At 42.3% G+C, this 144,179-nt stretch overlaps 4 protein-coding genes across 4 annotated transcripts; 1 reads left to right on the top strand and 3 right to left on the bottom strand.

Moving 5' to 3' along the window:
- Positions 1-25,124: 25,124 nt before the first annotated feature.
- Positions 25,125-47,642, bottom strand: SEC23IP (SEC23 interacting protein). The gene is made up of 19 exons (XM_058029613.1): positions 47,445-47,642; positions 44,357-44,880; positions 42,760-42,955; positions 41,158-41,351; positions 40,771-40,860; positions 39,495-39,615; positions 39,073-39,162; positions 38,321-38,462; positions 36,912-37,120; positions 36,185-36,303; positions 35,442-35,612; positions 34,997-35,092; positions 34,622-34,822; positions 34,299-34,454; positions 33,626-33,728; positions 32,343-32,528; positions 31,736-31,898; positions 29,675-29,775; positions 25,125-26,297 (listed from the first exon to the last, which is right to left on the bottom strand). Exons 1-18 carry the CDS (start codon positions 47,614-47,616, stop codon positions 29,694-29,696), a joined length of 3,015 nt encoding a protein of 1,004 aa, XP_057885596.1. The 5' UTR covers positions 47,617-47,642; the 3' UTR covers positions 25,125-26,297; positions 29,675-29,693.
- A 134-nt stretch (positions 47,643-47,776) lies between these two features.
- MCMBP (minichromosome maintenance complex binding protein) lies at positions 47,777-63,605 on the top strand. The gene is made up of 16 exons (XM_058029615.1): positions 47,777-47,914; positions 48,515-48,600; positions 50,151-50,291; positions 50,587-50,628; positions 51,083-51,184; positions 51,648-51,777; positions 52,393-52,544; positions 53,277-53,377; positions 55,135-55,304; positions 56,128-56,251; positions 57,305-57,422; positions 58,961-59,126; positions 60,904-61,037; positions 61,508-61,672; positions 62,044-62,132; positions 62,494-63,605. The coding sequence occupies exons 1-16, from the start codon at positions 47,857-47,859 to the stop codon at positions 62,618-62,620; spliced, it is 1,905 nt and encodes a 634-aa protein (XP_057885598.1). The 5' UTR covers positions 47,777-47,856; the 3' UTR covers positions 62,621-63,605.
- Positions 63,606-64,009: 404 nt separating this feature from the next.
- On the bottom strand, positions 64,010-102,381 carry INPP5F (inositol polyphosphate-5-phosphatase F). The gene is made up of 20 exons (XM_058029612.1): positions 102,192-102,381; positions 89,771-89,851; positions 83,230-83,366; positions 82,418-82,546; positions 81,666-81,833; positions 81,234-81,290; positions 79,788-79,986; positions 79,035-79,214; positions 78,597-78,664; positions 78,029-78,153; positions 76,642-76,719; positions 75,782-75,902; positions 73,361-73,489; positions 71,036-71,153; positions 70,344-70,542; positions 69,414-69,485; positions 69,247-69,320; positions 67,903-68,031; positions 67,083-67,170; positions 64,010-66,628 (listed from the first exon to the last, which is right to left on the bottom strand). The coding sequence occupies exons 1-20, from the start codon at positions 102,286-102,288 to the stop codon at positions 65,521-65,523; spliced, it is 3,357 nt and encodes a 1,118-aa protein (XP_057885595.1). The 5' UTR covers positions 102,289-102,381; the 3' UTR covers positions 64,010-65,520.
- Positions 102,382-122,195: 19,814 nt separating this feature from the next.
- Positions 122,196-138,492, bottom strand: BAG3 (BAG cochaperone 3). Its single transcript, XM_058029114.1, has 4 exons — positions 138,322-138,492; positions 127,129-127,446; positions 125,077-125,457; positions 122,196-123,505 (listed from the first exon to the last, which is right to left on the bottom strand). The coding sequence occupies exons 1-4, from the start codon at positions 138,490-138,492 to the stop codon at positions 122,732-122,734; spliced, it is 1,644 nt and encodes a 547-aa protein (XP_057885097.1). The 3' UTR covers positions 122,196-122,731.
- Between the last annotated feature and the right edge of the window lie 5,687 nt (positions 138,493-144,179).

The following is a 144,179-nucleotide window of genomic DNA, read 5'->3' as shown; positions in this document are numbered from 1 at the left end:
AGGAAATAAACCAAGACTAAACACTAGTAATGCTAGTTTTATTTCAAATTAACACTATGAAATATGCCTAAACACACACAGGTGATTGGAAAAGAAAATAAATACATGGGTCACTACTCAGATTCTTGTACAAAACCAGAACAGCCTAAAGAACATCCCTGAAAGCCACAATCCTGTGGCAGACTGGATCAGAGGCAGTATTACCCAGAACTCCAGAAGAACAGGATTAAACCTGTGGCAATTCTGAAAAATTAGTTTTATTTTTCACTTCCTACAGATATAATCACACAACATTATAGTCACAGACACTTAAACACAGCAATTACAGAGCAATCATCTTCTCCACCTATTTTTAAGTAGTTTAGGTTTCAGAAATCACAACTATAGTTTTGTTTGGGGTAATTTTCAGGCAAAACTAAAGAAAGGTAAGCAGAATGGAAGCAATCCTTCAGAAATAGAAGAAATATCAGTTCAGAAGTGCCATAAGTGCTGTTCCAGATGTCCCAGACCAGGCAGATCTGTGTTGCAGTGCTCCATGGTGCAGAGCAGCTGCCAGTTTGTGTTAAAGCCACCACTGCAGAGAACAGAACCCTTCCCTGTTCCCTCAGAACCACCCCATCTCCACCACAAACATGAGATAAAATATTGAGCCACAGCCAAAGCACATCCCAACAACACACTTTGCATTCTATTAGACTGATTCACCAGCAATCCTTTTCCTCTTCAATCATTTTTGTTTTATCCTCAATCATATTTACTCATTGTGGTAAATGCCAGACCTCGTTCACTCATTGCCAGGCTTGTCTCAGCCACCCTCTGCAACATCCCAGGAGCTCCAGCAGCTCTGAGCTTCCTTGGAAAAAAAACACCAAAAAATCACAGCAAAAAACACCAAACAGCTTCCCAAAAGCTCAAAGAAAAGGGTAATCCAGGTGTGTTAGGGTCCTCTTTTTACCCACTTCCATGAGGTGTTGTGCAATTATCTGGTTTCTGTGCCCAATGGAAAAATAACATCTGAATTTTCTCTTGGTTTGTGGAAAGCTGCACTGGCATGAGCAACGTGCTTCAGACCATGAGCGCACCAAATTAAAAAGTGCAGTCTGTGGATCAACAGCTCATTAAAATACCAGTTTTTGCTACACCCAAAAAAGGGTCCAGAATGAGATTTTTGTTATCAACCACTGGCACTGAGCCAGAACTATGGGATCTTTAAGGTCCCTTCCAACACAAACCATTCTGTGACTCTGCAAGAAGGGAGGAATGGGCAGAGGGAAGGAGTTGTTTCTAAGCTGGTTAGGTGACAGCAGTGGCTGCACAGCCCCAGCACCACCTTGCCTTTACGCACCTGTGCCTTATTTTCATTTGCACAAGTTATAGCCAGGTAAGACACAATCATTGTGTTCTTTTTAGCATTAAAACACATAAAGGACATTTGAAAAACACAAGCAAAGCTTCAGATGAGAAGTTTCACTGCCAGGAAAAGTGCTGGTGATAGAACACTGGGGATGGTCTGCTCAAACTCAGCCCTGGTGCGTGGGACAGCCCCTCAGGGAAGCTAATACAGAGCCCAACAATTAAAGAAATGCATCACCCTCCCATCCCACGCCAGCTTTTTCCCCTTAACACAATGCATAAGGAAGACCAAGGAAAATGGAGAAACCAAGGAATTGCTTTGACAAATGTTCCCCTCCAAGCCCTGTCAGCCTGGGGAAGCAGGTAACATTTCTCACAGACTCTGCAGCTTGCCAAACACCCAACATTTAACTGCCAGGCTGTAATCGAGGGGCACAGGCTCAGCAGCTGCAGGCTGGGACATACCTGAGCTGGGAACAGAAGCTGGAGCAGTTGAACCCATCCAGGAGCCCGCCCTGAATCCATCAGCCCATCAGGAGCTCACCCTGTGCCCTGCTACACCAACACCTTCCACTGTGGGAGCCAGGTACCCATGGAGGACAGTAAAGTGCACAGAACAGAGCAAAGGGCACAGAAAGAGGGGCTCAGAGGTGATTTCAGGCTCCATCAGGCAGAGCAGGTCCCTCCCTCCCTGTCCCTGCCCTGTGACAAAAGGCAGCTGAGGCACACAGGGCATCCCAGTCCTGGGAACTGGTCACTCCACCTGGTTTATTGCCCTGGCCATAAACAGAGAACGAGCTTTTACTTCAGTTTTTAATTTGCTTATTGCTTCTCAGAGCCTTCACAGAGACAAGCAAGCCATAAGCCCATGTTTTCTAAAGCAGCTCAGTCCACAGGGCAAGAGAAAAGCAGAGAAACAGTGGAAAAAATGGCACAGCAAAATCCATGGAGATCCAAACTACACCTGAACTTAAGCTCCAGACCCATCCCTGCCTGGCCTTGCCATTGAGAAAGAGCCCAGGGTTTGTAACTACAGAGTTATCCCCACTTTCCAAAGACAACAGAAAATTTAAGTGTGAAGTATTTATATACAATTTCTTGTTCAAAGTCACAAGCCCAAGTGCAGGAACCCAGCCTGTCCCAGGGGCTGGCCAGCAGCAGCCCAACAAATGCTCTGACAACAGAAACAAGGCAGAAACACCCCACCAACTTCCCCAAAGCACTTTAAAAAAACTTTTGTTTCATAAAATTGAGAAAATGAACAGATAAGATAAATACTGACCTCTCCTGAGCTAAGCCATTCCTCATTCCTGCTCCTTCCGTGCACACAGCCACCCTCTGCCTGTCTACAAGACCTTTATAGCAGCTGTGGTGGATCAGGGATAATTACTGATTAATAAATTTCACCTGGCCAGCAGAGCAGGCACACCAGATAAGCACCAGCTGGGATGGGAACTGTGTTCTGTTTCAGAGTTTGATTGTTTTTTTTATATTCCTGTGATTTGGCTTTTGTTTTGGGGGCTGGAAAGTCCTCTTATGTCAGATACCTCATCCCTTATAATTACAGGTTCTGAATGTTTGAATCAAATTTATTATATTTACCATTCCATTTCCTCTCAGAAATACTGGCCCTTACAGTGGAAATGAAACTCTGATGCCACAAACTGAAGGGTGACAGCACTGAGGCAGCAGCACCACTTTTTCACTTCATGAAATTCTAATGTTTTTCTCTATTATGACCAATAAATAGGAGTTATTATTATTATTATATTGCTCAAAATAATAACTATTCACAGAGTTGTTGCTAGCACACATCATTGCCTTCTAAAACAGCCATTTCCTGAAAAAAAAAAAAAAAAAGAAGAAGAGAAAGAATGGCATCATTGCTGGAAAAGCAAGTTTTGAAAGAGTGACTGTGTTTGGCATGGCAGACACACTGCGCCTTTACTTTGGTTTTGACAACCCCACAAACAAGTCTGTTCAAAAACGGAGCAGGCATGAAATGGATGGTGCTCTCTGGAATCAGAACTTGTAACAAAAGTGGCATTTAGGTTTCAATTTCTTCTGTCACACTGTGAGCCTTTCCAAGGGTCAATCAGTGAGAACTGGAATCACTGGGAACAATTTCAGTGCAAGCCCAGGGCACACTCACCAAGGTGCAAGAGAGGGCAGAGTCTGTCCTGGAGCAAACAGCACTGGGGGGGAAATTATTCCCAGTTAAAAGGTTCATTATGGCTTTTGAAGCACTTCTGCAGTAATAGAAAAAACAATAAAAAAAGCTGAAGGCTTCCAGTGGGCTCTGCCTTTTTATTCAGTGAATCAAAATGGATCCCATTTCCTGCTTCTTGGAACAGAAAATTGGTTTTTTATATTTACTTTTTGGCACTAAACAGCTTTATAATTTTTGTCTTGTTTGGAAATAACTTTTTAGCAATTTTGTTGAACAGCAGAAGAAAAATAATTAAAATTATTTAATTATTAATTCCGTACAAAATTCATTAGAATTACACATTAAAAAAATTTAAACTACAAAACCATCAGCCTTGATATCCAGAAAGTTTGTATAATTTCATTTTTTTTTACTTATTTGGGTTTGAAATCCAAGATCATCACTGTAACCCCGTAACACTGTGACCCTATTCACATAATTTGAGGAAGGGACCCGAGGGCTTTTTCTATTAACAATTACTTAATTTCTTGTCATTATTGAAAAGAAACTTCTGGCAGTTTTGTGTTTGAATTATTTGGTGATACATTTGGCACACAGACATTTCCCTGTGTAAAATTATGACACTTTCAGACAGGGATATATTGAGTGTTTTCTTGGCTGGGCACAGTGCCTGGCAAAATCCAATTAAGTATTAAAGACAAGTTTCCCAACTCATTTTGAATGCTTGTATTTGTCATTCACATCCCTTTGCCTCCAGATATTGGAATAAAATATCAAAGAATGCAAGGTGCAAAGGTGTCCAAGAGTCTCCAACAACAATTGTATCCTCTGCTGTCATAAATAAATAAAAGAAAACCAAATAAACATTGTGGGGAAAACATTGCTAAAAGTGTTTCATATCTCATATTGCATTTGAGCAAATGGACGATGATGGAAAGCACAGCTTGCTTTGCACTTGAATACTGATGGTTATATCTGAAGAAGTTATTTTTCTGAATAAGATATTTTTGTCTATTTCAAGCAAGCAGTTCCATTTATGTTAGATATTTTTACATGATTACCTTAAAAGACCACGTAGCTTATTCCAACTTTTGCCTTGATTGCATAAACCAGCAGTTATTTTCATTTAAGTGGAAAATACTCCGACTTGAGACACAAACAGGGCAAAACTTCTGTCTGCCGAGCCATCTATGTGACTTTAAAGGCTTTATGTGTTATTGAGGCTGTCATTCCTGTTTCCCTCAGTGGGGAGAGCTGGCTTTAATCCCATTAGCCCTGCTGAAGGAGCAGCCTGGAACCAGCCAGGGCCAAGGCAGCAGCTCCAGTGTCCGGGGATTTCTGCTGGTCACAGTGACCCCAAGATAAGTACGAGTCTCTTTTCCCAGCCCAGCAGCCAAAGAAGGAGTCAGAATTCTTCTGTTCTCATTCTCAAGGTTATTTATTTTCTCTTATCTATTACATTCTTTCTCTGACCTGCTGAGATCTGTCTGGCAGGTTGGTTTGAGGCACACTGACCGCCCTCAGGGCAGTGGTATCTTTTTATACTAAAAATTACCTGTACTTTATTTACAATAATTTTCCAATACCTATCACCTATGTTAGACAGTCTGTCTCTAAACCAATCCAAAAGTGCCACCATCACAGCAGAAGATGGAGAACAAGAAGAAAAAAGAAGGACAAGGCATGCCCAAATTCCTCCATCTTGGCTTCTGAAGCCCCATTCTAAAAACTCAAAATTCTACTTTTCTATCTTGTAACTTTTGTCTATTATCTTAACTTTTTGGCTATTATCTTGTAATTTAATGTTAGACAGTCTGTCTCTACTCTAAACCAATCCAAAAGTGCCACCATCACCCAGAAGATGGAGGACAAGAAGAAGAAGGAAGAAGGACGAGGCACACCCAGATTCCTCAATCTTGGCTTCTGAACACCCATTCTAAAAACTCCTCTGCCCAGTGCTTGAGGAACCTTCCAGAGCTGTGATGTGGATATTCACACATTAAATTCAATGCCATGACCCAACACCCTCCAGTTTTTCCATTTCAATGCAGCTGGCTCATCCCATCAGGGTGATTTAGGCTTCAGTTGCTTCACTTTTTTTCCCCAACCAGCTGGAATTGGCCACTTAGCCACCAAAGCTGGTATGGTACCTAGTAATATTAATTACTCTGCCTAGTGAGCCTAATAAAGAGCAAAGCTTTGTATTTCTCTGTTCTATTTCCTAATTAATTCACTGTATGCTCTTCACAAAGTGTTTTATAAGGAAACAGATACGGGCTGCCAAGTCTTCTTCCCCTGTAAATTCCAGGCTCTGCTGCTCGTATTGGAAATAATTTTAGCACACTGAAAAAACCAGAGTAAGGCATTGGACAGAAATAAGCATTCATATTGAGAGATTAAATATATTCCAATTCAGCCACAGGATTTTGAACATTTCATTTCCACCAGGGTCTCATTTTATGAGCATATAGGTAATTTTGCCATGGCATGTGACTGAAGTGATTTCATTGCTGCATTGTCTCAGAACTATCTTAATTCCAAGTAAGGGACAAGTAAATTCCCAAGTTATGGACACGGGAATTTCCTTTTTCTTGTCCCATCCGCAATCCCTGGTGAGTCCCTGCTTTGCTATCAGCCACCATCCTAAGCTGGAACAAGATTTAAAAGTGAGGAAAAATATTGAAGTTGTTTGGTTTTGACACCCCTCAGGGAATGGGTGACACTCCACTGACACTCCTTTGGGCATGGCTGGAAGGATTTATTTCAGCTTTCCACCATTTCATTTCAATTCCCTGAAGTTATATATAAGAAAAGGTAAATGTAAATGTGATCTAGTTTTGGGAATTTATCCCTTTTGGGGTGAGGGATTAAACATTTCAGGGTGTGTTTTAGTGGTTTTGGGGGTTTTTTTAAAGCTTTTATTTCAAGTAAGACTTTGATGTGAAGAGCAAAACAAAGGCAAGGGAATTCTCCCTTTGCAAGCAAATGTCATGGAGGAAGGCAGTTTTTATTTGGTACAAATAGGTTTTAAAATATATATATATTTATTGTTTGACTCCACAGCTCCTGTCCAGACTCCAAGTTTTGTCCCATAACTTCAGTCAGTCTGCCTTAATTAAGCTTTCACAGAATGAGGAAAGAGTTGGGCAAAAAGTGAATTTGAAGCAATTTTGATGTGATTACACATTGCTGACAGGAAATACAATGGCTCAGAACTAATAAAAGGGGAGGGGGGAAAAGCTGGAAAATGGGAGAGGAAACAAAGGTAAAAATGGGTTTAATGCACAAAGATCTACCATGCAGAGTTGAAAAGCCAGACTGTGAAGAGCCAATTAGTGCACCAAATATGAAAAGCAGCTGAATTAAACAGAGAGAACATCATCAAAGAGAGTTCAGATAGGGATGTTCCCAGCATGCAGACATAAAGACATTTCAGATGAGTATATAAGCAAATGTTTTTAAAAAGAAATGAAATGCAGTGGGAATTCAGTAAAAAAAAGCCCGTAATGGGCAAATGATAGGCTGTGAAATAAAGTAGAAAAGCCAAATCTTTATAGTGTCTAACACTGACAAAACACTTTAAGGCTGAGTTTATGAGGTTCTGTGCCATAAACATCAAAACTTAGAGAGCACTTTTGTTTCTTGATGTCTGTTTTTATTTACTCTCTTGGAGTGTTAATGAGCAGAAAGATGGATTCTAGTATAATACCCATGTTACCAGAAGAAAAAATAAAAGGACCAACATTAGCATTGATGTTTTAAATGATTAAAAAAATGTCTTGAAAATGGTATCTCCTGTTAAGCAACTTGGATGCTCCTTGTGGTCTGAACATGCTGAGAACTGCTTTGATATAAAATTCAAATTTGTAAGTAATTTTTCTGCATTTGGAGTGGTCACCTGCTGGCTTTTATTCAAAGGAGATCAAACAGAAATATTTTTAATGGTCCTCTTCCATTTGGATAAAGAAAAGTGTTTAGGCAGTACAATAACAAATAAAAAGTTGCTTGAGTTTCTAACAATTACTGACAAAAATGAGTTTAAAACACCAAATACAATGACAAAATATTTTGGCAAAGTATTTACACTGAGATATGAGGACCCTGAATTAAGGAATGTGGGTGCTTCCTGCAGGATAAATGAATCCTGTCATCTCTGTATCCTTGACTATTTCATATTTCTGGAGGCAGTCAGTACCTCCAGCTAATGCCAAGTCAACACCCAGGATTCTCAGTGAGCTCAAGTTAATATTTTAGTTCAGTCACCATGCCAAGATGATTTGCAGTGCATGTGGAAATTTTGCTGCCTGCTCTTCAAATGAGCATTTTTTTCTTTCAAACAATAAATTCCCTACAGTCAGAGGTTAGCTTTGCAATCGGGACAGTCAATACTGAATTGCTATGAAACCTCAGCACTACCTTAATGTTTGGGATGGGTGGGGTGTTGGTTTTTTTTGTTTGTTTTTTGGGGGGTTTTTTGGGGTTTTTTAATGTTTCACCTTTGAAGATGTGACTGCCACCAGAGGTTTTGCTCAAGCTTTGAAGATAATTCTGGAGATTCCCCTTCCCAGTGAGAGCAGCTCCATGAGGATTCCCTGAAGAAGTTAATTCTACTTTGAGCTGTGAGGACACAGCTGCAGGATGGTGGAGACCTCAACAAATAAATGTTGGTGAAGGAATGAACCTCCTGCAGCTCAGCCTCCAAGAAAACACATCCAAAGCTGCAGATGAACCAACCTGGACTGTGTTAGAAATGCCAATTTTGTTTCTTCATCATCTCTGAAACTTTAAATGTTTGATTTCACAGCTCTTCAAGTGTTATTCTAAAGCTGTTGACTGAATGCTGTGTGTAAGCTCCTGCCGATGTCTTTCAATTTATTCAGCGTGTAAAATTCAAACTTTTCCTACTTTTCTGTGACTAGTTCTTTAACCCACTAGAGCCCAACATACTCTAGAGGTCTCTGATAATTTTCTGAAGAACCTACATAGATATCTCTGTGTGCCCATGTAAAAATTCTATATATACATATATGGATGTATTTACAGAACCTCCACACCAACAAGTGTTTTTGGCATGAGAGAAATTCTCTCTCCTCCTGTTTTGCTGACTGAATTTTCAGGCAGCACCGGTTTTTTTCCTAAACTGAGTATTAAATTCACTCCATTTTACTGAAGAAATAAAGCTCCTAGCAGATGGCCAGCCAAGGCCATTACAGGCTGTCATTACTTCCCACACCCACTTGTCCCTCCAGATTAGGAAATGCAACTGAAGAGTTGCTTTTCCTCCTGCACTTTTCCTATTTCCATTGCCAGTGAACAGATGATGCCTCACAGATATCTCCAGCTCTTCCCCAAGCACTCTGCTGCCCTTCCAAGGGGTTGCTTTGCTTTCCTATATAAGAGAAGGAAAATGGAAGATTTGAAGATGCACACCTGCTCCCTGCAAAAGGGAGTGCAGCATTTCACTGCACAAATAAAATCCAGTAAAGCTCCTGGTCATGCTCTGTGACCTTTTTGTCAGATTCTAACAGAATCTCTGAGGCTGGAGCTCAGACAGTTCATGAGGGTGCTTGTGCACATAGCAGCTTCAGGACCTGTGCCTGAGACACAGAAAATGTCCGAATAAAAAGAATTATTTTTTAATTTTGAAAATTTTTTATTTTATTTTTTATGTTTATTTTTAATTTTTTTAAATTTTATTTTATTATTATCTTATTTTTTATTTTTATTTTATTTTATTTTTCTTATTTTATTTTTTCTTATTTTTTAATTTTATTTTTAATTTTTTATTTGTTTCATTTTAATTTTTATTTTTATTGTATTTTTATTTTATTTTTCTTATTTACTTTAATTTTTTATTTTATTTTTCCTATATTATATTATATTATATTATATTATATTATATTATATTATATTATATTATATTATATTATATTATATTATATTTTTTCTTTTTAATTTTACTTTCTTTTTTCTTTTTTTAGCTTCTCTTCTCTTCTCTTCTCTTCTCTTCTCTTCTCTTCTCTTCTCTTCTCTTCTCTTCTCTTCTCTTCTCTTCTCTTCTCTTCTCTTTCCCCCACAGCATCAGTTCTACAGCTAAAGTTTACAGCCAGTGGAAAATGAAAAATTTTCATTTTCCAGACTAGATGGGGCTTCCACTTGCTGACAATGATTTTTTTTTCAGCATCAGGATTAAGTAGATGTATAAACACTTTCAGAATTAGCTTCCAAACACCAGATGGAAAAGTAATTGGAGTCAATGTAGGAATCTGTTCCAAATCACTGATATGTCTTTAATTCAGGGTTACGACAGGTATCTTTCACTTGCATTTTTTATCTCAGCTCTGATCTCTCTGGGCTTTATCATGCTCAGTGATGATGAATCATAAGCAGTGAAGGACATGGCTGAAATTCCCTTTCAAAATGTCATTTACAAAAGGCAGAAGAAATGCCTTTTTTTGGTTATGAACTGAGCAAGCTCACCTGGGGAGACTAAAGTGACAAATGTGCCATTTCCCCCTGCCACCCTCAGAGTGACTTTCCAGAACAGAACCAGATTTTAACTTGAAAGCAAAAATTACCTCTGCCAAGTAATCCATAGTAAACAATGTGATTTTAATTACAGCTCATTAGTTTTTGTTTACTGTGTCAGAAAGTGCCTGGGGGGCAGCAGCCTGTCCTGATGTTCACCAAACCCTGTGGGAGGATTGCCATTCACTTTAATGGGCCAAAAATGATCCCTAGAAATCCTGCGTTTTAAAAATTTTGACTTTTAACTCCTTTAATATCAAAAAGATGTCTTACCTGCATGTTTTTGCAGACCTAAAAGCCTTGAGAACAATCCTAATGGGACACTGCTTGCTGAGTTTAGTGACAGAAGCAATTAAAACCTTGAAGTCTTGAGTGGCTGAACGAAAATTCTGGTTTTCTTCAGTGTGCAGAAGGTCACTAAAGTGAATTTGAAGCTGGTGTGATAGCACTGGATGGCTTCTAAAAACCTGACTCAGAGTTAGCAGGGTTTGACAGGGTGTGTCAAATGGTTTCTGTGGAGCTTGAAATACTCATTTCTGATTATTTTGGAAGAGAAGTGACACAAGAATATGGAAGTGCTTTTTCAGAGTTAGATAGTGAAATAAGCTTTAATAATTTAAGCTCATCCATGCCATAAATACCAAGCAGCTTCCACTCTGGAATTTCCAGCCCAGAAGAGGAGGCCAACACCAGCTCAGCAGAAGATGAAACGAGTTGAAGAAAATGTTTTTGATCATTTTAGTGGCCTCTAAAGCTCTGAGGATGCTCAAAAAGATAACATCAGCTTTTAGGAACTGTTTGACTTCAAAGAAATTGCTGTCACAGAAAACTGAAAATTGATCATCCCATTTCTCTATCTTACCCAAGCAGGTATTTCAGAGCTGCTGTTGCTGTGAAGGGACCATCACTCCTCAAAATCCTAAAGTAATATTCACAGCCTCCCAGTAAGGGTGGAAAAAGTGAAATATTGCCATGGCAACAGAAAAAGCTGGAATCCAGAATACAAACCACTTTTACACAGGCTGCCCCTAATTCTGGGTCATCCTCAACCATGAAAAAGTTGAGGTTTCCTCTTTAAAAAGTTTTTCTTCTTTCCTGCTCCAGCTGACCATTCCTGGGCTCTGCCTCAGTGAGCTGATGCTTCAGGACTTCTCAGAAGTGTTTTTCTTTTACCAGTATTTTTCTTTTACCAGTCTTTCTTGTTCCTCTCAGTCCATTCGCAGGCAAAAGTTGGAAGGTAGTGATATAACCCATGATAGAAAAATGCAATAAACCAGTTACATGCAAATTAAAAGAGTTGTTTCCATTCCAGGAAGAATTGTTGGAATTTTACTCTTTGTTATTTATTTATGGCTGCACTGTTTCTATGATTAGTGCTGCATTTGGTATAAATTAGTTCTAACTTTTGGCCAGCTAGTGCACTAAAAAGCATTTGTATTGCAAGCTGCCAATGCAAAGAGGTACAACATAAATCAGTCAGTGTGCAGATTGGAAGGAACTTGATTCTTTTCTTCTCCCTCATTTAGTTAGCAGTGCTAACTTTTCTCCACTCAGAAGTATGAAAGATTATCTTACAGTTTTCAAAACAACTCCCAGGCCACTTTAATCAGTGTCTTAAAGGATGTAAGCAAACAAGAAGGGTTCAAAAAAACAGGAATTACAAAAGCCCAGGCTATGAAAAGGCTTTTCCAAAGGAAACAAAGCCTCTGTGAGCATCAATCTCTTTCAGAACTTTAATTAGGCCTCTTTATAAAGTATATCAAAGAACAGATGGTTTTCACAGCTTGAAAACATCCAATATCAGTCATCCAACTCTAAGCAGGAGCCCCAAGAGGACACAGTTTAGGGCCAGACCACCTTTCCCACAGGGACAAGTCTGAAAGTCTGAATGCTTCTTTCTAACCTGGGCAAAGGCAAGCATCAAGACAAGAGCTAAAACAGTGTTTTTCTGTGATTGAAACTTTCAGCTTTTTCCATACAGAGGTCATACATGTCCTCCCATCCCTGTGGTCAGATATTTATAGAGGCCAGTATCCATCAGGACAGAATTCACTCTTGTTTTGAAAGTCAGTGCCAGATGTAGGAATTTGAAGCAAACTCTACCTAAAGTACAAATCCTTAATTCCACGATCTTTTATTGGGCTCTGAATCTCATCCTTGTGATGCAGGAAATCCCAGAAGAAACAGAAAAAGGAGTTTCAGTTTGATTCTTCTTTTCCTTAATAAGTACAAGTTACATTGCTGAGCTCTAGTAATGATCCTCTGGGTTTAATTCCTGTATTATAAATTAACTTAGCAGCAAAGTTCTTCTTAAGTTTAATCACTGTGCTCCCTCAGGTGAACTTTTTTACTCCTGAATTCTTTATTGGGCTGTGAATTAAGTGCTACATCATAACAACTTCTCTCTTCCCTTCAAATCCTGCAAACCTTAATGAAGTACTCAACACCAAACAACTTCTCAGTTTCTGGATGTGTTGTCAGGAAAAGTTCAAATCAAAGAACCAAAAAGAAGGAACCCTAAATCCCATCCATTGCCATGGCAGGGACACTTTCCACTGTCCCAGGCTGCTCCAAGCCCTGTCCAACCTGGCCTTGGACATTTCCAGGGATTCAGGGACACACAGCTGCTCTGGGCACCCTCCCAGGTAGGACTTCCTTCCCAATATCCTATCTAAACCTGCTCTAAAAGCAGATTATTTGTTCATTTTGGTTCATTGTCTTGATAGAGAAATGGGAGAAATAGAGAAATAGAGAAATTCATCCATTGTCTGGATGAAGACACTGACTTACAAAAAGATGATTGCACTGTGATCAGATCCAGACACTCACCATGATGTGGAGCCTCCCAGTGCCCACAGTGACTCCCAGATTCCAAAATGTTCATATTCTGGCTTTAAAAGAGTCTCAAATCACAGCAGTGACAGGCAGCAGTAATAAAGCTGCAGTTCTTCACGTGCAATTTGAAAATAACAAAAGAAATTGGATTTTTGACTGATTTCCCTAAAAGAAAAAATCTTGATTGCTTGGAAGCATAATAGTATACAGCTTTGGAACTATGCATTTATATAACTGTACAACATAAGGCTTTTTATCCTTTAGAGGGAAAAAGAAAATACTGTATTTTTCAAGGAGAATTCATTAAAGGCAGTATTTAGGACTTGAACATTTAACCTTTCTTGCTATAGTGATGCCACAGTGATGTATATCAATGCTTCAGTTTGTTCCACTTACTTTTATCTCTTTTTTCCATAAGCTCCATATACTGTACCATCTTAGAGACTGAGTTTTTAATATAGGGATATAGGAAAATGACCTTATACATATTTATATTTTTTTGGCCCTTCATCATCTGTTCTAGAAAAGCAATGACCAGGAATTCCTGTGAATGAAATGTACCCTCCATTTAAAAATAAACCAAATTGTAGCAGCTGGCTTCAGGTAATAACAATTCCTCCTTTGAACAGCTAAATACTGCAGATGGGCATTTTCCACTCTGAGAACAGAAATCATTTTTCCTGGGTAACATGTGAAGCCAGCTCCAGTAGGCTGGTGATCACTGATGCTTTGGTGTGGTGGATTCTCTGCTTTCCTGCAGGGAAATGCTGATGTTTGGAATGAGAAGCTGTCACCAAACAGCTGAGTGCTGCCCCATGTACCTGCCCTGCTGGGCAATGTTCACCTAAGCTGCATTTCAGGGTCATTTCTTGCCTGAATGTCTGGGCTCTGTGGTTAGATGAGGTGCAGAGCTTCTCTGGTTTCACAGAATCCTTGCTTCCCTTTCCTCCTGCCCTCTGGAGCTGCGGGCATCTGTTGGTGGGAGGGTTTGAGAAATGAAACTCAACAGGTGGTGGGATTGCCACTGGCAGCTCGTTTGTTATCATTAGCTGGTACAAGGAAAACAATGTTCAAGAAAAACATTAGAAATAAATAAATAAAGTGAGCGACAGGACTCTAATAACCCCTGTATTTGGCGTTATTTTTAATTTCAACAAAGCCTCACAGGAACTGTTCATCAAGTTCTTTTCCTGGAGGAATTTTTTCTCTGCGTACATTCAGAAGACAGAATTTGCAAAAATTATATTGATATGGTATCTATTTAGAGCAAAAACAGGGAAAGTGATCCCTTTGCTTCATTCCAGAGTACATCAAGAGGAAAGCAATCATTCCCACTGAGCTACATCAGACTGAGACCAAAGACACACAGCAAACACATCAGTATTTAGCACAGTGGAGTTCCACTGATGTTAACAAAAGACACTGAACCTGGGAAATATTACACAACAGGCTGAGCCTAGATAAGAAAAAAAAACATACTAAACCAATCTTCTAGAACATATTTTTATCTCAATCATGCTAAGACTAATTAGATGGATATTTGAGTTAATAATTCTTCTTTTAAGAAAGAGGAGCTGGTGTGTGGTCACTTTTTCTAAACAGGTTAAGGATTTTATTCTAATTATTTTATTCTAATTATTTTGTTATATTTTAAGGAAGCATTTTGAATTAAATTCAATTTTAATTGAATGCATGTTGACTTTGCTCTGTTAATTAGATCACTTCCATCTATTTTATATAAATGTTTTGGTTGTAGTTTTCTATTTTCTGCAAGAACACATTGTAACCATTACTTCTTATGAGATAATAGAAATGTCATAATTCCATGTTCTGTATTAGATATAAATGGAGCTGCCATGCAATATTCCATTTCTGACAAGAAACCAATAAACCAAGAGAAAAAAGAATGTAAAAAAACACTAAAAAAATCCAAATGAAGCTGTGATTGATGGACATACAACTGAGCTAGGATCCCCATGAATAATGTTAGTTACACAACATGCCAAAAGACAGGGCTTCCAAAGGGAGTGATTTTGTGATTAGTTGTAAATTGTAATCAGGACCAGACTAGTTCCAGGAATTAAATGCTGCTAAGCACAGAAATGAAGAAAATGGAAACCCATTCTCATGTTAAACAGGGCTTTGTTTTTCTTGGCATCATATTTTGTGGCAGCTGTCCTGCCTATAAAGTATTGATTTGGGGGATTTTTTAAATTGACAGCTGAAAAATCTTATTAAAACCAAGCCCAACCTGTGCTGCTGATATTATTCCATATTATTAAAGCTGAAAGAACTTTTGAAATCTGATTTTTCTCTTCTGTAATTTACCACTCATACATAAGATGTCTTGGGCAATAAAAACATCTGTCACTATTTTGCCTTCTGGATTGTCACATTTTAACAGGGGTTTGTAACATGTAAAATGCTCAGAGAGGTTTGTAGGTAAAACCATTCCTTTCATTTCAACAAAATGAAAATACAAGAAAACAATTTAATCAATATTTGATCCTACAGAATGAATTTTGCCTTCTCACAAAACATGAGCTATCTGACAACAATAATAGACACAACTGAAGTGCCTGAGAGAGAAAACTTCTGAATTTCATGAAGAATAATTAACACAGGCCATCCAGGTTGGTAGAATTTCAGCCTGTAATTCTTTCCTTAGTGCTTAGAGTTAAAACTAAAGGGAGAAAAAAATCATCAGTGTTTGGTTTCATGTCCTGCACACAAATTCTCTTACACAAGGTCAACATTGCATGTATTGTTCTCCCATGGATTGTCTGCACTTGCTGATAATTCATTCATTTTCTGGCTCATCAACCCTTCCTTGCAAGAGATTAAATGGCCCTTGAGTCTCCTCAAGAAATATGAGAGAGCTTGATTGCCCAGGGATGACAAGAAGGATGGATGGATTGAATTTCCACATATCCTGCCTTTTCTTCTCTTATTTCTCTGCTTTTTGGAAAAAACAATCTGCTGCCAGAGCAGGGAAAGCAGGATAGATCCATTGGGAGGTTTTGCTTCCCAAACCAGCTTGGGCCAGGTGAAATTGCCCTGTGAAGGAATCTTCCTGGACAGGAGGGTGCTGCCTGCTCTGGGGGAGTGCCACAAACAGGAGTGTCTCACACCTATTCACTTTTCTCTGGAAAAATTCTTGCTACTGGTCTTTCCTTCCCATATCAAAGAAGAAATTTTAATTCATTTCCATGGTTTTTTTTTCCCTATTCCTGAATAAAAATATGAATGAAGACCCCCTCTGAAACATGCACAGGAAAAATCTGCAAGAGCATAATTTATGCTGCAAGACAAATTATTGTCTCAGAGCAAGATAAAGGTATTAACATTTTATTTGACCTCCTTTACCCTGACTATTAGTATCTGACTATCTGACTAATATCTGACTAATAGTATCTGACTATTTAATGCAAATAAACACTTATATTCCCATTCACATCTTGGATCTTAAAAGGAAGGACCCATCGTGGGTATTTTCACATTCAAATAGGATTTTTGGTTTTGCTGCACATTTTTGTGAACTGCCTTTGCAGAGGTGTGGAATGAACTGGCCACAGGAGGTTCTCAGCGGGGCTTGCCCTCCAAAAACATCCAAGGCAGATCCAAATCCCACTGAAGCACTAACAACTCCCATTCTCTTTCCACTGGCTTTCCATTTCTGACATGATTAATCCTCATTTTATACGGTACTTCCCACATTTCATACTGGGCATGGAAATACCTAGTTGGGTTCTGCTCAAGCACCCTCAAAAAATAAAATTTAAACAAGTTCTGCAGTGTATATATGTATGTATATATATAATGGTCAATACTAACAGAGCTCCCAAAAGCCACAATTCCCCTGCAGAGGGAAATATCAGGGCCTCTCTGCCACAGTGCAGGGCAGAACCTGGTCTGGCTTTGAGCAGAATACACATTTAAAGCAGCTGCTATTTTTGCAGGACATGAGCACACCATGGACACACATTCTCAAGGTCTCTGGTTTGCAGTACATGAACACCATCCCTGCCTGAGTAAAGGCATTGTCATTATCTCTGAGAAAGGTACTTAGAGTCATTCTCTGGTGTATATTCACAGTGATACACTGATTGAATCCTGAAGCTCGTTGCTCAGAAGCAATGGATTCAGGGCTGATAGTAGTATTTTATAGTTTTGGACAGAATGCAAGTGAGAGTGTTGCCAAGATAAACTCAAGGTTTGCTTTTATTGCTGGCAGGCATTGCAGGAGCTGCTTTGTTAGAGCTGGAGTTCTGCAAAATACATCAGCACAAAGCTCAGCCCTAAGACCTTAACTCACTGTGCTGAAGGTGAAACCCTTAACAATCTGCGCTGAAATTCCCTTACTAAAGAGAATTTGAGAAATTCCTTTCCCTCCTGAAGGAATTCTTTCTTGAAACTCAGCAGGGAAAGGTAAAGATTGTGGAGTTCATGGTCATTTTAAAGTGCCCTCAAGAGAGCAAGAAATGAGACATTTATTACCTTTGCATTGCAGGTTGCCACTGGCACATGAAGTTCACCACTGGAAAATGGGCAAGGTTGGACAGGAACACTTTTTATCCACAGCAAGCCCTTGTTAAAATACTGGCAGCATATTTTGGAGCCAGACATGGTCAGACCCACCACCAAAAAACTGCAGGGGACACAAAAGGAATTGCACTACTCTTGTTTGTCCTCAGACATGCTGTGCATGACTCCTGTGGTTTGTCAGGCATCTAGAACAGACTCCTTTCCCTCTATATTCCAGTGGGATTTTCTGATCACTCTCTGGGGTACCTAAAAAGACAATTCATCCAGGGAGCTGTGCTCTTCACACAGACCTTTTCTGTGCAGCCCTGGGGTCAAGGGATTGTGGAGCTCTGTAGCAAACCTTGGCAAGTGGCACATACTCTCTGTGTTTGAAAGTTGGTTCATTCCTAAGGGAGCTGCTTACAAAGATGACAAGCCATCTGTCCCTACTTCTGGTGTTTTCTCTGCTTCCACATCCATAAGTTAAGCCAGAAATAATGTTTTCAACTCAAAAGCCTAATTTGGGCTGTAAATTGTAGGTTTGGAATGATCAAATCTAGTTTAAGCCAGGCAGTGAATATTTTTTGCATTGCCCTTTGCTGGTAGGAATTTCTTCTTCTAGCACTGACGTCTTGCAGATCACTGCTCTGTTATTTGCATTTAATATGGTGTATTATCATATCACCACATTGTGGATTCTTGCTTGTTTCACCCAGAGCCAGGATTATTTACAGGTACCATCCTGCTGCACTGGCTGCTCTGTCCCAGTGGATATTCTATTATAATAAATGTGGGCAGTGTAAGAAAACCATGTTGCACAATATTGCTTTGATTAGCAAGGGTGCATTGGAGAGTTCCATACACAGACACCTGGAATGAAGAGCAATAAAAGGAAAATATTAATTCATTTCTCTGCAGATACATTGTGTGGGCAGAGCTGGGCCCTCCTGCAGGCTCTGAGCCCTCAGAGCTGACTCTGTGACCAGAAGAAATGAGCTTGGATACACCAGGCATGGAAGGGGTTTTGGAATGAGGCATTTTCCTTGGGCAGGATAAGGGGATAAGAAGCCCAGAAGAAGCCCAATCTTCCTTCCATCAGTGGCATCCCAGGTACTGTGCCAGGAGCTGCTCAGCCACAGGAGGGTCCAGCTGCCAGCACAGACAAGTCCTCTGCAAAAAGTTTTTCTACTTTGCTCCCAAATCCATCCTTCACTCTATTCATCTTAACAATTTCCAGCAATTAAGGTTGTACAAGCTCTCCCTTTCCTTCCTCTTCCTACCATCAGCTTCAATTTTAAATAAATTTGGTGAACTTCAAAATCCTGACCCCTGCTAGAGAAAGCACAGGATGCCTCAAGCTTTCCTTAGGGCTGTGGCTGATAAAGGACCAGTGGTAAGCTCAGTGAATTTATTCCTGTTTTGAAAGAGTTTGTTCTTCCTACACACTTCCAAAGTTTTGCTGCTGGCCAAGCCCAAACCCACAATGTTTTTAGCCTACAGATTATATTAACTTCTACTGAACTAATCCCTAATTGCTTTACCCTCAGTGCTTCCAGTACAACATCTGATATGATTAGCCAGGCCATTAATTATCTTGTACTTTAACTATGAACCTCCTGCTGAAACCCAAGGAAAGGTCAGTGCATATCTGGAGAAAATCATACCTAACAAGGTACATTTATCAGCAAATTAGGCACACAGTGAGTTCAGCACGCACAGACTGTCCAAAGGGTTTTTACTCCTGTACTAATGGTACATTAGATTTTTTTGCTAAGGATATTTGCTTGTAGTCAACAGGAGACTGCCTGGCTAAAAATCTCCCATGGATATTAGTGAGCAAAAATCCTTTATATATTAAAAAAATCACTCAGATTAAAGAATGCAGAAGATATTTGTTAAGTAGTCCAGTCTGCACAGATACCAATGTTTTCACCTCAAATAATTTCTAAAAAAATAATTGTTGCCACATAAACCTCCCAAGGAACAGCTTGACAAGCATTTGCTTCCAGCAGTGTTGCTCCACAGCCCCAAGCTGTCACCTCTGCTGTGGCTGAGAGGTTCTTTGAGCTGAACCAGGAGCTGATCCAGAGGAAAAAGCTTTTTTTTTCCCCTTCTGAACTACTTTTAACCTGAGTCCAGGTCCCCAGGCAGCCTCACAGCTGCACAGACACATCCAAGCAGGCAGCTGAGTGATCAAAATAGGGAAAGAGCCTTGTAGGGTGATGTTACTACTCCAAATATGTCAAAACACCACCTGAGTGATTGCAGAATTAATTACTGAGTTCACATTAGAGTAAAAGGAGCCTGACATGAGCCCTTTGAACACAGAACATATGTATTTCTATCCCTGCCTTGAATTTGCTGCGTCAGTGGTCTGCTGCAGCTGGCATTTTGAACTTAATGCCATTTAAAAGAAAGGCACCAATGTCAAGGTCATATTAAAAATAAATTGGGGGCATGATAAAATCACTCAAGTGTATTTCAGTTCAATACATCTTTGAGGGCTTATAACTTGTATAATTCCTCCTGGAGGAAGGGTTAAGCTTGGGCTCTATTATCAAAATAAAGGACACAAGGCTGAAGAAGCTGCCCATATTCTGCACATGTATTTGGCACTTCTTTATTTCCTCTTCCATTTTATGAGTAATAAAACATCTGGGTGCACAGAGCAGTTTTGCACAGATGGCTGAGCTCAGGAGGACTTGGGAGCCAAACCCAGTTTATTGCAGCTCCTGCTCAGGCCGTTCTCTGTGCCCAGGCTGCAGTGAGCTCCTGCTTCACAGGGTACAGGGCACAGCTTCTCAGCCCCTTTGCAAATCAAGCCCTGATGATACAGGAGAAATCCCTCTGCTGTCCTCAGGACTTTTCAAACCGGCGCCTCACTACATAAACACATAATATGTGTGTCGCCATGCTATTTTCTGAAAAATCCCTTTGCCAGGATTTTTCTCCTGAGAAGCTGAGAAGCCTCAGAGGAAAAGGAAAACAATGATTATCTGCTGCTGTGGAATGCAACAGGTGCATCTGGGATTGGTCTCATGTGGTTGTTTTTAATTAATGGCCAATCACAGTCCAGCTTCCTTGGACTCTGGTCAGTCACAAGATTTTGTTATCATTCCTTTCTATTCCTTTCAAGCCTTCTGATGAAATCCTTTCTTCTGTTCTTTTACTATAGTTTTAATATATCATTTTCTTTTAATATAATATATATCTTAAAATAATAAATCAGCCTTCTGATACATGGAGTCAAGATTCTCCTCTCTTCCCTGGTCCTGGGACCCCTGTGAACACACCATAATATGTACATATGCATTTATACCTAATTGCTAATTCCATCTCAGTTTGTAGTTTCTGGTAATGGCTCTTTTGATGCTGCTGTCAGGCACCACTGTGTTGCAAGTGTTATCTCCTGAGAGGATTTCACAAATCACTCAATACGAGATGTCACCACATCTCAATCAATAAACTTGTATCATGACCCTATTAACAAAGAGGCTTCCAGTGGCTGAAACCACATATATTTGTACAAAGGATGGCCTGAAAAGCAAAACTAATCTTGTTTATTGACAGAGCTCAGCTCTGAGAAAGGACAGTCCCTTAACAAATCATTTAGCCAAGATATTTTGCAGAAATGCTGCCACATTCATGAAGGACTTTCAGAGGTGATTTATTTCTGCTCTCCTGCTACAACTCCTGGTTTTCACTGTCAGTATTTTCTCCACATGGAGCTTCCACTGAGAAGTCAAGGGGGAAAACCAGGGGAAGTATTTGCCATGACAAAGCTGAGCTCCCTTTTTCCTGGCTACTTTATATGGGCAGAAATCTGGGACCTGATTCTCCCCCAGATCCCTTCCACAATCACTTTAGACCCTCCCTGGTGGCTGCTAGAGCTGATTATTTAAATATTCAGAGCTGTATTTTTTTATTATTATTTTGTGCAGACAGAAAAGTGGGGACAGAACAATCCTGCAATGCAGAGAACACCATGAATCCCCTGAGCTACCAACAGATGAATAACCAAATATTCCACAGCACCCATAAGAAACCCCAGCTTAGGGAAAACCTGACTTCTCACTGCACTCAAGTGAGCTCCTGGTTTCTGAATAAACCTCGTCGTTGTCATGCACTCAGCAGTCTCAAGCATAAACATTGCTTTGGTTGCATTCATGAAGCCATTTTAACAAGGTTACATTAAAGTTATTTGAACTGGTTTTTGGCAGAAAGGGAGCTACAAGGTCAACTGCTTCATTTGTTCTCCTCTCAGGCCTTTGCTCTCTATAACCATCTCTTACACAGACACACTTCACTTTTGATTGTCTGCATTTATATGTATCTGAAGCTGGTTTATAGACATACAAAAGATGTTTCTTTCACAGCCTCCATATGTAAAGGAAGCCTGAGAGCTCTGTATTTAAGAGCCATCAATCTGAGAGCAGCACTCCTCCTGCACTTTGGGGAACTGAATTTTACCTTCAAGGGGGTGCATTAGGTGGGGTTCTGTGCTCTCCAAACAGCTCAGCTGAGTGCCAGGAGCAAACCCTGTATTCATGGACACCTCTGCTCAGGTCACTGAAAATTTCCACTGCGGAAAAATGATAAATACTTTGGTCTTTGGGATTTGCAACAGAGGGCAGAGCAGTTTCTGGTTTTCTGTCCATAGGTGGCTTTGCAGTTAGGAATAAACCCCACAAGGACGTGCTGGATGATGGTTGTGCTGTCACACAGGTCAGGGGGACCTCAGCTTGTGGTGGTGTTCACAGGGGTCCCAGGAGCAGGGAAGAGACAAGAATCCTGACTCCAGGTTTCAGAAGGCTGATTTATTGTTTTATGATATATATTATATTAAAACTATAGTAAAAGAATAGAAGAAATTATTTCGTCAGAAGGCTTGAAAGGAATAGAAAGGAATAGAATGATAATAAAATCTTGAGTGACCAGGTGGTCCGACCCAGCAGACTGTGATTGGCCATTAATTACAAACAACCACACGAGCCCAATCCCAGATGCACCTGTTGCATTCCACAGCAGCAGATAACCATTGTTTACCTTTGCTCCTGAGGCCTCACAGCTTCTCAGGAGGAAAAATCCTAAGGAAAGGATTTTTCATAACATATGTCTGTGCCACTCAGCAGGCTGGGGAAATGGGGGCTGTCCAGCAGGAAAGCAGCTCTGCAGGGACAGCCCTGGCTCACATCACATTCCTGCTTTTCCTCCCCCTGTTTATATGGGAACACAGGGTTCCCAAATTCCCAAGTTTTCTGGTGACACCCCAGGGATGCCCCCAGGACCCCGTGTGGATGCAGCAGTCCCAGCTCACTGCTGCCATGGCCATTTTTCCTCAGCCTCCCTCCTGGCAGAGCCCCAGGAGCTGTGGGGTACCCAGAGCCCATCTCCTGCTCCCCCCACCCCATTCCTGCCCCTGAAATGGGAAAATGGGAACTCTTAGAGGACACCCCTGCTAAATCTGCACCTGGAGCAAATAAACTCCCCTCAGTGGCCCTGTGCAGATGCCCTGCAGGCTGCCTGTAATCATATTTACACTGGAGTGCTTCCATCAGCCTTTGGGAAGTTAATTCTGATTTACAGTTTTGAAAATTGAGTCTAGAGCCAAGCTCAGAGTTCAAGAGTTGCTGTTAGAAGAGTGTGAAAAAAACCCCAGACTACTCCCATTAAATCCAAGTAGTTGCCAGTGACTCCACCATTTGGATCAAGTTCAGGTTTGCCAAGAGCACTGAAATGGGAGCAGGCATGTGAAGCAATATTTCCCATATTAAACAGAAATTAATGGGACTTTTTATTTCAGCTCTGGGGAACACACCCTAATTCAAAGGGATGATTAAAAGTAATAGTTCATTAATGCAGCTCTGCCCCAGTCCCTGCTCCTATTTGGACATCCAGTCTCCAGCAGCAGCACCCTGGCACTGATCATTTTGTAGGAAATATGAAATGCTAGATTTTATTATTCATCATATGTTTCAAAAAAACAAAGAATCACATGCAAGGAGGAATCAGGGAGAATATTATAATGGAAACAGCATTTTAGACAGAGTTTGTAAAACACTTGTCATATTGCAGACACAAAGTTAAATTAATATTTATAACATTCCTTGGGAAAGGAGCAGGACAACTCCAGCACAGATACTGGAAATGTTCTGTGCCATGCAAGGCATCTCCCAGCACAAGCAGAATTGTTTGACTGTGCTGCTTTATGAACAGCTGTGACAGGAGGTGTTCCCAAGGGACAGGGACATTCCTACTGGCACAAGCAGGGAGTCCTGGAACACAGGGAGACAAGCAGCGGATAAGTTTTCCAAAACAAAAAGTTTTCAATAAAAAATTCACTTCTGTCCAAATGAGAATTTTTGGGGAAGGTACTGGATTTCTTACAGAGGTTCTGATTTTTTTTCTTGGAATTAATTCATAAAGATTTCCACCTCCTTTCTCTGCCTTGTTCCATAGATATTTTGATGGTTTAAAAAAAATCTTTTAGACAATCTTGTTTTTTTTTAATGCTTACAACCACTTCAGCACAGATGAAAATATAGCAGGGAAAACTTTAAATTTTTGTATGTGGATTGACTAATTAAAGTGTAATTAGCCTTACCTGTTTAATTATGCATTATAATACATACAAAAATAAATCAAAATTTACTGGACATACTGGAAGATTTCTGCTGAGGAAGCAAAGTATTCATTTGTAAGATTTTAAATCACTATAAACTCAATTTATTTTATTTTTCTTTTATATAACCATAGGTTACACTCATTTTTCCATCCTTTATGTCCAAACTTCCATTTGCTTTTAGGATGTAAGAATGGCTCATTACTGAAGTTGCAGCCCATTTTTTATTTCTTTACCTAGAGCTAATTTTTATGCCATATTCCCCAACCAATTTCTGCACTCCAGATGCTCCTGATTCCTGCAGCATCCTCCTGTTCCCCTTCCATGGCAAGGCAGCTCCTTGCAGGTCCCCCTGCAGCAATTCCTCTCACACAAACCCATAAAATCTGACTGTTCCTTGGTACTGCTGCCCCCTCCCAAGGGAATGTGGCACAGCCCAGCACCTGCTTAAAAATGCTATTTAAGCAAACTCAGATTGCTCACGTGGCACAGAGTTGATAAATATAAATGTGTATAACCCTCCACCCTGATATTTAACATGGAAATGAGGGCAGTGGTTATGGTGTTTGTGTTGTATGTATAGATATTAAACAAAGGACATTGTAAAGCTTAAAAAAAATCTGACAGGGTAATTTATAAAGATGCAAAGACATTTGTTTGTTTTGGATACAGAGTTTCCTTTGGCAAACTTTCTCCCCAGAGCAAGAAGGATTTTGGAAAGCCCAACACTCACTAGAGGGCCACAGCCCAAGGCAGGCAAGGAGATGCCAAGGGAAGTGTTGGGTCTTGAGAAGCCAAACAGGAAAATCTCCTTGTTGTCCTCAGCTGTCAATGTCAGAATACAAGAGAAGACAGAGATGTTATTCTTGAAGATGCAGAGAAAGGACAAAAGGCCACAGATATGAGCCCCACCCAGAAAATTTCAACTGTGTATCAGAAAAAAATCCTGCAATCCCAGCAGTCAAACATTACACCAGGGCCACAGAGGCAAAGCATCTCCAGCCTTCAACAAGGCCCTAAGCAGGGAAGTTGGACTAAGCAACCTCCCAAACTATTTTTTGTGATTAAATACAAAACCTTGTTGAAAAGACCCACTGGAAGTAAGGTAATTTTAATTACAGCCATCAATTTGTATACACAATAATGTGTATTTTACATATATCAAGGAAAAAAAACCATACTGCATTTCAAAATTTGTTTACTGCAATAACAGAGGCAAATAGTCAGGAATAAGGTTAAGCCACTAATATTTAGGAAAGCCACAATGTGTGTGTAAATTGAAGCTACAGAAGCTCAGTAGTCAGAGACATCAATTCCAAGGGTTTCACAACACCTAACTCACCTCAACCTCATTACATGAAAATGGAGTCTGGATTGCAGGGCTGGATCTAGATTATTATCTAGCACCCATAAGCTTCAGGTTCCTATTTACAGTAACAGTTCTGAGATGTTAAACTGCAAGGTCAAGGTAAGTGTTTTAGCTCTCATAACTGCAGCCTAGTTTCACTAAAATTGCCTTAATTAACTTAGAATAGTCTGTGATTCTATAATTACCAGATCAAAATGTCATTTTAAATTGTTCCTCATTTCAGGATATGTGAACACTGAACTAGCTGTAACAAACTTCTAATATTTTCAAAGTCAAAAGTTCATTTTTACTTAAAAAAAAGCCACAATAAAACTCTTAACAGAGGCTTAAAAAGGTCTTTATAAAATAATCTCCATCACACTTACAATAGTAAGAAAATTATTCTGGTTGCTAGATTTTAGTAAATATGAACTGGTTTGTGTAATTTGTATTAAAGATGGTTATAACTTCAGTTCACATTTCATTTCTTAAAGGGGCATGAACAAATGTGTCAAGACCAGTAGATTATTGCTGTTTCTCATCAAGTCCTTTTCACTGAGGACATGCTGCCTTGGGAGGCAAAGCATGTCTGGCAGCCAGCTGGGACAGGAGAGCTGAAGGACAGAAGTTATGATTTGCATGCCAAAAAAGCCTTCTTCAATCACCTCATACTTGGCAATGGCACAACTGAGCTGATTTAAGATCAAAACTGTGTCATTCCATCCATCTCCTGAATGACAGTCCTGATCATCTCATAACTCAAGTTTGCTTGAAGTGACACAAGAAGGTAGAATCCAAGTAAGTTCTGGAATGGCAGGGAAAAAACCTCTGATGTTTATCCTCTCATATGCAACTCTGAAAATACCAGATGTTCTTCAGAGGGGTTTTCACCAGGTCTGCAGGAGGAATGGGTATGGCTGTGCAGAGAGAACAGAACATATTGGAAATAGGAAATCCATCAGGTTTTCTATTCCTGCAGTAGTACTGATCAAATTGAATATGCTCCCATTCAATTTCAAGAGGGCTCAAAAAGATCTAAAAATCCATACATGTTTTTAATCAAACTTTTCATACAGTAAGCCTCTGAAATGTACTTTCTGTGGACATAAATTGGCAATTACAACTGCAAACAGAAATAGCTCACAACAACTGCTAATAGGGTGTCATTAATTATGCATTTTAACCAGCTGTTAGATTCTTTAGCTTTTGGTAATAAATTATCCTAGTGAGGATGGTGACAGTTTATATGTCCAAGGTTTAATCTGCTGGTGCACTTCTTTCCTTTGTTTTTATGAAACCTTGCACTACTGTTTCACAAAGAGCAGCTTCTAGAAGAGCTAAATCAAGCCACTCACACAAAATAAAATGGATGTTGCTGTCAGAGGCACCACTGGTAATAATTACCTTCACACTGCCACCTTTCACATTTGAAGGTCTTAAAAGAAGAGAAAAAAAGAGAAAAACCCACATGACTGCTAACACTGAGGGAGAATTTTCCACTTCAGTAATTCCTTGTGATGTGATAATATCTAACTCAGCACATGTGAAGACATTTCTTGTCATGTGGAAAAGATTCCTGGTCTTGTGGTGTGCAGCCTTCCCAAGACACCACTTCAGTGCCATCTGCCCTCCCATTGAAGCCTCTGGAATCTGAATCCCAGTCTCAAACACTGTCCAGTCAAACCAGTGCTGGGGAACATTCTGAGCAATTCCTGATGGAATTACAGACTTCCCTGAGTGTGCTTTGCTGTGTGACACCCTGCTAAACTGTCTCCCAGCAGTGGAGTTCCCAATAAAACACCCAGAGTTATGCAGTGTCTGCTGCAGCTGAGCTGCAAACTCCTCTGAGCTCTGCACTGATAAATCCTCACACCCCATCCCCCTGCAAGGCATTCCCTCTGCAATCAGATGCCCATGATTTCAACCAGAGCCATCATAAAGAAATAGCAGAGAAAAAATTCTGCAGCTGTGAGTGGAGCCTGTGCATAAGCCATTGTGATGGCTGATCCAGCACTGTCAGAGCTGTGCAGCCAGCTGCTGCCTTTTTCCTTTTACCTCTCCATGCTTTAAAGAAATGTATTTGATCAGCCTTGACATTTTATTTAAAAAAAAAGCTGCTATCAACTGACCATCAGAAGCATTCTGTTACAAAAGAGTACTAAAACTGTATGATAGCAATGAAAGATACCTAAAATATTCCTCTGAAATGTCAAGCATTTCTCTTCATGCTGGGTATTTATGTACCTTGACATTATCAGCTCCTCTGAAAATGGAGAAATACATCAGAAACTATCTTGTATGATTGCAAAAAGGCAAGGTGCACATTATTTCTCCTCTGCCTCTCAAAAGAAAGTATTTTCTTTTCTGTAACAACCAGTGATGCAAACTGGTACAATACAGATCCTTAGTCTGGAAACCTACATCTTGAAATAAAAACACCTGCTACAATATTTCAGATCTAAGATGCTCAACTGTAACATGTATTTAATTTCTTTTCAAAGTAAATTTCCATGCTGTGTCATTTCACTTGTTCTACTGTGGTGGTTTGACCAGGAAGAAGTGGGAATTCTGGGATGCTGTGGTCAAACCAATGGGTGCTTGGATTTTGATATTGGCACCTGGTGTAGCCAGTGGGGTTTTGGACACACCTCTGAGAACACACAGGGGTTAAAAGCAGAGCTTCAGCCCTGGGAGGGTCTCTTGGGACTTCGAGGGACGGAGGTCGGATCTCCCTTCCCCCGTGCAGCCGCTGCTGCTGCCATGTGGTAGGCCTGGGCCTGGACAGAGATGGGAGTGAGGAGGCCTTGGAGGATGGAAGGGTGGAGGAGCCCCAAGAGACATCTGGCAGCCATCCCCCCACCTTGGAGACAGACAGAGAGAGAGAGAGAGTGCAGCCTGTGTCGTTATCTTGAAACTCAGTAAACATGTGCTGGCAGCAGGCAGCCCGGCTGAGGAGATGGGGGGGGTGCAGCCAGGAGTCCAGCTGCTTGGAGGAGTTTTTAACCCTTTTTTGGACAATGAAAACCTTACAGAACATTAACCCTTCCTAGATGAGTGATGAAGGTCTGGACCAGAGAGAGAGAGAGTGAGAGATGTTGGAAAGATGGAGAAGATGGAGTGGCATTTTATGCTGGACTGTTTTGTGTAGCCATGGACAGAGCCATGTTTCCGTGTGATACAGAGACTGAGTCCAGGGGGAGAAATGTCCCAGAGCCAAAGAAGATTCAGTGTGGGTACCCCTCGGCCCCAGGGGGTATATAAAATATGGGGGGGACAGATGTCCCAAAGGTGAGATACTGTGCTTTTCTGGAACTGGACAAAGCATCCTTAAAAAGACAACCCTGGAAGCAGCCCTGATTCTTGTTCAGTGGTGAGAGCACCGAAACAAGGACTGAAAAGGCCACCATGACACATGGAAGGACTCCCTCTCCTCTTGAGGAGCTGAAAGTTTGAGCAATCTAAAGGGTGGTGCTGGACCCAGAACTGGTGATTTTGGAAGATGTATTGTATTGGGAATTTAGGGGGGAGGAGGAGGAGAGTGTTTTTTGTGAGGTTTTCATTTTCCTCGTGTTTTCTTTTTTCTTTTGTGTGTAGTTTAGTAATTGTTTGTGTAGTTTAGTTAATAAACTTTTCTTTATGTTTAAGCTGGAGCCTGCTTTGCTTATTCCTGGTCACATCTCACAGCAGACACCAGGGAAAGTGTATTTTCATGGGGGCTCTGGCTTTGCCAGGCCTAAACCATGACATCTACTGAAATTCTTAATCTATACAAAGATAATAAAATACTGACATATAAGGGTCTCATTCATTTATCAATAGGAATGTTTAACACCTTCTTAGGACACAAACAGCTTTTTGCTGACAAATGTGCACCACTGGTGAAACAATTCAGTGTTTACATTGACCAGTGAAACACTTTGGGGATTCTTTAATCTACTGCACTGTAAATAAAGTTTCATCATATCCAATTTCACCAAATTTTCCTATTCTTGAACATTCACTGAACAAAAAACTGAGAGAGAAGCAGAAGAAAGAGATCATACTTTGGTTGCATTTGTAGTAGCAATTATTATCCAGTACCAAAAGCACTAACATCAAATATCTTCTGGAAATGAAAGGAAGAAGAAAAAGACTTCCTCTGCATTCAAGTTTAGAAATTGTTTTTGCAATCAAAATGACGTTTAATGGCTGTCTGCTTCATAATTTCAACTTCAGAGGAGAAAGGGAAAGTAAAGACATCTAAGCTGTAGCTGAATTTGATACGAGCACAGAAGTTACATTAGAGCAAACTTACAAATTCATGTTTTTATACATCAATGCTGTGGCTGCTCAGGATTGATATTCATGGTCCTGTATATCTCTTTGAGAAACAGCAAGGCAGTGTCTTCAGATCCCCTTTGAGGAAAGAAATAAATAAAACAAAAGGGAAAAAGGGAAGGGAAAAAAAGAGGAAAAGGTAAGTTCAGTATGGTCCATCTTCTAATTCTCCTAAGTCACATTCCAGCCTAATTCAGCTCTCCAAAGAGTGTTCACAACCTCTTGGCCCAGTATTTATTTTTCATGAACATGGCCTTACCCCTACCAGTTTCCTTCAAGCTGTAATTCTACACAAGTTTTGAACAAGTTTTAGTTCTGCTGTCAACCCTAGCCTATACATTTACCTTTTTCCTAGTGCATTTCCTCCTCCTGTCCTCCCTAGCTTCCTATGCTGCAAACTCCAAATCCCCTCCTCTATCCTCCTCTTTGGTGTTACTACCTCATCTTAATCTCCTCAAATAATGTTTCACTTTTTGTCCTGAATATATTCCACACTTCATTCTACTCACTTTGTCCCAGTCCAATAATTAGCCCAGTTCTAGCAGCAATATTCTAATTTCTTCTCTAACTGGCAGGCCCTTAATTGTAAACAGAGTATGTTAAATACCCATAGTCGTCCTCTCTTGCTTACCACTAAAATGTTAGATACATCTCCAATAATTTTAAGATTAATATCATTCAAGTGCCATATTTCCAAGTGGCTGTTTTCCCTCATCTTTTCAAAAAGCAAAGCTTCAGGCTGTCTGAATCTAAAGTTAACATGAATAGACTTAATCTTCTTCTTCATCTATAAAATGCTATTTAGACATTACATATATAATGCAAACATTTACAATAAAAACTATGTTAAACAGGTAATTTTTAACAAAGTTCCAGAGCTGCAGGAGTTGTTAGATGAGGGCAGCTCTCTGTGCTTTTTAAAATAAATCATATAGGGAGCCAGTGAAGGAGATTTAGATGGTCAGAACTGTGATCCTCCAAATGTGAGGAACAATCTGCAGAACACCAGAACAGAATTAAACACACAAGCTAAGGGAATGCATGTATATTCCACAATTCAACACAGACATTCCTTGATGGTCTCTGCATTAAATGAGCAGCAAACAAGCAAGCAGAAGGTCAGAAGGTTCAACACAGAAGCTCCAATCTCTCCAACACTCAGAGCATTTCATTTAAAGCTCTTGCCACCATTCCTCAGGAAGAAATGCTCTCCTATTCGGGTCATTAATCACTGTGCTTATCTTCCTTACTCGAATGACAAAAACAGGCACAGGTACCAAGCTTTTAAAATGCTGGCAGTGATCGGCTGCCACCCTGTGGAAGGAATTCCGGTCCCTTCAGCCCTGCCTGTGGAACGGCACTGCCACCACCGGGTCACCCAGACAGCAGCCCGGGAACCCCTCCTCTGGCAGGGGCTGAGCTTCAGCATCCAAGAGATGATGGCTCCAATGAGACCCTTCAGGTAATGCCTTCAGAGCTGTGTTTTAACCTCTGGAAAAAATGCCTGCTGCTAAAATGACCTACTGAAAATCAAAACCTTCAGAAAGAATGTAGAGCACTCTTTGTCCAGCACCTGCTGAACTCAGAATGAGAGACAGTCACTCCTCCTCACCAACATCACTTTGCACAGCTCACAGCTGACACTCAAGGTTGGCTATTATATACCAAGGTGTGCTGTTAAATATAGTTCCCACATCCTTTGCTCTGCCAGAAGAAGCAATAAAGTTTTACCACTTATTGTAGTCTAATAAAAATCCTTCATGAACAGTTTTGTTTGAAAAGCTGCAGTTGTGAAAATGCTTCCAGAGTTCTCCTTGTTTTGAAAATGACAGTAGCTAAAAATGTGTGTTTGGAGTGTCAAAGGTCAAGAGAAAAGGGTGCAATGTCTTCATTGCAAACAGATTTCTAACACAGAATTTTACTTTGAAATAGGATTATCAAACGGTGACATCCAAGCACTGACCCTGACACTCCTGGACAATCACACACACTGTGTCCCTTCAGCAGGATTTCTGCAATCACAGATATCTCCCCTTACCAGTAGCACAGGTGGCTCTGCAAAGCAAACAGGTACTCATTGAAGCTCTCTATTGGCTTCTCCTGTAGAACATAATCGATGCGACGCCCTCCGTTCAGCATCCCAACCTTCACTGAAACATCTTCATCTTTTGGAGGCTCTGCACTTTCAGTGATCTTCTCAGCTAAAATCAAAGAGTTTCACATTTCAACTATTTTCAAGCACAGCCTGCTTGACTATAATTAAGAAATATTACCCATTTTTTCTGCTGTAATTTCCAAGTGTTTGTGATAAGACAATAACAACCTGAACTGCCCAGCATGGTTTAGAAAGTTGCTGAACTATAGGCTTATTTATTTCCTAACAGTTTAAACAGTTTTCTAAAGAAGTAACTGCTGAGTGATCTCTCCCTGAACTCACTCCAACCCACAAAGCTTTCATTGTAATTTCTCTCCCACACCCAGCTGAGGAGGACAGTGACAGAGCAGCTTTGGTGGGAACCTGGCATTTAGCAGAGATCTCCTTAACAGGGTCAGGAAAATCAATAGCAAACAGTCTCTGGGATACTCAAGTGTCAACTGATTTGAGACAAGGAAGTTACAGAAAAACCAATAATGTGTCCATGTACCTTCCACCACTTGCTTTTCTTCCTCCTCTTTAATTTGGTCAGCTACTTTCTCCAGCTCTGCTTGCAGCTGGGTTGAAGATGTATGAGCACGTGCAAACTCATTTAGGGTCTGCCATGCACTCTTCAGAGAGCTGATAAAGCCCTGCTTCAGGTCAGATCCCATACGAGACAGAGAGTCTTTCAGCTCTGAGAAAGAAAAAAAACACCAAAAATTTCACTCAGAAGGATTTAAAATTACTAACTAAAATTACTAACTAAAATTTAATTCAGGAGGATTTGAAATTACTAACTCAAAGCAGAACGATAAAGTTCTGTTCAATAAACATCCCAATTATCAGCAGAAACAGGCCTGCTATGTCATAAAAGCCTGTTTCTTGCTTCTCCATTCCATTTTAAAAGATTAGGTGAAATGCAATTAATACACATAAAAATTAATCCATGTTTCTTGCTTCTCCAGTCCATTTTAAAAGATTAGGTGAAATTCAATTAATACACATAAAATTAATGCACGTTTCTTGCTTCTCCGGTCCATTTTAAAAGATCAGGTGAAATGCAATTAATACACAATTGACTTCTTACTGAATGGGTCAATGAATCAACCTAGATCAAAGTCAAAACAATAAGGAGCAAGAGACCATATTTTGCTCCTTTATTATACACACTTTGGGAGAGTTGTAACCTGAAACAAGTATCTTGTGCAGTCCAGCAAAGCAGACTCACTCTGATGGACAATTCCAAAGGACACAATCTCTCCAAGTGCCTGAAGAGAGGCTTTCAGGAGGGCTCTGTGAACTTGCACAACAGCAAAACTGACTTTCCTCATTAGATGTGCAAAATTTAACTGGAGCACCTTGGTCTGATGTGCAGCCAGGAGCAACAAAGTGTGTCCCTGCCCTCCAAAGGCCACAGAACCTCCTTTTCCCTCAGGGTTGCCAACACTGAACAGATTCTGGTTAAACACATCATGGTGGTCATTAAGGACACCAAGAAATTTTGTTTCTGTTTCACAGCCTCTTAGAAATGAAGGTGATCAAGCAATGTACAGCAATGTTTTAATGGAACTTTGGTAAGGCAAGGTTAAATCTGGAGGAAATGTGATTATTACTTTTGAATAGAATTGTAATGCCCAGCTTATGGGGCTGGGTAGAATCACCTCTGATGTTTGGAAAATAAGGAGTCAGATATCCAGGGATATTCATTAGTCTCTTAAAATCTTACAATATTCTGATGCATCAAATGAGAAATAATGAATAGGATCCATATGAAGTAAGTTTTCTTTTTACCCAGATGAAGTCTTTTTCTGCCTTTATGATGTGGAATGAGAACTGGTTTTAAATCCAGGTCTTCAATGATCATTGGCTCTAACCTGTAAGCTACTGGATCAAGCTGTTAAGAGACAACACATTGACATTTAGTTATCTTTAAAATTATTCTAATTATCACATGTCAGTGAAAAAAAAGTCCTTATTTATGGATTATAGACAACCATTTTTCATTTCTTCACTATTTGAATTTACAGAAATTCAGTTCATGACATTAAGCAGGTTCATGAACTACTTTGGTCTTGTTCTCCCTACAGAAGGAGATTCTAATGAGGAAACAACAGCAAGATTTCTTTGCACTCAATATCTATCAACGTTAAAGTGTTAAACAAAATGAGACAGAGAAGAACAAACAATGCATGTAAAAATACAAACATTCTATAAAAATCTACAAGAGTGGCCTCAAATTAATGAAAAAACCTAAACAACGCCCCCCCACCTCCCAAAATTCCTTAATTCTGAAAAGAAAAAAGAAACAAGGCAAATATTATGAAAACAACTCATGCCTGGAAGTGTTTTAGGAAATGTGCACAGGGGAACAAGAGGTGTAATGCTCAGAAGGTAGAACTTAGTATTCTGCCTTTTTTGTCATCTACATCAACTGAAATCAAATGTCAAAAGCACTGCTACTCACTGGGTGATAGATATTGAAGAATCCTTTGCAGGTGGGGAGTCTGTAGTTTTCATCAATCTTCTCCACACCCCTCACAGTAAGGAACACACCAATAGGGGAACCAAGAGCAAAGAAAATATCTGGTTCAAAGTCCAGTGCACTGTAAACCACAGAAACCTACCAGGCAGAAATCAGACACATCATCTCTCAGAACTGTCAGCTTCAAAGGAACTAGCTAAAGGTCATCAACATTAAAAAAAAATACAGTGAAAAGAGAGGATTGATCAAATCCTTTACCAGTAATCCTTTTACTGTTCTAATCATTTAGATCCACACAGTCTCACCTGGCCAGTTCCAATTTCGAAGTACTCATAGTCAATGTTCACAGAAGACACAGATGCACCAACTGGGAGCTTCCTCTTTGAGTGCCCAGACTCTGAAGATGAGACAGGAGAAATTGCCTCTTTTGATTTCTGGGTGTCTTCTTGAGTCTGGAGTGTGGCAGCCAGCACTGCTTTCTTTTCTGCTACTGCTTTCTTCTGTTCCTTTCGAGAAAAGTTTTAAAGTTAGGGAGAAAAAAGGTTAATTTCACACTGTCAAAATTCCTTTAATATATTCAGGATGTCAACAAGAGTGTTCAAGAATAGAAGGTTGTCCACAGCAAGAAAGTCAGTTACAACTTACCAACTTTTAATTTCCATCCTGAAATATGTATTTACCTGCTTGGCTGCTCTGTCTTTTACAAAATTAGCTATTTTCTTTCTTGGTCCAAGAGGTATCCCCATCTCCTTCAGGTCATCAACTGTACACATGAGCTAAAGAAACAAACACCAAACACATACATAAAAATTTATTTTTCTAGTAGAAAAAGTACTTAAAACTTTTCTAGTAAAATGAATAATTATGAATTTGTTAAGTCAATTTATAAAGCTACAGAAAATACAAAATATTAAAAAGACACAGAGTGCCCTAACAACTGGGTAGATGCATCACATCAAGAAAAAACAAGAGCTGCAGAACACTGAGTCTTCAAGTCATGCATTGATTATCTCATCTTTGCAACTGCTCTCATGGGCACTGAGAGGAAAAGCAAAACAAGAAGAAATCCCAAACATGAACCTCCCTTCCCTGGGCAGCCCCAGGAGCCCAGTGAGGATTTCATACCAGGGACTCCATGTCGATGCGCTCCTTCTCGAAGGTGCTCACGTACTCTGACAGACTGAGCATCTCCAGGGTCTTCTGCAGAGTGGGAACATCTTCCTCTGCTTCAGCCTCACAAAGGTCATCAGCAGAAGTAGCAATGGAGGAGCCCAAGGAACTGGTATCTTCAGTCATCTCAATAAAACAGCACACAAACAGAATCACACCCTCTAATAGTGGAAAAACCAGTAAGCAGCAAGCAAAACCAAGTTTAACTATTTTCTCTTAAAATATCATTAAGCAAGCTCTGTAAATATATATCCATTTTTAGTGAAGCAGGACACAGATTTTCCACTAAAACAGAACTGCAAAATAAATATTTTAAAATTACTGTGAGAGACAAAACACTCAAAAATGCTTCCTTTTATTCCTCAAACAACTGGTCACCATTTCTAGTCTAAACACAAATTCTCTCTCTTTTATACATCTGCCCCATCATTTACTGTTAGACCAAGTTACATGTTCACAAGGGTCAAAGCTGATGCTCACCACCAAATCTCATTACTGGCCTACTTGAAACTTAAGAGAGAGATAATTAATTTGTCCTGAGAAATTACAATATTTACAAAACAGCATCTTTCCATTAACATGTTTAAACGTACTATCAAAACCCACAGACTTGTTCAGCTAATAAATTCTGAAAAGTTAAGAAAAAAATGATTGAAAATATCAATTTATAGGCCTGGAAAGACCAGCATGCAAATTACCTGTTTATCATGAACAGCCACGTCCTTCACACTCCCATTAACACCAGAGAATGGTCCAGAATTTGCTGATGAAGCCAAGTCCTTCTGGTTAGACAATATGTCAAATAGAATTAAGGAACCTGCAAACAGGAATTAGAGCTGATTTGGGGGAAATATCAGGTTTTCCTGTCCCTAAATCTTGAGCAAGATTTATATGCAACAGTAATGTCACAGTACAGTTTGATCAAGAGATGGCTGAAGGAAAATACTCATATGTTACCTTGAACTTAAAAAGCTAAAAGCAGCCTCTTTTCTTTCCTGCTCACGTTTATGTAGTTGCCATGACTAAACTATTTTTCCTTAAACATCTGAGACTGCTTGGTGAACTGGAGGAAAAGTTCCAGTCCAAACCAGTATGTCCATATTCTGCTCTAACACTTATTCTATATTCCAAAAAATGATTGTACTATTACTAAGTGGGGGTTCTGAGACACAGACATCACACATCTAACAAGTCACCAGATAATCTTTTGAACACAGATGAGACACTAAGTTTTCATGAAGGGAAGTACTGACTTTCTCTCAAAGCCTGATAAACTCAGCTGTTGAGAGGAGCTTGTTGGCTGTTTTCTGAAAGACAGCCATGCCCTAACCGCTAATTTGACATTTATGCATAACAAAGGGGCCGTTTTCCTTTTAAGAGGAACTGATTTGTGACAAAAGCAGCATTCCCCAGACAATCAATCACCTAAGCTGTGCCCAGCCACCGAGACTCCCCCTTTGAAGTCGGGGTTGCGGCTCATGAAGAGCGCATACAGGCGGTTCATTTCCATGCCCACTTTATCCACGATGGTCTGGCAGTAGGTGGGGCTGTTGTAGAACAGGATGTCGAGCAGCGTTTCGTTGGTGAAGTGCCTCAGGCGACCAATGCTCGGCAAAGTGATTTTCTTTATGTTCCTGGTTAACACAGAATCGTTAAAAGCATGAAAGGCTTTTAAGAAACGCTCGTGAGAAATTTGTTAGCTTTTGAAATTAATGCAATGTAAATGCTACAGAAAGAGTCTCTAAAGAGAATTTAAAAACCCATACAGCCTTCTGGCCTTGTTGCATATTCACACATTAATGCTACCTGCTGATTGTAATATTTCAGAAAGATACAGCTCTTTTTTTTTCTCTCCAGCCTGAAATAACCTCTTCTCTCTATTCCAACTCTACTCTCATAAAGTACCAGGGAAGTTTGGTGAGCAGATTGAAGTGGAAGAGAAAAAGGAACTTGCATATAAAATTAGACTCAGAGAATGGTAATAGTCTCTTTTTGAAGAAGAAGCTTGGCATCACCATCTGCCTGCCTGGAGTCAAAACAGCTGCACTGGAATTGCTCTAGACTTGAGACTGCCTGGTTTGATTAACAGAATAAGGATTCCTCCTCATGCAGTGCTCAAATGCAAATAAAACAGCAAGGCTGGAGGAAAGCAGTGTGATTTCACTGAGCTACAACAGTCTGGAGAACATCAGCATCACTTTAAGTGCCACAGGTTGCCATCCTCACAATTTTTACTTCCCCAGATTTGAGCAAGGGAAACAGCTTGAAATGTGAAGTCATAGCAAAAGGGTAGGCACAGAGAAGGGATTTTAAAACAGATTTTTAAATGCTGTAACATTCTTACCCAAATATAGATACTTTGCTTCAAAAAAGAACCCCTTAGCTCAAATGCCTAATCATAATTCAGGCACTTCTCTGGGATTGCTCAGAGGGCTCAATGCCTTCCTCAGAAAGGGTGAAACTCAATCAGACTGCAGGAAAATAAAGAATAGAAAACTCTCTACTCTAAATTGTGCACACCTCATGGACAAAACATCTCCAGGCTCACCACCTCATCCTTGTGATCACAACTCTGCACACTCACTCATCAAGTATCATGCATTGGCCACTCTCATGTAAATCCTGTACTGAAAAGTCGTGTGCATGAAAATAAACAAGAGATATTCCTCAAGCCCTTCCAGCTTTCCAAATGCACCTCATCAAAATGTTAATTTTTAAAAATCTGCAATTCTCTAATTCAGTCATCTGCATATGAACTGCTCTTTTTCCCCACTTTCCATAACCCATTAAACAGCAGCTTTTAAGATGTTTTCAACATTAAACAGCATCCTCACCTGTCTACACCTGTTGCATCCCCATGCAGAGAACTGTGCCAGTGAACTGGAAGGAATTCCACCCTGCTCACTTGGCCTTCCTCCAAATACTTCTTAAAGTGAGTCTGCAACAGCTTCAGAGAAACATTCCTAAAATCATCAACTGTGAAGAAAAAGAATAATGAAAATCTGATAGCTGCATACTCAAGTAACACACAAATAGTCCCTCCTTCCCCTTAATTTTACAGATAGTCAGAATACAAATGATGGAAATTGAAAGCTGAAAAAATCTTTTCAAGTATTACCATTCTAACAATAAGAAAGTACTCATTTTTGTTGGAGTGGATTTTTAGCAAGCTTCTATTTATCTCACAATGATTGCCTCCATAACCAGAGAGGGCTTTGTTAATTTACTCAGTTGTACCAGAGTGTATTTAAAAAAAAAGTCAAAAAAACCAAGCCACACAAAGAAAAGACATCCACTCACACCACAAAAAGAAAAAAACAATCAACCAAAAAACCCCCCTCACCACACATCCCAAAACCCCAAACCACCCTGCAAGTGTGGTATTGAGAACTACTAATATCAGCTAAAGCTTCAATTTGACAGAACACAGATTCTGCCTTTGGAAAGTAATCATGAAAAAATTGAATTTCTTAACATTTGAGACTTTTCTTTAAAAATACCTTATAAAGATGTGCTTATATGAGCTATAGACAGCCACATTTAAACAGCAAGAATACAACTGCTCATTATACAAGCCCAAACTTACCACACTCAGCAATGCTTCTAAACCTCAAGTCACATACAGGACCTATGCCATGAACCATAAATACCAGATGGTCAATTTGGGACATTTCTCCTGCAGAAAAGAATTAAAAAAAAAAAAGGAAAACATTCAGAGTACCAATATGTACAGCAGGAGTGAAGCTCAGAGTCTATATAAAGTATAATACACACTTGTTTCATAAAGCCTATTGCATATCATGGTTCAGGACATAACAGAGCCCACAGGATTAAAACACCCCAAAGCCAGATAACCTCAGCAAACAGCTCAGATGAAGGAATAACTTTAATCTTTAGACTCCAGGCACAAACAGCACACAGCCACTCCACCCACCATTGTCCAGCTTCTGCACAGATCCAAAGTGCTCCCAGTGCAGACCCAAGTGCACCAGGAGTCTCATCACCTACCATCAGGAATCTCATCATGGTCATCATCAATTCCACGTTTCACCACCCTTGGCCTCGCCTGCCCATCTTGAGAGGTGCCCCATTCATCTGATGAGGTAGAAGGCTGGAACTGAACTATGACCTGTAACAAAGACAGTGTCCAATTCCAACCACAGAAAAGCCTCATGACTCATACTGGTAGTGTGAAAGCACTGCATAGTTCAACATACTCTTTGATTGCTTATCCTTTCATCTGAAAATCAAATGTTTTCTTTCACAAAATTCCCATTAGTGTGAAAAGCAAACTGATGACTTAAAGTAACCACTAGGTGAAGAAGCTGGGCCTGCTCATGGTTCAGAATCACCATTTTAACTCCTCAGCCAAGCATTATTCAAGCTCCTCCTTCCTAGTATCCAGTATCCACTCTTCCTTAGCAGATTACTTGTAATGTGAGGAAATGGAATGCTACCTGATTTACAATAACTATCACAAGGAGAAGATGGAAAAAAAATAAGTACAATGCTTTTCAGGGAAGGACAACAGCATCTGAAGTAGTCCAGAACCCCTAAAAAGTGAGTAATTCAATAGTACAGCTGTTTATAGGACTTACAGTGTGAACTTGTATTTATGACACCAAGTGATTTAAATGTTCCTTCTCTAGATTTTTACTGGACAGAATTCTAAAACCAGGATTATTAAACACTTTAAGTAGGAGCAACCATGATTCTGTCCCTTGGATAGTTCTGTGTATTAATTACTGCATTTGTGATAAGTGAACAGTTAAGAGTATTGATCAATATGGCTGAAGTCCATGTTTTAATCACATGAGACTGTTCGCAGAGTATTTAGAATAACTTTTAAAACTTGTCTTGCTATACTTTCTCATGGCCTGAAAATAAGAAAAAACCTTCTCAGGCCTTAAAGAAACTATTTACCTTATAGCTAGATTAATGCTCTTCTCCACATGAAAGCTCTTTGTTTCAATTTCATTGGGTACAGACCGAGGTTAAACTAATTCAAATTGCTAACCATTTGCTGCCAGTTGTGCTTAGCCAAAACATTTACTATGCAAATCCTTATTCTCTTCAAGTTTCAGAAAGCACTGTCTTTTAACAACATGACAGAACACTGAAGCAAGCAAAAGTTCAGTGTTCTGTAAACTTGATCATCTTTAATGCACACACACCTAGAACAACCAACTGGTATGTTTCATGCAAGATTAAGAGAACATTCAATTTATGCTTCCATCCATTTTGCTCACTCCCCCTGCAAGACTCAATTGCCAAAATCTATTACCTTGGGATTATGCATAACAATTGTCTCCCCATTTGGAAATTCAAGTCGCCGATGCCATTGATTTGTAGTTACAGCTCTTTTATATTCTGCCTGAAACAGAAAACAAGTTACACAAAGTCAGCATGGCAACCTTCTCAGTATTTTGTGGCCTTAGGTAATGCTACAGTTAAAATTTACAAAACTTTCTTTATATAAGTGTCACATGTAGAACTACACAAGCAGTGCAGGACTGATGCAGAAGCAATGTGGCCTTTTAGACATTCCTCAGGATTTACTTATGTTCCAGAAAGTGCACTCTGAAAATCATCTTCATGAAACAGAAAGAACTTTTTCTAAGGTGATTAACACAATGAACTCATTCAAACAAGGTCTCTGTGACTTACTCACCTCCAGCTTGTCACTGAAGTCCTCAGTGTACGGGATGAAGCGGCTGTCCTTGTCCCCCTTGTAGAACCACAGGCAGCGCCGCACCTCCGAGGGCTCCTCGTCCCAGTACACGGCTCTCCTCAGCCGCTCGTACAGGAACACGTCGTAGCGCCCGCCGTCCGTGCTCAGCACCACGCTCTCGGGGTCGGGCTGGACTGGACAGACAGACACACGGGGTTAACACGCTGACACTGCTGGGCTGGACAGACAGACACGTGGGGTTAACACACTGACACTGCTGCACTGGACAGACAGACACGTGGGGTTAACACACTGACACTGCTGGACTGGACAGACAGACACATGTGGTTAACACACTGACACTGCTCTGTCCGTGCTCAGCACCACGCTCTCGGGGTCGGGCTGGACTGGACAGACAGACACGGGGGGTTAACACACTGACACTGCTGGACTGGACAGACAGACACGCGGGGTTAACACACTGACACTGCTGGGCTGGACAGACAGACAGACCTGCTCACCACACTGACACTGCTGCACTGGGACAGACAGACACCTGCTCACCACACTGACACTGCTGCACTGGGACAGACAGACCTGCTCACCACACTGACACTGCTGCACTGGACAGACAGACAGACAGACCTGCTCACCACACTGACACTGCTGCACTGCGACAGACAGACAGACACACCTGCTCACCACACTTACACTGCTCTGCTCTGTCTGTGCTCAGCACCACGCTCTCGGGGTCGGACTGGACTGGACAGACAGACACATGTGGTTAACACACTGACACTGCTGCACTGGGACAGACAGACACGCGTGGTTAACACGCTGACACTGCTGGACTGGACAGACAGACACACGTGGTTAACACGCTGACACTGCTGCACTGGGACAGACAGATACATGTGGTTAACACACTGACACTGCTGGACTGGACAGACAGACACATGTGGTTAACACACTGACACTGCTGGACTGGACAGACAGACAGACCTGCTCACCACACTGACACTGCTGCACTGGGACAGACAGACACACCTGCTCACCACACTGACACATCTCTGCTCTCTCAGCCCAGCCCCAGCCACTCCTGTGATCAATAGCAGGCCATCAGCACTGACAGTCACAGCATGGCAGAGAAGCTTTGTAACACTGAGATGCTTCTAGAATGTGTCTGTGTGCTCTGTACACAACAAAACGCTTGGAAAAACTTCCAAATACCAACACTTATTCCAGAACTCACAGTTTAACAAAAAGGCAACCCAAGACACAAGTAATGAGGAGTTCTATATGAAAATCTGAGATCTATTTGGGTATATTACATATATATATTTTATATGTACATATAAAATACATATATATACATGTATGTATTTTATATATATATTTATATATATATATAACGAAATCATCTCAACACTGACAGCATCAAGCAGTGATGATGTCAGTGAAATAAATTAAGTGGCCAAAAAAAAATCTTCAAAACATTACTTATTACTGCCACATACTGAGTGTGTGGCACATTACTGAGTAGCATTGCCCCAGTATTTTCCTTTAGTCCTTCTGCTCACCTCTGGATAAGACAGGACTTACCAGAATTATAGACCTCCTCCAGTTTTGCAGAATCCAGAATGCTGAATGGCATCCATATTTGCTTGTCCTCCACCTCCTTACAGTAGAACCAGTGGGGCTGAACTGGCTCATACTGGTTCTGCAGCAGCACAGGAGGGGCTGCCACCATGGGCCCTGCAGGCCTGGCAGGCTGGAGCTGGGACTGGGATGGTGGGAACTGAAAAGAGATGGGCTCAGCACCTCAGTCTCACAGGGTTTTTACAGAACTCTTCTATATTTTGCTATAGGGAGTACTCTGAACCTTTATTTCTAAGATGCTTTCCTCCCCAAGAATATAACCTTCCATTCTAAAAAATATTGTCCACTTCATCGTGTGTTTGAGAACTTACACCTTCTCAAACTGAGAAAGAATGTGAATTTCATTACCACAAACACTGTTGAAAACTGCCATGGTTTAGCATCATGATTATCTAAAATCAGTGAGATTTCAAATATTCTCTGAAATTTTCAAAACTTGAGCTGAACTTGTTTCTTACAACCACAACATTTGACATGAAAATAAAAACATATTTTTCTCATTGTTCATTTACATATAATTATGCTTTCACATAAAGACTCCCCATTTTAAGAAGTGGCCATTTCAGCTACAGCTCTCTTCCTGCAAAGTGACCAGAACAGGCACATTCCAAACTCAAATGTAGCATCAGTGGCACAAGAAAAGGAACTGATTTTGAAAGGGACTACAGCCTATATAAAGATGATTTCATACAAATTTTACAAAAATCCCAGTCAGTACAACTAAAAGCAGCTCATGTCAGCAGTAGCAACAGCCTTGGTTGATGATACATTTAAAGGGAAAAAAAAGGGGGCACCAAAATATTATACAAAATCCAATAAACAGAAGTTGTGAAATTATTTAGTCTAAAACTCCAGACTGTCTAGGCTCTACTGCCTTTGTTATGTTTTGTCATTATATAACCTTCACTTTCTTTATTCCTGATAACAGAAATATAACAATAGCTCAGGCAAAAATAAAAAGTTTTTGCTATTTTCAAGGCAAACATGACAGGTTTTATTAACCCATTGGCATTACTTTAACAGTGCTTTTTTGCAGGTAGAAAATAATGAAGATTATTGCTTTATATCACACAAAATCCTCAACCAATTTGTTTCAAAGAATCTGCTGACAATTTTATGTGACTTAGTTTAAAAAAAATTCTGGCTTCACCAACAAAACCAGCTTAAAAAGAGATTTTAGCCAATACCTTTGAAGCGGCTGAGTGACCTGATTTAAAGCTGAGGCACAAAAAATGCAGCAGCATAGCTGAAACTCAGAAACCCACAGAAAAGAGCAACAGAACTTCACAACCTGATCTTGTTTCTGATGCCCAGAGCTCACAGAGCTACAGCCTCAGGGTACACTCACTTCAAAGATCAGGAAGACTTCCTGGAACATGAGTTCCAAACTACTTCTAGCGAAAAGCTTTTGCTGTTATAAACAGTTCAAGACTACTTCTGGGTTTTTTTTTTTTGCAGAAAAGAAAAAGCTCCAAAAGATAAAGCCCAGAGCTGAAAGAGGAAAGTGATTTAGCTGTGGCAGGCAGGAGGTGTCACATACCTGTGTCAGCGGCCCCGGGGGTGCCTGGTACATCTGCACGGGTGGCACAGGGGACGCTGTGGCAGGGGGGTGGCTCTGCTGCAGCTGGGGAGGGGTGAGGTAGGGGTTGGCCCTGCTGCTCAGGGTGGTGTGCCTGTAGGGGTTGTAGCCCTGCTGCTGGGGGGTCCCCACGGGCAGGGCAGTGCTGGCAGGAGGGGGACAGCTCTGCTGAGGGGGCTGGTACGGGGACATGCCCACCTGGGAAGTGGGTGGGGCACTGTAAGCCTGGGATTTGGGGATATGTGGTGAAAAGGCATTTTGGCCATCCTGGGAGCCAGACACGAGTGGAAGTGAAGGGGGAGGTCTGGAGAAGGCTGGTGCTCCCACAGAGGTTGAAACAGTTGTCAAGGGTGGCTGCCCAATGCTCCCAAAGGGGTCACAGCTGCTGGGAACTTGAGAGAAGTAGCTGAAGGTCTGTGGTGGGTTGGGGCTGGCTGATGTCTGACCCAAGAAGCTGTCCTCCTCCCCAACGTCTCCAGAATCTTCTGCAAAAACAAAAGGATCACCAGAGATCTTGTGAGAGCTTCAAATCACTGCATGGGGTCACAATGTTCTGTAACACCATCAGCTATGGCCAAAACTGTCAGCCCCCATAAAGCTTACACATCCTCGATTCAGCACACCATAAAATGAAACAAAAGATACCAAGTCTTCAAGAACATTTAAAATGGACCATGAAAGTCACTCAGTGTACACAGAAAATGCAACAAATATTAAATAAGAAACCAAAACATAATTGGAGTCAGGACCTTCCCAGGGTAATGTGGCAGGCACTAAAATCCCTGCCAACTTCACTTATCCCACAAAAGCAAGAACTACCTTGGTTCATATCCTTTCACCATGAAAACAGCCAGGACTATAAGCATAGGACTTTATGCTCCTATTTTTAGGATAGAGTTTAAAAACATTCCTAAATAGGCCAAACTTACAGGTTAAACCATCCATTCTTGCCTGCTCCTTCAGCAGAGCCCTCTGAAGGTTTCCCATCTAACTTGCAAGGTGGCCATAAATCATGATCCCAAGCCACTTAATGAGCAGGACTTACTCCAGTTCTCTGTAGAAATCCTACTCCAGACTTGCATAAAAGCCACATCCCTGATGCAGAAAAATCATTCTGCATAATTGAAGGATAGGATTTAAAAAGTTGCAAGGCCATAACGCCCCTTTCACATGGAGAAAATAAATAAAAGAAGTCCTGATCAACCACAGTTTTCTACTTTGCAGTGACCTAGGAACAAGTGGAAAAAAGGAGGTTTGTCATGATTTGGGGTCTCACAGCAAGCTCACCTCAGGCTGTGATGGCCTGAGCAGCTCCTGAGGGAGCAGGAGCCAGTCCCATCTGCAGAAACCAGCAGATGTTTCAGTGTTTCACCTGCCTGGCAATGAAATGAGCCCAGGCTGTGGGGCAGACACCACAGAGCATCTCTGCTGCTCAGTGCCCAGGCAGAGAGACCAAGAGTCTGCAGTGTGAGCAGCCAACAACAAATGCCTTCATCCACAGCCAACACAACTGTAATAGGGAGTACAGGGGAATCCACTGAGAAATGAATGACTGCACACAGCTCCCTAATGGTGGCTGTCAGGTGTCAAACAAATCCCTGGACTGATTCTTATTACATTTCACACAATTTAAAATTATGATTCAAAATGCAAAATATTCCACTCAGCAAGAAGATCCCAACAACACCTGGCTGGAGAGATGGTGAGTTCACTTGATTGTGAAAACAGAACATTTAACAGGACCTGGGCCTTACTTGGACTGACACAGAATGGGGCACAACCTCTGACACTGAAATTCTCTCCATGTACAAGACCATGAATCCTCACCTCCTCTCCATGATCAAATTTTAAGCCACATGGAGAAAATAAGATTCACCACGTTAATCAAATCCCATCAAATTTTATATCCAGCTTCAAAATGTTCAGGCAATTGCCAGGACAGCCATTTGTATAAAGCTACTAGCCAGATCAGCACTTAAAAATGGTTTTATTTTCTTAATGAAAAAATAATGTATATTTGCATGAAAGAAAAACTATGAGGATTGCACAAAGGAATTAGTGAATGTATCAACTAGATAGATACCTAAAGTAAGAAGAAATAATACTTTAATGCTTTTATCCCTCCTATCCAAAAAATGTAGTTGATCTAAAAAACTATTCCAAAGCCTTACTTGGCAAATATTTTATTAAATCTACATAGAAGTACGGCACTGATTTCCAGCTATATTAATACTTATTTTAGCTAAGATACAGCAGAGCTGAAATGAAGTCTTGAAGACTCAGCATAAAACAGTTTGGGTTAAAAGAGACCTTCAAAGGTCATTAGTCCAATCTCAACATGCACAACACAGTAAAATTTGAAATATCTGGTTTCTAGATGCATTTCTAATGCTTCGAGCTTTAATCTCTGACTGAACACATTCCCAAAAAAATCCATTCCTTTATCTGAAAGTGCCTGAACACCAGATTTTAAGTTACACATGCATGTGTTGGGAACACCATTAAAGCTTTAGGAGAGAAGGATTTTAGAAGCAGGATTAAATTAGCAAGGATATTTAAGGCGGCTGCTTAACGTGCTATTTTCAAACGGAAAAAACAGAAGAGAGAGGTTTAAAAACCATGAGAGAGAGGTTTAAAAACCACGAAAACATTCAGTACGCACTGAATGGAAGCACTGAATGGAAGCACTGACGCGTCGGTGAGCTGCAAGCGGATGATCAGTGCCCGTGCTTAGACACAGCGCTAAAACCCTCACACACGCACACAGGCATTAAACAGAGGGAAACAGAAGAAATTAAGTGCCAGAAAGCGGAAAATGAAATCCCGAGCAGTGTCTCTGCCGAGGAACCGCCAGGGACGCCCGGCTCGGGGAGCCCCAGCGCCGGCTCCAGCCCACACGGACCGGGCCCTCTGAACCCGCAGCCCCCCTTAGAGCCCCGGTTCGGCTCTGGGGACTCCCCCGGCCCCACTGCCCCTTCCCGGCGGTGGCGGGACCCGGCGGGACCCCGCACATCCCCAGCGCTCCCGGCTGCCCTCCCTCTCTCCGTACCGGCGGGCAGCAGCGCGGGGCCGGGCGGCGCGGCCGGCGCTTGGCTGACGGGGATGAAGGGCACGTTGAAATTGAACTCGGTGGCGGAGGAGGAGAAGAGCAGGTTGGTGGTGCTGCTGCTGCCGCTGCCGGTGCCGCTCCCGGTGCCTCCCCCGGGCTTCGCCGCCGCCATAGCCGCGCCCCGGCCACGTCCCTGCCCCGGCCCCTTCCGCCCTCACCCAAGATGGCGGCGGCGGCGGCCGCGCGCAGCCGTGAGGGGCGGGAGGCGGGCCCGGCCGCCATTCCCGCAGGAAGAGGAGGAGGAGGGCAAAGAGGAGGAGGAGGAAGCGGCGGTGATCCCCGCGCTGGGCTGGCGAGCGGGACTCGGCGGCCGCAGGGTGCCGGCAGCCCCGCGGCGAGGCGCGACCCCGCCATGCCGTGCGTGGGCGACTGGCTGAACAGCCCCCTGAGCATCGTGCAGGGCATCTTCGGTGAGGCGGGGCCCGCGTCCCCGGGCGGCGGCGGGAGCGCCCCACGGGCGCCCGGAACTGGACGGCGCTTTCCCTCGTGGGGTGGTGGCGGGGCCGCCTCTGTGTCTTATGTATCTCTTGTGTCTTATGTATCTGTTTTATGTCTTATATATCTCGAATACAGCGTGTGTTTTGTGTATCTCGTGTGTCTCTGAGTTCCGGCAGCAACGCGTGCTGGCTGCCCGCGCTGCCGAGCGGTGCTGGTGGTACCAGCGCTATCAGCCGCGACTTAATCTTTTTTTTTTAATATTATTTACTGTTATTTCAGACCCTGAAAATTAAATATTTTCTAAAAAATAGCGACATTAAATTTTGCGGTGCCTCGGCTTATGCCTGTCCCCACTGCGGTGTTGTTTCCCTCGCTGCCAGCAATGGCTCTGTGCTTCTCGAGTGGTGTGAAATGGGAAGTCAGTGAATTGCAAGGGGAATAAATGAGTCCGAGATGCACTCTCTTCCCCAAGATAGAAGTGAAAGTTGGGTTTGTTTGGTGTGCTGGGAGAATGCTGGGTAAAAGTCTCTGACGTGGTGATAACGGGCACGTTGATATGTTGTTTGTTGTAGCCCAAAATGCTCCAAACTCTGACTGGGAGAAGAAGGTAACCGAATACTTCAAGGAGAAATTAAAAGAAAATAATGCTACTAACTGGGTAAGAGTGTTTTTTTTTTTCTTTTCGAGTTATGCTTTTTCTTAAGCTCTGTTATTTTTTGCACTTTATTGCAGTGGCTTGCTTTTGATAAAGTCCTGCAATTTCACGATAAGCGTGCAGCTGAATTTCATGCCCAGGCTTTGGGATGTGGAATTTGCACCTCGGCTGCCTTAACCTGAGTGCAAAGCCGGGATGTGAAATCCCAGCCCGTCCATCCCCTGCCTTCTGCACCCTCCTTCCCCCAGGCCATCGCTGCCGGCTGCTGCCACTCTGTAGCACAGTCAGTAGATGGCAGGAGATGACAAATATTGTCATTTTTGGGGAAGTGTGAGTCCTCACCGTGCACCACAGGCTGCTGGTTATAAACCCTTTCTCTCATCAGCTTTTATCACAATGCAAAACTTGTGTGGGTTGAATAAATAGTTGCGTGGACCTTCAGGTTTTAAGGAAAAAAACACTTTTCCTGCTAAAACTGTGCTTTATTGGGCTGAGTCAGGCCTGGTTTGTGCAGTTTAGCAGGGAAGCTGTGCTTTAGGTTTTAAAAATAAAGTGTGCACAGTTGAGTTCAAAAGCTGATGCTTTTCTAAAAGGCTGTAGCAGAAATGACATAATGGGACTGATAAGGGGATGAGAAAATTTGAGATCAAATCTGTTCTACCTGTTACTAAAACCAGGTGAAAATAATTTTTCTTTCTCTGTCAATGAAAGTATTCTGTATTTAGTATTAAATGGTTGCCTAAGTCAAAGCATTAATGGCAAAATTTGAGTAAAATTTACATCAGAAGGAATTTAATTCATACTTTCTTGCTCAAAAAAATGAGGGGCTACACTTTTGTTAAAATACCACTTCCTATAGTGCCACTTACACTTTTTGTTGCGTTTTAATGTTGGATGTAGCTTTTTCAACAAATATTTTGTATTCAGATCTAGAAAACCCTATTCATATTGCAAGTTCTTTGAAGTTATCCCATGTGTTTAGGCATTGATTTTTTTTTTCTTTCTGTTTTCCCATTGTCGTGTAAAACTGTGTGAAAAAGACTTCCCCAATATGGACTTGGAAATTAACATACAGGTTTTCCAGGACCTTTTGTTATAAGAAATTGTGCATGCAAATTGCTCTAGTACTGCTGGTTACATTGCACATGGTGGAAGTGCTGTTAAGTAGAAATAAGATAAGTGATAAATTCTGTTTAATCCTGCAGCTGCAATAATTCTAATTTAAAAGTTGTTCTCAAATATTGTACAGTTTTCATACAGTTCCAGTGACCTATAACCAGTATTTTGGACTGGAAGAATTTGGGAACTGTTAAGAATTGTAACAATTATCTGTAACAGCCATTGCAGGAAGATGTTGGGATAGATACACTTTGTTACTACTTAAATTGGGATGGGAGATGCACTCAGAAAATATGGTGTGCTATAAATATAGGAGTTTGATAAGGAGGATACACTGGATGGTCAGAGAATTAAGTTTTTGTGCTGGTTTTGGCTCACTTCAGAGCACTGCTCAACATATACCAGTTGTATGGAGCAATCTCTTTTTTTCACAGGTCCCATCACTGAATGATGTTCCTGTGCATTACCTGAAACCCAACAGCTTAGTGAAATTTCGCTGCATGGTTCAAGATATGTTTGATCCTGAGTTTTACATGGGAGTCTATGAAACAGTTGACCCAAACACAAATGCACGTGTAAGTGAAATACTGAGTTACTGTTTTGTCATTTTACTCATTCTGGTCCTTCAATTTCTCTAGTTTGTGAGTTAAACCTGTGGAGTGTGGACACTGATAGTAACTGTGTTCAGCTCAAGTGGCATCAGTAAAACATAACCTGTTACATTTCTGTTGAGGAATAGAAAATGTTAAAATGATGAAATGTTTGGCTGGATGTCTGTGAGGGGCTTTGGGCTTCAGTGATTTTGGTGTGATTCATGTTCAGGATGATGTCAGAAACAGAATGATTGCATTGCCTTTTCCCTCTTGACAGGTTTTGCATTTTGGTAAATACAGAGATGTGGCAGAATGTGGGGTAAGTTCTATAAGTTACATGAACTTAGAGAAGAAATATTGGATGGAAAGTTGTAGTTTTATGTGTGACAGAGCTTCTTTGGTCCTTGGCAGTGGATTCCTGAAGATACTGCTCTAAATGCAAAGTCAGTCTTTGGTTTGGAAAGCAGAGTATTCATAACTGCTCACTGGCATTCTAATTTCTGCAGGCTTCCAGCTGTTTCTGTTGTATTTAAAATTTGTTTTGGTTGAGTGGAGGGGGGAGTGCCCATGACCTTGAAACTCTGCTATGCAAAATAGTTACTTTTGGTAGTGCAGTGCAATTTGAATCAAAACATTATATATTCACTTTTTCCTGAGTTATGTAGTCTTGCATGCTAATTGTAACTTCTGGCTGAGTGAATCTGTGGGGTTAGCTTAAAAAAAGAAAACAAACTGTAATCAGGTTTTTGACAAAATTTCTCTTGGGATTGCAGCCTCAGCAGGAAATTGATTTGAACTCCTCACAAACAGTCACCTCGGAGAGACAGACTTTCTACTGTGTTCCAGTGCCTGGTGAATCAGCATGGGTGAAGGAAATATCTTTTTTGCCTGAGCCAGTGCTTTGTTATACAATCAGTGGTCACCAACTAATTAATTAGATTTAAGGAATAAGTCCATTTAAAATTTCTTTTTTTTTAAGGGAATCTGGAGAGGTGATAGGTGTAGAAAGAGGAAAAAATAAAGTTGATGCTGTGTAATATGCACAAAGAGGATGCAAATGAATTTAGGGGCATTTATTTTGATTTAGTAGACATTTTTGCTTGGGAGAGTCGTGAAAATTTCTGTTAATTCCTAATTGTAAATGCATAGGGAAAGAGAAACTTCAGTTGAGCCATTGGCATTTTCTACAGCAGGACACTTACACAGTGAGAGTCTCCTATAAAACACCTGTAGCTGAGCATGTTAAGAAGAGGATTTTGTTTAAAAAAACCAACATTAACCTTTAGTGTGGGTGAGTTTTCCCTGCTCAGTGTGAGGCTTCCTTAACCCTTGGCCCACGCCTACATCAGTGCCAGCCAGGCCCGGGTGAGCCCCTCCACCTCCTACACCCCCAGCCGCCACAAGAGGAGCTACGAGGAGGATGAGGACATGGACCTGCATCCCTCCAAACAGAAGGAGCAGCACGTGGGTAAGAGCTGCTCAATGGATGTTCTGGTGTCTTCCCAGGATTTGGCAAAAATTCATTGCTAAGAACTGAAATATTGGCAATTGGTTTCATTGTTATCGTTGTTGCAGCCTTTAGGATTTGGAGGCTTTGTTGAAGTCTGGTTTGATTTGAAGGAGTGTGGGAGAGCCTGTACATGTGTGTTGTATGACTTTTTATATGTGTGTTGTATGACTTGCTGACAATCTACAGAAATTTTTAATATAAACTGGGTTTTATGCATATTCTGACCTGGTTTTTTTAAGTGAAGTGCAGAAAAATATTACCTTTGCAGTCCTATGCACTGTAGAAAAAAAATCACTCCTCTGGTTTAAACTTTGCATTTTGAAAATCAGGTTTCTGGCCATGTTTGGGTTTCCAAGACACATAGATCTTTGCCAGAACTCTCTCTCCCACTTTAATTTGATTACATATAGTATGCACTTGTGAGACTTCTCATATGAAGAGTATGTTCTGCCAAGTATATTGCATTATTAAATATTCTGGTCTCAGATGTCTTGTTAAATTAGTTTTATTCTGAAGAAAGTTGTTCAGTTCTGCGTTTCTTTTTAAAAAGCCTGCAAATCCTGTGTTTTTCAGGCAGTGGAGGTGATATCCATGGATGTGTGGAGCCAAAGAGATTAGAAACAGAAGCTTCTGCAGGTCATCATGTCATTTCTCCCAACTGCTCCCCTCCACTTGACCTAAATTTTCCCTTGCCAGGAGAGAAGGGACCAGCATGTCTTGTAAAGGTGAGAGATGCAGAGCTGTGCTCTCAGAATCAGCCTTGCAGTGGTTTGTAGGCACTGAAATGTGTCTCAAATCCAGAATTTTGTTTCCAGAGATAATTACATTCTTTCTCTTCACTAACACAGTGTTTCTCTTCTTGAGTGCTGCATTTGAATTGCTGGAATCCTTCAGCACCATTTACTAGAGCTTGCACCTTCTCACCCCATTTAGTTAAAAAAAGATTCCAGTATTAGATGCTTGAGGGTGCAGCTGGTATTGAGCCCTGGTATTTTTCTTTCAGGATATTTCCTGTAATTGAAAAACAGCTGTGAAAAACCAAGCTGAAAATCCAATAAACTACACATTTATGTATTGAATTTGAAATAGTCCTTGATTCACTGCTATGTTGTATTACTATGAAACTTCACACAAAATTTCTCTGCTGTTGCTGTATTGACTTCTCTGCTATTCAGCAAGTCTTGATGAATCAGAGTAGAATGCAGTTGTTTACACTCCTGTGGCAAGGAATGCTAATAGAAAAAGTATGGAAACATAAAATTCCTGTCAACTCACTGCCAAGTCCCTTTTCCAGTGTAAGCTTAGTGACACTGAGGGCAAGGAGAGACCTCTTCACTCAGACTGTTCTCAGGCCACAGCTGAGATTCCTGAGTTTCATTTATCTGACAATTTTTCTGCTGTCCTGCATCTGGCCCATCTGCCTCAGCATTTTATTTTTTATTTTCTGTTTGGGGCAGATCTATGAGAGCTGGGAGAGCTTCAAAGTCAATGATGTGCTGGAGGTGTTTGGTGTTCTGTCTGTGGACCCAGTGCTGAGCATAGTGAACAGTGAAGAGAGGTAAGGCTGCCCTGAAATGCAGTTTATATTGCAGTGAGCAGACAGGGAAATGTGTAAGTACATGGTAATTGTGCTTGAGAAGTGAATTTTGTTGTTTTAAAATAGCTTGATGAGGAAAGTGTTACATCCAGCATCCTGGAAACTGAAGGCCAATGTGCTGTGGTACATCCATATCCTTGGATACCCAGTGCATCTTTTTTTAGGTTGCTGTACAGTCTGCAAAGCAGAAAATGTTTCTGTAGCTAAATGTTTTGTGCTCTTTCATGTGTACCAAACTTTCAGTGAATGAGTGAATAGTGAACAAAGCTTTCAAGGAAGCTTTGAAATTATAAATGTCCTTTTGAAGTAATTTCTAAGTCCCTGGAAGTTGTTACCAGAAATGTAAACATTTCTGAAGAATATAAAAAAAAAAGGTTTGCATGTCTGCATCCAGAATGATAGTGACCAAAATGAGTAAAAAATGGGTTGATTTTTCATTAATTAAGGTACCTCATCTTCTTAACCCACTGATAGAAACTTCCAATTTCACCTGTTGTTCTGCAATTCCTTGCCTGACAAAATACAAAATCATTTAGGATGCAAGAAGTCAATTTTCAAAATAAAACTCTTGAGCAAAATCTAACATAAATACTGCTGATGTCTTGAACCATTGCACTCTGAATCATTTCTGTTGGTGAGTTTGTTCATCTCTGGCAAGTAGGACACCCAGAGTGCAATGTGAATCCTTTATAGTGCCAACTTCTTAAAAATTACCTCAGCCTGGTCAGCTGCTTTTTGTTATCATCTGTGTGACAGCTGATCCCACACTGACAGCTCAGTTGCTCTCTCACAGGTGCTTGTGGGTTTTTCCCTGTGTCATTCTGTAACAAGAAGACAAAATGGTGGCATTTAGCAACATTTTGAATACAAAATAGCAAAATAATTTTGAATACAAACAAAACAAATCTCTTTTAATGGAAAGAGTGGATAGTGGGTGGATGAACTGCTGAAGTGGCTTTGAAATAATAAAGCCTGACAGTTTTTAAAACCAGTACAAGAAGATGAAATTTGTGCTAAACTTTACTGTCATCTGATAGAGTCACTTTAGGAATTTTGCTTTCTAAAAATGAAAATGAAAACCTTGAAGAGATTTTGTAAGACATCTTCAGGGAGAGCAGTTGTGTATCTGGACTCTTAAATTAAGAGGTAATACCTCCAGGTTCCAGCAGAGGTACATTAGGGTTTATTTATTCACAGTTTTTTTACTCAGCCAGCGACAGAGATGTGATGTGACTGTCTAGAAGATCTTGTCAGGCTCCAGAACCTGGTGGGATGTGAAAATCCCACATGCACTTACAGAGACAAATGTAATAAATGACCTTATTTTTTAAAAGCTGTTGTTTAGATTTCATTCAGTACAGGCTGGGCAGAACAGTATGTGATATTTTACTTGAAGCTACAGCCTGTATGGAGCAAATAATAAATGTCATTTTATGGCTTGATTATTTTCTGAAAATAATAGAATCCAGATATTTTGGGTCAAGCCTGCTTTGGTGTTAATAGGTCATAATAATGTAATAATGTAATTGTAATTCAGTATTTGTGGTGTTCATAAAGATCCTGAAGAAGGTGGTTTGAGTGTGGCAGGAGTCAGCAGGAGCTGGGAGTGGATGTTGTTTGTCCCTCTGTTCCTGGCCTGCTTCCAGCTGTTCTGGCTCACAGGGACAGAAATTCCCTGGGATGTTTGTGAGTCCAGCTGTGCTGTGTCCTCTCCACAGGGACAGCTCCAGCCTGGATCCCATGGAGTGCATGGACACCATGGAGGAGCAGAGGGTGCACAGCCCCCCAGCCTCCCTGGTGCCCAGGATCCACGTCATTTTGGCCCAGAAGCTGCAGCACATTAACCCCTTGCTGCCTGCCTGCCTTCACGAAGAGGAGAGCAAAACCTGTGAGTGTCTGGGCACTTTCCAGCACATCTGAACAAATTCTGCTTTGCTCAGAGGCAAATGCCTCAACAGCAGGGTTTGAGTTTAAATCTTGGGAAATGGAAGAACCATGCAGTGCTGCACAGGATGCAGATGTTTGTGTTTATGTGATGTTTACATTTTATTTGGCTGAAGTAAAAGTGATTTATGTGGAGTTTGGTTTTGCATTCTACGTGCCCAAGGATTTTACCAAGTTGTTCAGCCATAAGATTTGATTTGTTTTCACACAGAGTTGTGAATTGCTGGAAAATCAGATTTCCAGTTTAGTGTGATATTGGAAATAAGAAACATACTGCTAATATAGAGACTCCTAATACTGTGCACAAAATAAGGCAATTCTGCTTTTAAGCAACTGTGCTATTTCTTGTTTGACTGCTATTATTTTTCACTGAATTATTGCATGCAGACCTCTGGTATTTATGACTTTCTTCTTTGAGTGCCTTGTATTGCTTGTTTTGAGCAATATGTTAGAAGTTTTTTCTGCCTTTAATATAAAACAGAGCAGCTATGGATTTTATAAATTTGGCTCTACACTTTATACCCTGCTGCAAATGCATTACACAATATCTAATCTTTTTAAAAAATAATTTCCAAGGAAGTTTTGAGTGATTCAGGTTGTCCAAAGCCAGTTGAAAAAACCAATGGGTCTTTGTTTTTTTTTTCCTTGACTGCTTTGGAATAAACATTTTTCTTCATCAAACTGTGACAGAAAGTCAAATTTATTTAGAGGGAAGAGGGTGAGAAACAAGAACATTTTCTGACATTTGTCCTCTGCTCTTTTGCCAGTTGTTTCTAATTTCATGTCTGAGCTGTCACCAGTGAGAGCAGAGTTGCTGGGGTTCCTCACCCATGCCCTCTTGGGAGACAGTTTGGCTGCTGAATACCTGATACTGCATCTCATTTCTACAGTGTAAGTATTGACATGTGTGCTGAGAATTTATGTATTGAGCATTTAAAAGAAATCTCCTTCTTCACCATCTGCAAATATATGGCAGGAATAGCCTAAATAATACTTATTTCAGTAGTACTTTGTGCAGGTGGAGTTGTCCTGTCACAATACACACAAAGGCAGATTTCAGTGTCTGAAATAACAGTAAATATTGATAAAAGAGCAGCTTTATGGCAGTGTATACTTTCAGTGCTGCTTTGAGAGCTGACAAAATCTCCAAGACACCTTTAAACAGAGGTTTGAAAACATCTTTCTGCCTCTGGCTTCTTCTAATGAGTAGGACATGCCACTGACTTCCCAAAGCCAGCATTTCCTGACTACAGGAATTATTGCTTAGGTACTTTGTGGGAATTGGTTTAATTAAATGTAAGCCTGTTTATTGGTAAGTTGAAGTGACCTATTTAGCATGTGATAGAAATTTATTTTTATATTGATTTAAACTATGGGTGAAAGAGCAGCATCCTTGGACTGATTAAAATCTTAAGTGTGAAACTTCAGAAATTCTTTGTCAGGCCCAAATTTAATGTTAGTCATTTTAGTCTTCAAAGTCAAAATAGGTTGTTTTCATTCTTTTTAGTCCCTTAGAATAGAATGTATTTTCTCTCTTAGCTGGTATCACAAAAAGGCTGAGAGTTCTCAAGAATGGGGATGTGATACACAGTGAGAAGAGGGAGAGGAAAGCTGAGGGCAGGTAAAGGAGATGAACAAGTGTGATAAGGAGGGAAGTTGAGATTGGGCCGCAGAAAGGAAAAGAATGCAGTGTGTTCAGTGAGTAACAGCAGAGTACAGGGAGAACAGAATGTCTGGAAGGCCTTTGCAGGTGCCAGGCACTGTAAATCACTGCTGTTGTGTGGTGCTGTGAGGGGCAGCTTCAGCCTCCTGCAGGAGGAAGGCAGAGGAGCTGATTTTGGTCTGTATGTTCTGAAATCCTGCTGGCTGTCAGAGCTCCAGCTGCTAACACCTGTACCCAGTGTTAGCCAGGTGTTTGCCTAACCTGTGCTGCTTTTGGTGCAGCTATGGCAGACGGGATGTGCTTCCTCTGGGAAAATTCACCGTCAACCTGAGCGGCTGTCCCCGGAGCAGCGCCTTCAGCGAGCACCTGTACCGCCTCATCCAGCAGCTGGTGCCAGCAGTGAGCATTGCCTGGGCAGGGCTGGGGGGGGTGTTCTCACTGGTACAGCCTGGCCAGGGTGGGCTGGAGTGCTCTCCTGCTCCCCTGTAGAGAGCAGGTAACAATAGAGATGGGGCTGTGCCTGGGCAGGGCTGGGGGGGGGTGTTCTCACTGGTACAGCCTGGCCAGGGCGGGCTGGAGGGCTCTCCTGCTCCCCATGTAGACAGCAGGTAACAATAGAGATGGGGTATGGCTGGGGGGTGTATTATCACTGGTACAGCCTGGCCAGGGCAGGCTGAAATGCTCTCCTGCACCCCATGTAGAGAGCAGGTAACAATAGAGATGGGGCAGGGCTGGGGGGTGTGTTATCACTGGTACAGCCTGGCCAGGGCAGGCTGAAATGCTCTCCTGCTCCACAAGTAGAGACCAGGCAACAATAGAGATGGGGTATGGCTGGGGGACCTGTTCTCACTGGTACAGCCTGGCCAAGGCAGGCTGAAATGTTCCAACACTTGGCCTAGAATGTATTTTGTCTTGCTCCCCAAGTAGAGAGCTGGTAACAATAGAGATGGGGTATGGCTGGGGGATGTGTTCTCACTGATCCAGCCTGGTCAAGGCAGGCTGAAATGTTCCAACACTTGGCCTAGAATGTATTTTGTCTTGCTCCCCAAGTAGAGAGCAGGTAACAATAGAGATGGGGCTGGCCTGTGTGTTGAAGTCTGTGTGCCTCATCATCTAGGATGAATATGCAATGAAATCCTCTTCTCAGTGGTATTGAGCTGATAGGCAGATGCTGCATGCTTTATTTGGTCTTTCTGGGTTGATATGTGTAGACATTTGGGTTATTAAATTATGGTGTGTGATGGTGTTCACAGGGGTCTTAGGATGAGGGAAGAGATGAGAATGTTGACTCCATGTTTCAGAAGGCTGATTTATTATTTTATGATATATGTTACATTAAAACTATACTAAAAGAATAGAATAAAGGATTTCATCAGAAGGCTGGCTAAGAATAGAATAAGAATGAATGAATAACAAAGGCTTGTGACTGATTGAAACAGTCCAAGCCAGCTGACTGTGATTGGCCATTAATTAGAAACAACCACATGACACCAATCACAGATGCACCTGTTGCATTCCACAGCAGCAGATAACCATTGTTTACATTTTGTTCCTGAGGCCTCACAGCTTCTCAGGGGAAAAAATCATAAGGAAATGATTTTTCAGAAAATATCATGGCTACAATGGTGTCATTAGGGTTTACTCAAGTTTGTGGATACTGCTCTGCAGAAAAGCCACAGTAATTCAATTTGGGGTCACACACAACAGTATTGCTGCAATAAATCATTTCTTATTGAGCTCATCCTAGATGTGCAGAACAGGTAATAGGAATTCCTGACAGCAATATTTTCCTTTGGGGAATTTTGAAACACACAGCATTTGGATATTTGGGATAAAGCATTGCAGTGCCAAGTTCTGCTTTGCTGTGCAGGCTGCCAGGCCAGCTGCAGCTGCAGGAGCAGCATTGCCTGGGTGCTGATGTTTGTTTCTCCTTGCAGTCCTACCACCTGCGCATGAGCATCGAGAGCATGAACCACTCGCGCTTCATCCCCCACAAGGACTACGCGGCCAACCGCCTGGTCAGCGGGCTGCTGCAGCTGGCCAGCAACACCTCCCTGGTCATAGATGAGACCCAGCTGGAGCAGGGACAGCTGGACACTGCAGGTACACAGCTGGGTGTCTGCAAGCCCCTTTGGGAGGTTAAAAGCTGCTGTGTTTTTCGACACAGTGATAATCGTGTCCCGCTGATAAAGGGTCTAGTGCTAAACTCTTTGTGGCTTCCACATCCTATTGCACTGCTTTGAAGCAGCTTCCTGCAGCCTTCTCAGCCAACTTAAGACAAATTGGGAGAATTCTTCATTACCAAAATAACTCTGATTCACTGGAGTGGCCTTTCAGTTTCCTGTGATAGTGCATGAAGTGGGCAAAGCATATGCTGATGCCTTATGCTCTACATTTTTACTGTATATCTGGAAACCATCCCTGAGAACTGGAGAAAAAAGATTGCTATTACTGTGTTAAAAATAGTGGGGATTCTGTCTTACAAGCTGATGTAGCACTGTGTAGCGTGCTTTCAGCAGAGCTTTAGAAATTAATTTAATTATAACTCCCTTAAAAGAGCTGAGTTGCATTAAAAGCTCAGTACCTGGAGAATGCACAGTACAGGTGTCCTTGAGTCCTGGGGCTGTCCTGTGCAGGGACAGCAGCTGGAGTTCAGTGATCTGTATGGGTTCCTTCCAGCTCAGGAGATCCTATGAAACAACAACAGGAAATCACTGCAAGTAACTTAATTTTAAAATCAAAATGCTGTCTGGAGAAAGCTGCTTTGGGTTTTTTAATTACTGCTCTTAAAAGTTGCAAACTGAAATTACTAAATTTTGAATTTTCAGTATTTTTTGCTACTCAGCTTTAGTAAAGCTACAAAATTTTGCTAAAGAAAATAGTAAAATGACTAACAAGCTCTGCATTGACTGTTTCAAAAAAAAGTTAGGTAAAATATGATAAACTCCCATTATAGAGAATTCTTGCTGTGCTGGTTTATAGGTTTTCCAAAATGTTTGTCTGTAATGTTTAAAAATACTCAGCATTTAGTGAAAAAATAATATTTTAGATATTAAAAGTTGCAGATAAAAGGGCTTGGTAATTTTATTTCTTTTTTGCTGATGTGATATTATTTTCTACTGAATTTAGAGTAAAGAAGTACAAATTATTCATTTCTTACAGCAGCGTTGGGAACAAAATTTAATCCTAGAGAAGAGTGTCTTCAGATGTGGCAGTTGGTTTGGAGCTCTTGGAAGCTACAGCTTAGAAATTTCAAATGGAAAAATGTCCCAGAAGTCAACCCCAATATTAAATTTGTCTTTATTTGCTAACTTTGCCTTTATTTACACTGTACTAAATTATTACTAAGCTTTTAAAGGCAAAACCATAACAGTAGTTTTGTCATTTGACGCAGTAACTGCTGAGGAGAAATTCAGTTTGTCAGGTACATGTTGATATTTCAAAGAGAGCATCCCAAGGGTCAACCAGTTAATTTCTCAATATTTTAAATAACTTAATTCCAGGTAAGGCGAGTGAGTACCATTAAAAAAAATGGCAAAATTAAATTGCTGATGTTTTTCTGCTTTTGAGGAGAGATTTCCTTTTTTGGTTTTTCTCTCTGAATAGATACCTGGCTTTGTAGGGCCAGTGAAGACATGAGCTATAAACTCATGTACTAATGTACTAAGACAAGGGTTTAGGCCTGAAATCAAGAATTCTTAATTTAGATTCAGATTAAGAAGTGGTTGTCTGTGTCTGGAAGACACCTCAGACACAAGGAGGAACAGGGTGATTGCAGAATCCTCCTGCTTGCTGCTCCTTGAAAACAGATGGGAAACAGCAATCAGGGCTGACAGTTGTTTTGCTCCAGTGCTCAGGGAGTTTGCTGTTGCTCTTGCAGGTGTCCATAATGTGACAGCCCTGGGTAACCTGATCACTTGGCAGAAGGTGGATTATGACTTCAATTACCACCGGATGGAATTCCCATGCAACATTAATGTGCTGATCACTTCCGAGGGCCGCTCGCTGCTGCCGGTGAGGGAGGGACAAGTGGGGACAGGAAATGTCTTGTGACCAGGGAGGGTGTGACACTGGCAGTAGCTGCTGCCTGCTCCCTCGTGGCCAGAAAACAGACATGGAGCTTTGTTCCTCCTTCCTCAGCAGGGGTGGTGAGGTGGTGAAGGACCCAGGGTGGGTAAAGCTGCAGAGATGTGCTGCTCTCCAAGCCTCCCTCGGGCACGGTGGGTTCTGAGGTGATGGCACAGATGTGGCACTGCCCCTGCAGTACCCTGAGCTTGCTCTCTGACATGCCAGCTTTGTCCACTGAGCCTTGGCTCTCCTGCTTGGATCAGGAGCTGTTCAAAACGTGAGCTGGAGAGTATTTCAAGAATTATCTTACCTTGGTTCTGGGAAGTACTGACTTCTGCTCCTTCTGAGAGTAAATTAGTCTTGGAATAGAAAATAGTGGGACGTGGAAAGAGATGAAATGTGATTTTCTCTTTCAGTCAGATTGCCAAGTCCACTTACAGCCACAGATAATTCCCCCGAACATGGAAGAGTACATGAGCAGCCTCCTCACTGCAGTGTTGCCCTCCGTGCTGAACAAATTCCGAATTTACCTGAGTTTGTTGAGGCTGCTGGACTACAGTATATCTGATGAGGTGACCAAGGTAGGGACACTTCTCTCACATGTTTTCAGCTGTGTATTTGGATAGAAAGCACCTTAGTAGACAGTTACTGTACTTACCTTGTCAGTAATTCTCCTTCAAGTTTTGCAAAACCCAAATAGAAGCATTTTCACACCCTGGCTGTGCCTTCAAGGGTTTGTAAAGTATATACTGAATTTATTAGATAAGGAACAGCACATGTAACCTGCTTTCTAACACTCATTTTGAAAATGGGTTCTTTACAAAGATGAGAAGTAGCCTGGTTTTTCTCAGCAGCAATGAGTTGAAAGGTTGAAATCTAAAGGTTGGTACAGTGTTCTTATCTCCTCCTGGAGATCTGTTTTGCCCCATAATTCCACGCTGTGTTGTTCCAGGCAGTGGAAGAAGACTTTGTGGAAATGCGCAAGAACAACCCCGAGAGCGTCACGGCCGATGACCTGCACAAAATGCTGCTGGTGGCCAGGTGGGTGTGGTGCTCCTGTCACCACTCTGGGCTTCCCAGCCAGCTGCAGCTTGAGCCAGCACTTGGTCTGCAGCTGAATTGTGTCAGACCAGCCAGACAGAGGAACAAGGCAGAGGAGATTCTTAGATAGGCCAAGTATTTGCTTCCTGCTTTCATCCCTTGCTTTCTTACTCCTGAAGGCCAGCTGGGGCTGAGTGCGTTGGGCTGGGGCTGAGTGAGTTGGGCTGGGTCTGAGCTGTTCTGGGCTGGGTCTGAGTGAGCTGTGCTGGGTTTGAGCTGTTCTGGGCTGGGTCTGAGTGAGCTGTGCTGGGTGGCAGCAGCTGCAGGAGCTGTTCCTGACGGGCTCTCTGTGCTCCCCCAGGTTCCTGTCGCTCAGCGCGGGGCAGACGACGCTGTCCAGGGAGCGGTGGCTGCGAGCGAAGCAGCTGGAGGCACTGCGCAAGGCCAGGCTGCAGCAGCAGCAATGTGTCAATGGCAATGAACTTTAACACCTGCTGGATGTCACCCTGAACATGGCTCTAATCCAAGGTGCAACCCATACTAAGATTGGAATATTGTTTATACCAGTTTTTGTAGATAATTTATACCAAAAAGTTATGGATATTTACCCTTGCGGTCTGAACGCGCTTAACTCTGTTCAGCCACCTAAACATATTTTATGGAATTTTTTTGGACCGTTTTGTAATTGAAAATTGGTAACATTGAGCAAATTGTTTGATATTAAACTTTAATACTGAGGTTGTGTAAACTTACTCCCTTTAATAATAAGAGAATTTAAGCCAGAGCCCTTCATACATAGCAGTGGTCTGCTCTGTTCTGGAGGACATTTGTGCTCTCATTTCTGCTTGGCTGAATTGTGAGGATCAGAGCTCTCAGCTGGGCCAGCAGCTGCAGCTGGAGGAGGTGCTGACTTCACTCTCTGTGCTGTTCTGTGAGCTGGGGCAGGTCACACTCAGAGCAGCAGCAGCATCAGTGTGATGATATCAGTGTGGTACCAAGCAGTGATCTGACCAACTCAGGTATGAAAAATATTTGCCTTGTGCTTTGAGCAGACCATGACTTCTCACATTTCTCCAATGAGCTTTGTCCTGGTACAGCTTATTAAAAAAACCCACATTGGCTGGACAGTGGGTGATACTCCTGTGCTCACACAAAACACATCTTTACTTTCTGCCTTGGCAGTACTGCAGGGTGGTGAAATGGTTTATTTAGTGCTTTCTGCTGATTGAAATCACAGGGACAGGAACCCCCTTTTTATGGTATTTTCCTGTTCTAAACATGAGGGCTTTTGCTGTACAGCCAATCTGGATATTTTGTCTCTTCCCACTAATAATGAGTACTTATTATGAGAAACATTTTTTGTGTATCCTAAATTTGAGCCAAGCTTGGTGCTGTTTGAAATCACTTAGAGCTTATTTCTTTTCTCTTTTTTTTTGTTTTTGAGCACTAAAAATGAATATTCATGGTTTTGTCTGACTTGTGCTGCATTACTGTGAAGTGAAGCAACTGAACAAATGAGGAAGGAAATGAACACTTTTCAAAAGGCAGCTGGGCTGGAATGCAGGGTTGGGTTCTAAGATTGCCTCAGGGGATGTTTTTGTGCCCATTGCCATCTCCAGTATTTCATAGCTGGAAGGACATTGAAATGGAGAGGGACAGGACAAGGGGTAATGACTTCAAACTAACAGAGGATAGATTTAGATGAAATATGAAGAAGTTCTTCCCTATGAGGGTGGTGAGGCCCTGGCTGCCCAGAAAAGCAGCACCATTCTGAGAGGATAAAGAAGTGAAGTCATGCCTGTGTCCCTTGACTACCAGGAGGATTGTGTCTGTAATTCTGAAAGAAACAGCCAAAGCCCTGAAGTCCCACATGCCTTAAAATCACATACCAAACCCTGCTTTTGCTTCCACTTTTTTTATTAAAATATCTCATGTATATTGCTCACATTAAAATACAGCAGTAGTTTAATTTTAAATATAGCCACAAGTATAGACACTCAAAAAAAGAACAAAAACCCAAACCCACATCACTTTAATAAAATAAATAAACCAAATTTGTTTATCAAAGTTTCAGGTGCTAAATGATTTCAGACACAGTACAAGTCCTAAGCCACAGAGCTACCCTAGGCCAGGACAGGACGTTGTGGGGACACCACGTGCAGCCTATCTACAGTACAGGGACAAGGACAGAGGCACTGGGTCTGTCAGGGTGCTACAGTCACAAACCACAGCACAGCAAGGTCCTGCTTCACAGCAGCTTCTGGACAAGGTCCTACACTGGAATGGCATGGCAAGGCATTCCTGGGAAGGAGGATTTCACAGGTGGAATCCTTGGACACACAGAGCAAAGGGGAGTTTTGATCCAGTTCCCAGCAGGAGCAGATGCTGCACCCTGCGAGGTGCAAAGCTGGAGCTGGTCAGGAATTTGGTCTTGGATAGATGCTGACAGCTATGCTCTAATGCAACCCTGATCTTACAAGCAGTGCACTGGCCTCCTGCTCCAGATGTTAGTTGGGATTTTGCATCAATTTTCATCCTTAGAATCCTAGCACAGAGGGACACAGTGCCTGATGGGCAGGTATCTGGCTCATCCTGCTTCACAGAGACAAAAACTTAGAGCAAATGGGCAGAGTTTGGAATTAAAAAAAAAAAAATAACTGCTTTAACATGGGCAAGACAATTCAAAGACATTTGCTTCATTTTCCCTCACATCAAAACAAGTGAGGAAAAAACCAATCTACAGAAGAAATTTGCACTGCAGGATTGTGGGTATTTCAGATTGGGTCTCTAAGCTTCATCTATAATGAAAGTGTCCCAGGATATCTGGAAAGAAAAGGATAGAAAGAAATCTTACTTTCTGGTTTAACATACTTAAATTCAACAAAAACACATCGGTTCCCATTGTAGAGGCACAATTCAGAGAGCTGCATCTAGAACTTCATTGAAAACAAGTAAAAATACTAGTCCAAAAATAAATAAAATGTAATTTACCGGTACTTTATTTTGCTGGTGTAGTGCAAGGTAAGTAAGGTCAGAGAAGTGCAGTATCATCCTTTGAGTATAAATACTTTCTACATAATTCAGAAGAGCTACAAAATTAGTCTCAAAAAAATAACTGTGCAACACATCTAAGATAGACAGCATGCTTATTGAATCCCAGTGTCTAAGCTACCTGTTTAAATATGGTTTATACAGGTTCTGTCTCACCTGCCTGAGGGAATTCTGAAGCTTGGTCAGAACCAAATTCATTTGCATCTCTCACTGCTTGTAAACAAATCACCTATTATCAATCCCAGTATCCAGTAGCAGTTCATGCCACAATAGTCCTGATGTCATTGGGTTGTTTTATTAGAAGCCACAGCTAGAAGAACACTTCCCAAATGAGCAACTAGATCTGAATTATTCGCGTCTGGCATTGCGTAAACATTTCTCTCAGTTCTTTTTGTTTGATTTCATTTAAAGCTTCTGGTTCTGCAGGGCTCTTTTGGACCTTTGCCACAGCAAAATTAATCCCTTGAGTCAATCCTGCCTGGGTGATGTTGGCAACCTGGACCATGGAGCTGCGGATTTTAGCGAAGGGAGACACAGCCCTGCTGCCGCTGCCGTCGGCGGGGGAAGGAGAGCCGTGGAGTCCTGGCTCCTGGTTCCCAGACACAGAGCCCGGGCTCCTGTGGGATTTGCTCCAGTCAGGCCCCCCCACAGCCAAGAGCTGAGGGTTTGGCTCAGAAGAGGGAACATCCAGCTTTGACGGCCTGGAAGGAACGTCTGCAACAGCTTCAGCCTTGGGCTCTGCCTTCTTGGCGGCGCTCCCGCTGCTTTGGGCGGGTGCGTGCTGGGGCTCTGGAGGAGCAGCCTCAGAGGGCTCCGGCCCATGGCAGCCCTTGCTCTGGGCATCCTGCACGAACCTCTGGCAGTACACATCCACGGGCTTGGCCAGCTCCAGCCCCGCGCTGTCAGAGGCGGGCAGGGCGGCGTCCTGGCCCTCGGCTGGCACGGCCGCGCTGAGGCTGACGTCGGTGCTGCTCAGGGACTGCGAGCGGCTGCCCAGGCGCGGCGCCGAGGCGATGATGCCGCAGCTGGGCAGCACGTAGTCCGTGGGGCCCATGTTCTCCAGGGACCCCCCCAGCTGTCCCTCCTCGTCCGACTTGGAGTTGCTCAGGAAGTCATCCGAGTGGAAGGAGTCGTTGTCTGAGCCTTCTGTGTCAGATTCACTGGCGGCCTTCGCATCCACCCCGGGGTTCTCCAGGGTTTCCAGGCTGCTGTCCGACTTCCAAAGATTCACTTTCAAATTTGGCTTTAAGAAATTGACTTTCACTTCAGGTTTGGCAAAGCTGCCCAGCTTCCGAAGGTTGCTGATGTTGACGTTGGATTTGGTTTGTTTCACCTTTTGATTGAGGGAGGAGAACTTGCTCAGTAAATAATTCTTGCCTTGGGCCAGGGACCCTCTGTTCTGAGACCGAATGCCAATGATGTCTTCATGAGGTTTGCTGCTCCTCCTAGAAGAGGAAAAAGATCTTTAATGTACAATCAAAGCACCAAGTATACTCTGTCTCCAGTCTATTTCTGTAACAGAAATGGACATTTCAGTTCCTAAGTTACCCTTTTCTTACATAAATAACATTTAATCCTTTTTTTACATAATAATATTGTACCCATATAAGCTAATCAAGCTGAAACCAACAAAGGAGGGTTGATACAGAACAGTAGCCAAATAAGGGGAACATGCAGTTCCTGCAGGCACTTTAGTTTTTTATTAAAAAGGATTTGAATTCTCCATTTTTTTAACCCTAACTTTGTGTATACCCAGTAGCCAGATGTAGCAAATATTCAGTCTGCAATAGCTGTAAAAAGAACAAGGTTTTTTGGCTGCACTTTCTACTCAGCTGGGAGAAGCAGCAGAGTTGAGAGCAAAGGTGGGATACAGAAGGATCACATCATTGAGGTACTCACCTCTCCAGCTTCTTCTCAATAATGGGCACATCCATTCCCATTGCTTGCTTTGTGATTCTCAGCATTTCTGCAATGCACTGAAGGGTGTCTGAAATTCAAGCAGAACCTGTCAGACCCTAAAAAACACCCTTAAAAACCCATATTCCACAATCTACAAAGAAACAGGTCTAATTTTAATGTAATTTTGTTTGGGTTTACTGCTTTGCTTTTCTTTCACCCTGCAGAGCAGTTGTGCCCTTCAAGTTGTAATTCTGATTTAAAGCTTACAAAACAAACCTAAAGAATAAACTCTCCTTCAGCCCTAAGTACTCAGCATTAAGCAAATCACTGCCACACTGCCTCATTTGGGGAAGGAAGAGAAGCAATTTTATTTATTCTAATCATTGCTGACAAAACTCAGTGCTCCAGGTATGAAGTGATATTTTTTCCCTTGTTAGTGTTTGTTTAATCTAGTTAAACAACAAGCAAGAACATTTCCAGACACTGATTTCACTAAAGAAATCGATTTCTTTACCTCTTTAGGAGTTAATTTTAACTTCATTTTCTAAGTTTTTGAAGCAGTAAAGACCTGGACAGGGAAATTATTCTAGTTCTAGAGAGATGTTTTACTTTAAAGCTGTATTTGAAATGGTTTTTTTTCTATTAGAACAGTAACTGAGTGATTTTTTTAAATTGCTTTCCCACGTCACACAACAGGATTTTATTGGAGTGATTTCTGAAGAAGGATAAATTTTAAGAGCAATGGAACAAGTATTTTTCAGAGAAACTCCAACACATTGGATACACTTCTATGTCTAAAACTTCTACACAGGACACAAACCTTTTCCATCTTCTTCTGGGCTGCGAGCCACAGCCCTGAGAGTGTGAAAATATCCACTCATTTCTTTGTACTTGTAATGCAGCCTCATGCAAGAGAACTTGGGTTTGCCAAAGAGAGTAGGCTCAGGCCCTGAGAGAGAAACCAGGAGAAATCTTTAGAAATCTTTAACCAAACACTGAAAGAGATACTGCAGAGCCTGCACCTAAGGCTATGTAAGTGCTGACAGTGTTTTTCAGACTAAAATGCTTCATGTTTTCATAAGAGCAGGACTGATACTTTAAAAGAAAGATTTTCACATTACCTAAACAATCAATAACTTACAAAAAGTAATTACACTCTCTGTATGTCTGTTACAATCCAGCCTGATTGTTTACTGCAGATTACTCTTTCAAATAGAAGGGGGGAAAAAAGCTTTACACTTTTTACATGCTGTGGGTTTTTTAGGGAATGCTCCTGCAAGGATTAAAGGGAAAGCAAGTATTTTTATCAAGGGGATGTAATTGAAATTTCAAGATTCAGACCAGTACTTCAACTCTTCAGTGCCCTGCATAATCTGCAGCATTAAATGAGGTGTGGATGTAGATGTTGGACTCTGCTCTGTGCCTCAGGATACAAATGTCCACAATACACACGTGAGGGAGACCTTTCCCCTGAAAGCTCAGAAATTGCACAGACACAGAGAAAGTTAGTCAGGAGATGATGAAATCACTGTGTGTTGTGCAATGGAAGACTGAACTCCATCAGGAGGCCACACACTCCCTTCTCCCCAACTGGATCACCTTTTTCATGATTTAAAGAGATCACATCTTTAATGCTTCAGCAGAAAATGCTGGATTTAACCTGCAGATGTTACATTCTATAGCAAATAAATTAAATCAGCATAACAAGGTGCTTTTGAAACAGCATGTTTGTTACCAGACCTTGAGAAAGAGAAGTTTCACAAAGCTGTGAAGCAGATCTGAAGTACAATTCTGAGCCACTGGCTGTGTTTGGATCAAAGGAAGAGAGCCCTGGATGCACAAACCTGTGACTCATTACAGAAGCTGGCAACATTGTTACTGCCATTTGATAAATAATGAAATCTGTTTGGATGACTCTGTGGCTCTTTCAGGAGTTTGAAAGAGGGAAAATTTTAGAACCTTCCAGTGATCAAAGCTTCCATTTCCAGCAGCAGGAAGAGCCTGGCAGCTGTTTTCAGCCAGAGGGGCCATTTCTGGGTGGGGAGCCCAGGGCATGTGCCACACTTCAAGGACTGCTGCTTCAATACATTTGTAGGATGCTTTGATAGGTGCTCAAGCCATTGTTAAGATCATTCAAAAAAAGACAGAGTGACTGTTTTCTTACCTATTTCTATTTTTTCCAGAGCTTCAAGACTTAACCTTTGGTACTGATTCACTTTGTCGATTTCATCATCGTAGCTAGAAAAAAGAAACAGAATTTAGTGCTTCCAACTAATCTAAAGCAGAGCTACTAAAATAAACTACACATAGTAAGGGAAAGTGGTAACTTACTAGGCCACATAATAGGCAGAGTTTGAAAGTAAAAGCAGCACATCCACATCCTTATGAGTGGCATCAATGAGACTGAAGGGAAGGAAAATAAACACAGGGTAGAAGGTTTTATTTGCAGAGCTGTAACCTGTGCCCAGTGTGTTCTGGGGACACTCTTTAGGAGCTAAACACAAGTTACAAGAAGTTTCCATCAAGTGTGTTATCAAATCCATGTAAGCAACAGTCTCTCAAACCTGAAGTTATCTGACAGCTCAAAAACATCAGCAGAAGGTCCAAAAATAAACAGAAAGCCCAGAAGCTATTAAAAATGCTACCAGAGAAATGGAAAAACACCTCAGCCTCAGTGAGGGTGCCTGTGCCCTGAATTGAATAGCTGTCATAACAACCTGCTCTGCTATTTTTAGATGCTGAAGTTTAACCTGCAAGAGATCTAACCACCATTTTTCTCTTGCAAGCTCCTGAACTCTGAACTTGATAAGGAGTGAAGTTCAGAGTTTCTGCTCATTAATTTCCATGAACAGAAATCCAGACTGTCCAACTGCTGACTCATTCCCCAAGGATTCAATCTGAGCAATTCAGTTACACTTTCCCTGTAAAGCAACAAGGAACAGCTCCTCAAGCACTCCCTTTCACCCACCCTTAGTTCCACAAGTTCTCCTCATGGTACCTGCCACATTTTGGCAATATCAACCACATCCATCCATTTCCAGATGATCTCTCTAAGGTCATTCCAGCATGCACCATTTTTATGGCACAAGTTTAGAGGATTTTTCCCTTTACAACTATTCAAACCCTTCAAGTGCTCTTGTCCTTCTACAGAACTGTCCACACATCAGCCATCAGTAGTAATATCAGTAGTATTTAATATCAGTAGTAATTAACAGAGGTGTCAGAGCAGCAGCTGGTCAATTTTAACTTTGTTCAACAAACCTTGGGTCACAATCAATGAGTGCCCAACCTCCATGGAATTTTTCATCATCTGGCAAGAGCAGTTTCATGTAGCTCTGCAGCAGCTGGCTGATCAGCTCCTGGTGGCTCCTCAGGTTCTCCTTGTGCAGGGCTTCGTGCTCCTTCTCTTTTGTAAATATGGAGTACAGGTCCTCTGTCACAGGGATGCCCTGCATCAAATCTAAATAAACCCCAAGAAATATCAAGCAAGACACAGTTAAAAGTGATACATGGCAAGAGTTTGTAAATTCCTTCCAAATGATGCATTTTAATGATGCTCTTGGTAGTCTTTCTGAAGAGAATGTTTCCTTAACTGAAAACTCAGAAGGTGTAATTCTACTTTCAATGAAAAACAAGAGTTCTTCACAATTTTAAGAGATACTTGCTACATAAATTTAACTTTGTCTTAAGAAGAGATGCTATAAGACATTTAATGCTAAAATGAAGCTGGGGCAAAACCTCCAATGAGTCACACTGCATGCAATCCCTCTGAATTGAGTGTTGCTTAAATTCCAAAGTGAGATTGTTCCTTGTAGAGTCCAGTACAGACATGTACCCACTCACAATGCTTTTAAGCAACAGGAGGAAAAAAATCAGTCAGAAAGATGAAACCAAAACGATTTCATAATCTTTTCTAAATACCACACTCAGCTGGGTTGAAATTGTGCTCTTACCTATGACTGCTTGCCTGTAAGCATCCCTGAAACGATTCAGGTAATATCTGTTGGCAGAGTTCACTCCATCCTTCATCACCCCTGCCAGCTTCCTTTCACCAGTCCTTGTGAAGTCACCCTGTCACACACAACATGCAAATCTTTACATCAAACTTTGGAGCAGCAGGCTCAGCTGAAAGGATTTGGCACTCTGAAATTCAGTTCTGAGATGGAAACTCAGGAATTATCTTCAAGTAACTATTTCATACAGAAGTTGAAAAATTTGATTTTTTTCAAAGAGCATCTTCTGGCATTGACTCTGCAGAGAATCCTCTGGTTTTGATAAGATTTACAATTTCAGTAGGAAATTCCAACAGAAGACAAATCTGGACATATAAACCAGCTAACATTGAATCAGGACTTTCAATACATCAATCATTGTGATGCTTCAATACCTCCAAAAGAAAAAATCCCTTTTTTTGGCCTTTAATGTAAAAGCAACACAACTGGAACAGTAGAGAAGACTGAAGCTTACTGAAAAATGGTTTTCATCTCACTGCTTTTGCTACCAAAACAAGACAAACATAACATACTGGGGGAAAGCAGCACATATCCTCACAACCTCAGAAACAAAAGAAAGTTTCTAGGCCACAGAAGGCTTAGAATTTGAATAAAAAGTTGTTTTTTGTAGTTACACTTCATTAGAGGATTCTATTTTCAGAGACACGCCGGCACAGAGCACTTCTAAAAGCAACATCAACTCCTATGAAGAATATTCCAAGTGTGTTTCACTTTCAAATTAAAAGAAGTACCACAATTAAAAATAATTAATTTAATCCATGAACCTCAACAGTGAGTGGAGAAATCTTCCAGCAGAAGGGCTGAAAATTCAGATCTATAAATTGAGGTCTGCACTTCAGATTTAAAGTTTAATATACTCAATGAAAACAAGCACGTTAAGCTTTTTCTTTAAATATTAGTGCAATCAACTAATCAAAGCTCAGCAGAGATATTTAAAGAGAGATTTAAGTATTAAGCATTTCCACCATAGTGATTTTTCTTATGCCAAATGCAAATACTACTAAAATTTGTTCCACCAATTACACACAGCAAATACCTCAAATTATATGACTTTTCAAAGGATAGAAGTAGAGAGCATGGAGTTTCATGCTTGATCTTGGTACATAGAGTGCATTACAGCTAATTAAGAAGAGTCTTTAGAAAATATAGTTAATTAATATCACCCTATTACCTACCTAGCCTGATCTCCAGAACTTTAGAGTGTTAAGTATTGTAAATGCTTAGAAGTACTATAACCATGATAAAATATAAATGGATGTAATAATTAATATATCTCTCCAACTCTTATCCCTGTTGTGGTTTTTGTTGAAGAGAACAGAATGCAGGTGAAGTGCAGGGAGTACTCAGCTCTTCTCTGACTCACACCAAGCACAACACAAAACCTTCTTCCATTGCAGTCTCACCTCTCCAGAACAAAACCACACAGAGAACTTGGTGAACTTTTAAATATCTGTCTTTGGTTGGAAATGCAAGATGTGGCTGGGCTGCATATTCTCTTGCCATCTGTCAGAGGTGGGGCAGGTATCTCCTGTTCATTGGGCAGTTTTCTTTATCTCTCCCACAACCCATCCTCCCTCCAGGAGATCTCTGCTGTTAATGGGCCATTAGACATTAATTATCTTCTGTCCATGGCCAGTGAGTGTCCCTGCATGGCTGATCCAATCCCAGCATCCCATGGGGAGATGCTCCGCCCAGGGGAGGAGCCAAGCATTCCTACCTGGATCCAATCTGAGGTTTGGGACACCCCAGCAGCCTCTGCCCCCTGCATTGCCAGAGGAGCAGCTTTCTGCTGCCCTGCATGGCCAGAGGGAGCCCAGGCCCATCTGCAGCAGCCCTGGAGCTGCAGAGGAAAACTCCCCCCTTGTGCAGGATCCCTGCTGCAGCAGAGCCACAGCTGGCACTGCAGGAGGGCTGAGCCCCCATGGCATGGGGCTGGGACACCCCCTGACACACAGACTGTCATGTCTATTCTGACTCTCTCAGTGGTTTTTTTTTTTTGTACTCTTGCATTTGTATTTTTAATTTTCCTAGTAAAGAACTCTTGTTCTGTTATTTCTATTCCTGTATCTTTGCCTGAGAGCCCCTTAATTTCAAAATCCTAATAATTCGGGGGGAGGGAGTTTAAATTTTCCATTCCAGGGGAGGCTCCTGCCTTCCTTAGCAGGAAACCCTTTCAAACCCAGACAACAGCCCAGGGCTCTGCAGTGCACAGGAGCCCTGTAAGCCCAGGGTGGCATTGCTGGGGACAGTGAGGTTCCCCCTTACCTTCAGGGCCGCCGTGCCCGCGTACTGGCGGCTGATGGCATCGCCGTTGTTGGCCCACATGATCTGGTAGATCCTGTTGCACTTCACGGGCAGAGGCTGCTCCGGTGGCATCACACCCAGTTTTTTGAGCTGGAATTTGACATATGGGTTAATTCAGTGCCCAAGGTAAAAGTCATTCTCAGTGTCAGAGCTCGGTGAAGTAAATTGAAGCGTTTGCCAAGTGTTTAATTGTTAGATTTTGTATGATGGGGGGAGGAAGCCATTGTGCTGATTTGTCAGATTAAATTAATGAATTGGTGGTTTATTGCTTAACATCACATCACTGGAGGCAGCAGTAACATTAATTATGGATGTTAAGTCAATCATCATAAAAATTAGCTTAAGGAAAACAAGTTACTGTAGATTCTCAAGATACAGGAAAATTTTCAATAGAGAATCATCAAAAAACAGGCCTCACAATTTAAAAATAAACAAGTTGATATGCCTTCTATTGCAAAGGCATTCATGACCTCAAGGGTCTGAAAACAAATAAAATTAACTTCTTATGTTGGTTTATTATGAGGGCCTACACATTTTGGACAGTTAATGTTTGTCACTGATACCAGAGTAAGATCTCTCCCTCTTAGAACACCCAGTCCTTCAGTTTTCCCCAGATAAGCCTTGGGTACAACACCAACATCAGGCTTGGTAAACACTGAGGGGGTAGAGCAGCACATACAACTGCAATGCAGTCAATAAATTATAGGGATAACTTGGAATAAATCATAGGAAAACTTCCATTTACAACTGAAACCAAATGCTGAAGCACTCTTTGCAAGTTAGATGAAAATTAACACAGAGCTGCTCATTAACTCTGAAAGCCCTTCAAGTTCCCAGATGAGAGAAAGCAGTGGTTGCAAGGAAGAGAAGTGGGAGGTACATGAGCCCTCAGTCCTTCACTCCATGCCACTGACCCTGCAATGCTCAGGGCATTTCTCAGTCATTAATGATTCCCAAGCACTTCAGCTCCAGGATGAGAATGATGCAGCACATCACAAGCTCACGCTTCAGCAATGATTTAGCCTCTTACAACAATCTGTAACACTCTTATTTTTCAAAGAATTGCCTTGGAACTCAAGAGTTACCCTGAATAGAAATCCTATTTTAAAATAATGACTGTGGGACTGCTGATCCCTCCCCTGCCCTGAGCACTCCTATGTCAGGAGCTCACAACAGCAGATCACAAAGAGGAACTGCCAGGTACAATGGCCAGATCCAATCACTTTTCACCCTATTGAAGGACCCACTTCATCCCTTCTCCCTCACTTTAACCATAATCAGGTTTGCTCATTTTGGGCTGTGCCTGGGGCTTTGGTGTTCCAGTTGCAGGACATTCAGTCTGCATTAGGTCTGTAGCAGTTCTGTGTCAGGGAACAGAGTCACCACTGAGCTTCTAGAAAACAAGGGAGGGCCAGAGCAAAGAGGAAAACTAAAGGAAAGTACTCTCAGTCTGCTTGGAAATCCCTCCTCTGCACAGGGAGAACTATTCCACAGCACAACAGTCACAGCCATCAGGGCTATTTACACCATGAATTAATTATTCCTCTACACACAGAAGGGACAACTCATCTCCCTACTTGCTGCATCACAGTATTTCACTTCAAAGCTCCTAAAATAGCCCCCAACTTGTTAGATTTTAGTCCTTTAACATCATTTCAGTGAGGCACTTGGGGGAGAAGGTGTCATGTTTCTAAACTCCGCATTCCTACATAACTTAAACTGGAATTACTAAACCTAAACAAGACAATCCTCTCCAAGTTGTGGACAGTCAGTCCTTTTTGAAAGAGGACAGAAGGAGGCATCACTGTTCTGTAATTATTGCAAGTTTTGCATTTGTATATATTATTCCTCTTGGCTTCATGGCTTGTAGCCATGAAATTTTCTGAAAAATCCTTTCCTTAGGATTTTTTCTCCTGAGAAGCTAAGAGGCCTCAGGAACAAAATGCAAACATTGATTATCTGCTGCTGTGGAATGCAACAGGTGCATCTGTGATTGGTGTCATGTGGTTGTTTCTAATTAATGGCCAATCACAGTCAGCAGGCTCAGACTCTCTGAGAGTCACAAGCCTTTGTTATCATTCCATTCCTTTCCATTCCTTGCCAGCCTTCCTATGAAATCCTTTCTTCTATTATTTTAGTATAGTTTTAATATAATATAAATATCATAAAATAATAAATCAGCCTTCTGAAACATGGAGTCAGATCCTCATCTCTTCCCATGTCGGGGCTGCCTGCAAACTTCCACAATGGCTCTTCAAGTATTTTGCACAGATTTTTTCGTAGAGGTCAGTTTGGCATTTTCCAAACACACAGATTTCTCTGTGACCAGCAACGAAGGTGGGAGGCCCTCAGCCCTTGGCAGTGCCCCTCAGGTGTACGTGCCTGCTGCTCCATGACCACTCTGGCAATGGCAGCCTGCACCACATTGGTGCGATCCAGGCAGTCCATGCAGTTCACCCGGAAAATCCCCTCCTGCTTGCAGATCACCCCAGCCTGGTCAACCCTGCCAACAGGGAGAGAACAAAAGCACACTGAGACATTGAAAATCCAGTGCAATTCATCAGCTGCGACAAACAGTAGAACATTTTACACATGGAGCACTGTTTATGGCTGCACTCACACCCAACCACACCCCACACTGAATTAACTCTTGTTCCCACTTATCCTCCTCCTTAATCTAGGATGGATATCAGACATTAATCCTACTGAGGCCACAAACTTCAGGTGCAATCAGATGCTGAATTCAACTCATGCATACATAATACAAACTTTCAAGAGCAAAGGGATTTAATTTCAAGAACAGAGAAGCCAATGATAATGACAGCAACACAGAACAATACAGAGCAACTGACTGAGGCTGCAGCCACACTTGTTACCCAAATGTATGAACTTTAATCAGTCCAAACTAATCACTGTTTGCTGTCAGCAGTCAGGCTGCCTTCCTAGGGCTTCTGGGTCAAATACAGAGTGTTTCACACTAAATGTGAGCGACCCTAAAAGTGTGAAATGCATAAATGCAATAAACCTCAGGCAGGAAACAGCACCTGAGAATTTCTGCCTTCACATGGGTAAAACACCAACACTTCAGAAGACAAAAACTCTGACAAACAAGCTGGACACCAAAAGAGAAATATATAAAACATATTGGTTTGGAGAAAACTAAGGCCTCTGAATATCTACTCTTTGTTGGTGTTTTCCTCTACAGATGTTCCCTACTAGTCTAAAAACAGTTAAGTACCTACCAGCACCACTTCATGTCAAGAATAATATCGTGAATGGCATCAGTCAGTGTTTGAACATTTTCAAATTTCATTCCTCGGCTGAAACACAAAATTTCACAAAAGTTAGTCTGAACTAGAGCAGCGACTTTACTGAAAAACTTTATCTTATTTGTACTGTTAACAAATATGGCGTTTTGGCTAAATGAGAGAGACAAACATTCCCTCCTGCAACGAGCTTTAATCAGGAGCCAAGATTCAGAGCTATTCTGCAGTACAGTTCAATGTCCAAATCCAAGGCAGGAGGTTAAAAGATCATTAAATTCTCAGGACTTTGCATTTTTTAATGCTGCTTCCATTAAGAAGAGCAAGTGTGCAGCTATTCAGGCATGTGCAACATTCTGTTCTCATTTTAGTCTCAAGAAAAGTAACTACAGTAGATTTGGAACTGGGATGGTGAGCCCTGCTTTGCCAGTGATTGTACAGACAAAACCACCTAGAGACACATCCCTCCTCCTCCCCCTACCACATCTGGTTATTTTTCAGGATTGTTCTCAATTCTCTCCTGCTCACAGTGCAGAAACACTGTGAGGGTCACTGCAACTGTTTGTAGAAAAAAAGTGAATGAAGGAAAACGAAAATTCCTCTAAACAAAAGATTAATCATCAAATCAATCCAGGGTGCCAACAGTCCCACAGAACTCTCAAAGGTCAAACTGCTCTGAGAGGGGTTTCCCTTACCACCACCCCCTCTGACAGTATCTACTAATGCCATATTCAGTCAGCCAGTAATGCTCTCCCAGGCCAGCTGCAATCCCTAGATTAGGTTTGGAAGTGAAGATTAAACCACTTTAGACCCCACACAAATGCAGCCTGCTTGTGGGAAGCAGGAGAAATACATGCCTGTGACAGATGACATGCTTGGGCATGTGAGCCTCAGAGGGCAGTCATGAAAACAGCAACTACTCACACTGGATTAAGAAAAAATCCCTGTATTTTATATTGAAATAACAGCATCAGGGTCCTGAAAGAACCCATTATGTTTTTATGGAAACAAACAAGAGAAACAGAAATAGAGAATTAAAAGCAAAATGCTACACAGCTTGAAAAAGCAGGTCAGCCACAGCTTTACACTCATGGCATGTTTAAGGAAACTCTTAAAATGTGGGACAATTAAGCTTTGCCCAATAAGTAACTGCATTTTTAACAGGTCAGGAACACAACATCACAAACAGCAGTGCTTGGTTACCCAAGCTTTAAGTTTTATAGTGCTTTAGTTTAAAAACTGTATTGTTGTCTAAAAAACCAGTGTTTCATGCAGAAGTAGAAATAATGAGTCTTCTCCTCATTTATACTTTCCTTTCATGGCAATAAAAAAAGATGCAAAGTGACACTTCCAAAGGGTTTCTTACCAGTGCTCATGGAAGTCAAATGAAACATAAGTCAGATTTGCATTGTTGTAAAGAAGAACTTGTTTAAGGTAAGCATCTCCAATAATCTTCTCTCTGCCTGTCTGGTCCACCAAGTTAATAATAACCTGTTCAAAAGTTTAATTATTTAACATTCATCATCTGCTACATAACTTGCTTAGATTTACACCATGCAATACCAAATAGCTCCAGAGTTAAAGATTCATAGCAATCTTGCTGAAGTTACAACCTTTGATAGATTGTACCTAAGACAAACAAGCTCCCACAGGTCCTGCCTACACAAATTTAAATACAGAGAAGCTCTGAATGCATATGACAGGTATACAGAAATAAGTTTTAAACATTGCCATAAGTTATTCCTGGGTTTTACTGGTTATTTACAAGGTTATTTGAAAAACCTTAAGTAAAATTCTATTTATGAACCAACCTTCCGATTGTCAACAAGCTTCTAAAAAAACCCACAACATATCACCAAGAAAAACAACCTAAAAACATTAACTTTCAACCCCTGCATTTTTATAAGATTACTCTTCTGTCATGTAGCACTCACCTGCTTTTTGTAATTTTTCAGCTGCTCTTCAAAGTGTGCACGAAAACAGGACACGGTTTCATTTTCACCTACAAGGCAGAGCAGTGTTAGACAGAAGCAGCCTGTTCAGCAATAAATCCTGTTTGATGTATGAAATCATGCCCAAATTTGTACTCTAAAAAACCAAGATACCTTAGCTTAAAGATAATAACACATAGTACAGAATTACTTTTAAAGGTATTTCATTAATTTGCTCGGCTTCAACACTGCTGTTATAAGCAAACACTTTCTTGAATTTTGCTGCATTTTGCTTTTTGTGCAGAGGAGATGGGACAAAAATTTAACTTTTAATAAGCCTGCTTCATCCTTCTGCATATGCACCACACCCACATAAACATCTCCTCCAAAATAAGAGTTCCAGGGGGCCCTGATTTTAAGGTTTTTCACCCAAACACTTACTCTTGTCCAGCCGGGGCCGTGGGTTGTACCTGTATCCAACCTGGCTCCAGAAAACAGGCACAGAGCCTCGTGTTTGGATGTAGGAAAGGGTGTGATTGTGGACATGGATCAGCTGCTCTGTCTCAACATAATTTGCCACATTTCCATTTTTATCAACACCTCTCCGCTTATACCGCATTCCTGGGGGAATGATGAGAATGGTCAAGTCACAATAAAGTATTTGCCTTAAACACAAATTAATAATGTTGCTGGTTTTGACAATGCTAACCCCAAACAAGAGTTCTAGCCCAAATCCATGATCAATGGTAGAAGTCACTCCTATCCTAGTTCATTCCTCAAAAGTTATTTTGACTGTATGGATAAAGTTTATTTACTGATACACTATGAGCAGCAGAATGTAAGCTGACAGGACAGGGCAGATAAAAGTCACAAATACCTCTGGTCCATCTTAAAAGACACATTTCTTCCTGTTCTGTCACATTTAACACAAAGTTTTCCTTTAGTGCTCAGTATTTCCCATTAACCTAAGGGCCACTTTTACTGGCAGAGGCTCCACTTCTCACAGAGACCCCACAAGAGACCAGAGCTAACAAACATCTGAGTCCAAACAAGAAATACCATCTCCCACATTCAATCCTGAGCTTGGCAGAAAAAAGCAGCAAAGACTGGACAGCTCAGCACTGTCCAATTTCCCCAGCTGCATGGCCCTGCAGTGCTAGGAGCACCCCAGCAGCCTGCAGTGAGTCTGCCTACCAGCCCTGTGCCGACTCCGGCGGGAGATGAGCGCCACCAGGAACGTGGGGTGGATGTCATCCACACAGGAGGATTCCTGAGGAGGAGTTTCAGGGCTGCTCTTGTCATCATCAGAAGATTCACTGTAGTTTACTACCAGTTCTTCAATCTGCACAAATCCTTGAATGATGGGGATGATCCAGAAGTCCACTTCAGGATTCTGAAGGGTACAAAAAACATTTACTTTCCTGTTGGTCCAACATTAGCTACAATTGTTTCTGCCGTTTCTCATGTTAACAAAGCAGTTGCTTCACATGCTTTTCATGCTTTAATTTTTGCCATATCCTTATTTCTGTAAGAGATAGCAGCATTTTTCCCCCATCAGTCACAGGGCTTTTAAATCAGAAGAAAGAAAGCAATTTTTTTGACCTAGTTTCTGCTTTAAGGCAGTTTTAAAACCTCTGTGTGGACACATACTGTACCACCTTTACACAGGAAGGTAGATGTTAGCCTGTTTTCAGCAACACACAGTGTAACAGCCCCTTCATATAGGCTAATTTAGTCCTCAAGACAATTGGCTCATGGTTCTGCACCCTAAAACATTGATTTCTTAAACAGAATTGAGATCCAAATTCCCCACTAACTCAAGGTTATCCATTAATATCTTATAACATGAAAAATACAACTCATTAAACTCCTGCATTACACATAACTTTCCACAGAGGACATAGGTTTACCCTGCTGTGACTCCATAACCATTTGATTATGTATAATTATCCATGAAAGAGGAGCAGGGCATAAGGCAAGATGCCTGCTGTCACCCCTAAGGAAAATTAGACTTGCCCTAAACTGGCACACAGAAGTTAGCAACTTAGTCCTTGGTCTAGGAGGTTAATTTAAAATTATGGAAGGTCATATAATGAAGAAAGAGTGGTGGCTTGCTGTTTCTTTATGTGCTCATTTGCCAGGAAAATATTTTATTTACTCTGGACAGATGTTCAGAACAACTTGTTCTACACTGTTTTTACACTGATCAGCTACTGTGCTAAAGGAGACAAAACACCATCCTCCACTGTGGAGGGCCAAAATCTTATCTCAGGGAAACTCTGGAATTCAGTTATTTCTTTCCTGGCTCCTCCTCATTATCAAGTCCAGCTCTGTTCAGGGATAATCCATTTCACATAAAAACACAACTTTACCTTCAGAAATCAGCACAAACATATCACTCCAAGTTATTCTACACTGCTTTATTGTTTTGATGTTTTATTTCAGCTGAAGTTCCCTCCTTAGCAATGGCCACAGGCTGGCTGGGGACAGAAGGCAGTGCCAGCTGCTCAGCTACAGAAGGCACAGCCCTGATCTGCCAAGCAGCTTTGTAACCAAACCTCTACAAGGCCTTAAACAAACATCTCAACTAAAAAGAACTAAAGAATTGTTCTGATAATACATCTTAAAAATATGACTTACATCAATGCTGATGAGATCTTCAATCATGTGCTTGTTCCAAAAGAATCTGTCATCCACCTGTTCAGAAGACAAAAGGGCAGTTTTTGCAGCATTACAAGTTAGGTTTGGCAATATCTGTGGGAAGGACACCAGAGTCCATCAGTTTATTCACCACACTGCACAGACAGTTCAGAGCTTTAAATAAAACACTTCAGTTCAGGTCATGCTGCTGCAGACTTTTGTTTCCTTGCACCTGAGCTGGTTACAGGACAAGGTGTTCAGCTGCTGTAAAATGTGACCAGCCAGGTTTGGAGCATGACCATTATTGGAAGCTCATGCCCCACGTGGAAGAAACAACACAAAAAAACCCAAACAAACACAAATAACACAAACAAAGACAAATAACACAAACAAACACAAATAACACAAACAAACACAAACCCAAGCACTCACTTTCCGCCACAGGGGCAGGTTGGTTTTCTCACAGGCACTCTGCCTCTGCACAGAATTTGTCAGGTCATAGCTCAGGCTGTAGTAAAAGGAGTCTGAATCCATGAACATCTTGAACAACTCCTCCAATAATCTCTTCTCCAGTCTCTCTTTCTCTTTGCTTTCTCTAATCTGAAAGAAAACAATGGCTCTCTTGTCTTTCTCTGTGAGTGAAAAAGATTCCAGTCTATTTTCCATTTCTAACCTTGAAGGACAAACACTTTCCCAGTGATGAGCAGGACCTTAAAATTCTCAGCAAAGAAAAACACAAGAGACAGCAGCCTGAGAAACATAATTCTAATTTTAATAACTACTGTTTTGACTTCCTAATCCAAGCCATTCTTGGTTTAAAGCAGTTAGATGAGATTGATTGGTGTTCTGAGGAACCAGGCACCAAATTCTGTGTCCAATTCTCTATTATAAGAGATACTTATGCAAAGAAATTTCTAGAAGTTTAGAACCTCACTAGAAGCTAATCCTAGTAAAAAAGAACTCTATTAGCAATTCTGCCAAAATTATATAATTACAAAATGAAAAAAAAAATCACAGAAGAGCCACAGTTAAGTAATCCAAAAAATTAAACTGGGCATCAAGAGAATAGCTCCACATTCTGCAATTTTTTAAAAGTCTTTGTATTCCATTTGATCATCCATCAAAACTTTTGAATTATAAACTCAATATTTTGGAACAAAGAATGAAACGGTAGAAAGCTTTACCTTCTTTTTATTTGGAGCAGACACATTAGATTTAATTTGAGTAAGAGTCTTCAGCAGGAATTTTGTATCATCTGGGGACTGTGTTATCTTCTCTGGCTTGTTTATCCCAAAATGGTGCTTTTTACAAAGCTAAAATAATGACATTGAATTAAAGCCAACATTTAAATACTCTTTAGAAAGGTCAAAGAAAACTGAAAGTCTACAAAAGCAAGATTTTGATGTCCACAGACCTAGGAGAGACACAGAAATAGAGAGGGAACATGCAGGTTTCCATCTACACTCTAATTCTCACTCTTATAAAAGGCATTTTCTCCTGCCATTGTGAGACTGCCTCAATTTGACATGACTTGAGTACCCAGACCCACCCCAACTTCCCACTCAAATTAAATTAGCACTACTCAGTTTTATTTTTATTTTTGTCCCTTTATCCATTCTCTTTTGGGGAAAAAAGTGCAACATTTTAATTAAGGGTTTCCCTTCAAGTCAAGTTATAGAATTAAGATTCCAAAATGGGATGAAAGCAAGAGAATCCATTAAAAAATATACTTGCTCCTGGCTCAGTTTATCTTATTCTTGTGTGGTATTCCCAATGATCTTTATGAAATTTAGGTATTATGTTGTTGCAATTTCCCTTGCCAGCAGAACTTGTGATTTCTGTTTAAAAAATATTTTTAATAAAAGAAATAGCATTTTAAAAAGCACAAAATATTCAAGATGTTTGCTTATACCAGGACAAAGAGACAAGAGGCATTTGAGTTTAATTTCACTGAAGCAGGAGGGGAACAGTCAGAGCTCCTTGAGGGTGGCCATACCTCCAGCTCCAGATCCTGAGGCTCTGTCTCAGACAGTGGAATCACTGCAATCTTGGTTATTTTGCACACCTCATGATCTCCTGGAAGTTTGCCAATCAATGCTTTCTGACGAATTAAAAGCAGCCACCATGGTAAATCTGGGAAAAAAAAGAGATCAGTAGATGCTTTTATTTGTTTTGTCAGGAATTTATTTTTATTAGTGCGCCAGAAATCATTTGACTAGAAGAACCCAGTGAATGATGATTTGTTATTGTTATGTTTTGTTATTATGCATTGCAGTAAAATTTTAAAAATACTTTAAAATATTTATTCAGTCTCTAATATAACAAGGAGATTAACTATTTCACAGACTTACATTAAAGTAACCCCTGCTTCACCTATAGGAATTAACAATCTCTAGGCTGATGCACATTCCCACTGATGGCAGCACAATTTCTGGACAGCTGGAGCTCAAACAGCAAGTTAAGAATTTCCCTTTGTGCCTCCTGTCATGTAGCAAACAAGACAGACACAGGTAACACCTGATTGCAAGATTCATGAGTGAAGAAATCTGATGAGCAAACAGGGACTGCACCACATAAAGTAGTTTACATGTGTTTAAAAGCTCATGACATCATTCCTGAAGGGCATAAAGTGGTGGAGAAATTAGCGAGATAAAAATTAATTAAGATATTGGTGACAGGTGCATTCCATCCAGCCTCCAACACTTGCAGCTATAGCATCCACAATTTAATAAGACAGGGAAACACAGCAAACATTCCCATGGACTGCTGAGAAGTGCCTGGACATTCCCAGATTTCAATCCCTTGGCTAGAGCAGGAATTGTGTGCTGGGCTTTTAGCAGCCAACAGCAAAAGTTCTGTCAAGGGAGATGGAAAAGGCAGAGAAAGTCCTAGAGACAAACATAGACACTCACTACTTCTCCCAGCTGAGAAGCAGCCAACTGAGTTCAGCTGAAAAGGTGACATAAAGACATAAAAAGCCTGCTGTGATAGACTTAAACATGCTCCCACACTTGGGATGGCAGAATGTGTCCTGTATTGTGCCTCTGAATACCATACACAGCCTTTGAAAAATCTATAGCAAATACAAACCCTGTTCTCCTTGCTCAGTAAATTCTAAACAGTATTTTATCCTCTGAATGCTTAAGAAAAACACAGAAAACCCCAGCAGTTCCTTTTATCTAAAGAACAGGAATAGTCACTGCCAACTGTGTGCTGTGACACTGCACTCCCCCCTTGCATTCTGCATCACTGCTTTAAAAAAGAGATATGTTTGTGTTAGCTATTAAGAAGCCTTTCAAAATTTCATACCTACAGACAGGCTGTGAGAGCCAGAGGGTGCCTCCCAAAAAGGCAGGAGGGGAAGGGGAATGAAGACAGGCAGCACTTCTTTAATGTGCACGGTCCTGCAAAGGGAGCCCCGAGCTGCACCTGAGCCCTGCAGCAGAACCCAAATCTCTGCAGGATCAGAGACACCTCAGGTCAGGAGGGAGCTCAGGGTGCCACCCTGATGGAGCAGAGTCAGCCCTGAGGCTGCAGCAGGGACAGGAACAATCCAAGCTGTCACACAAGCACAGTCTCCCAAAATTGGCCACAGGACACCAGACCAGGAGAGGAGAATGACAGCAAATGCCACTCAGTGATCCCCAGCGCCCAGCAGGGCTGGAGCAGCTCCTCTGTGCATTTGTGGCAACATGCCTTGGAGAACTCCTGCCCTTCCCCAGCAGCCATGGGCAAAAGGAAGCTGAGGAAAATGACAGATTTTATGTAACAGCAAGAAGACCACTGAACAGATTAAAAAAATCCTTTTGCAAAGGAAAAACTGAAATGCTGCCAGACCCACCAGCAGCACACAGCGATGCCTATCAGTTCATCTGAAAAGATCTACCCTTTCTGTGCTGGTTTCCAGCAGGAAAACCCAGCAGTGTCTGAAAGCCAGGGCAATCCAAGCTTTCACAAGGCATCCAGAGTCCTGTAAGCTCATCTATTCCCACCTGCAGAAGGCTGGCCACACAATTTACTTTTAGGAGATTACCAATGTATGTCAACAAACAAACCAGACATTCTAACAAAGGCAACCATCTAGAGCTCCAGTGAATTAATCAGTAGGGTTCTACTGGACATCAGTATAAGTAAACGCATTTCTGAGCAGATACACCACAGTAAAAAACTGGAAAAGCAAAAATCTCTGCCCAATCTTCCCTCTACCTATATTAACAAATCCTGTTAGCTGTAAACAAGAACTTAAGAGCTTTATACAGATAAGTGAGTTGAGTATCCTTTCATCATTTTTAAAAAGGCACTGAAATGTCATCTTGGTGTACACAGCAAAATTCTTTGTATTACAGCCAGAGCCACAGAACATTGAAAGAAAACAGGAATTCCCCAGCAGATCAAAAGTAAACAGTCAGGAAGTAATTATGGAGATAAAGTATGCCCTGAAGTAAAAGCTTCAACAATAACCATAAAAGCAGCACATTATAATAGCCAGCAACACCTAAATAACTGAATCCCTAAATATAGAGAAAGTGCTTCTGCAGTCAGGAGGAAAAAAGCAGTTCCACAGATTAGTGACTGCCTGCTCAATGTGTGAGGCATGGTGTGCACTGCACAACAGGACAGCTGCATGCCACCCCAGAAAAGTGCACTTTTCAAGTCATCTCTCAGGATATAATGTTCATTTTCAGTGTTTTATGAACTAAGGCAGAGCAGATGGTGACAACTAGTTTGAAGTATTGCATCCAAAGGAAGCTATTACCTCTCATTCCTCACGAAAATGGAAATTTACTCCTCTGTTGTTCCAACACCATCAGCACAACTCTGCTGTTTTTCTCTAACACTTCCCTAACAATCTAGCATTTATTTTCCCCCAATGCTTCTGCAGTAACTTTTCATAAACTGTACATGAGTTTATTGCAAATGCTGCTTTCTGCAAGGATTTTGATTTTAGCCAAGAAATTCTACACCACCAATTTCATATTTTTGTTACTTGAACAACTTCAAAATTGGCTGCATGCAAAAAGAATGCTTTGGGTTGTTGACTGTATGAAATTCAGTTATATCTCAGTGAGGAGATTTCAGAGCAGCCTGTAGTTTCTATCAAGATTCAGAGGCACGCAAACAAAAAAAAGCTGGGGATAAGGAAGGAAGAACTCCCTGTTTACAGAGCCTGTGGACTCTTGCCAGCAGCATTTAACCTGGATCTTAATTAACCAGCACTGGAACACTCCAAATGAATCCAAGTAAAGACAGGGGTGTGCTTTGACCAAGAAACACAAGAACCTGTGGCAGAAATGAATGTGTTAATTGGTAATTGCTGGAACTAGTCAGGAAATCCAGCTTTGGTTATAGTCAGATATACTGGACAACAAAATTAAATTCTATAATGTAGATCCTTTATGCAAGAGATGTGTTTGCCTCTATATGGGAAGATTATGCAAAGACAATTTTAACTGTGCATCTTACCAAGAAAATGAGCAATGATCTGTTGCAGTAGCATCTCCACAAAACATCCTAAAACCCTTTTCCTTTTATCCCCATTGTTACTCTGGATTTTCTTACAAGTTCTTTTGGGATGGGCCAGATAATGGTAAGCAATTCTATTCTTACATTCTGATATTCAACCAATGTTTTATTGTTTGGATTTGAGTTCCCCCCACACACAAAAAAATAAAGTATCTGAATGTTTAAGAAAATTCACTTTGAGGAAGAACAAAACATTGCTTTAAATAGATTTGAATCTCAAATATAAGTGTACAATTATCTTCAGAGGTACAAGTGGCCCCTCATGTCAAAAATTCTTCAAAGAATTAAAAAATAAACCATGTAATATTGGCTAGCTGGTTTCCATGAGACAGCTTCCCTGTCACAGCAGCTTTCCTACAAATTCTCCTGTATGAGGCAAGCAATAAAACCAGCAAGATTAAGAGTAAATTAAAACCCATTCCTAGTTACAGCTCATTGGCAAGGGTACTCCAATGCTAAATTACAGACAGCCCATGACTGATTACAGGGACATTTCAAGGTCACCTTAGACAATTCCAGCATTCCTGCAATAAACAAATCCTTCAAGAACACATGAGAATCTATGTCCAAGACATTCAAGTGCATACAGGCTTTGCCACAGCTCTAGAGTGCACTGGTAGCAACTCCAATACTTTAAAAGGCATTTGAAGTTCTTAAGTCTTTTTTTGCGCGCCAAGGATTTTTAAAACCTCTTTTCAACAATAGCTGGTAACAAGGTTCTGAGCAGGACATGCCCAAATTCACCAAATGAGCTTCAAACTAATTTTTCTGATCCTGATAACCTAGGGGCAGGGGAGAAGAAATCAGAGCAGCAAGTCCTCCTGTTGCAGGTCAGGCATTTCACCCAGCTCCTGCAGCAGAGTTCTCCTGCTGAGCCTGGACAGAACCATCCAGCAATGTTAAATATTTATACAACTTCTGCTGATAAAGTTTCCAGGTGACAAAGATTGATACAAGAATAAGTAATGAAGACAGGTTTCTGTTACAGACTGCTAGATGATTCAGCCTGAGGATAACATCAAGCTACACTGGAATATGACCAAGTTCATTGAAAATAGCAGGTTTGAGGAGAGCTGTGTGAGACAGCTCAGTCAGCCCTCTCCTTGTCACTGCAGCCTGATGGATGACACTCATCAGGAAATGGCAGCAAATTCCAGGAGCTCTCAAAATAAAAGGATAAATAGCTGGAGGCTATCTTTCTTTAGCCATTTAATAGCAGAAAACAAGACACCACTTATAGGAGAGTTGCATCACTAAATACCAGAGTATCTACAACAAAAAGGATGAACAGTTTGTGATGGTGGCAGCTGACCAAGGCAGAGACAAAAGGAAACACTTCCACTGACCTAAGGAGAAGCTGAGTGGAATGCCTGGATGAGCTTAATTGATTCAGGAGCTCTATAGGACACATGGAAAGAAGAGATATCAGGCTTATTACCTGATAATCTTAATTTACCTGACAACAGCAAGATGACACCTGTTGAAGTATCACACTCTGGGGAAAGTTTCACCTCAGATTTCATAAGCAGAGGAAGCAGCTCACAATAAAGACACATGCAAAGATCTTTAGTTGCCACAACACACTAAAAAACCTTCCAGAAAGCATTTGAAGTCTCCCTTTTCAAAGGCTTTTATAACTAGACTCCCTAGAGAGAAGGGGGGAAGGCTTTTGTGTACTCAAGGGGCTGGTTTTAAACACACCCCACACAAACACAAAAACATGTGTCAAAACCAACCACTGAGCACTTTCCCACAGCAGAAAAAGGTCATTACTGGAGTTTAGCCATCATTCATCATGGACAGCACATGCTGACCAGCACAGACAACCTGGATGAAGAGAAGAGAAATGAGATGGCAGAGTCTGAACCACTTCATGGCACCAGATCTGAAAAAGGGTGGCTGAATAAATCTGGAGAATGAGCACAGACAGAAATATCAGGTGAACTCAAAGAAGATGAAGTGATGTGACTAGAAGGAGGACATAACCAGAACTTCATGGAGAGGTGAAGTTCTGAGCTATTACTCCCAGAAACAGGACCAGGGCTCACAGTATCTATGGAGCCACCCCCAATAACTCCTAGGATTTATGTGCCCTACACTCATGCCAGAGTGTCCCAGTCCCTGCTCTCCATCCCATCACCCTGAGCAATCTGTTTCTATTCAAGGCACCACAAACATCTGATCCATTTCAGCACTTAATCCATCCTGCCCTCCTGGAACACACTTGAAACTTTACCTGTATTGATCATATTGCCAGGCACTACTTTAAATGCAGGTGTAGGCACTCACAAAAACAATGGCACCCAGCAAGGGTTTGTGACCACCTTTCCTACCTGCCACAGCTATCTTGCTGGACAAAGCTGGTATAAATCAAAATTAATACTTGTTATGGCTACTGGAATTTGCAGCTGATAAAGCAAAAGGAGTAGTGAGTTTATTTTACAGGAAAACATTACTACTATCAGTTAGAGACAAGCTTATCATTAAAATAACAATGAATTCTACACCTGCTTGAGTTTTATAGCTCTGTCATTTAACTGCAAGCAAGTTTAAGTGTTCCTCTTGCTTCCAAAAATTCCTCTACCAAGACAGCAATTATTCTTCAGGTTTTTATATAGCATTGAGAATTCAAGCCTTACACTTTTGTGAAAGTTTCCTTCATTAGTTTTTGCACTGTACCACAGGAGAACAACAGGAATCTCCTTGAAAGGATTATTCCAAAAGATTTAAGAATTTTATAATTCTCACATGGAGATTCAGACAGAATTTCAAATACAAGTTTCTACTATTTGTGAATGCAGGTCTCCATTTTTACAAGACAGTGCCAAACCACAACACATTCACTGGAGAGCAGAGTGAATTTACATGTGCAGCTATAACAGAACCACCTTGACAAGTCCATCTGGGGAGTCCAAAGAACCCCACACTGCTCCATTGGAGCTATGCAGTATCATTTGTAATATCCCAGAGCTTCAGCAGTAAACAAATAAAAACCCCATCAGAAGAGAACATACCTGTATGAAGCTGGACTTTCCCAATGACTCCCTCCACCAGGCCCAGACAAATGGGGTTCCAAGCCAAAAGAAGATCAGTGGCTGCAAAAAAAGAACAAAGCTCCTGTTTTTAAACAGCAAACCAAACAGGACAATTAAATTGAACAGTCCCCCTCTCCACTTTCCCCACCTTAGAGGGTAGAAAATGTAAAATAATTCCAGCAATAATGAGATTATGTACATGTCCATTTTTGCTTGCTAGGAAAAAATGACTAAATATTCAACATAAAGCCCTACCACAGATATTTTCCACATTTTTGAGGGGGGAAAGTAGCTTTAGGCAGCAGTGATTAAATTTAATGGAGGCTTAATTCTTCTTGTATCCACTAAAATTTTTCATGTAAGCAAAATTTTACTGGCTGTAGTGAAACTGAATAGAGGTCACCAAGTTACCAGCACAGCCTCAAAACCCAGCAGATGTTGACTTTCACCCCCAGCTCCCTCCCATTTGTATCCAATTACTATGACTTTCACATCCTCTTTCTATAAACACACACACACAGACACTTCCCCCTCTGTGAAAACACTCTCCACAAGCACATGGAATATCAAAGCACACAAAGTCAAGGTTTAGGTTTCTGGTTCTCCAACTCTTAACAAATTCCAGAGAACCACATAGGAAGTAGAAGAGAAAGCAGGAAGAAAATGAGTTTCTAGCTGTGGTGCAGTACCTGTTCAAGGATTTGAGAGTGGGGGAAAGAGGGAAATTCCCAATTCAAATCTTTAAAGTGAAAACAAATACTTCAGAGCAAATATCTGTGTAGGACAGAAAAATCTCAAAGGAGAAGTAGTTTTTCTATACTATGAAGGACAAGCTTGTTATTATTTACCAAAACACGCTTGTTCCAAGGTAAAAGAACTTCTCCAGGTTTAACATCCAGACAAACTGAATATCTTAGCTATTGGTGTAAGTAGATGAATATTTGAAAGAACAAACTCACAAAAGAGTACAAATCATGTACACAAACACTTTATCTACAACACCTTCATTTCTGCTTGTAAATCTGAGATTTGCAGGTGACAACTGACAGTATGATTTTTTTTTCACATAGTCATTTTAGAACACTGAATCCTCCTTAAAACATTTGTAATTGAGGCCTTGATATTCCAATAACACACATTGTTTTCCCAGCTTCCAGCATACCATTTAATAGTACAAGATTCAGCTAATTTCCTCATTAAATACAAGCATTTCCATGAGCTGCAGCAGAAATGGTTGCAGCCAGGGTAGATCTGGAATAAACTCATTAAATGGGATGGATCACATGTGCCTGGACACAGACAAGCAAGAACTAAAAGCCCACAGCAGCAGAATTTAAAGCAACGTTTGCAGCAGCATGCAGGGCTGCAATTAATATGTGCAATAACCACACTGGAGCAAATTCCTGTTTCTTCCTTTCCCTGGAGACTTGAGCTGCACAGAACCTCATGGCAGAATAAAAGGAGCTTCCTAGGGAGACTGAGACAGCTGAGCATCAGGAAATCAGTGGCAGTGGGTGTGACAGGTTTGATGTGCCCTCAATCCCTGCTGGAGCACCTGAACACATCTCCTATCCTCCTGGCAGATTTGTGCTCGTACAAAACGAGTCCAGAACAGCCTGAGCTCAGTTTCACTCCAAATAACCCACAGGAGAATCTGTGCTGAGTGGGAAAGCTGCACTGGCAGCAGAGAGGAATGCAGGCAGCCTTCCTCACTCCCAACCCTTCCACCTTCATTCCCAGTTTTGTCTGAACCCTGGGACTCTTCTACAGCTGCACTGTCTCACACCTCATCTACTTACTGCTCTCTTTGTAATTAGCCTTAAATTCATACTCCCACCTGCCAGTGGTATCAAGCAGCAAACAAAGCCAGACACAGGAGGAATTTAAAGAACCAAATCACTGAAGGTTTACCACGGCTACCATAAGCTTGGTAATCTAGAACACATTCTGTGTCCTTCTAAAACTCTGATTTCCTGCTGTGATAAAGTATCAGCAAGAAAACCTCACTTGCTATCCAGAGCCTTCCTCTAGGAGTTTACAAGAGATAAAAAAATGAGGAAACAAGATTTTGTTTTAATTAGAGGAATAAGGAAAAAAAATTTTAGAACTGCTTGTAAGAGGACATGAGAAAATAGAAGCCTGCTACAGGAATTCTCCTACCCCAGCAGCAGAGACACAATGAGAAATAGCTCTAAACTTTCGGTACAGACAAGCTCTGGAAAAGAAGAGAATGCATTTGGAATCAAATATTCCACTCTGGAATATCTGGAGTGCAAATATTCCCCTTGCAGAGTTTAAAGGCAGCAAATACAGACCCACCAGCACTGGCTCTCAGGTCAGTGTCATTATCAAGCTACTCATGGTAAAGGCTGACTGCCTGAAGAAAATTTTCCATGGGGAAGGCAGGGCATAGAGGAAAAAAACACATATTTAGCAATATAAAATGGGATTACCATGTTTTTCTCAGTGTCCAAGAAAACCTAGATGCAAAGAAGCCTTACAGGAGCAATGCTTGGAGGCTGTGAAAAAACACCAATTGTGGAATCACATTGACTTCCTTTTGGTGACAGCATCACTAAATTTGGTTTTCTTACACTATTTCTAGATAATATTTTATAGGAAAGTATGTGTGACAGCACAGAGGCAAGGCAATTGTTTTGGGTTTTTTAACTAAATAAAGCATATCTGGTTCCAACCTGATTAGAACTTCGTTATTGGTTAGAATTCAGTTTCCTGTGTGACAACCATATCTCAGCTCAGAGCCAGCACCCAACCATGCTGAATAAATATCACTACAGAAAATGCCAATATGAACCTCCAGCTCCAATGAGTGCACTCTGGAAATAAGAGATGGATGAACCAAACAAAATAAAGGTTTAAATATAATTTCCCCAGCCATCCCCAAAGATGGGCTTTCATGCTGAGTGCACTCCTGTTCACTCTGTATAGGAAAAAGTTGCCTTCAACTTTTGTCTAACACTAAAATTGAGCAAGACTGTTTCCTTGCAGCCATTTGGTAAAACTGGCAGCAGCAATCTCCAGTCAGTATCTTCCATCTTTGAAATTATAACCACTCTATATTTAAAATCATTACATAAGCAAAGATTCAGAGATCCAAAAATGTTAACTGCAAGCCTGCAGGATTTAAGTATTGAACCGTATTATATTTTACAGAGTTTAAGAGGCAGCCTAAGATGATACAGTGATACAGGCTACAGAAGGGATCCACATCCTTTTAAAGTCATAAAAATAACCATACAAAACAAAACTGAAAATGTTCAAAGTTTTCAGACAGTATACATGAGACCTGGCCACATATGACTGCTGAAAGAACTCATGACAAGTTTCATTCTTTTTTCTTTTTTTAAAGAAATGGCTGTCAGTAAGAATTAACCACCACAAGGCTCTGTCAAAGGAAACTCTGAACTTTCCTTACAGACAAAACAGACAATGTTTTGAGATATAATGTGAAATCAACTCATCAATAGTCACTCTTGTTTCCCCACACAAACTTCACTTCCTATAAATGTCATACAGTCTTCCTTTAAACCTCACAGAGCCAGGAATGAAGACTTCTCAACTTTAAACTGCAACACAGGGATGCTGAAACAGACTTCTTACAGAATTGTGCTGATGATAAAAGAGCAGTGCCAAAACAGTCACTGTCAATGACAGCAGAGTCCAGAAAGAATCACTGTGAGCAGTGAGAGGAGTCCAGGGAAGATCTTCCCTGGCTTGAGGAATTCTCTGCTGCCCTCAATGTGTTTAAATTCCAGAGAAGTGCCAGTGTTTGACAGGTCTTAACACTGAAGGATACACTTGCTCACCAAACTTCCATCCTGGAGTACAAAATTGCTCATTCTTTCTTTCCCTCATGCTATTAAACAAATTCAAGCTCCTGAAACAAATGTTGGGGTTTTGTGCTGATTCCTGTCAGGGATAAATGACCACTGCAATGCATTTACCATTCACAGTGATTGTACCAGCACTCAGAAGTTCTGTCACAAATTCAGAACAAAACCAGCTTTGATGTGATTGACTTCCACCACCACCACCACCCTCAGAGCTCACCAGCAGCACACAGAGCCTGCAGCACCAGATAAAGTCTCTTTAATTCTTTGTGTTTACACACACATAACCCTGATAAAGGTGATACAAAAGCAACTTGGAAGAGCATCAAAACCCAAAACTGCTTTCTGGCTCTGTCTGCAGTCTACCACCAGCTGAGTTGATCCAAGGTCAGGCACAAACTCTGATCAGAAAACAAACCACTGCTTTGGGATAAACCACTTGCTCAACACAGAGTGGCTGGAGGCAAGGCTGGCAGCTTCCTTTGGAGAAGGCAGAAGAAAAGAAGATTTAATTAGTTATCATTTGAATCCAGCCCATACTGCCTGGGTCAATCCATGGAGTAGCTGTAATTATATTTTCCAATTCTGCTGTAGTTCAGAGGGCACACACACCTCTCATCTCCCTTGTTGGCATTGGGAATGAACCTCAGCTAGGAAGTGTTTCCTGACACTGTGTTCAGTATAAAACATGCACATCATCACTGGATTTCCTTCAGGTTACACCCAAGTGAAGGAGCATGGACATTCATGTGGCAGTCTCAAAAAGTCCTCCTGGAGTCTGGCAGAGCACTGATTCTCCATCATTTTCACCATTCAACATAAGCCAGAGATATTTATATAGAAAAAATAAAAATAAAAGCAGAATGACTCACTATGTACAGCCAAAATAAATCATGCAGCTCTGCTAATGTAAATTTTAACACCAGAAGTGTTAATTTTCAGGAAGAAGCTTCAATATTTTAAAATAAATTTCAGGGTTGTTTTTTTTTTCTTTAAATTGTGTCTGCCTTAGATCAAAAACAACTGCAAGACTTTATTATTAGCATTATTTGACCTTTATGACCTGCTGTGGCTTCTCAAAAGAAAGTCTGCTTTCAAGTTCCAGTTCATCTTTGAATGGTGTTCTGGCATTTCAGCCAGGATTAAGAGATTACAAATTAACTTGGAAGACTTAAGAATATAAAGTTGAACTTCTTTCTCTTGGAGGAAATAAAGTACTACTTATGCAAATAAAACTTAGGCTAATTGAGTTTTCTTTTCAACACAGATTTCTAAAACTGTCTTTAAGCTACTTGCAGAAAGATGAAGCATTAATACATTGAGCATTACAAGCTCTTCATTGTTATGAAGTGTTAACTTTATTTACTGGCATGTTCTCCTCCAAACTTTAAACAAGTTATCCCTTCAGCTAATCACCTGCTTTATTGGGATATTTCCCTTCAATATCTCAGCATTAAAAGATGAACACAAACAGGCCAAGTACAATTTAGTGACAGATTTAAAGCAGTGGGGATGGCAGCACACAATAACAGACATTCACAGTGCTGCTGCCAAAGCAGCAAAAAAGCAACTAACAAAAATGAATCCTACTACTCATCTTGATAAAGAAATACTTCTTTGTGTTCTGGTGCAGCCAGAAAATCCCTCGAGTCACCAGGCATTGCTTGGGAAAGTGGAAAACATACGGGAAATGTTCAGTTGTCTGGAGAGTGCCCAGGGCTCCATGGAATTGCACAAGGAGCCCCTGTGCTGGAAGGGCAAACAAACTGCTGCCACCAGGGCTGGCCCCAAACACAGCCTGACCCTGTGCAGCACTGGCTTCCAACTTTTTTATCAAATGCCACACCAAGGAAAACAAAATTAGCACATATCCCAAATATGTATGTTTATTTGTCCAGCAAAACACATAAATAATCTTTATTGCGTGTATTATAAAAAATATAAAAGTAAGAGGTTTTTAATGGGTGAAATAAGCATTGTTTTAAAACAGTGTTTATTTTTATTAATGGTACAAAGTATTTTCTTCCTGCACCCCCACTGGACTGCCTTGAGCTCCCCACTTCAGAGACCCCTGATGGCTAAATACATCCAACAAGCTTTGATGTGCACCTCAACCCTTTGAGATAAGAATCAGCTCCTCACATCCCTTCCACAAACCTGTAAATACCACTCAGAAAATCACCCAGCAGGGACTCTTAAAATGCAAATAAGTGCCAAGCCACTGGAGCTCAGAGGGTTGGTTTTTTGCTTGGTTGGTCTGGCTTTTTTTTTTTGTTTTTCTTTTTAACTTTAGAGCTTCCTTTTATTCTTCACATTGCTGAACTCTGTTAGCAAACACATTTTCTCAGAAGTAAAACAGAAATGGAAAAAATATCTTTTATCCTTCCAAAAGCAACAACTCTGCACTAATTAATATTATTCCACACCAACACACATTCATTCCCATTTTTAGCTGGTATTTCAACAAAGCTCAAGTTGTTTGAGGATATACCCTTAAAGCTAAGAAAGCAGTAGGTTGTCTGCATTTTCTAAAATCCTATTTACTCTGCAAGAAGGAAACTATCAATCAGGCAGGAGAAAGATTTTATTCAAACCTACTTACAAACCTGACAGCTTAAACACCATGTTCACTCATTCTGAAGACTGTCTATTAAAAGTTTGCTCAGCTACAGCCATACTGAAAGAACAACACAAGAAAGCTATCCTATGCTCAAAAAACTAAAATATAAACATTTACTGAGCAGAAGGATTTCACAATTATGGAAATGAGTTTGTTTTACTAATCACTGAGCTGACTTATGCTAATGCTCCTTAAGAGCCATGGGAGAATTACAGTGGGAGCCAAGTTGAAGCAAGGTAAAGTTTTCCCTCACTGTCACCTGTTCTTCTGATGCCATAATTAAATTTCCTCTCTGATTGTCCAACTCATCAGTCTCAAAGCACAAGAAGAGTTATGGATTGGAAACAACCATTTCTAACACTAAATATGGGAGTTGTACTCAAAAATTTGGCATGTGTTTCAGGAACAGACAGGATTTCAAGCCACTATCACCCCCCATATTCCTCCTTTTATTTCTATTTTCTTTTAATTGTTGGGGAAAATTTGACTACTCAGATAACTAGGAGCAATATATTATTTAAGTGTTGCTGGAAGGCATGCAAATAATGGGGAAAACTTAACCATCACCCCATGTGCAAAAATTGCTGGTTTTCCTTAACTGAGAAATAGACAAAGTAAAAACATGAAAGATAACAATTAATGCCAGACCAGCATATTTGCCATTTACATCTTGCAACCAAGGTTATTTACTTTTAAATTTGGCTCAGAATTCTGTTTTCCAGTTCAAAGGATGTTCAAGGGCCTTGTTTTCAGAGACTCAGCAAACACTGCCCCAGGGCTCTATTCAAGTAAGGTTTCTGCCTTAAAAGGAGAAGCTCAGTGTTCAAGTGCTATTTCATTCATTTGGGTTCAGCTTTTCAGGAAAAAAGTCCTCTCCCAGTTTTTATTGAGGAAGATGCTTGGAGCAAGAAAATAAAACTGATGATTAAGTATTAATATTCCTGTTTACTAAAGCCAAGCTTTAATAAAAAACAGTTCCTGCACTATTTCCAAATTCTCCCTCTAGATACACAACTAATAATTTCTCTTCTTGATACTCCACTCCCATTACTTTATTTTCTATCCCATTCCAACCTGCAACAGCTGTTTTCAAAGAACACAAGCAGCACATCAAACAAGTGGCTGCTTTGTCCTGCAGTTCAGAGTTTAAACCTTAAAATCACAAAAGTTTTCATGTTTCCTTACACGTACACATGAAATATCACCCACACCATTAAACTGTGAAACAACCTAACAAGAGGAGCAGTGTTCTCATGAAAAAACCACAAGCCCTTGGTACAGCTGCAGACCTTTCTTAATTGAAATCAGTGTCCTCTGTTCTAAATATTTTAGCTGCAGTTAGCCTGCAATTTCCTACTCAATATTTAGTTAATACTAACTGATGAGATCAAAGATGAGTCACTTCTGCCAGCAAAATACAAGAAATCCACTTGAATTAGATTAATTTTAACTCTGGGGGAAGGCAAAAAAAAAAAAAAAAAAGAAAAAAAGAAGAACCAGCAACACCAGAATATCAAGATATGAGGCATTAGGAGTTTAAAACCTCAGGTCATTTCAGCATGGACAAGAATTCCAAGAAATCTACACATCTGAGTTGGGACAAGTTTGGCATTTTCAGAACTCTTCATAGAAGGAAGGGAAAGGAGAGGAAAAATAAAGGGGGAACACCCTTGTCATATTCATCACCTGCTAAGACTATAGGAAAGCAAAGAAACACCTCACCTCAAGGTGTATTTAATTCTCACCAGGCTAGGCTTTAACACACTACTAACCCACTTAAGCCTCAGCTTTAGTTTTACTATGTTCTATAAAAAGAACTGCAGGTGGAATTACAAAGTAGATTTTATTTATAAAAGGTATAAAATCATTTCCCTCTTATAAATATATAGGAGGAGCTCGCCTCAGAGTCAGAAACTAAACCAGTGACTAATGTATGCAATATTTAATCAGAGGAAGGAGACAGAGCAGCCCAGCCCACCCCCCTGCTCCATCACAGGAAGGCAAAAGCAGCACCAGGGACCCAAGTGCTGCAGATTTTTTCAGCCTACATTCTGCAGCTATTGCAGATCAGCTCTGCCATCTGGTTTGTCACAGACGCCACAAGGACGTGGTGCTGACAACCCAGAGAGGGGAGGGAACAGAGGAACAGAATGAGCAAGCAAGGGTGAGAAACAGTGCAGTACCACTGCAGCTAAAAAGGTGTCAAAAAACAGCTTGAGGTTCCTTCTGAAGTGACTTGAAATACTAAAGCTCCAGCCTCCTGTGGAATTCATTGCCCAGAATAGATAGGCAGTTTCCAAGACATACGAGTGAAATTCAGGAAGGCACTTTTGTATGAAATAATTCAGCAGCATGACTTCACACTCAGGCTGTCACCCCTCAGAGCCATGTCTAGGACTGCTCTGCAGAATAAAACTTAGCAATAAATGCTTTGGTGGCAGTGGCATCACTCCTCACACCATTCACGAGCTCAAGGCCTTCACTGAGCGCTCCCAGCTCCCACAAAGGAACTGCTCCTGCTCCTCCAGCCTGCAGCACGAGGAGCAGCTCAGGATTCTGACAAGTCACCTCTCATGACTCCTGCAGTGCCCTGGAGGAGGAGGAAAGCACACAGCTGGAATATTAGATGGCCTTATGATCTGTGATTCAGAGATGACTTCACACTATCAGACTGAGACACCTCACCTGAAATGTGTCCCCTGCTGCTCTGAAAATTCTGTTTGGTAACACATCCCTCACTGGACGTATTCAAAGTGCCATTGCTTCAGCTGCTGACTCACAACCATTTTCAACAGATGAAAATGAATTCTGTGACAATAAATTCCTGAAGTGTTTGTTTGAAACAAACAAATGCCCATCTGCCTCTAGTTTACAGTTCCAGAGGTAAAACACAGCTTAACCCATCTTTCTCTTTCAGGCAGAGGCAATGAAGTCATTGAGCATGACATCCCCAAAAGCTGAGTTAAATTCCAACCTGTGTATCCCTCAAAATATTTGGTAGGTTTTTTCTCCAGAGCAATGGGAATCAGCACAGTTAGAAAAAACAGTTTTAGTAGAACTTATTTGACATTAGTGCCTGGAGTATTATCAAGGCCAGCACAATGATAATAGAAGCTTTACACCGTAACAGTCTCACTCCTTCTATTGCTGTTAAAAAATGGTGAGAAGAATTCAGTGTCTTCAACACTTTTCATCCTTTACACACACATCTATATGTACACATATGCAAAGATAAGCACAATTTATACAAACATCATCAATAAAAAATATTTCTAATCTGTGCAGAGCTATCAATCAAGAGCAGCCACCCAGAGCATCAACAGAGTAATCCAAGAGTGAAATCCTGACCAAGACCTGATGTAAGGCATTTAAGGCATGGCTGAACAGCACATGTTTTTTCATTACACTGAAAAATGCACACTCTCAGCAGTCAAATTATTAAAAAAAAAAAAAAAGTCTATGATGCCAAAGTGATTCATGGATTTCCTGCAGGTGACTCATTAGTGCTTTCACTTTAGAGAATAAAAAAACCCAGAAACATCTTGTAAACACAGGCTGACATCCTTCAAACGAGGGCCAACCTCAGACTTTGCTTATGGCAAATATTTACCAAGATTATTTGCCTTTTTTCTTTTTTAATTCAAGTTGTTATCTCCATGATTCAAAGAGGTCAGAAATACAGCTTTCAATATTGGCAAATTTCTGAACATGCCTTTATAGCTGAGGGAGGAGAGTACTTTCAAGCTTAGCTTTAGATTCAGACCTACTCTCCCAAGCAAGGTTTACCAGTATTCTCTATTTCAGCCCATGAATGTGCAAAGATTAATTCAGAGCAGCCTCTGTGAGACAGAATTTTTAAAACCAAGGCCTCTGAAACCAAGCAGAGACACAGAGCTAGATCACAGCCTTTTGACAGATTATTAAACATGTCAATGAACACAAGTTATGACTTTGTTGTTTTTTTAACACAGCAGTGACTCATCACACAGAAATTCATTTACTCATTTCCGGGCATGAAATTGGCCTCAATAATAAATGGTCAAATGGAATAAAATTGCAAACTTGAGGATATGAAGTTTTGTCTTAATACAAGAAAGAGCTATTGATCCAAGAAGCACTTCCTGTGAGAGAAATGTTTCTTTCTTGGGCTTACTTTCAACCTGCCAAGATGTTTTATTTCACAGACCTGGAGTCCACTGTCAAGAAGATGATCCACAGAGAGGGCTGGAAAAACCAAGCTGCAAACACATGGAAATGGGAAAGCACTGCTAACAATTGAGAGTTTCAAGCAGGCCAGGGGACTTGAATATCACATTACCTTTAGTTAATCTGCAGGTCACACACAATAGGGATCACATGGAAACTGCCTGAAAATGCAGAGGCAGGCACAGGACACAACGCTGCTGGAACAGCAGGCTGACAAACTGCTGGGCACTGGCAAAGCCTCCAGCAGGTTAAAGGACACCAAGCAATGTGTCCTTTAATAAAAATAAAACCCAGCAATGGCTGCGTGAAAGCAAGGCACTGATGCTTTTAAAAGTTGAGGTTATCAAACATTCATCTCCACAACTACAGACCATTAGTTGTTTTAATTACTGTGGGTCAAGGAAGAGCTGCTTTCAGCCCATGCAGATGGCTGTAACCATCACAAACCCCAACCCGAGGGGTTTTCTCCCCTGTGAAAGCACACATTTCACTGAATAGCAGTACTGTCTGCTAGCTTAAAACCAATTATTTTGTAAGGTCACTTGCAAATCAGAGTGTTGCTGGATTAGTGAAGTTGATGGACAGGAATTAGTCATGCTAACTTGACACAGATTGCAATTTTATCTAAGAGACATAAACAAACTGCTCTGAGAAGACACAACTCAAGGATGAAAACATAGCACAAGAAAGTGCAGTATGAAAAACAGTTCTTAGAAAAAACACAGATAACAACGGTATTTGATGGTTATGTTTAAAGTTTGTCCAGCCTTTCACAGAAGCTCATAAAGTCTACTCTACTTGGATAGCCAGCCTGGTCATATACACATTTAGCCACCTTTTTTGGCATAACACAGATCCCAGTTTTAGAAAGCTGTAAGTAACATCACTGCAGCCTGCCACACGTTTGGTGAAACACACAGCTATTTAGAGTGTCTTTCTCATACAAGCAGGGTCAGCGTGGTCCTCTACATCAAAGCTACATATTAGAATCACAGAGAATGACAAAAACTCACAGAATGGTTCCGCTTGGAAGGGACCTTAAAAACCATCTGGTTCCAGCCTCCTGCCATGGGCAGGGAGCACACATGGCACAAAGCAAGGGTGGCATTTTATTTTGGAGACACCTTTACCCCTAGGTAGGACAGGATAATCACCATGGTTTCAAAATTCCCTTTTACACAACTCCAGCTCAATTTTTGTTCGTGCTGCCTTCCCCTCAGTCTTGTACTAATACACAGTGCAATTGTCACCCAGCCGGTAATCACTGAAAAATTCAGAAGCACTTTAGAAGCCACAGAATCCCAGAACGTCAAAGGGCTGGAATGAACCTTAGAGCTGACCCCGCTGTATCCACCTGTTCAGTTCCTGCAAGAGGCCACCACGGGACCCATCTGCCCACAGACGCAATGCCCGGAGCATCCCTTATGTAAGGCGGACACCGGCCCCTCACGGCCCCAGCGCTGCTCCCCGGGGATCACCGGCTGCCTTCGGCCACCGGCACCGCTCCGGTCACAGCGCGGGGGCAGCGCTGCTTGATCAGCGGGGAAACAACCGCACGGAGAGGCGCGGCAGCCGGGACACCGGGACCTCCCGCGGCCCGGGGGAACCGGGGCTGCTCCTGCGACCCTCCGGGGACCGGCCCCGCCCGACCCCGGCGCCCGGCCGGCTCCCAGCCCGCCCTTCCCCGCGCAGGCGGCGGGCGCGGCCGCGGGGGTCTCCTCACCGGCTCGCAGCTGCAGGCTGCCGTCCCTCCGGCTGCACCAGAGCGCCCGCTCCCCGCTCTGCAGGATGTAGTGGTCCTTGGCTTGGAACAGCTCCATGCTGGCGGAGAGGGACGGAGGGCGGCACGGGAGGAAGGGGCGCTCCGGGAGCCGCGGGCGGAGAGGGACGGAGGGCGGCACGGGAGGAAGGGGCGCTCCCGCCGCTCCCGCCGCCGCCGCGCGCGGCCCCGGGGCGGAAGGGGGAATGGCCGGCGCGGGGGCGCGCGCTCCCGAGCAGCCGCGCGCGCGCGCACGCGGGCGCTGCCCCGGAGCCGGGGCGCGAGCGGGCGGAGCGGGCGCGAGCTCGGGTTCCGCTCCCGCCGCCGCACGTGACAGCGCTCGGCCCCGCCCCGCGCGCGCTTAAAGGGACAGAGCAGGGGGCGGGGCCTGAGGGGGCGGGGCCTGAGGGGGCGGGGCCTGAGGTGGAGGCGGGGTCTGCGCGACCCTGCCCGGCGGCCCCCGGAGGTCGTTCGGTCCTTTTCCCTCAGCCGCTTCCCCTCAGTTCGAGTCCCCTCAGCTCGGCTCCCTTAGATCAGCTCCCCTCAGCCCGGCTCCCCTCAGCCCGGCTCCGTCAGCTCCTTCCCTCAGCCCGGCTCCCCTCAGCTCCTTCCCTCAGCCCGCTCGCCTCATCCCCGCCCCCCGAGCCCCTTTCCCTTCATTCACTCTCCCCTCCGCCCCCCTCCCCTCATCCCCTCTCCCCTCAGTCCCGCTCCCCTCAACCCTCAGAAGGTGATACACGGTATAACTCGTGGTGAAAGGAAATCTCAGGACCACTGCACAGGGCTCAGCGTTATGTTAAGTATTTATCCAGAAGGCGGCATCTGATGAAAAGGCAAATCGTTCCCTCTGTCTCTTCTGCAGGCAGCACTGGAAAATGTGCCTGCAAACTGCTACAGACCCTTCCCAGCCTTACTGAGGGCTTGTCCACAAGCTTCCAGAGCTTTTGTTTGATCACAAAAGCTAAAGTCCCACTTGCTGTGAAATTGAGGAAGAGATGGACACAGACAGAAAGCATCCTGTCCTGCATACAGCCAGGGTAGTGATGGAGCAGCTCTGGTGGGCACCTGGCATCCCAGTGAAGCTGGGTTCTTCAATGCACAAATTAAAACATTTACCCATTATTGTTAAACAACCTACAGTAAGGAGAAAAACACTACTTTCAAACCACTCTGAAAGGATGGGTTTCTCTCATACTACATTTCTCCATTGATATATATTAGTGATGCTACAAAACACTAAGTGACTAAAGGACATTAAGAAATGAGAAATCCCATTATTAAATGCGAGCATTCAAGAGCCAGGGAAGAGCTTGATTTTGGGAGGTACTGAAGAGCCAGTCTAAAAATGCATTTAAGTGCAGGCATTACTTTGGATGTATAATTTAAATAGCTTGAACTGAACATTAACATCTTTTAAGAGAAGCATGCACTACAGAACTTTTCTGCTTTCTCAGTGGGTCCAAGCATCATTTTTGCTCCCATGACTTTAGTCTGCACTATCATTCACTAAATATTTCTTCCTTGCAATATCATCTCTATTCTGCTTGCGTTTCCCAAGCAGTTCAGTGCTGTAGCACAATGCATTGGGTCACCATTAAAATGCTTGCAGGGATTTCAAGGACAGACTTTTGTTTTGCCCTTTTTCACGCTTTGATCAGAGCTTTTTTGGTTTTCCTCCCTGTGGGTAGTTTTCTGTTTGCATTCAGCGTGTTTTCCATAGATTCACAGCTGGGTGCTGTTTTTATGAGCCTTTCAGCTTGAGTTAGCATAGGGGAAAAAAACCTGAAAGATTAATTTTGCATTTTTGCAATTCATTGTCACTGGATGACGGTAAGGAAATGCGTAGGCTGGCAATTAGTCATGCACTCTCAGTATTACCTGATTGCCAGCAGCTTGAGTTCAAGTTTAAATGTTGGTTAACAGAAAGGGATGTGATTTAGTAACTCCACACTTGGAAGTACAAATGGCTGGATAGATTGGACAAATACACCACTCTTCCTGAGGTGAAGGGTACCAGATTTGGAAATGGCACTGTAGACAGTGAGAGGAACTTTATTTCTAAATGTTGGCCATTAAAAAGTCATGCAACTTTTTTTTTTTTTGTTTGTTTGGCCTCAATGCTCCTGGCAGCTTCCAGACAAACATTAGTAAAATCCTGGGTCATCTTTTTTGATGCCAAAGTAACTACAGAAACCTTCCTTGTTACCCTCTGTACTTCTTGCTAGTTTTTAATCCAACAGTGCTTTGTCCTTTCTATTTTCATCCCTGTGTGTCCAAGGCAACACCTCTATATTCCTCCCTGGCATTCCCTACCCACTTCCATGTGCTTCTGTTTTCCTTTGGAGCTTAGGGAGGTTCTCTTAGGGAGGTTTCTTTCCTCTTCTGAAATATGTTTTTGAGAAAGCTTCTGGGTGCTTTTTAGAGAGGGTCTGCTCTGCATTAAACAGAGACTGAAGAGTCTGCTTTGAGAAGAAACCTCCTCAAAACAGGAGTAACACAAGAGGGTCTCCTGGCAGGCAGTATAGTGGATAAAAGAGATTTGATTGGGACTAGAACATTTTCTGAAGTGCCTGTAAATGTACTACTGAGAAATAGTTGTGTGTTGTGTTTTATAACAGAAAAATACAAAACTACTGGCATGAACATTAGTTTTTTGGCAAGAAAATGAAAACTCTCAAAACCCAGGGAAAGCAGCTCTGCATAAGAATTTTTGCCTGAATTTATTTTTAGCTTTCTTTTCACTGAAGAAGCTTTTTGTGGCAGCTGTAGTTATATCTAAAGGAAGAGGAACTCTGGTATTTCCTCCTTCGCCATGAAAATCTCTTACTTGCAATGGGAATGTTTCTATTTCAGTGAGCACTGGGAAGAGAACAGCCTTCTCCCTCCAAAGCAATGTGTCTGTGGTTAATATCTGCAATACACTCTATGGCTTATGGACAGTGCATTGATTTCCCTCTGTTGCACGGGCTCTTAAGAGCAAATCAATGGGACCATTTTCAAAAATAAATGAGAATGTTTTGATTGCCTACGATTCTTTTATTCTGGAATTGCAAATTGCACTTTGCCAACTACCAAGCTGGTGCAGACAAAAAGATTCCTTACAGTGTTGTTGGGCTGCCTTCCTCAGTTAAAATATGGTTTATACTGTACCAAGGCTGCATTTAAATCATAATTTCTCCAAAGTGAACAGCAGGCTCTTCTTCACAGCCATTGTAATCAAATTTGCATCTCATTTAAAACAGATTCTACTTGCTTTTCCTCAGTCTGAAGAAGTTAATGGTTTTATTACCCTTTGGAAGAATTTATCTCCCTCTCTTTACTTTTAATTTGGGCTGGGGTTTGTCTAAAGGGCAAAATAGCTCACATTACAAAAAGAAAAATTCTGCCTTTAGAAAGGGTAAAAAGTAAAATTTCAGGATCTGTCTTTTAGAAAAAAAAAGATTTTTAAAAGGTTTGGGTTTTTTTCTGTTATCATTTAGCCAATTTGAATTCATTTTGCAATTATCTTTCCTGGAAGTTGCTTTAATTTCCCTAGGGGTTTTTTTTTTCCCATTTTAATATTACAGAAACAAAAACCATCATCATCTTTATAATGTTACTAGTGTCTACTGAATCTAGCTTCTTCCTCAGGATGTATCAGTAGATTAGACAGTAAAACATCAAAAGTAACTATATAGATAGATATAGATATAGATATAGATATAGATATAGATATAGATATAGATATAGATAGATATATAGATATATAGATATATAGATATATATTCAACTGAATATAAATATATATTCAAATTTGTGCATAACTAACTTTATATTTTTGCATTACTTTTATTTTTGCATGACTTTGAATACTGTGGAGGCCAAGCATCAAATGCCACCTGAAGAACACAGTGGTTGCCAAGTGCTGAAGTGTTATAGATGTCTTTTTGTCACTTTTCCCTGGGTTTGGCTGCCCCAGGAAAAGGATGTGTATTAGCTATTCAGTGCAAAAATCTGTCAGTCATATGTGATGGAAATAAATGCAGGAAAAGTGGGAGGGAGGGGTTGAATCACATTCCTCTTGCTCCCTGGTCTCCTGGCACTCATTATTTATACAATATTTGTGAATTATTATGCACTGTTTACATTCATGTCATGCCCAGGAGCTCCAGTTGTGATAAGGATCCCCACTGGGCGAGGTGCTGTGCAGAGGCAGCAATGCCTGCTCAGATTCCAGGGATTCAGAGCCATTACAGAAGGCAAGGTCAATAACAGAATGAGGTGTTCAAGGGATAAGATGATGAGGCATTTTTCATCAGCTTGGAAGCCAGTGGTCTCAGCATTCCAGGATTTAAGCATTACTGAGTTGTGATGGAAAATTGCTTTATTATTCCATTCAATTAATAAAGTTTTAACACAAATATTTATATTATATCACTCCATTTGTTATATTGAGAATAACATGCTTTCAAAATAGCACTTGTACAGCTGCAGCAAAAGCCTGTGCCACAAATTAACTTGGGGTCAAACTCTCCTTTCCTCACCCCAATGTTGTTCCAAAGGGAACTTTGCAGGGTAAGGTCTGACACGCTGTGACATTCAGCAACAACACTGGATGCTGCTAAAGCCAGCTTAAATAATCCTTGCCTCCTTCCCAGCTGTGTGTTTCTATTCCTGTGCCCTGCCTGTGCTGGATAGCCACAAGCATTTGTGCAGCATATTGTAACTGGGTTTGCAGATGCACAATAACCTGTTAAATACTATTTGTGAAACTGGGTGTCACAGTGACTGAGGTTAGAACAAATTTACCTGGCCTTACTGAGCAGAAGGAGCCTGATTTTGTGGGGTCACTTACCTTCGTGTCACTCAGTGCCAGTGTCACACTGAGCAGAGTCAGATCGTGCCCATGGGATGGATGTGTTACTGCCAACCGTGCCTATGTTAGGAGGCAGTGCCATAGAACTGAAAGGGTTTGGAGAACTAGACAGCTGCTGCTGAGGATCCAGCTTCTGAGCTATGCACACTCCAGGGGCTTCATTGAAGATTAGATCTGGTTTTGTCCTACAGACCCTCAGCAGCTGGAGCCTGTCAGAGGCAGTTCTGAAGTACATCTCCTGTTTTCTGTGACAACTCTTAAGGAACAAAATTCATCTCCTGTTTTCTGTGACAACTCTTAAGGAACAAAATTCATCTCCTGTTTTCTGTTACAACTCTTAAGGAACCCAATTCCTGTGCTCACAGATGGAACAGCAGAGCCCTGGGATGAGCCTCAGAAGGTGTCATCCAAAGGAGCTTTTTCAGCTCCACCACCTTTCCCAAATGTCATGAGGTGGAACAGTAAGAGTGCTCTTCTGGAAGCCTTGCTGTATCTCAGACAGATTCACCAACACAGATGAGGTGATTGCTTTTAACACTGTAAGTGAAATTACTCCAGCAGAAATTTGGAGCCATAAAAAACCTCACTGACACACATATCCATGGGTCTCCAAGAGAACTCATATTTACAGAAGCTCAGCCTCTACATAATGCTGCATTTACACTGCAGATACACCTCAGTGTTTAGGAGGAGTAGGGATGTGTGAAGTTCAGAAAGGGACACTCAACCCTCTCCTCCCAAGAGCAGAAACTCTAGCTGCCAGGCAACAATTTAGGTCAAAAAACACTTATCAGCTTTTCCTTCATCTGTGGCATGTGGATAAAAAAAGTCCTGTGTAGATCTGGCAATCCTCAAGCTCTTGATGCTCAGTTAAGTACTGTGCCAGTAATTAGAATTCTTATGGCTCTCAAAGGACAAAACCAGAAGATTAAAAGAACTTTATTTTCCTGTGAGATTATATGTTCTATACTTGAGTGACTGGGAGAGATGATCATTGCTATATACAGGCTAGAAGTGTTTATTGCTGGCTTTGCTTTCCTTGTGCAATGCTATGTAGGTCATTGTCAAACCTAGGGAAAGAAGATAGACATGAGAGGGGAAAAGAGGATTGAAAATCAGAAAGTGTGAGTCCTTGTCCTTGAACACACAGCAGGTTCTTTGCACCACACTTTTACATTTATGACTAAAGGTGACATTTGTTCCCTACTATGCAAAAGTCTTATAGCCTGACTATATTGATATGTGTAAAATGTTTTAAATTGCCATGGCAGCAGTTTACATTTGTATTTATATGCAGATGAAGGAAAGCAAGGTCTATCTTTTATAGGAATAATAATAAAATAGAATTTATGCATACCTCAAACAAATCAGGGAAGTTCTGTATTTTTGTTGGAGTCAGTCAGGTTCTGCATTTACAGAGGGGACTACCAATGAGAAGCAAGATTGGTATGGAGCAAGGTAGAATAAGAGCCATCTGAAACACTTGACAATGTGCTTTTCACTTGGATATTTTAATTATATTACAACATCTATCTATCTGAACCATTTATATACTGCATTTCTGTAATAGGTTTTTACCCTGGCTCTATGGCTATGTGTGATAAATCAGAGGGCTGTAACACTTTGACAGGTATGGAGCTACACAAATGACTCAGCTTCACCTGATGTTTCTGAGATAAGGTCAAAGGCATTCCTAAACAAAATTTTAAAATAACCTAGAAACTGCAAATAAATGGTCCATTGCCTCTTTGGGGGAAGAGACACATAAAGAATTGCAAGGCATCCTTTTATTTATTAAGGCCATATACACCATTGCACCATATAGGATGTAGGAGGAAATAGAACTGTATGAGAGTGATTACAGAGGGGAAAATGCCAAGCAGGTGTTGTTGTTGTTGTTGCAGGAGTTACACTGGGTCACCAGTCCGGTAGGGCCAGCTGGAGAAATGATCATCTTGGAGAAGTAAGTGCTGACCTTTGAAAACTGACAGAGGATGAGGCCCCAGAAAGTAGGAAAAGTATTCAGGTTTCTAATTTCCTATTTTTTCCCAATGTCTGTGAAACCACTGGGCAGTTATAACTTCCTATATATTGAGGAATCTGTGCCACCATCCTGATCCTAACAAAGGGGAAGCAGGAAGAGTCACAGAACTTTAAATCTTTTCTTAAATTAAAAGAAAGAACAGAAAAAACCCTAAGTATGTACTTTCAAATACCTGCAAGACAATGAAGTGTGAACAGTTAAGATAATAAACACGAGATTGAATCAACATCCTTTCTTCTTATGAAAGTTTAGCAGGCCTGGGCAATAGTTGTGTCTGCATTTTATTCAACTTTTGATTCTGTTCCTTGTGATTTCCCTGTAACTACCTAAGGATGGTCCACTTCTACAAATATGGTCCACTTCTGGCACCTGCACAGTCCTAACATTTGGGAATTTTCTCCTGGAGAGTGGTTATAAATGGTTCACACTCCAGTTTGGTGCTATCCTGGACCTTTGCCCATGGCCCAAATAATGAAATAACAAGTGTACTTAGGAAGCTCATCAGGCTAGAGGGGTCAGAAATTCTGCTGTGTATCAGGATTGCATCAGGAGGTCATTGTGGCAAGCTGAAATGAATGAAATGCCTGGCAAGAGGAAAAATATTCAAGAGTAATAATCATCCATATAAATACAAGCTCAGGAACAGTTGGTTAATCAGGAGTTCTGGGGTAATCCTAGATCATAAATTGATGGAGGAACCAGTAACAAAAAAGTGAAAAAAATCCATTTATACTACAATGAATACACAGGAGCATTATGCTTAAGACCTACGCAGTAATCCTTTTACTCTGCTCTGAGTCAGACCTCAGTGGGAATCCTATACTCACTTTGATACAACCATTTTAAGAATTATCTATAGAAAACAGGCCAAAGGAAATCAAGGGTAATCTGAACTTTCAAAGCTGTGATTTATTATTTCAAGAACAGGGATTTTTCAGACTGGTTTCTCATTGGAAACGGGAAAACAGTCTTGAAACACACAAGAATTGCTGGAAAGAGGACAAGAAAATTGGAAAGAGGACAAGAATAACTGGTTTCTGTGCCCAGTGTTGCTGAATGGTGGAGGCTGAAAGGTACCTGTGGCCCAAGCCCTCTGCTCCCAGCAGGATCAGCCAGGGAAGGTTGTCCAGGCTCATGTTCAGAGGGGTTTGGGTATCTCCGAAGACAGGGACTCCACCCCACTCTGGGCAATCTGTGCCACTGTTTGACCACCCTCACAGAAAAATAAAAATTCTTAACTCTAAGTGAAATTTCCTGTATTTCAGTTTGCAGCCATTTCCTCTTGTCCCTCCACAGGAAATCCATGAGAGGAGTCTAGCTCTATCTTCTTTTGTCCCCCCTTCAGGCATTTACACACATTGAAAAGGTTTCCCCTGAGTCTGTTCATTCTGAGGCTAAACAATCCCAAGTCTTATTCCAGAAAATACAAGTACTGAGCATAACCATGGGAAGAATGAGTTAGACAAACAAAGAATGAGTTAGAAAGAAAGCATTTGGCTAAACAGGCCTGGGAATAGACAGCTCAGTGACATTATCTGGGCACTGACCACTGCTGCTGTTGTTTAAGAACAGGTTAGGCAAGACAGGAACGAGGTAATGTGATCTCTTCCTAGTCACAACCTACAGGGATTTGCTGCACCCTTAATTTTTATGAATCTCAGTCTCTTTGCCCATTTCCACATTTCTTTAACCTTCTTTTCATCCGTTCCCTGTCTTCCTTGTCTCACGCATGGATCTGTCAAGGATCAGTAGAAGTTTCTGCCAATCTGTCAAGCAGCAGTAGAAGTTTCTGTAACAATCCCACAGAACTGCAAATACTTGCCAGCTGCAAGAAATTGCAACATCCATCCTACTCAACCCTCTTTGCTCTCTGTGCCTCTTCCTGCTGGGTTCTGAGCCCTCTGAACAATGGGCTTCATGTCATGTCCTGTGTGCAGCTCTTGTGAGGTCACTGCCTTGTTAGAAATATTGTGCAAATTGAGCTTGGGCATCTAGAGCCACCTGAGAAAAGGCAAAATTGTCACATTTCAGTGGATTCCAGCACTTCCCTGAGGCTGTAGATACTTCACCAGAAGGTTTGGGCCACAGCTTCTCAATTAATTGTTTTAATTAAGAAAGAAAGCCTCTTTCATAAGAGTTTTGTTTCTTTCTGTAGCACTTATCAATGCTTTTTTTTTTATTTTTCCTAGGCAGCTGTTGTAAACTGTGGAAGGAAAAAGGGGGGAAAAAAAAGAGAAAAAAGGCTGCCCTTCCATTTCTCCCCCCTCAGACATATTTACCTTTTTACAGAAAAAACAGCCCTGAATGGGCAAAAAAACCCACCCCAAAAATGAGAAAGCAAAATGAGCAAGTCCCCAAATAATTTTCCTGCTCAACTAAATCAGTTTGAAATGAGGTTTCTGAGACCAGCTGGTGCAGCACACAAGCAATTGTTCTGTTTGGCTGATTTGATTTGCCTCAAGCGGCAATGTTAATTACAGTGAAAAAAATAAACATAAACTCCAGTTAAATTTGCTAACAATCCTAAAAATAGGAGCTCCTGTCCTGATCTTAATCAAACACAGCATCCAAAACCAAACACAATTTAATACTAACAAAATCAACCGTGGTAATAGGATAGATTCTCAGTCAGAGTGTGTAATTTTAAATATCAGTTTTGTTTCATATTTTTGATTCAGTTTAAGAAAGATAAAATGAAAAATTTATGTCCTGCCACAGTTTCATGATGCCTGTGGGGAAAGGATTTGGGGAGCACTGGGAATCAACACCACTGGGTTATATAACTGACACTCAAATAATTCCCTGTGCTATTGTAAACTGGAATAATGGGCACATGACCTATGCCATGGAGCATTTCATGACTGGAAAGCACTTTGGAATCAGCTAATTACAAGACTGCATAAGAACAAACAGGAGCATGCAAAGTTCCCTGAGATGGAAATCGGGTGAAAAATAATCCCCAACAATTGTGATAATAGGATTAATTTGTGTGGTCACTACTCCATCACGCAAAGACCAATTTTTGCTCTGTGCTTTACATGTCCTCTTCTTACAGCCCAGTTTGTTGAAGGGAAGGCTGTCTCAGCTCTCAAATCATAAAGATTGGAGCAATCCTTAGAGTCAGAGGTTTGTGGCTCCTTGGCAGCTGTTCCTGGTGACATAAGTCACTCTGAAGGGATGTGCCATCACTTCCTCTCAGGGAACCGTGGCTCATGTGAATTCTGACCCAGCCTGCCTTTGACCAGGAGCACCCTCACCAAAAGAAACATTTACTGAATAGATTGATTGGGATTTTAATATCTTGCCCTTTCAAAATGGGTTTTTCAGAAATCAAAGTGTTCCAATGCTGGCCAGCAGGGACCTCTGGAGATTGTTAGCCTAACCCTTCATTTGAGGCAGCACTTTATTTAAAAGCAGGGCTGAAATTTTATATCTTGCTGCTCCTCACAGTACATCTTCCCAGTCTGTATAAGTAAAAATAACTGATACAAAGCACTGGGAGTACTTAAATCGTGCTCTTATTTTGCAGTTTTGAGTTTTTGGAGGGTTCTAAGAGCAGCACCTGAGCCATAATGATGTTGATGCGCCCTAAGACCGGCACAAGCGCTCCCGTCTCTGTCCCGCCGTGCGGAGCTCGGTGCCCCGGTGCGGGTCCCTGTCCCGGTGCGGTGGTGACGTCACAGCCCCGTTTTTGGGGTAAACCCGCCGGTTCGGGTGCGCCGCCATCCGCGGGGCGCTGCTGCCCCCTGCCGGCCGCCGCCGCCTACGTCACTGCGGGGCTGTGACGTCATAGCGCGGCGCTGCGAGGGACGGGATGGGCGGGTGAGCGGGGAGCGTCCCCGCACAGCGCCGAACATCGGGGCACCGGGACAAGGTGGCTCTGTCACCTCTGGGTTAATGCTCATGGAGCTCTCATGGACCGTTTATGGGTGCAGAGTCACAGCATCTCTGAATTGTCACAGTCACAGCATCTCTGAATTGTCACAGTCACAACATCTCTGAATTGTCACAGTCACAGAATCTCTGAATTGTCACAGTCACAGCATCTCTGAATTGTCACAGTCACAACATCTCTGAATTGTCACAGTCACAGCATCTCTGAATTGTCAGTCACAGCATCTCTGAATTGTCAGTCACAGCATCTCTGAATTGTCACAGTCACAGAATCTCTGCATTGTCAGTCACAGAATCTCTGAATTGTCACAGTCACAGAATCTCTGAATTGTCACAGTCACAGAATCTCTGAATTGTCAGAGTCACAGAATCTCTGAATTGTCACAGTCACAGAATCTCTGAATTGTCACAGTCACAGCATCTCTGAATTGTCAGAGTCACAGAATCACTGAATTGTCACAGTCGCAGCATCACTGAATTGTCAGAGTCACAGCATCTCTGAATTGTCACAGTCGCAGCATCTCTGAATTGTCAGAGTCACAGCATCTCTGAATTGTCAGAGTCACAGAATCTCTGAATTGTCACAGTCACAGCATCACTGAATTGCCAACGCTGGGAGAAACCTGCAGGATCACCCAGCCCAGCTGTCCATCCCTAAACCCTAAAGCACATCACCCAGCTCCTCTTGAACACCCCAGGGATGGTGACACCACCATCCCTGTGAGCAACCAATTCCCAATGCCTGAGAACACAGAGAGTGAAAAAATTTTCTTCTGAAATCTAACCTGAATGTCCCCATCTCAAAATCTGTATGATGAATGTTTAATTACCACTCACTGGCACTGTCAGGTTCTTCCACCGAGTGGGTTTTGCCTTTAGCAGAGCATGGATCATGGAACAAAACACCTTAGTAAGGAACAAGTGTCTCAGATCAAGCCCAAGGGACTTCAGGAGTTGAGATTTTAAATTTGAGACTATTGGGGTTTTGTTCTGCCAATCTTTTGCCAAGATTTTAAATTTGACAGACTCTTGAGGTTTTGGTTTTTTGTGCCTCCTGCAGATAACCTGCTTGACGCACACTGGAAATGTCCATTTGAGCTAATACAAAAATTGAGTCTCTTCTTGCTCTGTCATTTACATAAATGTACTCAGGCTCTGTTCCAATTTCTGAACAGCTTTGGCTGTCCAGTCCTTGAGACAGAAAATCCACCAGGGAGGACAGGGGAAATTGTCAGCACGAAAAGCTCCTTAAATCTCCTGCCCCTGAGAGGAGAGTTACAGGAAAAGGAGCAGCAGGAGGGGATTACTCTGATGGATCAGCCTTCATCAACAAATACTGGAGACTCATGCAGAGTTCCCAATGGAAAACTGAGGGACAAAAAGTAAAAATATCACCATGTGACACTGAGAGAATTTCACCCTCTTGGTAGTGTAGCTTGGATGGTGCAAAATGTGAATAAATTATAAAGATAAATGCTTTAAACCTCTCTGTAAAAATCTGAGGACGCATGTTTCATTTTAATTAAACCAAAAGAGCATCACTTATGGTAAAGAAATAACTTTTATCAGATTTATCAGAGGAAAGTACAATACACACTCACAAATAATAAAGATATGTCTCAATTCTACATTCCTCATTTGATAAAAAACACAAATTCAAGTGAGTGAGTAAAATTTGCAAGATTTTCTGGACGAGCATTGATACAGGGCCTGGTTTTGCAGCTGGCTGATTCATTCTCTCCTGTGGAAAAGCCAGGCCTGTCACACCAAGGCTGACCTGCTCACTAATCTCAAAGCAGGTGTCACTGAGAGCAAGGTATTGGAAACCACACCTTCCCCCAGTGCTTTTTCCCCTTCCATTTACCATCCTCTCCCTCAGTTAGCTTGTGCTCAGCTTCAAGCCCACAGGAAATTAAGAGCTGCTGCTTGTGCTCACTCCAGAAGAGCTGCTGGAAAAATTCTGGGTTTGCTCTTTCTGAATCTGCAGGCTTGTATTTCTTTTGAGATTGATGGATTGGAATTGTGGATGATTCTGAGATTTGGAATGAGGATTAGAGTTGTGGTTATGGAATAAAGAGGTGCAGAAATGAGCCAGTGGCTTTTTTGGGGGTTTATAAACTGAAACAAACTCTAATGCCTGTGTTGGGGTAATTATGTTCATGTAGATCCAGACTGGAAATACTTATTGGTTTTATGTGAAGATCAAGAGTGTCATGTGCAATCAGTGTTCTACAAAACCCAGTTTGGAAGTCAAATCTGAAAGTGTTTGTTAAAATGCTGGATATGTCAATGTTGTTTGTTAAAACCAGAACTGCAGGACCCCAGGGCCTCCAATGCAAACCTGGCACCTTTTATAGGCTTTGGAAAGGAACCCTGTGAATGCAGGCATCCCCCAGAGCCTGCCCACCCTGCTGGGGAGCGCCCTGCCAGCACGGTGGGCACAGGCAAGGTGGCAAAGTTCTGTTCACTATCACAGGAAACCATTTTCCATCGTGGCCCTGCTGCTTTTCCTGCCCAGCAGAGGAAATGCTGGTGCCTGGGAGGGGCAGTGGTGCTGCAGGGAGGTGGCAGTGCCACTCTGGGACCCTCATGGGGACACTCAGGCGGGTGAGGTGACATCAGCAGCGTCCCAGCAGGAGAGAGTGATGCCTTGTGAGGGCTGACCCAGAACAGAGGCTGGACAGAGCTAAAGAATAAAATAGGGATTTATTAGAAAGCCTCAATGGACACACCTTGGGCAGCACAAGAGCCCAGCCAGGGCTGCACCCCAGGTGAAGCAAAATGGTCCCAAAGGGTCTCTCACTTTGATCAGTTCTGCTCCATTTGCATATTGGAGTTAATTGTCCAATTAGCCCATGCAGTCCCATCCTTCTTGTTTTTCTCTCTCCAGCTCACGATGTTTATGCTCTTGGGCCTGAGATTTGGATCATTTGTCCTTGGTCCCCAGGGACCAAGGACAGAATTTTACAGAATTTACTTCTCCAGCTGGAGCAGGACTTGTTTTGTCTCCCTGCTCTGTGCACAGAGCTCACCATCCCCTCATATGAAGCCCAGCCCCACACACTAAAGCAGCACAGAATGTGAAAAATAGAAAAGCCAAACCTGAGGCATCAAAACCCACGCCCCGCCCCAGTTCTCAGCTGGATATATTGGACTCTGACTGCAATCCCAAACCAGGGATGTGCACACAGAGGGGCTGCTGGGCTCACACCATAAATCTGAGGCATGGGAGGAACCAGAGCTCAGCCATGCAGCTTCTCATGCAGCTCTATCAAATCCCATCCTCTAATTTCACAACCAAGTCTCTTTCTTAGCATAGTCAAACACAAACTATTTAAGGCAGGGATTCCCTACGCAGGTAATTGTATGTTATATAACAGGAATTACGTGTCTAATTGTTACTGAGGGGGGAAAAAAGGTATAACAATAATAATTGCTATAATTCCTGCCTTCTCCAGTAGTGCCTATTCTCCTTGAAGTAATCAGGAACTTGTTGCTAGGTAGTTAATATTAAAGGTACCTTAAATATTTTAATGTGTCTATGCCTGCTGTTTCTAGGCAGCACTATTTGTTTATGATATTGTTATCCAACCCTACCTTATATCCTTTATTCAGTGTAATCTAATACATCCATACAGCTAAACTTCAGTCCTGATACTTTTATTTGTCACAGAGTAGCATATTGAAGTAACTACTCCTTAGAATGAAAAGATACCTCTGATGCACAAGATTTCTAGTTAACAATCCTAGGAATTAAATGAAACAAATAAGGCCATTTTAAATTTGGTAGTGCTTCAGTGCACTTTCAGCACCAGCAGATGCTTCCATCTGCCACAGTGCAAATTTCCAAAGTTTTAAAGCAATTTGGATGATTTCACTCTTGGGTGGAGAGAAGGCCAATTTGGATTGATTTATAGTTACCTTGATCCTTGTTTTCATTCTTCCAGGCATGTTCCATCTTAAGAGCTGGCTTTATACTGGGTATGCAGTCATGCAGAAACTTTGATAAATGTTTGAGGTTATTGGCTCAAGGTCAAGATCGCTCTTAATTGATGAGAGAATTTGGAGTTGAACTCCCAGTACTTTTTTTGACCAAACTCTCTAAATTTTTAAGAGAAATCTTCACATGCTCTGTCTTGCCCTTTTTTCTAAGTGGTAATAGGTCAAGGGAAAGAAACATTTCATGGTTGTGGAAAGGCAGCTGGGGAAAGCAGGAATGGAGATGAGACAGGAGCTCATCATCAGTTGTGACACAAAGGAAGGTCCTGGGGACCAAGTACTCACCAACACCTGAAATGCCCAGCTGGGGATGTGTGTTATCATTTCATCAGTCCTTTGGAAGCAAAAATTGCTGCATGTGTGGCTGCTGGGCAAAACTGCTTTAAATTTTCCTTGCTTTCATCTCATCCTGATTTCAATAAAATAGGCAAGCTCACACTGGGTTAAACATTATGGCTCTCACTAACAGATTTTACAATCTGAGCTGTGCACTTGGAGTGGCAAGCCAGAGTGCTGACAACTCCTATTCTTTGCCACAGATCAGTATGGGCTGCAGGAAAAAACCCACATTATCTGCCTGCCAGCCCTGGGGGAAACACAAGGGAATTATTCCAGACACTGCTCATTTCTGCAAATGGAAGGAACAGAGCTTTCCTGACAAGACAGAAATGGATGAGAACTCAAAGTTCACAAAATGATGAAAAGCAATAAATCAGGGCTTCAAGTAACCCATGTGGATGATTTTGCAAATCTCATCTGTTCACTGTCAGGGGCTGAATAAATGCAGTAAAAAACAGGCTAAGTTCCATAACCCTGTTATTGCTAAATTCAGGGTATTTCTTGTACTGTTTTAAAACTCAGCTAACCCCCCATTCTTAAAAATTATATTTGTGAGGTCAGATTAATCATCTATCCACTGAATAGATGTAAGTAGTAATATTTCAACGTTTGTTACATTTTCTTGCCTGCTCACCTCACTCCTAACATAGGCACCATGTTAGAAATGAAATAATTAACTAGAAAGAGTTAATTATTTTCATCTCTGTTCTATCTCCAGCCTTTTTCCCAAGACTTCCAACAGTGTTATCTTTAGTGCAAACCCTATCAGGGATTTCTGTTTGTTGTGGCACACGTCAGAGAACATTGCACAGTCCTTGAACAGATGTCAAATGTAAAGAACCAGGGATGAAGAACTCCAGATTGCATTTTTAATTCTGAAACATGAAGTGTGTCCTCACAGATCAATGCCCTTTGGAATTGTTTTCTGAAATATGTGTGGCAAATGTGCTTTTTTTCTTACAGTCTGAAATTTAATGCAAGATCCTCCACTTCTGCTTGCCCTGCAATTTCTGGTGCAAGGACATATGGAAGCTAGAGGCTGGCTGGACCTGTTCCTTCCTCTCATGCAGGTTTCCAGCTTCTGGAGTGGAAATTCCAGCAGGAACAACTGAACTAGCCTCTTTATTCTTTTTAAGTTGCATATTTATAGATCCTGGAAAGGTGTTTGAGTGAGAATTGGTGTGTTCCCCTGCTTTGTAACCAGCCTCTTGCCCATCTTAAAATAACTCCTGCTCTGGATTAGAGGGGCTGGCATTCAGTTACACTGGTCTCTAGTGTTACAGACCATCCACGGTCCCTTCGTGGTTCACAGGCACAGGGACTGATCCCCTGCACAATCCCACGGATGTGAGCTTTGGGCAGAGCTCAGGAACACAAATTATCCAGTCTTAAAGGCCAGTGGATCTCAGAGTAACCCATTTATCTTTAGGCAAAAGATTTATCTCAAGAAAGAATAAACACACTTGTATTTGGCTCTCCTGTACCGCTGCACATAAATAGGTGAAAGTGCCAATAAAACCACTGCTTGCTAAATACTAAAATGATTGTGTTCATATTTCATTAATGGCAGTACTATATCTACCCAGAGAAGTTTGGCTTTGGAGCTTTAATATTTACAGTAAGGCTGCAGGAAATGGTATTTTGTATGGATAACTTCTGGCTTCAATCTGTGCTCCACAGCGAGTGCTGAGCTCAGATTAGTTTTTCCTGAAGGCCTCCTTTACCCAAGTGGCCCTGAAAAGCTGGATTTGTTTCTGTCAAAAAAGCTGTTTTACTGCTGGATTTTGTAACAAACCCAAAATTTTATGATACTCAACTTTTACAGCACTATGATTGTTCCTAGGACATCTGCATTTTACTTCTTGGACACAACAGGACCAAAAGCACAGAAATTATTGCCCATTACTCAGCCTTTAGTCTAAGCCAATGTCCCCCCATGTTTGTGCATGTTTTATTTGAGTTCATGATATGGTGCCTTCTATTTGATTACCTGAGTATTTAAAAAGATCAAGACATGCACATTATTTAAGGAGGGAAGCTGAAAACGTAGCAAATTAAAACCTTCTCATAAGCATACCTTGACTGAGATTTGTCCTCTTCAGCAGCTGTGTGCCAGCCAGCAGAAGCTATTTTTTTATTATAATTATTTATAAATTATTTTAATTATCCTCTGAGGACACTGGATCAGGGCTTTCCTTGACTTACCTTGACCCAGGTGCAGGGGCAGAATCTGCCTCTACAAACTGCTGTGCTGCTTTCCTGCCTCCTGGGTGGAGTGTGGTTTGTCCACCTTTCCTTCCCCACCTTGCCTGCAAACACAGCTGAGCCAACATCAAGCTGAAAGCAAAACAGACCCCAGATAAAGGGTTTGTCCCTCCCTCTGGAGAGGAATCAGACACCAATTCCTGTCTCACCCTGCTGCTGGGGGCAATGGAGCTGCTGCCCCTTCCTCGGGGCATGGCGTGGTTTGGCAGCCTGTAAATAAATAGTCAAAGTGCTATATTTACAGGAAACACAATGCCTTGCTGCTGTGAGGTTTAAATATAGAGAACAGGCCACTACTGGCATTTAAAATAGCACTAGCTGGACAAGATAGTGCAATCAGAAAATAGCCTAAGCTTTTACTGTGGTTCCATGTACAGGCTTTTCAAATCCTTCCTGCTACTTTCAAATGAGCTGAATCAGTGCCTTTTTACTGACAGGGGATCATTTGCTTTTGAATAAATTGCATTTCTTAATGTTTGTTCAATTTTTTGAAATGGCTACTGCAAATGCAGTGTATTTCAAAACCTTGCATTGAACAGCACAGCTGTTGTTTGTTGTGCACAGCTGTATTTGAGAATTAATGTAACATAATTCTTATGACTTTAAGCTCCTAAGTGCTTTCTACCTGAGTTCCAAAGCCAAGTTTGCAGCTGCCACCCAGGGCCAAAGCACAGAGCAGGCACCACCACCCAGCAAAGGCAGAGGAGGAGGAGGAGGAATCCCCTTCCTCTTGCCTTGGTACCCAGTCAAGGCAGCAAGCAGGCTCTGCACAGAGTAGGTCAGGAGCTCACAGGGAATGGGTGGGAATCTTGAGCTGCTTCCTCCATGGCCACTCCCTCCTCCCAGCCCTCCTGCAGGATTTGTAGCTATGCTGATGTGTCCAGACATATAAACTGGACTGGGCGCAGTTGAGGCTTGAGCAAGAGAGGAAACAAAGAGCTATGACTCAGAGCACCAGTCTCTGCTAGGCAGCTCCAGGGCAGCCAAATGTGCTTTCCCTTATTAGGCCACAGCATGAAACCTCACTGTTTTGAGTTGTACCTAACTCTGCAGTAGTAGCACCGACTTTAAGAATCAAGTTCTAAAGCAGCACTTGGCAGAGGGCAGCTCCACCTCCAGCTCTGCTTCTTAAAAGAAGCCCATCAGTTGAGATTCAGTTTGACTCCACCTACTCTGACCAACACTGAATAATGTAACATGAATCAGGCCCCATTAGCAGCAGATGACATGGATTAGAAATCTAGCACCTGTTTAGCTGTCTGTAAATACTGTAAATAACCCTAATTTCCACTGTGCCACCTCAGTTAACAAGCTGGTTTTGATCTGGATCATTTTAGTGGTCTACTAAGAGAAACCATTAAAAGATAGGGCCTTATACCTCCCACAGACTCTGCTTAGAGAGCTCAGTTCTGAAAATCCACAGCTGATTTTCCTCAATTTAAGTATTTTTGTTACATGATGTCAGATTTGTGTCCTCAGCTGAAATGTAACCCTGCATGAGCAATGAGCCACCGAAGTGAGTTCATGCAGGAATTATGCAAGCAGCTGAACTTTCACACCTCTTCTTCTAGAATGCCTCAATGCTGCTCCCAAAGCTGGAGCAGCCAAAAGGTTACAAGACATTGTGTATTCTCACACAGTGCTGTTGATGATGAAAATGAAACAAGAAGCAACATCAACCTTCCACCTACAACTAAGCAGAGAGTTCACAGCCCAAATGCTACACATACTGCAGTATAATTCACATGCTGTATTGTTACTTTAAAATAAAGAGTGACAGTTCTCAATGACCACTCTCAACCTGCCTCTTAAAAAGAAGAGATTTTCAGATGGGCTTAAACCTTATTTCAAATGCACTCTCATGATTCTAAGTGTAGGTCAGTAAGCGATCAATTGCCTTGAGCAGATTTGTTTTGGCATTCATAAATTTGGGGCTCTATGCTGCAAACATGCTACCAGCTGAAATAAAATTTGCATTTTTAAAGTTAACAAGTCAAGTGTAACTTCTGGATTTCAGTTAGGAAACCCTGCACTGACTCTGCTGCTTTCATTTCACATGGCTGTAGCAGAAAAATGGTTTCTCTCTCTTGCTCAAGTACAAATTGTTAATCTCTCTGAACAAAGCATTGCTTAAAACTGCTCACAAAGTGAGAGGAATCCTACTGACTCTATGAATACAAAATGTATTTCTAAATACAAAAAAATTTTGTACTTCTGCATACAAAATTTCATAACTATTAATAACACAATAGTGACTTTGCAGAAGAAGTTAAGATCTGGAAATTTCTGTAAGACAACCACAGATCTCAATGTTATAGACATTTCAGTTAAATGGTGACTTCCAGGGTGAGGGGGCAGAAATGCTCAGCCAAATTGCTTTCTCAATCCATAGATGTGACACAGCAACAACATCAGAAGGGAGGACATGAATAGATAAATGTTTTTGCCTTGATGAGAAAACAGCTGTCAGACTTCAACTATAATGCTGCAATAAAACGTCTGTTTTCAGAATAGTGTATTTAAAACCAATTACTGCCTTTACAGTTCCAGTTTATAAAATCACAAGACTAAATTAGGCTTCCATATTATTTTATTTCCCTCTTAAAATATAGCATTGAAGTCCTGCACACATATAAATATCCCTACAGTTTCTTGCACACTTTCTATCCATCATTACTTAAAGTGCCCAACTGTGAACATTAAAAGTAAAAACACTACTGTTAAGAGTGGCTATACTTGTAGGAGGACTGGTATTCTGACAATGCAGGCCACTGATTTTACAAAAATCACCTGCAAAAGAATACACCTGAAACAACACGCATCAATATTAACCCTGAAGTCATTTTTCTTTTCCATTCAGCTTATCTAAAAGCAATTAATGTACAGGGTTTATTTTTGAAACATGTCTTTTACATAGTGTAAGAATAAAGGATAAATGCATCATTTTCTTTCTAGCTCCCTCCTTTCCCCACAAAGTGTTTACTGTGTCCCAAGCTGCTATGTTGATTAAAACCAGTTGAAAAGAGCTCCGGAAATGCATGCAACTTAAAATTCACTTAAACACACTTTAAGTTATAAAGTCTGAGAGATTTTGATTTCAGCACGTGGCTATGGTTCAGTTGGGTTATTGGATGTGTTTGTTGTGGTGGCAAGATTGGTAAACACTTCTTCCTTGGTTTCAGGTTGGTGTCTTTCCATTTTGGTTTCCTCTTGAGCATTTTTATTACTGGTATCTCCCTTGCTCTTGACTTCCACAGGTTCAATCTCCATGATTTCCTGTGGTGGTTTAGGCTCTGGAAAATTTGGCTGAAGTCCATCAACTTGAACAGGTTCTGGGACATCTTCTGCTTTCTGTTCAAGTTTTTCCAAAATGGTCTGGACCTTCCTTACACCATCTCTCCTGGCCTGGCGCACATCCGCGCGACCCTCAGGGTCCACTGAGTCTAGGGCTAGCAACTCTTTGGTCAAATACTCTTCAATCATCAAGTACTTTTTGTCAGTTTTCTTGCCTTCAAAGGAGTTGACTGCCTGCTCAAGCATTTGTACTTTCTCCAGAATTGCTTCCACTTTCAAAACACCAGGATGCTTCTGAGGTTCTCCTGTTTCCATTGTCTTCGGCGGCGCCGCTTCTTCGGGAGGAGGCCTTTCCTGGGGGGGAGCAGCCTTGGCAGGGGAAGGAGCCTTTTTATCAGCTTTCTCTGCCATGGCTGGAGGCTTCTGGGGCTGTGCTTTAGGATCTGGCTCTTGGTGGGTGACCTGGATTGGGATGTATGTGGAGGGTGCCTCTGTTTCGGGCGGCGGGGCTGCCTTGTTGTCAGGCTTGGCTTCAGGAGGAGGGGCTGGTCTTGGTGGCTCCTGAGCTGGGACTTGTTGCTGAGAAACCTGGTGAGCAAGGCAAGTTTTGTGTTGAGACACAAAGCTCCTTATTTCCCTCTAAAGAACAAGTAATCTACCATCTAATTGTCTGTACCCTAGCAGTGCAATTTCACACACATGAGATATTTAATCTTCCCTGAGTGTTGCTGAATTTTACTGTTTTAAATTGAAAAAACAGCACTGTGCTGAACAGTTATTATAGTCACCAATCAACTCTCTCAAACATCAAATTTAACCCACCAAATCCTGCCCATGCTCAATAAAATCAGCCCCAGATGCAGGTTTAAAAGACAGGACCTTTGAGCAAAGCCTTCACCTAGCTTAAGTCAGTGAGATTTCTTGCTGAAGAAAGATTTCATCCTGTTTCACTAATGAAGGGCTCATCTTTCTTGAAAAGCCAACTACTTTGCTGAGTTTTAATCACACTTTGGGATATTCTCATCCTATTCCTGCTTTCAGGACATTCCTTTTCTGGTTAGTGCTTATTTTTAATCTTTAACCTATTTACATGCAGAGGTTACTGTGTCAATCTTATTACACTGTAGTGATTAGAGACTATCCTTGGGATTACTCCACTTTTAAATCATCAAATCAGAAATCTCTTGAAATTGAGATTAGTTTTGAAGTCTTAGCAGAAAGCTGAAATTTAGGAGATCTGCATTTTCCTCCCTCTGACACCCCCTTTAGTTACTCAGGCACATAAACAGTGATTTTGAAAGATACTAAATCCAGCTCTCATGGATTTAAATAGTAAAATAGCTGTACTTTATTCCAACCAAGTATGTAAATGGCCTACACTAGAAATCTGTTACTGCTTTACCTGTAAACATAAAATTTGATTAGGGAGAGCAAACTCTCACCCACAAAGATAAATAAATTAGCACTGATCTAGAATATGCCATTAAATCTTGAGTCTTCCTAGTTTTGTCCTATCCTGGGTTTTCAAACTATTAACCTAAGTTTGCTTCTGTCATTTTTAATGTGAAAAATCTCCAGAGAGGAAATCAAAGGTTCTTTCTGTACATACCCCCTCTTCCACACACTCACAGCTGTCTAATTCCCAGTAGCCTTTTAATTGTAGTTTTACTAAGAATTCTAACATGGAAAAAATGTTCCATGAGCAGCAGGTTCTATGACCAAGAACACGCTTCAAGCCAGAAGAATAAAAAGCTCTGGATTTTGCTTATCCCCTTTCTTCACAGCAAAAACTACTTTGTGCATCTGATGCTATCCCCTAAATGGCTCTGAGACATCAGTCAAGTGTATTTACATAGATGTCACAAATCCCACACACCTGGTTTTCATCTCATAAACATAATGCAACATCAGTGACCTCAGTGTAATTACACCAAATTATACTCTGACAAGAGCAGATTAAATCATATTTCAGTGATCTACCACAGTCCTGACAGGTGGAAAGGCAACTTGCAGCTTATCTCAGGATCTCCCAGTCTGTTTAAATCTTAGCAGTGGAGACTGCTTTAGGTGCTTTCATGTATGTGTTAGTACAAGCTCATTTTACAGCTCTAGCCACACTCAGGCCCCTGGCAGGTGAATCACTTCCCCATTCCACATACCTGGGGTCTGTCTACCACTGTCTGCACTCGGATGGGAGCTGGGGGCTGCACCTGGGTGCCCACCCTGGCCGGGGAGCTCTCCCGACTGGAGGAGCCTCTCGGAGCCACCCGGAACGGAGACTGCGCCCGCGCCGCCTTGGGCTCCCGCTCCTCGGGCTGGATCTTGTGGAACACGGGCTGGTGGGCCTGGAACTCGCCCTGCTGGGCAGGGTAGTGGGTCTTCTGAGCCTGGTGGTAGGGCTGGGCTGGCTGCCGGGGCATGTTCTCATGGATCACGGGGATCGGGATGTAACCGCGAGGGAGCGCGTGGCTCCCCGCGTTGGGTCTGCCAGAGGGCTGGGGGGAAGCTGCTGCAGGGTCAGATGCTCCAGGAGGTTGAGGCTGCCATGAAAACAAAAATCCGTGATTAAATGTTAACCACTGTGTGTGCACAATACTTTTCATTTCTAAAGAGAAAAGGGGGCAATCATCATAGAAACTGAATTCGTGTTTCTAGCGTGCAAGGACTCCATTTCTCTGGTTTTTTGGCCAAGAGCCTCACTAGACAAACCACATAAGTTGTGAGAGCATCATTATAACAAGCAGGAACCTGAGCTACAGCATTCCCAGCCCTGAAATGAGCAGGGAGTGGATGCTCAGTCAGAATGTTTGCTGCTTTTGCATGGCTGTTCCTGTCTAAACCTGTTAAATTTGAGGTAAACTAAAGCTAAGCAAACAAATTATGAGCTGGAGACAAACCCAAACCCCTAAGAGCACACAGCACTGACTTCTGATCCTCGCCACACAAACAGATTTTGTGTGTTTTGTTGGGTTTATTTTAAGAGCATGTCATTAATTTGGTGATGCAGATATGGCTAATTGCCCTTTGCCCCCTCTCCTGTGAAAGGCCAGACTGAGCCATGAGAGGAGAGATCAGGCATTGCAGGAGAGAAGGGGAATAAGATCTCTCTTCTGGTTCTGATCAACTGCTCAGCTGCCCATGGAACAGCAGGAACCTTGGATAAATAAATGATGGTTTGCACTACAGCACCATCAGTGGCACTGCTGATGTGCAGTGCAGGGTCCCCAGCAGAGGCTCTGGTCACTTGGTACCCACACTGCACTGCCTGAGTGTGTAACAGCAAGTTCTGAGGCCCTCCCTCCCTGGTTATCTCCTTTAAGTGGCACAAAAGACACATTCCTAAAGGCACTCTGCAGAGAGGGCAAAGCTGTACACAGCTGGGAGAAGGAAAAGCTGAGCTTGTTGTCTTAGACAAGGCATGGTTAGTCAAAACAGCTGAGAAACCTGCCAGCAGGATTTTAATTACATTCTTCAAACTCCAAATGGGTTTCAGAGAAGATGCCACCACTGCTGAATTACAGACCTGATATGTTTTCAGCTTGGTAAAGGCTGAATTTCCTGCTCATCTTACTTTGAATAAAAATGAGGCTTATATTTCCATATATTACAAGAATACCAATTTGCTAACTCTCGACAGAGAGGAGCCAAAAATCCCAACTTCTGAAACACAAAACAAGCAGGGTGACATTTTTTTCACAGAAGTCCATAGTCTGAAATTTTTTTCACATGCCACTGAAGGACAAAAATACTTTACAACTCACTTCTAAATGTGTGTATATGTGTAAATCCATTTCATACAACTGAAATTTGCAATTAGGAAGCAAAGCTCTTCTGAAGTGGCCTGGGTTGTTAGCTGACTGGACACTTGTCTCTCCCACTTTGACTCATGGTGCAGAACACAAGAGGCTTGTCTGCATTCTCCACTTGTAGGAGAACCTGCACAAACCCTAAAAAACCCTCCCCTGCCACAGGGCCCGCTCAGCTCTGCATTTATCTCTGCAGAATCATTCCAGAACAGAAGTGGGTGACGCCAGAAAAAAACCCATCCATATTCATGCTGCCATGACTGTGCACTTTCAGTACTCTGCAAGCACTGGGAAAAAACACAATCCTGTGGCGAGCTGGGCTTCCTAAGCTCCTCATGTGTGACATTCAGGCCACAAACGCTGCAAAGAGCACTGCGAGCAGAGCCCAGCAGCGCTGACGCTCACCTCGGCTCCGTGCGTGGCCGCAGCTGCCGGTGTCTGTCCACATTGTTTGTCGGCCGCCGGCGACTCGGGGCCACCATAGCCCGCCCTGAGGGGTGCCTGGGCCTGCCCTGCTGCTGGCACAGCCTCTGTCTTGTACCTCTGCAGGCCTGGCTGCGGGGAGGAGAAGCAGGGGTGCTGCTGCCGGCCGTCGAGGCCCTCGTGGATGACGGGGATGGGGATGTAGCCCGCGCGCAGCTTGGGGTAGCCCACGTGTCCTTCTCGGGCTGCCGGCTGCTTGGGGCTCTCTCGAGATGGGCCATTGGCTGAGGACTGGCCTTCCTGCAAGGGAAAACAGCACAGACAGTTGTTGGTAGCTCAATAAACGTGGTGAGAGAAAGCTGCCCTAAAAGCAGCATCAGATGCGTGTGAGGGGCTCAGAGCCTGTCAGGCCTGCACAGGGCAGCCAACACTGCAGGCAAGGGGACAAAGATGAAAAATTGCTTTTGTGTGGGGCTTTCACCCCCACTTCTCATAAGCATTCCCTTGTTCTTTGAAATACCTGCCACCTCGTATTTCAAATCCACCTGGATTTCTTTATCATGCACTTAGCCACCAGCCCAGCCTCCTCATCCAATTCAAACAAGTACCAATGGGACCAAAGACATGTCCCCTCAGCACCTCTCAATGCTACATCTGAAAAGACACTTGCAAAGAAGAATAATCCCAACAGAAGCACAGCTTTTGTTGGTATCATTCTTCCCACTGGCTATTGGAAGAAATACTGACAAGGCACACTGAAAATGTGTTCACTTCCAGCTAAGGAGGATCTGGTTCTGTAAATATTGAGGGAGAGGGAAGGGGACGACAGGATAGCTTAACAAAGAGGAAAACACTGAAAAGCAAGATTTTAAAATCCCTGTGTTGTCTGAGCACACTCACTGGACAATGTCAAAGCTCTGGCAAGGGTGTAAGTGGTTTGTGCTAAGAGCCCTCACAAGTCCTCTAGTAAGTTCTTCCTGCATCGGTCATTCTATTTTGAGACCCTGTGAGGGCCAAGTTCCAGATGTATCTCTAAGTCAGATCATGTAACAAGCACCTCTGTCATTCAGAGGGTAATGTCATTATTCAGTAAGAGGAGAATTTAATAAGGGGACATATGGTGCAAGTGTTGGAAACCCTATTTTTAAAGGGGTGTTTAAGCTGCAAAAATATTTCATGTTGCTCCTGTACACATTGACATACTAATTCATCAGGAATTCACTGTTTTACCAACCAGACTATCAGTGTTCTTACTATATGATAGTATCACCTTAAAAAGTGATTTCTGAGAATTCTCTTCTTCTTCTGCAATAAAACCACAAAGAATTGAGGCTGTAAACTAATGAAGACAAAAAACACTGAAGGGAGCAAGTTCAAAGCCTGAAAGTCTGAGCCCCACTGTTCCATTTCCTTTTACTCATTAAAAAAAAAAAAATCCTCCACAAAGGAAGAATTCTAGAAGAGGCACAGAGGAGAGCCAGGCCTAGAAAGTTCGCAGAGAGAAGCAATGTGAAGTTGGCTTTCCCAGCTGCACAACGAGGATGATCTCATGCCAACGTCTGCACCAGGATCCACGGATGAGTCATTTTAAATTCACCCTACCAGGAAACCACATTCCTGTGCTCCACACAGGCTCTCAGGGGCTCTCAGAACCCCCCACACCAACACTCACTCGCTCTTTCACCTTCCAGCAGCCCTGGCCCCACAGCTCCGCCGGGATCCGCAGGGATGTGCCCTTACGTCAGCAAACAGCATTTGTTGGAAAATAAAAAATAAACCTGAGGTGTGCTCAGCTGACAACAATGCGAGGCCGTGCTGGAGCCAAGCGTGTGTCAGAGGCTGGGCTGGAGGGGAGGCCATGGATCCCACGTGGATCCCAGCGGGAAGCAGCGCCTCACCTTGGTGCGGCGCTGACTGAGGGCGTTCTGCTGCCCCAGCGTCCCTGCCCATAACCCGAGCAGCCACCCCACCTACCACGGCTCCCACCGCTATAAAAAGGAGATTCCCTCACTTCCAGAGGCTCTAAGGGAAGGGCTTGGGAGCTGGGTGGGCCTGCAGCACCCACAGGGGATGTGGCACGAGAAGGTTTTGTCAGCCAAAGCTGCTCTGCCCCACCTGGGGTACAGAGCTGCCCAAAGGGAGCAGCTGCTTTGGGGTCTGCATTGTCTTTGATTTGGGACAAGAGCTCCAGTTTTCTGGAGTGCCCCACAATGATAAATCATTCCACATGGACAGGATCCCACTCCCCTCCATGGACCCCTCCCAAAGAGCCCAGCCATGGCCTTCCCCTCCCTTGTTTTCATGCTCAGACCCATGGGGCTGCCCTTGTTTTGAACCTTCTCAGCAATCTGAGAAATCTGCCTCTGCAACTTAAGCCCTGCTAGGAAACACAAAAGAGGCAGCCCAAAACCAAAGCAAGAATCAGGTTGGACTGCTTCTTCAAAGCATCCAGTTTATAAATTAAGTAAAGCTTCTGTCAATACTTAAGGTGTTTTTGTTTTGTTGTTCTCTATTTTTTTAAATAGACCATACTCCCACAATTTCTCACATATCCTCACAGCTTCAGACAACCTGTGCTGCTCCTGTGGAAAGTTAGTATTTCAAGCTGGTCCTTTGCTGTAGGCTTTTTTCCCCTGCAGTCAGGTCTAACCACAGAGGCCTCAGCTGTGCAGTCACACTGGAACAGCCCTTGGTAAAAGAGCAAGGGCAGCGTCCTTGTTTTTCCCACCATCAGTGGCCCCGAGGCACAGATCAGGTTTAGGAAAGGTGCTCTCATCACAAAGCACTTCCTGCTCTACACTGTCCCCTTCAACACTTAATTAATACTTAACTCTACAAACAGCTGCCTACATTAGCCAGTTTGTATCACCACATCTTTAACATTCTTTCTTCCCTGTTTCTTTTCCTCCCACTGTGGTACAATCACAAACAGGGACAATAATCCAGGTATTCTGAAATTCCCATCTCTGGGGAATGACTCCACTGAGCAGGCCCTGGGTTCTGGTCTGTATTTAGTGAGACTCTGACACAGCAGGGAGTGTGTGTACATCCCAATGTCCCTGTCTCCAAAATCCTGGCCAAAGCAGTTCTGTTCTGTGCAGAAGAGCCTGTGTTTCCAGCCTGGGCAAACAGGTTCTAGAAGACTTCAGGAAAAGCTCAGGTGTGCCTGGGGACACTGTGCCAATGGGGAGGAATGGAATCAAGCTATGGAAAACACTCATCTTCACACTACATTAAAGAAATTCACAGATTCTCTCCTAATGCTTTAATTCCACAGAACAGTCAGCACAACAAAAAGTAGCCATTTTTTTATTTGCCTTCTATCACATACAATTCTTGCTTGTTACATTAACAAATCTGTTACCTAGAAAAAGTCCAGAGCTCACATTTAATTCATATCTGCACAAAGAGAATGACCAACAAATGAATGACAAGTCTTAGTCCACCATCCTTCCTGGTTTAAGTACTGAAAAAACAGGAACCCAACTCAGGTTTCTGCACTGAAACTAATTGAAGCAAATTTCTCCCGCCCTCATCTAAGGACACAAGAAGTTCCTTAAAGCTGAGTAGCTACAAACAGCAGAGTATCAACTAATTTTCAGTAAGTACCAGGACTGACTCTCAGCAATCCCAGGTGTGATCACACACTTAATTTACCTTGAAGAGAGAGAATCCCCCAAAAGGAGGGAGCACAAAAATGCAAAAACTGCCTTGAACAGCTCAGAAATGTTGCAAACAGTTTTACATGACATTTCAGGTAGCCTGAAATACCCACAGGGACTCAAACCTGATCCAGCACTTCAGGAGGTGCTGAGGTAAGCCATCACATCCAGGCAAATGAGAGGTTTGGCCCAGGAGGGACAGTGGAGCTGTGCCTGGAGAGCTGCTCAGAGCAGGGACAGGGCTCTCAGCTCTCGGGACAAGCGTTTCTGTTGTGAGGCCATCACCAGGATAAATAAAGGTGCAGCCAGCACGAGTTGTGCAACTGGAAAAAACACTTCATACCCCCACATCCTACTGCTGGCTTCCCGTGGGAAGGGCACTGTCAGGACTGACACTAAAATCCTCCAACTTGCTCCCATTTACAAGTGAGTTGAAGCCAAGAGGCACTGGAATAAAAAAAGTGACAGCAAGAGCAGAAGCACAGCCTTGCACCAGGGCTCCCAGCACAGCTGCACCATCTGAATAATGGATAACTCTTAGTGTGCCTCAAGTCTGCTCAAGTGTTATTCCAGACCCAAACACAAACCTGCAAATTGAGCCACTGCTGATGCCAGCAAATTGCCACTGGAGTTTTCCAAGACAGCTCTACTGTTTGAAATAAATTTGTCAAAATATTCTCTATTCATGCTAAATGACTTGAATAGTTGTGTCAAATTCAGAATCTCCCTTTTGAGACTCCTTACATAATACATTTGTCATTCCTCCAATACTGAAATGGTCTACAGAATAAAGTCTAAAACCTCCTTTGCTGCCATTGCACTCCTGCATTTTTCTTCTGATGTTATTTGCAGTACAATCAATTCAGTCTCTAAAGCACATGTTATTCACACATGTAGCACCTCTGCAGCTCCTGCAGAGCAGCAGTGCAAGTATTTAAATTGTACCTGTTTTGTAAATATTATCTAGCAAGGGGAAAACAAAATTTACCAGCAGTGCCAAGAGATTAAACAACTTCTCTGTATGCAAACAGATGGACCATGACCCCAGTGTCGTTCTGAACTTGTAAGCTGCTGCTATAGAGTACTACACAAACAATTATCTGGTTGCTCAAATGAGAAAACACCAGTACTTGACAAAATCTTACTTGACAACACACCTTTTATAACTTGAAGCCCAAATCCTATATATTTAGGAAGAAGGGAATAGCATAATTCTGCTCTTTCACAATCAAATACAGCAATAACCAAAATGAGTGACAACAACCAAGTTTTGTTCACACACTTGCTGAAACCTGCATTTTATCAGAAATTGCCATGAATAACAAAAAAGCCAGAGGAATCCAGTATTCAAATTAAGAATGAAGTAACTATTCTATTTATTAAAGGAAATACCATTTTTGTCATAGAAAGGTAAAATTTTAACCATTGGAATTAGATTCCACAGCCACTCAGACTTTACTTCTGGCCAGACCTCCTTTCCTTCTCTGGCGCATGAACTACAAAAGTACTACACCACCTTTGCTACCAACAGAAATCAACATATCCCAAGTATTTCTGAGAAGTTCCTCGTGTCTGCTGTGTGTTTGAACATATCAATAGCACACCCCCAGCATGAGCTGGGATTTACTAACACTTCCCAGAGAACTACACGGGTTCCAAGGTACCCAGTGATTTACTCTCAGTGCTGACTCCAAACTTCTTCCAGCCCTGCCTCAGCTGCTGCACACACTTGCATTCTCACCCTTTTACTCACAATTTGTGCTTAAATATATAGACTGAGCACATAGGCATTTGAGCAAGATATCATTAGCTAATGACTGAAGGAAACCATGAATAAGCTTAGCTGCATGAGCTGTCTCAGTAGGACTTGGTGTCAGTGGCATCATGTAACCCAATTACAGGCCAAGCTGCTTTTGATGTTCCACTTGCTGAATGCTGAGTTTTATTTCCCAACATACACATGTGTAGGCAAACAGGCCTTTTGTTCTCTCTTGTAATTATCAAGTTGTATTATACAAGAATGACATGAACATTCGCTCTAACCGATGCCATTAGAAATAAATAAACACCATTCAAAACTGAAGGAGAAAACTGATCCTCAGCTTTTCAGAACACAGAGCCTTACTGGAGCAAATATGTTGGCAATCTTGCAGATCAATCTTGTACTAAAACCTGTCCTGTTTTAATCACTAGGAGGATTCTTTCTTCAGCTAAAATGCCTTGGTGAGGACATGACAACACCTGCCCAGTGTGCCCATGTGGAAGTTGGCACTGAAAGCAGCCCGTGGGCCAAACTGAACATGTCTGAGACAGAAGCAATGACTGCTCCCAGGAGCAGAGTGCTCTTAGAGAGCTGGGATCACCACCCACCCTGCAGCTTTAGTGGATGGAGTTAGAGAACAGCCCCCCAGAGTGCTAACAAACACCCTTGCCAAGGGGGATGAGAATGACACTGTTCAGTTATTTCTGTTCACTGCCTCATTACCTAAGAAGCAGGTGGTCAAACTGTTGCTTTCCTATTAGTTATGACCCAGGAATCTGAAATACATCAGAAAGCAGAACCCTCAAAAATTAGCAAAACAATGCCTCATTAAAAAAAAAAAACAAAAACAAACAGGAGAATAAGCAGATAATGCTTGAAGAGTGGGCCATGAATTTCAGTTTATAGTCAGGCTTCAAATTCCCATCTAAAATTTCATTTTGTACACAGCAGCTTTCTGACTTCTCTTCCTTAAAGGGCAATTTTCCAACACTATAAAAGCACTTGCTACATTGCACCCCTTTTATTAATTACCATCAGCCATAAAAAACACACTTCTGTGCTACCTGGCCTACTGGGTAATGTCAGACCAGTCTCTTCCCCATCCCATGCCTGATTTTCCTGTCTGTAAAACCAAAAAGGAAAAATAAAAATAATCAAACCAACAGCTTCTGCAACATATTTAAGATACAGCATTTATAATTAAGTAATGTGATCTGTGTGAACAAGCTTTTTCTTCTAATTTACATTTACCTTCACCTTGGCATGAAGAGAGACCACAGCTCACCTACAGAGTGATACTGTCTGCACTCCCCAAAGTATAATGAATTGTTACCTGCCTTATCATGGCTCAAGTGGGAACAATTCTATTTTTGCCATGTAGTCATGGAAAAGTTCTGCCTGTGCATACAAGTGTTAAAAATACAGTTCCTAGGTAAGAATGCTGCCACCTGGCACAAGTACTCTTCCTTTGTCCTTTAGATAAGGGGCACACAGTGCCAGGAGTTCCACAGAACCCTGCAACACCTTCTCTGCTTTTCCTCTTGCTTTATCTCCAGTATCGTTTCCTGGTGCTCCTGTCTCTTATTTCCAATTAGCCCCACCCCTTGTTTGCAGGTTAATTGATACGTCCCTAAGTGAACTCCCTGCTCACCACGCTCTGTCAGGGGGGGCTTTAAATAACTACACCAAGCAGCAGCAGGGAATCTGGGCAAAGCCAAGACACAACCCTCCCCAAAGTCCCTTTCTGATAATTTCACCACTCCTACTATTGAGCCTTTTCTGTGCAGTACCTTTTTAATCCAGTGACTAATTTATTAGCCTGACAGAATGCACATCAGCATTAGGAAAGTAAAAACACTGCAGGTGGAAGAGACCTTAAATGTTACTAAGCTGACCTCACATTCCCCTCCCCTGAGGAGAACCACTGTGAGAGGTACACCTCCAGAGAGGCTGTTCTGACCTCTCCATGCAAGCTCTAATTTGGTCTACCAAGGATTTTTCAGTCAACTTGACCACGAGAAGTCAGTGCTCAAAAATAAGCCCACTGCTAAAGAGATGTGAATTGAGTGACTTCAGACTTATTTGGGGAAGCAGAGAGAAAAGAGATGCAACAGCCATGAAGGGAGAGGATGGAAACTGAGGTGCAGTCAGTTGTTCCCCAGTGAAGCATCAGCAGCAGGGTGAGATGGTTTCTCCTTCCTTTGTTCAGGCCTGTGCAGTGATTGCTGCAGCCAGTTCTCATCATAGATCACTTTTATGGCTGCTCCCCGACCCGTGCCTGGCTGCTGCTGCAGCTTTTATCTCAAACCCAAGGCACCACTGAGCTATTGATCACTCCAATACCTGTTAGTGAAGCTCAGCACAGTCAATTCCTCTGGATAATTTTTAGCTGCATTATTTCCCAGGGGGTTTACTGCATGTGGAAACAACACAGAGAAGAGGTATTGATAAATACCTATACAAACCTTTGCTTTCTTCAAGTGAAATCTATTTTTATCGACACTTTGGGGAACACCAAGTCAACAATTTAATGCCATGAGACAATTCTTCAGGAAGTACACAGACCTGTGATACTCTAAGTTAGCACAGAAAATAACTACAACAAATAAGCATAGGAAATGAGTAATTCTATCAAAAAAAAAGGAAGAGTGGCATCACTAGTAAACACATTTTTTACTAGATTTTTATACATCTTCACAGTATTAATTTCACCTTACTTCTTAAATGTCTTACTGTTAACTAATCAGATCCTTGAAAAAACCACTAGTCTACCAGGAAGCTTCACTAATAAACATTTTTCTGTCATTTGCAAAGTCATTCCTTATATCTCACTGAAACAACATGAGATTTTTCCTCTTTCTAATTAAGGGCTCCCCAATCCACCCCTATGCTGCAGTGATTTCTTACACATAACAGAAAACATGCAGAAGAAAACCCATCCTTCATGTCAGTAAAAAATAAAAAAGGTCTGACTGAATGAGGAAATAACAGAGATCCTGAATTCACAAATGCACCTCAAATAGAGAGATAAATGCAAAAACAAGGTCTGGTTTTGTTGCTTTTAAATGCTTTTGTCATGGGTTAAAATTGCAAAGAGCCACTTCAACTTTTACCCGATTATGTGTCTGGCACAGATTCCTGCAGCCAGCAAGGCTACACTGATGTTAAGCCCAGGGTAAGTGAGAAGAGCAAGATCAAGCACTTGGGAACAACAGGACTTTGTTACAACTCTGCCTCAGCTATACTCTTACCCAGCTAGAAAAGCTCAGCCAGCCCTAGAACTGTGCTCCAGTCATTGCCCACTTAAATTGTAACACCTCATTTCATTGCCTAATCTCGTCAGAAAGGGAACAAACATTCACAGACAGAATATTGGTGGATACAGTGTAAAACCACCTCAAAGGAGGCAAAACATTGCTAATTTCACTGTCAGATTTCAGTGAAAACAATACAGTGACAGAGTCAGCACAAGTTTGATCTCAGTATAATTGTTCTTGAAAAGGTGCATCAAGTCTGACACATGCAGTCAGCTTCTGTGATTGTCAGATCACTTCTAACAGCCCCAAGTTCTCAGCTGAGCTTGGCTGAGAATGAAGGAAATCAGAAAGCTCTCCCCATCACATCTGTGTTTTTTGGCTTTCATCTGTGATTATGCTGTTCCTACCTGTTTAGGTATTAACAGAAGTCTGGCATCTTCAAAAATCCTTGCTGGATTTGAAATTCAATGTCAGTGGGTAATTTGCCTTCCTTGGCATTGTCCAGCTAAGACAATATTTAGAGAAAGATATATTTTCCTTGGGCCTGACTCTAAGATTCTTTTGCTAACTAGTACCTGTCCTTGTGAAATACACTGGTATTCAAAAAACTGATGATTTCAGCAGCTGTCCATGAATTCCAGCAAACACATTTAATTCGAGGCTGATAAATGGCGCTGTGAGAGCAGTTACACACAACTTCTACTGCCAAAGGAGGACCTTTTTAGCTAGGAACTCCCAGAAATCAACAGCTCAACTCTAGAGGCATTTCTCTGTCTCCCAGTGAACAAACCCAAAGCACACGTTCCTGCTCACAGCCAGGAGTAACAGATTTTCCTGACTGGAAAACAGTGTATCCCACAAAAGCTGTTGAAAAGCAGATCCAGCTTTTTGTACCTGTAACTGCCTTTGCAATTGGCAGAAGAGGCACGGAGGCAATTCTCATCACCACAGATTTCACAAGAGATAGGGGTGAAAATTTGTTTTGTTTCAGGCACCCACTCAAGCAGAGGGCTGATCCATCAGACAGCTTCCAACTCTCTTCACACAATTATTGAAAGCAGCTTGAATCTGACTATTCTGTTAAATGGGTTAGGCTCAAGTGGTATTCCTGGAACAAAACCCTTTCAGTAAACAGCACGCTTTTCTTCTCAAGTACATTCTATGGTTATAAAAAACACATTATTTTTATTTTTACTACCATAACAGCAAGCGTTAGCAGGTGCCTCCAAAAAGGAGAGAAAACACTTTTTGCCATGCTATTCTAATATTCTTATTATCAAATTACATTTTTCTAAGACCTCTGTGCATTATTACTAGAATTTATTTATAGACCAAACGAACCAGCACTTAGAGAGCTGCAAAGGGGGTTAATCTGACATAGAGAAGTACGTCCCTTCCTTTCCAAGGCCAGCTGCTCTCACACCGAGCTTTCAGTCACGGTCTGCTCTCGGAAACCGGGCAATTACTATTTTAAGAAACGGTAAGTTCATAAAATAATTAACGCTTCTCGAGCGCGTCGCACGGAACGGGAGAAAAAACTTTCAACAGAGCTCCGGTGCAGCCGCATCCCGCGGCCCCTTCCTTGCCGCTGCACGGACCCCAACCCTGCTGTCCCCCGGGGCACCGGGGCTCCCGCAGCCCCGACCCCGCGGTCCGCCGGCTGGCCAAGGCTCCCGCGGCCCCGGCCCCGCCGTGTCCCGGCCCTGGCCCCGCAGCAGCCGCCGCTCCCCGGCGCGGCCCCTCTCCGGCAGCCGCCAGCCCCAGGCTCCGATCCAGCCCCGCCGATCTCCGTGCCCGAGCCCCCGGCCGGGAGGGACGCCCCGGGAGCCCGGCGCGCCCGGGGTTACGCGATGCTCCGCGCCGAGACCCCGGGGAATCGCTTTCCCAGCAGGCAAATCCAACCCGGCTCAAGTTTCCAGCACTTTCTGCCCAGCACAGTCACCGCGCTGTTGGGTCAGAGGGCTGCGATCCCCCAAGGGCCGCGCTGGATTCCCCAAAAGCCGCAGGAGCTGACCCGAAAGGGTCACCCCGCAGGGCCCCGGCCGCTCTCCCCTCAGCGCCGCTCCTTCCATGGACATATTTGGACTGAGATGCGGCTTTTCCCCGAGCGTGCTTCGCGACAAAACCGGAGCGGCAGCTGCCGGCAGAGTTTGGGACCAGGGAAAAGCAAACGGGGAAAGAAAAAAGAAGTTGGACTCCGAGCCGGGTCGCTCCTTTTTTAAAGGCATCCAGCGTTCACAGCTGAAAAATAAAACAGGCTCGCCTCTCCCCTGGCAGGCCGGGCGGACTTAACCAACTTTAAATAAACATTACAGGGCCGAGGTATCAAATGATTGAATGCACAAAAAAGGGACTGCAGTGCGTCAGAGACAAAAGGCAGCTCCTGCCCTCACGGCATCGCCACGCGCCCCGCGGGGAGCGCGGCCCCCGACCCCCCTCGCCCCGCCGGGACACCCGGCCCGGCCACCCCCGTCCTCCCTCCCTCCCGCCCTACCTGCGGCGCTGCCCGCAGGCGCGGGTCGCTCCACGTCGTGGTGCGGCTGTTGTGATCCACGAAGAAGGGCCAGCCGGTCTGCGGGTCGATCTTGATCTCCCAGCCGGGGGGCAGCGGCTCGGCGCTGCCCTCCATCTGCGGCGGCGGCGGGCTCTGCGCGGCGGCACTCATGGCGGGGCAGAGCCCGAAGGCCGCGCCGGCCGCTTTATCCGCCGCGGGCCGGGGGGCGGGGGCGCGGGGCTGGAACTGTCTGGAAACGGCGGCGGCGGGGGAGGGACCAGGGGCGGGACGCGGAGGAGGAGGAGGGCGGAGGAGTCGCTGGCTGGAAACTTCTGGCTGTGTCCAGCGCGGCTCGGCAGACCCCCGGGGTACCGGGGAGGGCTGGCGGGGAACGCCCCGGGAGCCGCCGCGGCACGGCCGGCTCTCAGCAGGGCTGCTCGGCACCGGCACCGCGGGGTGAGGGCACCAGCCCGGGCTGCCCTCCTGCCCCGGCCGGTCCCTGCCGCGCCCCGAGCCCGTCCCGGGGCAGCCCGCAGCCCTCCGGCAGGGCGGCTCCGACCGACTGCCCCGCGCCCTGAGAGAAAGATCAAAGCTCCTCCCCAAAACGCCCTGCCCCGTGACTGATAATTCGAGGTTGTGGCAGATAAACAACAAAAATAATGCTTCTCAAGTGAGGGTGTGGGCAGGCGTTGTTCGTCGGATCCAACTGGATTGAACTTTCTCAGCGCTTTGCAAATGCATGTCTCAATTCTGAGTTTCACTCAGAAATACACCTGAAGGCAAAGAGTGTGTGTGTGAGGTTTAAAGCAGCGGCATTCTCATGGACTCGGTGGGTTTGGTTTGAGGTAACTGTGCTTCACAACCACACCGCTTGCAGTCATCTGACAGTCACAGGAGCAGCCGCAGATGCCTGTCGATAGTTACTCTAAGTAGAGTGAATGCACGGTGTCCCTCAAACACAGAAGTTGCCTTCTAAAAGCTATTTGCTTAGAATTCCAAGTGTGAATCCCTCGGAGATAAATTCTTATTACTGAAGTATCTCTTATTTCAAAAAGACCCCTGCCTCTTCACAGCCCTGAGCACAGCCAGGATCTCCTCCTGCTCGAGGCAGGATCAAAGATCTCCTGATGCTGCTTCCCACTGACGGTCATTCATCTTTTGACAGGAGGTTTTGTTTATCACACTGACAAACCAAATAATTGCTGACATTTGCTCCTTTACTCCTGCAGCTCTTCCATCCTTGCTGTCAGAACCACACTGTTCCATCGCAGACCCATTTTCTGTCCCCACTGTTGTGTGCCTTTGACTCCTAAGTATTATAAACGGATCATTTTCCCCCAGAGCATTTATTTCCAGATATCTGTATCGCCATTACCTTTTCTGACTCACCTATTTTCTAAGCTACAAATCCCAAAATTTTCTCATCTCACAGTCCTTGGCTATGGTGCCTGTCCCTGGCCATGTGCCCTACCTCTGCTGCCTCTCATTATCTCTGGTATAAAACCTCTGCTCAGCCTCACCAATATCAGCAGTAGCCTCAAAAGGAGTAATATCAGTGATTTATTCTGCTCCCAATCTGCAGAGGAATTTCACTCTCAGTTTTGCAACAGAAAGGCACACTTAGACCATATGTTCCCTGTAGCATATGCCAGAGTCTCTTCCAAATCAACAAAAGCAGCTGATTCAGACACAGGGGACACAGATGTTAAAAAGGTCCTGCAGGAAAATTACTTTTGTAAGTTGAGGAATTGATACAGATGGGGTTTGTAGCTGAGGGAATGTAAACAAAGGCACAAGGAATGGGGGGTCTTTTATTTTGCTGCACCTGGCAGCCAACCATATACTCAGCAGAGCTAATGAATAAGGTCACAAGCAGGTGAAAAATTAATGAAAGGAAATTTCAAAGGCATATCTAACTTAAGTTAGACATTTTTGTGGGGGCTTACCCTGCTAAGAAACAGAGGGGGCTGCATTTCACAGAAATTATCATGGGCTAGTGATTCAAGATTCATTTGAGCTGCTGCAGGGTCGACAAGCATCCAGCTGGAAAGAGAACAGTCTGAGCTGACAGGGGAAAAGCCTTTTAGTGATTTAATTTGGTTGGCAAGACATCATGCTTTTTCTGTTAATGAAATTGTCTTTCCTGACAGGTAGGATTTAGCCTGGTTTCCTGTGCAGGTGAAAGCCCTGCCAGTGAAGCAGGTTACACAGGATATCTGTACAGGGACTCACTGTTTGCTCTCTGGTGCTGGGGTGTCACTGGGGTGTCACATAGCTCTGACCCTGAGGCAATGTGGCTTCTAGTTCATGTTGTCATTAGCCATCCTTCAGATCAGAATGATTTATGAAAATGTCCATGTAGGGAATACTGCCAAGCAAAACTCTTGGCTTCAGGAAAATCTATTATTAAGATAAGTGAGTCTCTACAGTGTCTGGCTAATCTCAGATGAGACTCCAGGCTCAAGGTCTATATGCTCTATTTCAGAAGGGGAAACACTCAAGAAGCACTTTCTACTTTTTGTGTTCTTCGTGTAATTGCAAACACAGCACTCCTGACTTGTCCAGGTTCCTCTCTGCACAGTGCTTCACACACCCAGGAGTACCAAACTAAACATTTGCTCCAGGGTGTTCCACTACAATTGAAACCATGCAATTGTAGTTACCCAGAGCTGATTTACTCTACAGGGTCTTCCCTGTCTGTTTGACTTGAACATGGGCTGCAGAGAGCTCCCTCTCAGCTGCACAGCAGCTCCAGCTCAGGCTGTACAGCACAGCACTGCTGTAGTAGAATTGTTATTCACAGTTCAATTATTATTGTTATTCAATATACAGTACTGTATTAATCAAGCAGGTATCTCTGGTGTGTCAGGAAACAACAGGTCTTGCAGTGAGATTTAAATCAGCTTTCTACCTCCTGAGTACTTTCCCAGGTCAGCTGAGCAGGAAGGGCTCTGCTAACCAGGACTGGGAGCTCAGGTGTTTGTTGTGGATGAGTGTTGCAGAGCTGTCAGTGCTGAGCCTGGGTGAGTGTTGTGCCTGGCACGTGTTGAGCGCTGTGTGGTGAAGCAGGCTCCAGTCCAAATCCTCTGCTGGATGCATTTGAGTCATTTAAATACTCCTAATAAATGCAACAAACACTGACCTTCTCAATCCTCAGATTCAAAAGACATGATGAATTTGACCTGCTTGATCTCCATCACTTGTTGTTTCATCCAGAGTATCACTGAATAGCCCAGATGTTCACTGATTGTCCTTTAAATCTCCTGCTCCAGGTGTATGAACCATTTCAGCTAAAAACAAAAAGGTGCCACCTATGAATTACTGTGACCAGAGCTGTACAGACGTTTGCCTTCATGGTTTGTTTACAATCATGGAGCTGTTTGTTGGGCCACTGATACAACTGGGGCCTGCCTTTAAGAAAATTAAAGATGCAAAGTGATTGCTAATCTTGTACTAATCTGCCACTTCTGCTACAGACCACTTCAGACTTGATTTCCAGTGTTTGGTACACGATTTAGGGTAACTGGTGGTGAAGTGGAGAGCAGAGGTAGGTAGATGAAGCCATCCACAAATGTCTGATCTTATTCTGACTGCTGCATGCTGCAGACATTGCTTGGCTCTTAGAGCTTGATCATGCCATCTGCTTGTTGGAGTTACAGTAACTGGCAAGTCATTTGATAGATGAATATATTTCCTATGAACTTTAATTAAAAATTCAAAATATTAATAAGAAATTAGAGTGCTAATTGTACTGTTTAAATGGAGAAAAGCTTTTAAAGTGTTCATGTTGCAATCATACTGCAACTACACTAAAGCTGGGCATTCACAAAGAACCTACTCCAATTTCAAAATTTCAGATTTTTGGATAAAGATTGAGTGGCTAATTCCAGCACAATTTTTATTTTCATTTCCTTTCTTATTTCCACCTGGAATGAAGTTTGTCATAAATCAGGAAGCAAATCTGACTGTCAATGCTGCAAAACCAGCTTTAATTTCTATGACCTGAATGCAGCAAAAGCAAAATTCAATTCCAAGCATAGGCAGCAGAAGACAACTTGAATTTAGAGCTACACACTTTCTTAATATGTCATGATATGGCACATGTAAGATGAGTTCATGTTTCCAGGATAGGCATTATTGGCTGCTCATTCCCTGTTCTTCCAGTGTCACTCAGACAGAAGCCTAAGGAGGCAGCTCTTTGGTTGAGGAGAGTCTGGGTCTAACCAGGGAGTAGAACTTTGTCAGACATCAGGAGGATGAAGGAGAGTCGGTCTGAGCCGGGGTTTCATTGCCACGGTGGCCAGCACCCATTAGAATTGAGAGGCTCCCACCTAGTGGATAATCTGCCCTGCTCTGCTCCGGGCTGCCGAGGTCCGAATGTGCTCGGGAACGTCTGAGTCATTTCTCCAAAGTTTACTGGCAAATCCTGGTCCAAAACAGAATCATTTCCAGACCTGAGGGTGCCCAATAGCTGACACAGTACGGAGTTTGGAAAAAACAACTGCAAAGGGAGTTCAAAAAGCCTCTTTCATGAGCAAATCGATCCTTTTATGAGCAGAATGTTGCACATGTAAAGGCAGAAATATTTCTCCAGTTTCTGTGGGTACTACAGCTGATTTAATTATATTGGTGCTCTGTCCCCAATCATCCCTTCCAAATATTTTATTCCCTTGAATTGAAGAAGCAGATGCAGAGCTGATAGCATCTCTGGCTCTCTCCCTGGCACAGTGGAGTCTCAAAGGAGGCAACAGACTGAAAAGAAAGAAACAAATGCATGTCCTTTAGTCTCTGCTCCTTCTGGCTCTCCTTGGAGCAGCCTCTGCCTGGGAATTCAGCTTTGGAAGTGCTAGCATTTCCTAGCCATACAAAGAGCTCCTCAATTTGTGCCAGGAATGCAACCCCTCCACTTCTCAGGAGTGTGCTGGGCTGCTCAAGGCTGGCTGGCTGATAAGAGCAGTGACAGGGGTTGGAAGGAGCATTAGTGCCTCCCCTCCTTTCGCCTGTTTCCTGCTGAGCTCTCACCCCAGGCCCCCTCCAAAGATATCCCACAGCTGCAGTGCCATAATTGCTGTTTGCATACCTAGGAAATCCATCACACAGGACAGCAGGATGGCCAGAGGTGAGGGGAGGATTTCTGGACAGTGTTACTCCTCAGTGCAGCAGCTATCTGATCCATGGAGGCATTTACCCATCCACTCAATGCTGCAAACCAGTCAGAAAAACTAAAAACTAAAGCTAAAACCTGAAAACTTAATCCCTTTGGTGGCACAAAACCCACACATTCCTTCAATGAGGAATATCACCGTGCCTCTGCTGAAATTTGAACCAGACAAGAAGTCAGCATAAATCTTCACTGGCACAACAACCTTCAGGAGATGGAGTTATAAACAAAACCATGCTTGCAGGTATCCTCATGCAAAAGTGACTTTTGCCATGGTGAATTTTAATACAGTCTTCAGCAGGAAAGAAATCCGAGTGGAAAATCCTAGTCTGCATACTCCTGATAAAAACAAAACAACAGCCAGAGGAGGCATTTATAAAAGACTATTTATTATAATAATTTTCCACTAATTTCCTTGCTAAGAGAGTTGAGTAAAAACCCCATCTCTGGCAGTGGCTCTGTCTGGTGTTCAGGGCATGGTTTATGTTGCATTGGATGGCCCAGGGGTCCTGCAGCAGGGCCACAGAGGGAAAACCTGCAGGTCAAACTGAGCTGCCACTAACTCCCTTCTTAAATTAGAACTGAAAACTGCAATCTGCAGCTCCTGAGCACATTTTATTTTCTGCCATTCTTGCTGCAGGGTGACCTGATAGGGCAGAGGGGCAGGAAATTGGGGACTCCACTTCTGCTCCAGGGG

Source organism: Melospiza georgiana, chromosome 8 (genome assembly GCF_028018845.1).
Source record: "Melospiza georgiana isolate bMelGeo1 chromosome 8, bMelGeo1.pri, whole genome shotgun sequence".
Taxonomy (NCBI): domain Eukaryota; kingdom Metazoa; phylum Chordata; class Aves; order Passeriformes; family Passerellidae; genus Melospiza; species Melospiza georgiana.
Note: the sequence above shows the minus strand (reverse complement) of the source record. Positions and strands in the feature narration are given on the sequence as shown.

Bases quoted from the DNA above. Each gene is read 5' to 3' on its own strand.
- INPP5F (XM_058029612.1), bottom strand. From the start codon at position 102,288: ATGGAGCTGTTCCAAGCCAAGGACCACTACATCCTGCAGAGCGGGGAG. The intron at 82,547-83,229 runs GTATGGCCACCC...TCATTATTTTAG, and splicing joins CTCAGGATCTGGAGCTGGAG to CTTTGTAAAAAGCACCATTT. The intron at 76,720-78,028 runs GTAAGAAACCCT...TTTGTGTTTCAG, and splicing joins TTTGACTTCCATGAGCACTG to CCGAGGAATGAAATTTGAAA.
- MCMBP (XM_058029615.1), top strand. From the start codon at position 47,857: ATGCCGTGCGTGGGCGACTGGCTGAACAGCCCCCTGAGCATCGTGCAG. The intron at 53,378-55,134 runs GTAAGGCTGCCC...TCCTCTCCACAG, and splicing joins ATAGTGAACAGTGAAGAGAG to GGACAGCTCCAGCCTGGATC. The intron at 57,423-58,960 runs GTGAGCATTGCC...TTCTCCTTGCAG, and splicing joins TCCAGCAGCTGGTGCCAGCA to TCCTACCACCTGCGCATGAG.
- BAG3 (XM_058029114.1), bottom strand. From the start codon at position 138,492: ATGAGTGCCGCCGCGCAGAGCCCGCCGCCGCCGCAGATGGAGGGCAGC. The intron at 125,458-127,128 runs GTGAGCGTCAGC...TTTTCATGGCAG, and splicing joins CGGCCACGCACGGAGCCGAG to CCTCAACCTCCTGGAGCATC. The intron at 123,506-125,076 runs GTATGTGGAATG...CTTGCTCACCAG, and splicing joins CAGTGGTAGACAGACCCCAG to GTTTCTCAGCAACAAGTCCC.
- SEC23IP (XM_058029613.1), bottom strand. From the start codon at position 47,616: ATGGCGGCGGCGAAGCCCGGGGGAGGCACCGGGAGCGGCACCGGCAGC. The intron at 34,455-34,621 runs GTGAGACTGTGT...TCTGCCTGGTAG, and splicing joins TCGAAATTGGAACTGGCCAG to GTTTCTGTGGTTTACAGTGC. The intron at 32,529-33,625 runs GTAAAAAGAAAA...TTTCTTTCTCAG, and splicing joins CAGAAAAAGACTTCATCTGG to AGCTGAAAGACTCTCTGTCT.